Source organism: Dermochelys coriacea, chromosome 9, assembly GCF_009764565.3.
Source record: "Dermochelys coriacea isolate rDerCor1 chromosome 9, rDerCor1.pri.v4, whole genome shotgun sequence".
Classification (NCBI taxonomy): Eukaryota; Metazoa; Chordata; order Testudines; family Dermochelyidae; genus Dermochelys; species Dermochelys coriacea.
Genome location: NC_050076.1, coordinates 63,585,570 through 63,717,520, shown reverse-complemented (window position 1 = coordinate 63,717,520; position 131,951 = coordinate 63,585,570). Strand labels below are relative to the sequence as shown.

At 52.9% G+C, this 131,951-nt stretch overlaps 1 protein-coding gene across 5 annotated transcripts; it reads left to right on the top strand.

The window, feature by feature from the left end:
* The first annotated feature begins 27,872 nt into the window (after positions 1-27,872).
* On the top strand, positions 27,873-120,216 carry KLF8 (Kruppel like factor 8). Of its 5 annotated transcripts, none has more exons than XR_006274163.1 (6): positions 27,873-28,221; positions 103,346-103,898; positions 107,127-107,229; positions 107,751-107,893; positions 113,158-113,957; positions 114,463-120,216. XR_006274163.1 is itself a non-coding variant. In XM_043492168.1 (6 exons), the coding sequence occupies exons 3-6, from the start codon at positions 103,382-103,384 to the stop codon at positions 113,337-113,339; spliced, it is 945 nt and encodes a 314-aa protein (XP_043348103.1). In that variant the 5' UTR covers positions 27,874-28,221; positions 50,419-50,586; positions 103,346-103,381; the 3' UTR covers positions 113,340-120,216. The 5 variants fall into 5 exon arrangements, 3 of the variants coding, with proteins under 3 accessions (XP_038271501.1, XP_043348103.1, XP_038271499.1); XM_043492168.1 differs by adding an exon at positions 50,419-50,586 and having other exon boundaries at positions 27,874-28,221; positions 113,158-120,216; XR_006274162.1 differs by lacking the exon at positions 27,873-28,221 and adding an exon at positions 87,004-87,642.
* The last annotated feature ends 11,735 nt before the right edge of the window (positions 120,217-131,951 follow it).

The window sequence follows — 131,951 nt, the reverse complement described above, 5'->3', positions numbered from 1 at the left end:
ACATGTTCATAAACACAAGTCATGCTCACACGCGTTCATACAACACATACCCACACACAGAGTGACACAATTCATACACACATACAGTAGTACCTACAACACCCAAAGGATGACGCACAATGCCCATAAACACACACACAGACATAATTCATGCAGAGGTGCAATGGCACAAGTGCACACACAGTTGATTAAACAACTTATACTTGCACACTGTAGACCCCACACAATTCACACACCAGATGCAGACACACAACTCATCCTCATTTCATGTGACAGCTGGGCAACATTTTTTAGCTGACACTTGCCAATCTGCAAAAAAAAAAATGCAGATTTGGTGACACAGGTTGTGAATTTTTGTTGATTCCACCAAATAGTTGATTTCTGAAAATAAATGCTTCCCAAAATCTGATATGATTGAAGTGTTTCATGCGGGCATCTTCAAAATGAAGCTTTCGTTTTTCAATTTTTCGTTTGGAAGTAATTTTAGTTTCAAATTCTCCTTTAATTTTATTTTTTTTAAAGTCAACAATGTTGAAAATTGGTCACAATTGAAGTGAAATGCTTCATTCAGCTTGAAACTATGTTTTTTTCCTTTTTGATTGAATGACCTTTTATTTAAAAAAAAATTGTTTTCAATCCAACCTGAAACAATTTTTTTTGACATTTTGAAATTGCCCCATGAACTGAAAAATCAGTTAGTTGCCCAGCTCCAGTCACGGACACAGAAGAGCACATGCAATTCCTGTCATACATGTGGACACAATCGGGGCTTAAAGAGGAGAGAGCTGTAAGGAGTCCAAGGCCTGAAAAAAACAGCAATCAGGCCGGGCCACTGAAGAATGCACCGTAAGCCCTGTCGTACCAACCGCATGAAAATTGATTTCTGTTGAGGTATGCTAGACCCTCTGCTTTTCTCACATAGTTCATCCGCCGCATACTGTAACAAGCAAGCAAACAATTGAAACCAATGATGATTAAAAGAGTTCTGAGTGGAGAAAGCAGCCCAGTTACCCAGTGATAATAATCTCGGTGTGGGTAAGAGTGAAATCAACCACAAAGAACAAAGGGTGGTGTCAGGGGGTGGCCGAAGAGTGTATATTGACAAGGCATAAAGGTTCAGCAGCCACAAAGGACAATTGTACCAACCCCAAGCGATACGACTGCTCGGGATTTTGGTATGAGAAGAAACTCCAGTAAATGACGCATTTTCAGTAGGTTTGGCTGCTCCACACACTCGGCAATCCGTGTGATCCAGGCCATCCCCAGTACCATCTGTATAGCACTCTCCCTGCTCCACGGCAGGGGCCACTCAGTGGAAGGAGCACACGCTGAGACCAGGGTGGTCCAGTCCAAGGGCAGCTGGAAGCTGTCAAGTATGCTGGTAAAATCTAGAGATGGGTTCTAGCAGCTGATCCTGGATCCAAATTCTCTCTGCCTCAGGGGTGGGCAAACTTTTTGGCCTGATGGCCACATCAGGGTTGTGAAACTGTATGAAGGGCTAGCTGGCCCCTGCCCCCATCCACCCCTCCCACTTCCCGCCCCCTGACTGCCCCCCTCAGAAACCCCAACCTATCCAACCCCCCCCCCGCTTCTTGTCCCCTGACCGTCCCCTCCCAGGACCACCCCTAACCATCCCCCAGGATCCCACCCTCCATCCAACCCCCCCCGCTCCCTGTCTCCTGACTGACCTGACCCCTATCCACACCCCCATCCCCTGACAGGCCCCCTGGACTCCCATGCCTATCCAACACCCCCGTTCCCCATCCCCTGACCGTTCCCCCCAGAATCTCCACTCCATCCAACTGCCCCCTGCTCCCTATCCCCTGACTGGCCCCCGGAACCCCCTGCCCCTTATCCAACCCCCCCCACTCCCCGCCCCTTTACCATGCCGATCAGAGCAGCAGGAGCTTGTCGCCCGGCGCTGCCTGGCAGGAGTGGTGGGCCAGAGTGCAGGCGATTTGGCAAGCTGAGACTGCGGGGGAGGGGGGACAGCAGGGGAGGGGCCAGTCTAGTCTAGTCTCCCTGGCCTGGAGCTCAAGGGCCAGGCAGGACGATCTGAGGTTGTGGCTCAGGCCCTCCCTAGGGACTTCCCACCCCCATCTCCAGTGTGGGCATTTTCCAGCACTAAGGGAGGGAGCTCTCCCTGCACTCACTGGGGAGGGGTATCCTTGTGCTCACCCCACCAGGTGGGGCAGGTTGAGAGGGAAACTGTGTCCCCTCTTTCCCCTCACTCCCACGCAATTTAACTGCTGCTGCTTATAGCTGTTGCAGAGATATTGCTCCCCTGTGAGGGGTCTCCATGTCATGAGCACCTGGTACCAATAAAGCTTCCTTTAACAGAAACCTGGAACTGCTTAAACACTGAGGGTACGTCCACACTGTACACTAAGCCCAGGCTATGACCCAGGTTTCAGCTCAAGCCCCTTTTTGGTCCACATACAGATCAGTCTGACTCTGGTCAGCAAGCACTCAAAACCTCTACAACCCTGCTGGAGGGGGTGGGGGTGGGGGGTCGGAGCATAAATCTTGCTGTGACTTGGGTCCAAGCCCTGTCACTTGCAGCCTGAACCGGGAACAGAGGAAACCCGCTAAAAGTGGGATCCACCAGGGCCCGAACTGTGGCCCCACCCCCATTGCTGCCCCTTCCCCTGAGACCCCACCCCCATGCTGTCTCTTCCCCTGAGGCCCTGCTCCTACACCACCTCTTTCCCCAAGACCCTGCTCTCACACTGCCTTTTCCATCCATGACCCCACCCCCTGCTTGCTCCTCTCTGCCCCCTTTCCCCCCATTGCTAACCCTTACAGCAGGTAAAAAGGGGGGGCAGTGCCCTCCACTTTTAAAAGTGATGGGGGCCATGGCCCGCTGGCCCCACCATTCCGGCGGCCGTGGTGTGGACACAACTCAAGCTGCAGACCCAAGTCTCAAGGTCTGTGTGGTACAATATAGACATGTTAGCACGGTTGTGAGACGTGGGTCCAGCAATTGGAAACCCAGGTTTATAATGCAGTGTGGACACTCAAGCCCGGACTTAGAAACACTGAGTCCGCAAGTGCAGATCTCATGGACCCGGGTTTTCAGTGCAGTGTGGACATACCCAGAGAGAGCAGAGTTACAGTGAGGGGCCTGTCTCTATCTTCCTTTAGAAGGGGCACTTGCAGGGGCTGAATGGCTCAGGGGACTGGTGGCTTTACCCTGCCTGGGGACACTGCTTCCATCTCCAGTGATTGTGTGGCTGACAGGGCTCCTAGCAGTCCTTTAATAGGAGAGGGGCAGGTTACCTCCCCACAGCACTGGAGGGCTGAGTCTTGTCTTCAGAAAAACAGGTCTGATGGTAATTAATAATCCTTGCCTCTCACTCTTTCCTGAATTAGATTGTAAGATTCTTCTTTGCAAGGACTCAGCTGACCCCCTCACCATAGTACCTGATTCCCCCCAACCCCGCATCTTTACAGCTCTGCCACCGCCCCCAACAGCTGTGTGAGGTAGGGCTCCCTGAGGCTCCATGGTCCCTATTGTACAGGTGGGAAACTAAGGCACAGGGTGGCTAAGGGACTTGCTAGTGGTAGAGCAGAGAACTGAACCCAGGTCCTCTAATTCCCACCCTTACTATCCTAACCACTGGATCATCCTACTTCAGGACAGGAGCTACCAATCGCTCACTGTGTCACCGTATAGTGCCTGGCACAATGGGACCCTGATCCGGGTCAGGCCTCGAGGTGCTACTGGAACGTGAATACTACCAGCACTATTTATGCAGCCATTAGCCAGACCATCCATGATGTGAGTCAGTGGTTGTTGGCTTTGCTGCTTTTCGTTCCACTCCCGGCGCATGATATCCATGCAGACAGACAGACAGCTACCAATTTCTGCTTTTGGGTTCTGCTTTCCTCCCGTGTCCAAGTCACACAGGAGCAACCCAGGGGTTTTGTATCTGATGAGTGGCCATGGCTGGGAATTTCCAACTCAGCAGCCTCCGAGGTGAGAGTGCGCAGCTGAAATGCAGAAGCACCCGCACCATTTCCTGGAGCTCTGCACTCTGTAATGGCCCTTATTGGTAAATAACTCTTCATGCTGGAGCGGCTGTGGAATCGACGGGGGAGGGAGGGGAAACAAGGTCTTCACAACCCACAAACCCTCCAGGCTTTGGGGGAGTATCACTATGAATGAGGCATTTCCCACCATCCACCCACACGTGCAGCATATAAACAGATCAGTGTGGCTTGTTCCGCTGAGCTGGGGAATCACCCTCCTCTCCTGTCTTCTAGCAATGCCGCAAGAGGAGGGAGGGAGGGGCTGGAAGAGTCTTGGCCTTGTTTTTTAAGTATGGATAGATCTATATAAACACAGACACTTTGTATTCACATTTAACCCTTTCTGTCCTGTTCCTCCAGCTATGTTTGGGCCCCACCTCTTAAAGGGGAATGCCATTATTTCTTCTTGGGACCGGATGGGCATTCAGGGCACTGCATTCTCTAGGGCTGATTCTCAATTACTACAGTCCTGCTTGGGACAGGGAAGCCACCCTGTATTCTGGGCCATGCAGGAGCCTGCTCAGTCCTGGTGCAAATTAGAGCAGTCTCCAGGCCGCATTATCTTACACTCCCTTTTCATGGTCCCTCTCAGCCCTGGAGAGCTGGGAAAAGCCATAGTGCAATGCATCCTGCCATGTCCTCAATCCTCCCATCCCACCATGCCAGGGGCTGGTGCAGAGCCTTCATGTCAATTCTGTGCTGGCTGGGGACCTGCACCAGGGGATCCTTAGGAAGCTATCTCTGCCTACCTTACATTCCCTTTACACTGCTGGAGTGGCATAAAGGAGCTTTGTATAACTGAGAATCAGTCCCTAGGCTTGTGGGCCCAGATCTGCAAAGGTATTTAGGCACCTAACACCCTTTGATTTCAGTGGGAGTTAGGTGCCTAAATATCTCTGAGTATCTGAGCCGTGCTCCTTAGCATGATGCCCCTAGGACCATCTCAGCTGCTATTCAGAGCACAGTTCAAATTTCCATGGATCTGTCCCACCTGCTGGGATCAAAGCTTCCCAGAATCCCAAGTGGGTGTTGCGAGGCTGTGTTGTGACAGTGATCATATGAGGGTGGCATGCCCATAGGTGACCAGACATAGTCTGTATCATAAGATTCCAGGAGTGTTGCTGTGTGTGTCACTCTGAAGCCTAGAATGTCTGTTGAGTCAGTGTGAAGTGATGGAAACAGCTAGCAGCATGGCTGAGAGCTCTTTTTGTTCTGAATATCACCAAGTTAAGTTGTCACTGGGATCACAGTCTGGGCTTTTGGCTACAATATGGCATGAGTCTATGCCATGCCCAGAGTCCTAGAGCCTTGTGATATCACAGGTGACACCACCAACTGATGGGATCCCGGACTGCAGCAAAGAGCGGTGAAGACCTCTTGGAATTGGGAATTTCCCAGGGAGATCTAGCTCTGTGTTGAAGACACAACCACAGTTCCTCACACACAGATCCAAACAGGGAAGGGTAGCTCACCTTGGAGCTGACACTAAATGTCTGTTGCGTGCCAGAGCTCAGCAGAAGCCACGCTTTGCCAAAGCAAACCAGTGCCAAGTTTCTCCCACAGCATGTGATCCAGCCTGAGTCTGAACAGAAACCAGGCAGGTATTTCCAAAGGCAGTGACACAGAAGGGTGATTGTTAGATGGTGTCGAGATGTTAACGAATAATTAACGGGTGGACCCACATTTCATAGCTTGTATAGGCCAAGATCGTGGCACACACTCTTTGCATCCCTCTGTTCCACATGCAAAAGCTCCCCGTGTGCCATCCTGCTTTCCCCCTTATTTCAGGGACTTCCTGCAACTTCCCTACCCTATCCCCCATGCCAGGGCCTTTGTGTCCCGTCCCGTCCCCTCCCCCCCCATCTCCCTTTCTGTGTGCGCCTCCACCACATGCCAGGGACTCTGTTTTCCCCATGTACCCCTCCCCCATTCTCCTCCCCTGTGAGGGATTCTGCGTGCCCCCCATTTCCCCTTCCGCCCCGTGCCAAGGATTCAGCATTCCTCCTCTTCCCCCTTGCCAGTAAGGCTTGTCTATGCATGGAATTATTCCAGAATAGCCACTCCTGATTAACTCCAGGTGTGGACACTCTTATTCCAGAATAATGGTGCTTTGTTCCTATTCACTTTAGCCAGGCTCCGTGGTGGGGAGGGCATTCCTCAGTGGGTTATTACTTTGGAGTATAGTCAGTGCTAACTCAGAAGAGAGAGCCCCATTTTCTGGATGACTTGCCAGCCATCATCTGGCATAGGATTTCCTCTGGAGGTCTCCCATCCCCATCCAAGGCCTGGCTGTGTACAGGGAGAACCTTAAGTGAAGGTGCTGAGACCTGCCTGGAATTAGCATCCTGGATTAGACCAATAGTTCATCTTGTCCAGGGGCCTGGCTCTGACAGCAGACAGGCCCAGCTATATCAGAGGAAGGTGCAAGAAAGACCCCAGTAGGTGAGAAGGGAGTTATGGGATAACCTGTCCCAGGGAAAGTTTCTTGCCAACCCCTCTTAGTCAGAAGTTGGGGCTTATGCCTTGAAGCAGGAGAGTTTATAGCCCTTCCAAAACCATTGGTTTGTTAATCTTTCCTGTTATAACTCTGGATGTTCCTATTAGCCATATAAAAACCCATTCCTTTTTAGGGAGGATTCTGCTAAGCTTTTGGCCTCCAGGAGATCTTGTGGCAATGAGCTTCACTGGCTAATTATGCACTGTGTTTAAACATCCATTCTTTGATCAGCTGCCGATTTGTTAGGAGCTTTACTGATCACATCTGCACTGCCTGGGTAGCCATGCAGGATGGATTGCTTTCCCCAAATCCTGGCTCAGTGAGCAGCAGACTCAGTGTAAACCCAGAGGTAGATTCTTTGAGGGCTGGTAAACTCCCAGTCAAGATTCTGGAAAGGACACACACCAGCAATTGGGTAGGAAGCATGGTCTAGTAGGTAGGGCACTTAGCCAAGACTTGGGAGACCTGGGTTTTATTCCCAGTGCAGCCACATGTTCTCTGTGTGACCTTGGACAAGTCAATTAAACCACACAGTGGCCTTAGTTTCCTCATCTGCAATATGGCTATAATACTTTCCTACCTCATGGGGATGTTGAAAGGCTATACTCCACTGATAGCCATACGGTGCTCAGTTGGTGATGGGGGCTGACTATGTGTGATGGGTTTGGTCACAGAGACCCTCTTGGAACTGTCACCTGACATGCTGAGATTACCTCTGAGCTCATTTTCCCTGCCAGCTTGGGACTCCAGAACCCTGTCTTGTTAAGCCAGACACGTTAGCCTGCTGCAACACAGACCCAGGTATGGTCCATGCCCCCAAAGCTGCAGACTTTAACCAAAAACTGCTCAGCAGGTCACCTATCTCCAGCACCCAGACACCCAGCTCCCACTGGGATCCAAACCCCAATAAATCCGTTTTACTCTGTATAAAGCTTATACAGGGTAAACTCATAAATTGGCCGCCCTCTGTAACACTGATAGAGAGATGTGCACAACTGTTTGCTCCCCCAGGTATTACTCACTGATTCTGGTTTCATTAATAAACAAAAGTGATTTTATTAAGTATAAAAAGTAGGATTTAAGTGGTTTCAAGTAATAACAGACAGAACAAAGTAAGTTACCAAGCAAAATAAAACAAAAACAAACAAGTCTAAGCCTAATACATTAAGAAACTGTTTACAGGTAAAATCTCACCCTCAGAGATGTTCCAATAAGCTTCTTTCACAGACTAGACTCCTTCCTAGTCTGGGCCCAATCCTTTCCCCTTGTACAGTCCTTGTTAGCAAACATCTTAGGTGGAAACTAGGGGTTTTCTCATGACTGGCAGCCCCTTTGTTCTGTTCCACCCCCTTTTACAGCTTTGGCACAAGGCAGGAATTTTTTGTCTCTCTGGGTCCCCACCCCTCCTTCTAAATGGAAAAGCACCAGGTTTAAGATGGATTCCAGTATCAGATGACATGATCACATGTCCTGTGAGACCACAGCCTCCATTCTTCCAGGGCTGACCGACTCGCACCCAGGAAGGTTTGCAAGTAAACAGACCATTTACAACCAGTTGTCCTAGTCAATGGGCACCATCAAGCTTCCAAACCACCATTAATGGCCCACATTTTGCATAATTACAATAGGACCTCAGAGAAGGACTTCATATTTCTAGCTTCAGATACAAGAATGATACATACATAGAAATAGGAGGAATAGATTCAGTAGATTATAAACTTTGTAATGATACGTTAAAAGAGACCTTTTGCATAAAGTATATTCCAGTTACATCATATTCATACTTATAAGCATATTTCCATAAAACATATGGAGTGCAACGTCACACTAGGTACCTAGAGAGATAGCCATTGCCATGCTGACCAGCTGTGACCACATCCCAAATGGGTAGGACTGGTTACAGAGGCTATACTAACTCCAAGCCCTACCTAACAGCACTCCCAGTTCCTCTGACAACAGGACCCTGGAGCAATGAAGCAGGTAAAACCACGCTGGATCTTCTGCAGGAGGAGATGACAAATGCAGTTGGTCATGGAACATGGAATCAATATAATTAGATTTAAAAATACCCCTAATTATACAACAGGCTTCAACTGTGCGGCTGTGATTAAACTGGACTGGGAAACAGAAGTAACTTTCTGGGAGATCAAGTCAATATCTACTGGGGATTCCCCTGAGCTAGGGGATTTTCCATCCCAGCGGCATTGGCTCTAGCAATGGCATCATTTTTAAAGCCTCTTCCAGATGCGTGAAAAATACTGAAGTAGATCTAGACAGAAATCATAGGGATGGAACCTCATCAGACCAATCTGGTCTTGTATCTAGTCAGACCAGGGGGCCATCCAATCTGGAATACCGCATCTCACAGTGGTGCTGATACCTTTGGCACAAAACTATCCAAGCTCCCAACCAGGCCTCTGGGGTGCTGTGCACTGCTCTGCTGGGGGGACTGGCAAGGGGGTTGGACATTCCTTTCTGACCCCCACCCTCAAGGTAATCAGCTGATAATGCCCTGAAGCATCAGGCTCGTTCATCTCATTCTTAACATGAATATCTACAATGTTCTTTTTTTAAAAAAAAATCCAGACACAGTATATGGCTCTATCACTTCCTCCGAATGAGCCAGACGCTCTTACTGCCTCTGGCCTTATCTGTATTGGGAATTACCAGCAATCAATGCCAGCACTAATATAGCTACACCTATGTCTCTCCAAGCACAGACAAAAAAAACTGCCATTTGAACTGGCGGAGTTCCCTCCTGCTTGGAGCATAAACAGTCTCTCACTATGAGTCTGTAGAGAGTCTCGTGCAATGCAGCCCTAATGTCAGTTAATACAAGGAGGATGCACTGATGCAGCTATGTCAGTTGCGGGTCACTGATTGCTGGACTCAGAGCAAGTTCCCAGTGTAGACAAGGTACCTGATGAGTATGTGTTGCCTGTAGGGGCATGTCCTTGGATTTCTTCTTACTGGTGGTGGATTTTATTATGAGAAACCCTCTCCCTCCCCGCCAGGCAGCTTGGCCAAGGATGCAGCAGAGAGAGGGTCCTGAGGATGGCTTGGTCTTGGTAAGGACTGAACAGACTATTAAGCCAAAGGAAAGGCTGGAAAATTAGTTCTGAATTAAATGGTTACATGATGTTAAAAAACCAGACTCCACAAGGGGAGGGTTAAAGCAAAAACCCCAGTTGTGGGGCATATGTTTGACTGGGGCAGAAGGTAAACTGAGGCAGTATATGGTTCTGATGGTTCTGAGTAAACAGTAATGCCCATAACACTCACTGAGGAGTCTGTTACGGAGACAGTACTCCCCACCCTTGGTGATGTACAAGTGAAGTCTGCACAGCCCAGTACAGATGGGCCCCGCTGCATGTCTATTGGCACTAGATCAGCATGTCATCTAGATGGCAAATAAGTCTTGTCTTGCATTAATCACTTTAAAGAAGACAACCTATGAGTGGGTTTGCTTATAGGGATAGAAGTAGGGACCTCTGGATCTGAAAGCATGACTCCATTTCTTGTGCTGAAAACCCAGACCCATTAGCTTGGAGGCAGACTTGGGGCTTGTCTAAATGGGACAGGAAAATTAATCTGAATTAAATTTTAAAGTGGATTAGTTAAACTGTATTAAACCACTGTGTGGACACTCTTATTCAGAATTTAAATGGCCATGATTCAGTTTATCTGTATTCACTGAAATAAACTTAACTTGATAAGTTTATGGAGGAGATGGTAGGTTGGGATAATATGATTTTGGCAATTAATTGATCTTTAAATATTCATGGTAAATAGGCCCAGTGGCCTGTGATGGGATGTTAGATGGGGTGGGATCTGAGTTACTATTGAGAATTCTTTCATAGGTATCTGGCTGGTGAATCTTGCCCATATGCTCAGGGTTCAGCTGATCGCCATATTTGGGGTCGGGAAGGAATTTTCCTCCAGGGCAGATTGGAAGAGGCCCTGGAGGTTTTTCGCCTTCCTCTGTAGCATGGGGCATGGTTCACTTGCTGGAGGATTCTCTGCTCCTTGAAGACTTTAAACCATGATTTAAGGACTTCAATAGCTCAGACATAGGTGAGAGGTTTATCGCAGGAGTGGGTGGGTGAGATTCTGTGGCCTGCATTGTGCAGGTCAGATTAGATGATCATAATGGTCCTTTCTGACCTTAATATCTATGAATCTATGAAAAAAAGCCACTTTAATTCTGAAAAAGAGTGTCCACACAGGTGTAGTGTGATTTAACGAATCCACTTAAATTTACACCTTTAGTTAATTTGGATTAATTTTCCTGAGTGTCTCTGTGTAGACAAGTGCTTATAAACCTCTTTATGAAGTCCAGCCACTAAAGTGGGACAAAGATCCACATTGGTGAACAGGGGTCAGATGCTGGAATGCAGAGTCTCCCAAGGACCCCACCCCAACACCCATACCTGCTGTCGTCTATGCATGGAGGAGCAAATGTGCCTCTCAAAGCTCCAATGAGCAGTTTTAGCTGATTCCCTTTTCACACAGCTCTTGGAAGTGATCTACCAAGTAAATTGTTTAGCTCTGACCATTTCTCCTTCCTGGGAACCCATTCCACTTCTTGAATTGTGCCCCTGAAAGGTGAGCCAGCAAATGTCTCCCTCTTTGTTCCCCTGAGACAATATAGTAGCAGCACTATGGGTGTAACTTATACCCTGTTGAGATGATCAGAGGTACCCTTGTTTGTCCAGCATGCTCCAACAGGGTGTAGATGAGCTGTGTCATATCCATCTATCCAAGTAGCCCTTCCTGGCCAGCCCTACCCCCATCTCAAACAGCAGCTTTTTCTTTTTGAAATCTCTAATTCTGAGTGGTTGCCAGTGATGACTGCAAATCTGTGTTGTCTGAGCTCAGCAGAATGCTCCCAGTTACCCTTGGTCTCTGGGCTTGCCATTGGAGGTCCAGCTCACACCACATGTTGGATGATGTCACTCCTACCTCCATCATCCTAATTAAAATCACAATTCACAGAACAGAGGAACTGCCTGTCATAGCTGGCGGTGTGTGACATTCCCCTGACTGTTATCTGGAGCAGTGATCTGCTAGGTCACTCCAATCCTTGACTCTGGGAGCCAGCCTTACCCTGCTCTGCTGTGAGAACCCCCACTCCTGGGCTGTTCATGTACAGCCTCTGGCATGGAAGCTGCTTGGATTGTGCAACTGAATGATACTAGCCAATATCTCCTGTCCCAGACACAACCCTAGGGACCTTCATCCTGCAGTGTCCAGTTATGACCGCTGGACACTGCAAGCTTATATGAGTTTGTCAATTTAACAAATAAATTGATATTCACCAGGCTTGTTATCCCAAGGGGAGTCTCTGAAACATTTCAAACCAAACGTACTGCTTCATGTAGAATAAACAAACAAATTTATTAACTACAAAAGATAGATTTTAAGTGATTATAAGTCAAAGCACAACAAGTCGGATTTCGTCAAATGAAATAAAAGCAAAATGCATTCTAAGCTGATCTTAACACTTTTAGTGCCCTTACAAACTTAGATGCTTCTCACGACAGGCTGGCTGGTTACCTTTCAGCCAGGTTCTCTCCTTTGATCAGCTCTTCAATCGCTTGGTGGCGATGTCTGTAGATGGAGGTGGAAGAGAGAGGGAGAGAGAGCATGGCAAACGTCTTTCCCTTTTATCATGTTCTTTATTCCCTCTTGGCTTTGCCCCCCCCATTTAGGGTCAGGTGAGCATTACCTCATCGTAGTCCCTGACTGACCAAGGGAAGGGGCATGACTCACTCGAGAGTCCAACAGATCCTTTGTTGCTGCCTAGGCCAGTGTCCTTTGTTCCTGTGAAGCTAGGCTGGGTTTGTCCCATACATGCCCTGATGAGGTGTAAACTGTCCCTCTGTTCCTGCAGAGTTTCGCCTGGGCTTGTTTTAAGCCATGAGGACACATTTTCAGCCTCATGACTATATACATGAAATTACAACCTATAACATTACTATAACAATGATTACTATAACATTACCATAACAACAATGCTCAGTGCATCATGAGCCTTCCAAAGACACTTGACATGACAAACTTTGCATTGGATACCACACAATCATATTATAAGGATGAACATGGGGGTGCAGGGTGTTTCCCCCAAAATACAGAGTGTCACAGCTTGGTATGCATCCATGTGGGTACATTCAGGATATTCTGGGCACTGGGACTGTGACATTTGGCTCTGCCTGGGTTGTTGAAACAAGGTTCTGACATGGGGCTCTTCTCCGGTCTCTGCTTTCCTCACCCTTCCCACCTTTGCTTTTGGCCAATGAAGCCTGTACAGATGTGGTTGCTGCATCCTCCCTATCTGTTTGCTCTAGCACTGGCTCCTCTCCCCAAGGTAGCGGTTGCCACCCTTACTGCCAATCCATATTGCAGGGCTGTGGGGAAACTATTTCTGCTCCAGCTGAAACATCCGTTACCATGGAAACAACTTGCTCTGGGTGCTCCTTTCTCAGGAAATATATCCCCGCCAAGCTCTCTGGTTAATTATTGGCCTCAGGAAAAGAAATAGCATCTGCCCAGCTCCAGCTCAGATGCAGACCCTTAGAGAAGGGGGGCAATTCTGAATTCCTCTGGTACCTGCTCTGTTTGGGAGGCCATGTTGTCTAGTGGTACAGCCAGGTGGCCAGCTGTCAGGACTCCTGGGTTCCAGTCCCACTGACTCACTAGGTGATTTTGAGCAAATCACTCCACCTCTCTGTACCTTAGTGAGCTCATTGGCAGAATTAATTTTATTAAGATGATTTTGAAGTAAAATGAAAACGGTACAGAGTTTAAGCATAGAAGTTTCTGGTTATCAGGGAATAAGGTACAGATTATCAAGGGGTGTGAAATTCGGTTTAGGAATGGGTGGCGTAAGGAATACATAATCTGCAATCTCCCCGATTGGGGGTAAAAGGTTAATGGGTCAAAGTACAGACATTGAGATATGGAGGTATGTTGTTCATATAATGGCTATGTTCAGGTGTGGAGTATAATGAGTGGATACGATGATGAGGATGGATTTACCCTCATTTGGTGAGATTTAATGTTCAGTGTGTTTATGATTCAGTCCCTTTCCCATAGTTGCTGCATGATGTTGTTCTGGCTCACACCTCCTGGTACTGTCGGTGGCCGGTGATGTGTTTGATGTAGATGTCCCTGGACCATCGGATGGTGTCCGAGACCATGAGGCACTGCATGAGCCGTGCGTAGTGTCGACCGATCCCACAGGTCTACAGCACATGCCCATTGCAGGGGTCCCAAGCGCCCAGGGCTCCGACGATCAGGGCATCCATCTACACCTCGTAGCCCTTTGTTCTCAGGGTGTCGGCCAGGGGGGCGTATTTTTCCAGCTTACGAGCTCGGTCTTCGCGGAAGGCCAGGGTCCTGTTCTCAAAGAAGACCATGATGTCGACGAGGATGATCTTTTTCTGGGCCTCGTCGGTGACTACCATGTCAGGTCGCAACTGGCTGTTGGTACCGGGGATGGCGCAGTTCACAGCGACCTCCCCCAGGCGTGGTGCGATGGCTTTCACCAGGCAGTTCTGGATGGCATTGTGGTGCAGCTGCCAGGCTCTGGAGTGGGGCCTGCAGCTGCACAGGAGTGGGGCAGGGTCTCGTTGGAGTAGCCGCACTTCCTACAACGCTGGTCTCGGTTCCCGTGGCGGACGGCTCCGTTGAGCAGGACGCAGTTGAGCTGGGCACAGTGGATGAACTGCCAGTTGGCAAAATGGGTGAAGCCCCCCCGGCAAGGAAGTGGTTGCTGACGTCCCACTTGCTGGTCAGTTCGAAGGCTTTACCCTGGTCTGGTTTATGCTTCAAGGTTTCCATGTGCAGTGAGTGGATGGCTGCCTTCAGGGTCCTCTCCAGCATGCCCCTGGTGCTTGGGGTGATGATGGTGTTGTCGTCAGACCTGATCTGTTGCACCAGCACTCCCAGCTCCTGGCGCTCCTTGCACCACTCTCAGTGGCAGCCGATGCGCTTCCACAGGTGACGCATGGTGTTGCGAGCGCGGGACCACAGTGAAGCGATGTCGCACCTGTCCCATCCGAATTCACCATCCAGGGAACCGCTCAGGAAGGTGGCGATGTTTTGGTTGGAGGGGGCTCTGCCAATCCACTTCTTTGTTGCATCATGGAGGGTGTTTGCCGCAATGTTCTTTACCATGGTGTTGGGACATGTCAGCAGGTGGAAGGCGTGGGCAATCACTGTGATGTCACACAGGTCGCCTATGTGGGGGACATTGGCACCACCATGCCAGTGGGCAATGTAGACCAGCTTGTTGCTGGCTCTCAGGGGAAGGAACAGCCACTTCTTCACCAGCTGCTGGACGATCTTGTCTGCCTTGTTGAGGGGTACCTTCGCCATGGCGGATCCCCATAGGACGAACAAGATGCTGGGGATCAGGAAGGTGTTCAGGGTGTTTATCTTCTGCCACGGTGCTAGCAGGGAGGGGTTGATCTTGGCGGCGTACTGCAAGATCTCCTGGATGGTGTCCTCGGGTGTCTGCTGAACACAGAAACCCGTCGGCGTGCCAAGGTGCTGGTATGCCTGCCCCTCTGCCAGGGGGATGACGGGCTCGCCCTGGATCTGGAATCCCATCATCTACACCAAGTCCCTTTTGCTGCTGTCGATGTGGAGAGTTGCGCACTTCTTTGCACTGAAGCGGAGCCCCATCCAGTTAGCAGTTCCACTGGTGGCATCTAGCATATGTTGGAGGTTCTCTGGGTCGTCCGCAGTCAGGACCAGGTCATCCGCGTAAGCCAGGATGCTCACCCTCTCATCGTGGATGTTGAAGCCACTGTGTTATTGGAGATCGCTCGCAGCAACGGCTCCATGGAGAGGTTAAAGATGATGGGGCTGAGTAGCAATTGGACACACTCAATACAGTAATGCTAGCTCTGCAGAGGGAATTTAAATGTCCACAGTCACTTTTCAGCCTTATGACAGTGAGATCTCCTCGCTATCCCAGTGGCATTCTGGACTCCCTGATGTTCTGAATGACTCTGGTGCCCCCCTGAGAATGGGAGGGCATTGTTGGGGTGGTGGGGGATGCCCTTGTGTAATGCCCTGTTACCACTGATTCCAGGCCAGCATATGGCACATATTCTCCAGCAAGGGTTGACTCCTGGGATCTCCAAGCACAGTTCCAGGTGTATCATGGGCATTGGCATCGCCTCAGAAACATCCTCTGTTGGAGACAGGAGACCAGACTAGAAGAACCACTGACCTGCTCCAGAACAGCTGTGTGCCTATGCCCACCCGAGGTAAATCTATGTGGTTCAGATGCTAAAGCCAAGGAGGTAAGTCAATAGCTGAGGGCTGGGATACCCTAGGTCATTGCATTGCACGTGGTCTCTGCTAGGCCTGAGGTTACTCTCCTGGGATATGGTGTCTAGGATATAATTTCATGCACTTCTAAAGGTAAACAGAAACCCAAACACATGGTCTTACCCTGCCTGGGCTAGACTCCAGCTCTACTAGTGTAGGAAGTTGCTGAAAAGCTACACCAGGCTGGCTCTGTTCTTGAAGTTGTGCTGCTCTCTAGTGGCCATGAGCATTAACAACAGCAGGAGACCTCCCCTGTGTGGAGATGGTTTGGTTAAGGAGAAGAAGGAAAGAAGCTAAGGAGGCGATGTGCCTTGGTCAGCCATTCCCAGGAGGCACAGGGCATTGCCATGTCTAGCAGCAGAGCTTGCACATTGTGACCCATCACCATGTCTGGCGTAGGGAAGGGTCCAAACACCAGATCGCAATCCCCCTCCCCTGAATGTTGGGGAAATCCAGACCTGGATCCAGAACTAGATCTGACCTTTGCATTTCTGGCCATCTGAGCTCCACCGGGTCCAGATCTGCACTCCATGACTAAGGGACCATTGGTCCGAGCAGGCACGTCTTCAGGAGCTATTGCACAGAGGTGTGTGCAGGGCCTTTTCTAGGTAGAATATTCCTGCCCTCCCCTGGAGCTAGCAGGTAGCCCAGTAGAACCTGGGGTGAGCTCTGGGTGATGAAGGGTAGAAACCCTGACACCCAGTGCTGAATGGTTGTGCTGTTTTTGAGGAATAACCCCCCCCCAACTCATTGTACTGTAGAATGCAAAGGGGCCCGGGCGACAGGTTATAAACTTTCATGGGTAGATGCTTGGGCTCATGCATCCGATGAAGTGAGCTGTAGCTCACGAAAGCTTATGCTCAAATAAATTTGTTAGTCTCTAAGGTGCCTCAAGTCCTCCTTTTCTTTTTGCGAATACAGACTAACACGGCTGCTACTCTAAAAGGGCTCAAGTATGCCACTGGTCACATGTGGCTCTCAGTCACTTCCTTTATCCTCACAAAACCACCCCCTAGTTTATCACGGTTGCTGCTCTGTGCTCTGGACAGGTTTGCTGGGGCAGCCAGGCAGAAGGCAAGGCCTGGAAGAGCAAGGTGGAGGCTCCCTCAGCCATTCAGCTGCAGAGCTGGGGCAGGCAGGAAGCTGAGAAGGAGGGGCAGGGGAGTGCAGGGGCGGCTCACCGTGGCACATGCAGCTTCTGAACTGCACCTGGGATATATGGCGATGGTGTGGCCTTCTAGGGGGAGGATAGTAGGACAGAAGGTCTTAAAGGGAAGCCCAAGGGAGGAAGCTGGAGTTACCCTAGGAAGGGGCGTGAGTTTGGACTCTAGGTCAGGGTCTTGGCTCCGCTGAGGATGGGTAAGTACTCGGGCCCAAATCCTCAAAGGTATTGAGGTGCTTAATTCCCCTTGATTTCAACCTTTGAGGAGCAGGGCCTCAGTCTGCTCCGCAGGCCATCAAGCTGCAAGATGGAGCCTTTCATGTGCTTGTGAGCTGCCTGTGAACTCAGCCTTTGCTGTTTCCTAGTCCGTGGCCCTCCACCCCTGGGATCCTGCAGTGAGGTGGCAACGCTGAACGGCACAACCATTTCCATGGCAACATCAGATACAATTGGAGCTCTCTGATTGGCTGTCAGTGACATCACCTATGTGCAGTGCATGCATCTCCACATTTAGAGGGAGGTTTTCCCAAGTTGGCGCAACACACCCGGCTTCTGCGTGGCACGCGCTGATCTGCCAAGGTGTCTGCAGCCCAGTGTGGGCCTCTGTGTCTGGGATGCACAGAGCAAAGGAGGGCATTAGGAGGTGGGAATAGAAACAGTGTGGCAGGAGGAGGCCACAGACCTCTGTACAGAGATGGGCATGAACCAGCACCTGGATCCAAACCCACTGGAACCTCAGGGAAATTCAGATCTGCATGCGAATTGGGCAGCTCTGATTTCTGGGGCTGCTGAAGTGGGTACCTGGGGTCTTGAGAAAAACTCCATGGGCTGAGCCCAACTCATGTACTGTGATGGGTAGGGATGGATGAAATGGATCAACGAAAATAGTGCATGCCCCGAAGGGGCCCCTTCCAGATGCCAGAGCCTGCAAACACAGGGAGGGGAACATGTGGCCTAAGAATTACATAGGGAGTTTCTGGGGGGTTGTTAACCCTGAGCCATGCTTACCTTTATTCTCTCCTCGCTAATAACCACAAATGCAGTCTCACATTCAGGACTAGTTACCTACAGGGCTGAGCATCAAGGGAGCTGAGATGCCAATCTGGTCCCCATCACGATAGCATCGCTTCACAGTCACCAATGAATTTATCCTTGCAACACTTCCGCCCCATGCTGCGCTATTATCCCCATCTTACAGACGGGCAACAGAGAGACTAAGGGACTCGCCCAAGGGCAGAGTAGGGAATTGAACCCAGGTCAGCACCCAAACCACTAGGCCATCCTTCCTCTCTACCTCCCTGGCCAGGTGAGACCAGCATGCTACTATACCCATGCAGAGCCCACAGCTGCAGGGTACAGAAAGGCAGAGAGCCTCTGAAATTCCTGCAGGAAATATACAGAGTCTGTTTCCCAAGTATAAAGTGGGGAAATAGGACCTCAGCCTAGGGGTGCCGGAACGGGGAGCCAGGGGACCATGGCCCCCATACTTTTTATGGGCAGAAGAGCGAGTGACGAGCAGAAAGGGGTGAAGAGGAGCAAGCGGAGGCAGGGTCTTGGGGGAAGAGGCAGTGAGGGAGTGGGTCCTTGGGGGAAGGGGTGGTGTGGGGACAGAGTCTTGGGGGAAGAGGTGGTGTGGGGGCTCAGGGAGAAGGGATGGTGTGGAAGCAGGGGTGGCCCCCCCCACTTTTAGGGCGCTTCCGCCTCTCCTCCCTCAGCCCTTCCCCTGGGAATATTAAGAGGGCATAGGGACCGGCTCATCCTATATATCTGTGACACCCTTAGAGTGGGGAAGGCACAATTGCTGAAACTGAATATTCCTGGCAAGACTATTGACTTTAAAATTGACTCAGGAGCTGAAGTCACAGGACCATCACCTTGAACCCCTCCCAGAGCTGAAGTCATGTGACCTAGCTCTGACGAGCCCTGGAGCTATTCTGAACTGCTTGGGCCAGTGTGCCACAGAAACAATTTACAAACACTTTGCATTCAGCTGTGCATCCAAACTGCTGGGGGATGGAAAACTGGGTTTCTGGCAAAGGGTGGATTTTGGCAGAAGGGGTCTGCTTGCCTGGAAACCTTCGGCCTTTCGAGAAAACGAGGTTTTTCCAACAAAAAGCTGACAGTTTCCCCTGGTGAAACCCCCCATTTTCTGATCAGCCCTCTTTCGCACTAATGAATTGCATGCTGATCTGATGGCATGGAGATGGGTGCTTTCAGGTTCCTGAGGGAGATCAGGGGCTGGCTCCTTGGCTGGTGTAAGTAAGGGTAGCCCCATGGGCCCTCCATGAATGGAATTAAACAGCACTTCTCTCTAGATCTGTTTTCCTCATCTGCTGAGCTGGTTGGATTTCCCACTCTGTGCCCTCCCTGCGGAAGGCAGAGGCTAGGACTCTCCATGGGGGTTCCCTGAGGGCATGGAGGCTTTGTCACTTGCGCTAAAGCTTACTCACTCAGGCCTCCAGATCCCATCAACCCTGTCAGCTAGGACAATTTTATGGGATCCCTGAGTCATCTCCATCAGGGTCCTGGGTGGAGACGATGCCCATCCAGCTCTGCTGCAGCCCATCAGAAATGGAAAGAACCCCGGGGAGCCACCAGTGTTTCCCCTACTGGTCAGGCTTCTTAAGAGAAGAGATGAAGCATCTTCACCCAGCCTGGACACTGGGGTCCATTCTCCTTGTTTGCCTCTCCCCTCCGTTTTGGATCCCGCCCCCGCCACTCCTCCTCCTTTGCCTCTTTGCTCCCACTTTTTGTCTTCAACCCAGAGCTCAACAGACCCTGCACTCCCTGGCCCTGGTGTAAATCAGGAGTGACTCCCGCTAGTGTAAATGGTAGAGTGAGAGTCCCTCAGCAGGGGAAGACTCTGTCTTGTAGTCCCACCTCTCTTCTCCATTCCCCATGTATTCAGATCTTCAGTAGATTTGTGCCCTTTACCTTTTAAACTCTCCTCCCCCACCTGGCCCCAGGGCATTTGCACACTCCTGTGTTTCTCTTGCGCTATCAGATCATTAGAATTTATAGCAACTGAGCAAAGCCAGGTGCTCTTTCTGCCCCTCCCTGCCCCACCCTTGCCCTTTCTCCAATCCCACAGCACAGACTAATTTCCCCTCACCCAGGGTTTGGCGAGCTTGCTAGATAGCACCAGCCCCTGGAGCTGCTGCACCGGACCCAAGGCTAAGTGGCTACAACAGGCTGGGCGTGGCACTGTCACAGCCGCCAGGGGCATGGGGCTAGTAGCATCAGAAGCTTGCACTTCAAGGACAAATGGCAAACCAAGTGGTAAGGGGAGGAGACAGCAGTCAGAACACTTTTGTCCCATCCTAGGTGGCACAGGCGCTGACTTTTGTTTTTGCCGGTGGGTGCTCCTCTCTGCTGTCTCCCCCCCCCGGCATGTGAGTCAGGGGGGAGATCCCAAGTGTGGGGGGTGGAGCAGAGCATGGGTGGGGCCTGAGGGAAAGAGGCTGGGGGGGTCTTTGGGGGGAAGAGGCTGAGCGGAGGTGGGGTGGAGTGCGGGTGGCGCCTCGGGAATAAGGTTACCAGGTGTCCGGTTTTTGACCCGAACACCCAGTTGAAAAGGGACCCTGGCAGCTCCAGTCAACACTACTGATTGGGTCATTAAAAATCCAGTTGGTGGTACAGGCAGGCTCCCTACTCAACTCCACATGACTCCTGGGAAACTGCCAGCATCACCCTTTAGCTCCTAGGCAGAGAGACGGCCATGGGAGCTCTGTGTGCTGCCTCTGCACACAGCACCAGCTCAACAGCTCCCATTGGCAAGGAACCACGGCCAATGGGAGCTGAGGGGGCGGCGCCTGTAGGCATGGGCAGCACACATAGCTATGTGGTTGGACCTCCGCCTAGTAGCCGGTGGGAGATGTCACTGCTTCCCAGGAGCCGCATGATGTAAGTACTGCCTGGAGCCTGCACCCCTCACCCCCTCCTGCACCCCAACTCCCTGAACCAGCCCAGATCCCCCTCCTGCACCCTGAACCCCTCATTTCTGACCCCACCCCGGAGCCCACACCTCCAGCCCAGAGCCCATACTCCCTCCCGCACCTCAATTCCCTGCCTCAGCCCTGCCCCAGCCCGGAACCCCCTCCCACATCTGAATCTCTCATCTCCAGCCCCACCCAAGAGCCCACACCCCCAAGCCAGAGCCCTCACCCCCTCCCGCACCGCAACCCCCTGCCCCAGCCTGGTGAAAATGAGCGAGTGAATGAGGCAGAGTGAGCGACAGACGGGGGGGGGTGGAGTGAGCAGGGGTGTGGCCTGCGAGAAGAGGCAGTGCAGGGGGCGGGACAAGGGTGTTCAGTTTTCTGCAACTAGAAAATTGACAACCCTACTTGGGGGAAGAGGCTGAGTGGGGGCAGGGAAGATCCTGGGTGGGGCCTCGGGGGGAAGAGGTTGAGTGGGGGTGGGGCACAGTGCGAGTAGGGCCACGGGGGCGGGAGATGCTGAACAGGGGCAGAGCATGGACAGGGCCTTGGGGGGAAGAGGCTGAGTGGAGGTGTAGGCTCAGGAGAGAAAGCGGGCAGGGTCTCGGGGAGGAAGAGGCTGAGCAGGGCCGGGGCCTCAGGGCAGAGCTTGGGCAGAATGTGGGGGGGCATGGCCATGGTCCATGTTCCAGGGCCCACAAAAGATTAATGCGGCCCTGCAGGTGCTGAGCATCCCCTAATTTTTTTCGGAGCGTGCCTGAGGCCCAGGGCATTCACAGAGTCAGTGCCTACGCTAGGTGGTACATTCCAATAGGGTGGGGTAAGGGACCAATCTTACAACATTCCTCAGCAGATCAATGGTCCAATTCACCAGGTTTCCTGGCTCTGCCATTGAGCAGCACTGGAGGCTTCAGGGCCCAGCGCTGAGCAGCCCTAGTCATGAAGCAAGATTCCCTTGCGTTAGGCGCTGTACAGACATAGAACAAAAAGACAGTCCCTGCCCCCAAAGTGCTTGCAAGCTGTGTATAAGACAAGCGGCAACAGATGGATCCAGACAGACCGACTGGAGAGTACAAGGGAACGCTGAGACACTCTTGGTCAGCATGACGGGCAGTGAGCTCAGCACGTCTGCAGCCTCGCTGTTGTCAAGCTTTCTCTAGATGTCACAGCAAAGGCAAGTTCTAAGGAGGGGCTTGAAGGGATGATGAGGCAGCTTTGCAGAAGTGTATGGGGCGCTCCTCCCACACACAAAGGGACCTGTTTGGAAATTTTTACAAGCAGGCAATGGAGGCTGCCATCATGGGCCCATCGGAGGTGAGCACGGAGTGCACGAAACCCTGTTCCCACTGCACCTGACTGCAAAGTTGTCCCCAGGGGCGCCTCCCTCCTGAGCCATGGCTGAGATCAATACCATTGGCTCCTGCCCTGGAGCACGAGAAGTGGGTCTCTGAGCCCAGCTGACCATGAATGCAGATGCCTCTCTTGTGAGTGACAGGTTCTTTCCGGAATAAGCCCAAGCTATTGATATCAATGACTCTCTGCAGCAGGGAGTGCCCCAGGTGAATGCCGTGCTCCTGAATGTGTGGAGGGTGTGGGTCTTTTCACATCCTCACTGAACAACCCCTCCCCAATGTCCGCAGCCCCTGTTGTTGGGACACTGAGAGACCTGGAGTGAAGCGCAGGTCCCCTGCAAAGTGGTGCTGAGCACACAATTACACAGTTACTGGGGACTTTCACAGGCCATGATGTTGCAGATACGGTGTCCTAGGCTTTGTGGGAACTCCACAAATCTGTGACTTGAGTCATGAGCTTTATTAATCATGGCTATCCCCACAGCATGGACCCTCCAAATCCCATATCAGCCTACACGAGGCTCAGTGTAAAACCTGGGATGGCTTCACGAAGGGCCAAGATCTTCTTTGGTTGTTCCCAGTCAGGAATCTGGATGTGATATCTCCAAGTCTGGCTCATCCCATTCCTGCAGCTAGGATGCTTCCCTCACAAACACAGCTGGATCAGCAGGCCAAGAACACAAGATAGATGAGGTCTGGAGGGACAGGCTGGAAGGAAAGGGGAGTCTTTCACTCCAGACCCATGTTTGATCAACCTGCAAATATCATGCACTCTCCTTACTGTTATGGCTGCATGCGGGGATTTGGAAGGTAGCACAGATTACAGAGGCCCACCCAAGAGCAGTAGAGGAACTTTCCTTCTTCAGAGCCATTTCAGTCCACTTGTTACTCTGTCTGCTGCAGGCCTCTGTAGGCCCATCCTGAGCTGGCCTGCCTTTGTCAAACACACATGCCCAAAGAGGGGAGCCATCAGATTAGCAGCCAACAGATGAACACAGGACCCCACAATCAGGGAGTCAGGAGGCATGGGAGGCAAGCAGGGAGTGCACTAAATGGAACCTCCCAACTAGGGCCTTCAGCCATGTCCCCTGTGACTGTCATCTCAATAGACCCCATAAGCCTGTGGTGTAGCTAATCCCATTGCCTGCCTGGACTCTCTGTATGATTATTACTTCTGTTGATCTGATAATCCCCCTTCAGTTTTACCTGGAGGACTTTTTATTTACTTCCCTTCCTGAAAATCATGGCGTGTCATTGTTGTGCTGCTATGCTCCACCCCCAGAAGTGGCTGCAGTTCAGTGGTTCATGCATCAAATGACTCCCTTTTGCACACTGAAGGGGAGATCTTCTGGCCAGTTATTGCTCAGTCTTATTGTCCTGACAGACGAAGTCCGCATCAGTGGAGATCTGGATGAATGGCCTGTAAATTACCCCAGGCCGAGGAATTTTACCATGTTAAATGAAACCAAAGTTTCAATGGAGTCCAAGGGCAATATGCTGCATTAAGCATCCAGTCCCCTTAACAATAGTGCAGCGTTGGTACCAATGCTTCCACCCTGTCTTCGTGGCCCATTCACTCCTTGGCCTCTCTACTGGAGTACCAAGAGAACTCCTTAGTGCCAATAGTTTTGTTACGGAATCACCTGTCCCAGATCATTTCATATAAACTCCAAGCCGCTGCTAGATGGTCACGTCTTTAAGTCTCCACTCTGTATTGCCCAGGGCAGCCGCTGAACCAGCGATTTGGAGGTGAAAGGTTCCGTGTCCTATGGCCAATGACTGACTCCATAGTACACGGCCAGCCACTGAATGCAAATCTTTATATGAAAGGCTTGATAGAGGAATGACTGCTTCAAGTTCTCTGGCCTGTGTTATGCAGGAGGTTGGACTAGATGATCAGCATGGTCCCTTCCCAACTGAAATTCTATGAATCTATGAAATTACAAGGAAAATTACAACAGTTTGCAGGGTTAAAAACATTTCCTCCTGCACTGTCATGAGCCCAGACAACACAGCCTGTTAGAGCTTGGGCACAATAAAGTGAGATGAGCTCCTGGCATGAGCTGGGGAGAATCGCTTGCCTGCTCCTCTGAGCCTCAGTTTTCCCACTGACCACACCAAGAGAAAGGGGGGGCTGAGTTCCCACAGGTCTGTAATGTTCTGAGTTCACCAGAGGGTGAAACTGGAAGTGAAACTGACCCTACAGCCCCGTCTGGCTTCCGCATCCCAGCCGAGCAGCTACGAAGAGTAAACTCATGGCCGGAGTGAGGAGAGCGAGCTAGAGGAGTTTAAAGGGTGTTAGGCTTAATTACTAGCAGCGACTGGTCCTGACATAGCCCGCTCCTACTTCAGAGTGCTTTGCACACAGCACCATGATTGACAGCAGTGCAGAGCGCAGACAGATCTATATGCTGTTCAGCCTGACAGTGCTGCTCCTTTAAGCCCTCACCACTCTCGCAAACTTCCTTAGAAAAGCAACTGAACCAGCACACCTCCAAAGGCCCAGGGTGTTTGGTCGCCAGGCCGGTTCCCCGAGCTCTCCCTGCTTCTCTGAGTGCGAGTTTCAGATGCTGGAAACACCCTTTGTAATGAAATGTGACTTGAGAGACGTATCCATGGCAACAATGAGCCCCCCTCACCCCACCCAGGGGCTCAAGGTCCCCAGCTGCCTCCCTTCCCAGCCGTGAGAAAGAACTGTTCCCAGGGGTGAGGCCAGCTCCCCTCCCAGCCTCAGGAGCCAGAAACTGCACTGTCAGCAGCCACATCTGTTGCACTAGCGGGACAGAGTGAGAACACCTCTCCCACCTCCTCTACTCAGGAGCCAGATGCAGGAGGACAGGGGAAGCAACCCAGCTTAGCCCGCACCTGTTTACCCAGGATCCAGACACCAATGAGACAGAGAGAGAACACTCCACCCTTCCACCAAGTACCCAGACACCAGTGGGTCAGAAGAGGAGGGCAGGAAGCTGGGGCTGTGGACCAGTCAGTCATTCCTGGGCACTGCAGTTTCATCCCTGGACATCTCCCCAAAAGGACAGAGGTGGTCACAGAGCAGAAGGGGCAGATGGGTCCCCTCTCCTGCCACTTCCTGTGGGCAACCTCCTCCTCAGAGCCATTGACAACTGTCTGTCTATGCAGGCAAGCCAGCTGGCTGGGGAAGGAGAGCATCCTTCAAAGCCCTGGGAACCTGTGACATCAGGGGCGATGGAGGGTGGAGGGGCTAGATCCAGAGGGAGGTGCGGAGAGGTCACTGGATGACTTGCAGGGGTGGCCATGCGGAGGAAGGACTATCCCACCTAAGATGGAAATAAGTGCCCCCCACTTACCGTTTGTCGAAAGGTAATGCCATGCCCCAAGAGGACCTGCCTCATCTGATCTAGGTGGACATTCCCTGTATGTTCTACCTCAAAGGCATGCAGCCATACCACCAGGGCTGGGGTAAGCCCTCCTCTCGGCTAGATGGGAGACTTCTGAGGGAAACTCCCCTAGTCTATTACCCCTTACCAGGCAGTTCCCTAAACCACTCCCTGAGGCAGAGACTGTGTGTGCTAGTCTCCTGGCCAGAGCCCTAGACTGGGATCCAGGAACCCTGGGTTCTAGTCCTGACTCTGCCATCATCTCACTATTTGACCTCAGGACTAAGTCATTCCAGCCCAGATCCTAGAAGTTAGGAGCCTCAAGGATGTTGGTCTTCCCCTTTCTGTGGTTCAGCTCCCATCTGTGAAAGGAGGCTAATTCACCTCCAGGGGGGTTGGGAGGATAAAATCCATTGACTATGCATGGCTTAGATACTATGAGGATGATGCCAATGTCTGGCTAGTGATGTCAGGGGGGTGGTGCTGCTTCCACCTTTTTGAGATGTAGAATTGGGGTGTCCTCAATGGTTATTAATGATCCCTGGGCAATTAGCACCCAGATCCTCTGTTGTGTGCTGGATGGATTCCAGTTTAGGCAGTTACATGCCTCTTGAGTCAAGTGTCACCTGCTGTTTCAGGGGCTCGGTTGTCTCCTGCCTGAGAGTACGGTTTTGCACGGAGCTTGCTTTCAAAGAGCCACTACGTTGCACCCCAGAGGCAGGTGAAAGAGACATCCCTTCTGGAATACCTGCAAAGTGCCCTCTGCTGAAAGGGGCTACCATGGAAATCAAAGAGCTGCAGGAGAAGCCTTAGTCTTAGTGCATCTTTAACTAGAAACCCAGCTTTTAGCCCACAGGGCATTAATTCCCTCTGTCCTTCATATGGGAGATAGATTGAGATGCTTCAAGCAACTGTCCCTATTATTCCTCTGCAGATCTGATGGCACGTGAATTGTCTTCCAGGGATGTCTCAGTTGAACTGGCTGCTCCAGCAACAAGAGTGATAAAAGACCATATATGCCTAGCTTGGTCAAGAACAGTAGCATCTGTAGGGGCACAAGTGCACTCAGGGGAGGCAAAGCAATGTTTACATGGTGGGGGAGGGGGGACGGACATAAAAACCCATCTGATCTAGGCAATTTATTTAGCTAGCCCGAGGGCAGGAGGTTGCATAGATTCATATATTCATAGATACTAAGGTCAGAAGGGACCACTCTGATCATCTAGTCCGACCTCCTGCACAGCGCAGGCCACAGAATGTCACCCACCCACTCCTATGAAAAACCTCACCCATGTCTGAGCTATTTAAGTCCTCAAATCATGGTTCAAAACTTCGAGGGAGCAGAGAAGCCTCCCTCCAGTCAACCATGCCCCATGCTAGAAAGGAAGGACCATGCCGCACCAACCCACTGGGCTGGGGGGGGAGCCCTGGGGAACCGCTGCCATCCAGCCTCTCTGCAGAGAGCAGCTCCCAAGCTAGCAAGGTGTGAGCGAGCAGCCGGGCTGTTCGAGCGCAGGAGAAGCAGATGGAGCTAAAGGGCTGGAAAACAACGGCCCCTCCCTGGAGTTTGCAGACACCACCCCTGAGCTGGGCATAGACCAGCTTCCTGCTCCTCCCGCACCCAGCCCTGGCTTTTGCTCCGTCGCACATGCCCCCTCCCCCCTCGAGAAGTGAGCTCTAACGACCCAGATCTCGGGGGTGGGGGAGACCCCCCTCCTTGGACACCCTGTTCCCCAAAGGGCGTGGGAGCAGAGTTCATTGTCCTGATCTAGGCTCAGCGGTGGAAAGTCTCTGGGCTCAGAAATGGGTGTGAGGAGGGGGTAGCCTTGGGGACACACCCGCCCCCCAAATTCAGTGGGAGCCGCGAAACTGAAAGGGGCCGAGCAAGGAGAACTAGCTGCTAGGGTGTTGCCGAGCCGCTCAGTCCGGCTTGTGCACAGGAGGTAGGTGGAGTCAGGGAGGGAGTAGCAGCTCCATCCATGCAGCTCCCCCATCCCAAGGAATCACCCCCTACCGAGACGATCAGGGGAAGGGGTCGGGGGCTCCTTCCACCCGCCTCAGGAGGGTCCTGCAGCCTATGCGGACAGCGCTGGGCATTGGCCGTGGGGGCGGCCAAAGGAGCCCAGGGGGGAGCCCAAGTTGTGCATTGCAGCTTTAAAGGGGCTGGTGATTGACAGGACATGTAGCAGTGGATGGGGTGGAGCCGCTGGGTGGGGTCAGGGACAGGCAGCTGGTGAAAACGAAAAGAGAGAGAGGGGGGGAAACAACATTACCCCCCACTCCCGCCCCCGCCATCAGCAAACACAAGGCGAGGAAGAGGAGAGGGGGAAGAGGAGGAAGGCTGGGTGGGAGCAGAGCCTTTCCAAGAAGCCCAGAGCCTCCTCCACCCACCTACTCCACCCTCCCCTCCCTCCAGCACAGCTAAGCACCCAGCGCTCACCCCGTGCCTGCCCGAGCCCAGGGGGAGGCAGAGGGAGGACCCCCCCCCCCGGAGCGAGCCCAGGGGGAGCAGAAGGAGATGCACTCCGAGGAGCAGAAAGAGAAAGTAAGTCCCTTTCATTTTGTCTGTGGTCCCCCCCCCCTGCCCCCATGTGGTCACAGGGTGGAGGGGGAGGATCCACCTTAAGAAACAGCCTCTTTCTTGCAGATCAGCGGGAGTGGGGCCTCCTTGCCAGCCTCAGTGGCCCCTGGGGGGCGGGGGAGGGCTGTGCACACCCAGCCAGGGCACGGGAGCCTCTGCTGCCCCGCGCTGCGGATCGGGGCGCTGTGAAGGGGGTCAGGTTTGGGGATTTATTTATTTTTTTTTAATGCAGTGGACAAGGCAAGGGCTCCATCTTGCCTGGCCTCTTAAAGGGGCAGCGCACCGCTTGGGAGGGAAGGAGGGAGAAGTAGGTTGCGCTGGTTGGAAAGTCATTCCAGAAGCAGGGCAGGGGGCGTGGAAGCTCCGCTGGTGCAGAGTGAGATTTTTCCTTGCAGTCAGTGACATTGCTGGGCCTGCCCTGCACGGTTGAATCTCCCTCTGCCCCCAGGGTGATCTGGGGTTCAGTGTGTGTGGTGGGGGGGGGGGGCGCCCTGCCACGTTCCCTGCCACGTTCCCTGCCCTCCCATCGTTTGAGCTGCAGATTTAGGAGACAGATTAACTGTGCGTCGCGTGGTTTAACTGCTTCCTGAGTGTGTAGCAGTAACTGCTAGGCACCTATGTGTCTGATAATTGTTTGCTTTTGGAGTGCAATGCAATAAAGCGTGTGTGTGTATGTGTGTGTCTTATTGATCTGGGCAAGTGGCCTGGCGTGGCACCCTGGGGGCATGAGTCAATTTGGTTAGGATGTTTGGGCACAGAATTTCAGGGGCACAGGGTAGTTGCCACTTGCCCTCTTGGTGTAGATGGCTATTGCACGAGTTAGCTTTCAGGCTGGGTCATTGCAGAGTGTGGCAGTGATGCTGGCAAAGCCAGGTGCCCTGGTTTTGGAGATGGAGCCAAGCTCAGGTGAGGGAGAGTGGTGCATACGGAACAGGTGCATCTCAATGGTATATCTTTCAGAGAGCTGGCTCTCTGCATCATCTGAATTGAGGCCTGAGGATAGCTGCTTAAAGGACCTCAGGTTTTTTTCTTCATTTTTCAACTGACAGGCATGTGTGAATATATGTGGACTCTAGGCATTTCTCTCTTGGCTAAACACTGATGGGAAAACTACTGAGACATATTAGTAGAGAACATTTTATGTTTTCATGCTGCCAGTCAGTGCCTGGTCCATGTTCTGAATAGCTTAGGTCCAGATTTTCAAAAGTGACCAGTGGTTTTTGGGTCACCAACTTGAGACTCTTGGAAAATGCTGAGCTACCTGCCTTCTGAAAATCAGTCCCCTTCCAGCCTGGTACCCAAAATCACTAGTCACTTTTGGAAGCCTTGGTTTACAGTCTTTGTTCCAAATCCTGGAATGTGTTCAGAAAACAGGAGACTCCTGCAGCCGTGTGTGTACCAGTACTTGCAATGTTGTATAGTTCTATAGTTGGGGTCCACATGAATTCAGACCTTCTTAACTAGAAGTGTGTTCTAGTGGCTGGACTGAGAGCTGGGAGCAAGTCACACATCCTCTCTGTACCACAGTTTCTCTATCCATAAAATAGGGATAATCGTTACCTTCTTGCCAGGGGGCTGATTGGGCAACTTAATTTAATTAGAGTGTTGTTGTGTAAGCGCATTATAGACAGTGCTGAAACTTTTTAGTTTTAGGGTTAACTTCTTGGAATTCTTCCATCACCTGGATGGGGAGAGGGAGTTTGTACACAGAAGATTTGAATGGGATCAGAGGTGGGAAGCCTTCCACCTTAGAAGAAGAGCATGGTGCCTGTTCTCGACCCTTGCATCTGAAGATGACCACTGGTGTTCCATCGCAGTTTTGACAGTGTGTTGAAAGAGAAGTCTAAACTCCTGATGCAGCCTTTACGATCTCATGGGCTTCTGCTCCTGGACAGTAGGGATATTTCCTCAGCCCGTGATTTTTAGAAGTGTAAGGATCTTCTGTAGTGATTCCCTGAGGAATCTCCCATTGAGGAGTTCCTAAAGCACCATTTCAGTGGTGAAGCTGGAGGCATTTACAGAGCAATCTGTATCACAAAGCATTGTAGAAAGGAGAACAAATATCATTCTCTCCATTTCACAGAGGAGTAGAGTCCTGCGCTGGGATTCAGGAGATCTCGGGTCCATTCCCAGCTCTGCCACAGGCTCTCTGTGTGACCTTGGGCAAGTCAGTCTCCATGTGCCTCAGGTCCCTGTGGATGGTAACACTGCAGGGGGTGCTTACGATCACTTTTTGGTACTGTTTTTGTCTGGGTGCTTCACCACAACTGTGTAAATAGGCGCAGGCACAGAGATATTGTGATTTGCTTCAGGTTGCACAGGGTTTCAGACTTCTGCTGTCCTTTTGGTCCACGGTGCTTCAGCTCCCAGTTAGGGACAGGTGGCACTAGTGTAAACAGGAACCAAAGAAATCTGTATCCAGAGTAGACTTAATCACCGGAGAGCACAAAACTGGAATCCGGGCTGCTGACCTGCTTGCTAGTATATCGGATGCTTGATGGCATCTTTTGTGATCACTATGGATGTGTGTCCTGTTGGCACCAGTTGCCCAAGCCCTTTGTAATTCACACATACACCTCTGAAGACAATCCACTATAGCATCCTAGGATCTGCTACTAGGGTTTAGATGGGTGTTACCAGAGACCCAGTTTCAGTGACCCAGATTCCCTGGTTTGACTGGAACAGGTACATTTCTGTGCATAGTTGGCTCTTGGTTTATAGCTCTGTATTTGTTTGGTTAATTAAAAGGTGACTTGTAAACAATTACAACAAAAATAAAATATTGGGCTTGTGCCTTTTTTTGTTGTGTTTGCAGCTTTTTTGATGGAAGAAGGTCAGCAAGCTTTATGCATTTTAAATCCCATTCATTTTATTTTTACCTGTACGGATATCAGGAAAATTAAGCCTGGCTTCCCTGGGTTTGCTGGAGGACTTGTTGGGAGATCTCAGAGATGGGCTCTATTCTACCTTCATTGAACAGATTGGGGATGTTTAAACTTTCACAAATTTTCTCTAGAATGTTAATTGGGCATAGAAGTTTAATGGGAGTCAACAAAAGTCAAGGTTGTAAAACCTCTGCTGATCCCCTCTCCTCAGTTTCTTGCCTTTCACACTCATGTGAGGTTATCATTGCCCTGGTTCTCTCCAATCCTTGACGAATCTGCTCTAGGCAGTGATGGGTGCTGTGCTGGTAGCAAGGAGGTGGCTGGTCTATACTAGTGTTCCCACAGTTGCTACTCTCAGTGGAGCTGCACTAGGATGGTCACAGATGAACTGCTCTCCAGTCGCGTTATCTGCCTGGACGTTTCCCAGTAGTACAGTGTCCTGTAACCTCCGTTGGTTTAACCCTCCTCCTTTCCTTGGTCATGCCAGTCTGGTCAGGTGTCTTATCCATTCTTTTTCTACTCTAATCCTTCCATGTTTTACACTGTCTGTTTCCCCCAATATGACTGTCAAGCATCCTTCCAGCTGCTATGCTGGAGTGGACATGTCTCCCAGTCTGGTTGGTTGGTACTGGCCTCCTGCATGTATTAGTTTTTGCTGTCAGCTGCAGAGACTCAGAGTCTTGCTCTCTGACTTCTAAGCGTTATGAAGTGTGGTTGCAAGAGGATGTGGCTTGCTTAATGAAATACCCTCCATAGGAATTTGATTCTAATTCCCGGAATGCCATTGGCAAACAGGGCGGAACTGAGGCTTTTAATTTGGTGTTTTGAGGAGCTAGGTTAGCCTTAAAATGAGTGCCCGGTTTTATTTACCTTGACAATGTTTCAATCTGTGAAAGGGCTCATTCGGGAGATAGTAGGGTCTAGTGGTTGGGGCAGTGACTAGAACTCGACCTGGGTTCTATTCCCAAATCTGCCACTGACCTGCGGTGTGACCTTGGGCAAGTCACCTTCCCTCTCTATGCTTTTGGGGCAAAACTGTCTCTCACTCTGTCTGTACAGTGGATCGAGGGGCAGTTGGGTGCTACTCAGATACAAGTAATGGGGCCTCATTTAGCAGGGCTCCCCAGTCATTTCCCCCAGTGACAGAAATCCAAGGAAAGCCTCTCTATTAATAGAAATAGAGCCAATTCCAGCTCCTTGGGTTTTTCAGAGGTTTTCTTAAAAGATAGATTGGGTGCCCTTTTTTAATCTCTCTCTGAAGAAGTCCTAAAAGGTACTGTGACAGAGAGCGAAATGTCCTTGAAAAACCATACTGAATTAAATTAAAGTATCTGTGAAGTCCAGTATATTAAATACAGAGTTGATGTATGAATGTGGGCTGGAATTGTATGTAACCTCTTGAGGGGGCAGATGGGATGTGAGCCCTGGGAAGTGTTATGAACGTCAAAGGACTATACTGAGCTATGGGCCAGACAAGAATGGACTTTTGGACAGTGTCAAGTGGTTTGCCTGGGAATCTCTAATGGGAGGAGAAGCGAATGTGAATTTTCACATCTGGTTAGGCAAATGCCCAACCTTTTGAAGCTAATTCCTGAGGAGGGGTCCACTGCCTGCTGATTACCTGGACTGGAATCTGAAGATCGAAGGCCAAAACTGTATGAAGGAAATATTCATGGGAGTGCTAGTTCTGAGCTAAAACCATTCTGAACTTGTAACCACAGGGCAAACTCCTTAGTGGGGTTTGAAGGACCCATGTTAGAGTTGGGGATGATTAACATGCATGTAGATTCTTTTACTGTTTTTAATGCATTATCTCTGTAATGCTTTCACCTTAAGAATAAACGTGTTCAGTTAGAAAGAGCTGTATTGTAACACATAACCGAGGGCAATTACACTGTTCATAGCCTCTGCAGAGAAAGCAAAGTGCGGATGCTGGCCTGATTAGGCAGTTTGGCTTGCTGGGAATAACACAGTGTAGGCAGGGAACTGTGCAACCTGGAAAAACTCCAGTCCGGAGGGGAGAGACATACTTCTCTGCCTAAGAGAGGTGATGCCTGGGGGGCCAGGAACCTAGAGTGGGTGCCCTCAAGGGAGCATGAAGGGGGGACACAGGTGTAATTGCTCTGAATTGTGACAGGTATGTATATTATAATATTTAAAGATGTTTGGAATATTGAGACTGTCAAATCTAGATTCTCTTAGTTTTTCTGGAGGACTCATGGTGGGGGAGGGGAATAGTTGGCTTGGCAATGTCTATTTTGAGTTCAGAGGAGCTGAATCTTTCTTCCATATGTGTGTTAGGCATTGGAGTTAAACAGGTAGTAAAAAAAAAAAAAAAAACCCACCACCAAAAATCCTGAGATTTCAACATTGCTCAGGCTCTGCCTCTCTGTTGCTCAACTTTCACATTGTGGACTCTTGTGATGGGACTGTTTTTGTGCTTCTCCATCACAGAGGCTTCCTGGGATAGACAAGACCTGAATGTCTAATATCTACCCTTCTCCGTTCTAAAGAAGCAAAACAAGGGCATAAGCCCAATTTTCCCAGGTCTCATCAATAGCATTACAAACCCTGGAGACTACACTTTCCAACAAGCAATGCTCCATCTTGATCTGTGCTGCCAGGGGCTGCATTGTAAAACTGGCACATGCTTGAAGCAGATAAACCTTTTGAAAAATCCTGTGCCCATGCCCCATACCCATGGATTCATTCCTGGCGAATGAAATGCACATGGAAGTTGTCATTGGCATGAATGGATTTAAATTAAGGAGATCATCCCAAATGGGATCACTCTCAAGGCTGAGCTACTTGTTTAAGAATTAGATGGCTAGACGCAGTCTTGCCTAGCCTTATGTAGACAGGAGAGGGAAGCTGGTATGAGAACCTTTGCTGAATTGCTGGCTACTCCTCCCAAGGCAGGTACCTCCTAGCCATCTGGATCTGTGGCTGCATGAACTGGAGCTGATATTTGCTACAACATCTGGGCTATAATTCTTCCTTTGAGGTATGTCTTCTGGGACACGCCCAGCCTCTATAGGCTTTAGGAATTGAGATCTTGAGCTTGCATTTCTTTTTTTTAACTCCTTCTCTGCATGGCTCCTTTGCAATCTGTGGATGTCGAGCTATACTTGCTACATACCATGGCATCAAAATTGTTGCCACGTCCTCCTAAAGCATTTCACGCTCATTATGTCCGAGAATTACTTTATACCTCGCTGTAGTGCAGCCACTTGTTGGGACTAGAACGGGGTGGACAAACTATTTGGGCCAAGGGCCACATCTGGGTGGGGAAATTGTATGCAGGGCTGGGGCAGGGGGTTGGGGTGCGGGCTGTGGTGTGGGAGGGGGTGTGGTGTGCAGGAATGGGCTCAGGGCAAGGGATTGGGGCAGAGGAGGGGTGTGGGGTGTATGAGGGGACTCAGGGAAGGGGTACAGGAGGGGTTCAGACTGCAGGAGGGAGTTCAGAATAGGAGATTGGGGTGCAGGATGGGTGTGGCAGGGAGTTGGGGGAGTGGGATGCAGGAGGGGTTCGGGCTCCGACCCGGCGCCACTTACCTAAAGTGGCTCTGGGGTGGCAGTGGCACGCACCGGGCCAGGGCATGCTCCCTGCTTGCCTGCACAGGCCCCATGCCGTGCCGCTCTGGGAAGTGCCCAGAACCACGACCCTGCGTGGTCCCCCGGAGGGGGGCAGGCGGGGGAGAGGCACAAGGCTCTGTGCACTGCCCATGCCACGCCTCCAGGTACCTCCCCTGAAGCTCCCATTGGCCGCGGTTCCCCATTCCCAGCCAATGGGAGCTGCAGGGGGCGGTGCCTGGAGGCAAGGGCAATGCAGGGAGCCCTCCCCTCCCCGCGGGGGTCGCAGGGATGTGGTGCTGGCTGCTTCTGAGAGCAGCGCGGGACTTGCGGCACCATGGGGGGCAATCCTGTGGGCCAGATCCAAAGCCCTGACGGGCCGGATCCAGCCCGCGGGCTGTAATTTGACCACCCCTGGATAGAACCTGTGGCTCCTGGGAGTCTCTACGAGCCATGCCTTAAGCTTGGGTCACTTAGAGCTTGCCTGTGCTATGGATTTTTGCACCAATGTAACTGCTGGAGGTCAAACCCTCAGTGAAAACACTGTATTGGTGACACGTTTCAGAGTAGCAGCCGTGTTAGTCTGTATTCGCAAAAAGAAAAGGAGTACTTGTGGCACCTTAGAGACTAACAAATTTATTGGAGCATAAGCTTTCGTGAGCTACAGCTCACTACATCGGATGCATTTCTGTACAGATCTTGCTCTGGTGTGGCTTATGCAGGTTTAAAACAGGTGCAAAACTCCCCAGTGCAGGCCAAATCCAAACTACCTCCTCCTGGAGGAGGTAATCTGGCATGGGTCCCAGGCCATGGCCAAAGTGAACAAACAGAAAGCTTGTGTCTGACCCATGTGTTGCTACTTTCTACCTGACAATCCTTGATCAATGACGGCTAGTCTTGGCCAGTGCAGCCTCCATGGGAGACCTAGGGATTTCCAGCTGTTTCTTCTAAGCTTGTTGCTCCTTCCCTCCCCTCCACCCATGGGTTCTCCTAGGGTGACCAGATGTCCCGATTTTTGGGTCTTTTTCTTATATAGGCTCCTATTACCCCCCACCCCCGTCCTGATTCTTCACATTTGCTGTCTGGTCACCCTAGGCTCCCCACATGAGACCCGATTCTCTTTGCAGCATTGCTCTTCACCAGCTGGAGCAGCCTACCTCGGATCCTGCCCTCTGGCTCCCCACAGTGTGTCCTTGTCAGTGTGGGCTGGAGTTCACAACCCCGGGATCCCTTGCTGGCATGCAGGGTGACATAGAACATGCCGTCCTGGGAAATCCGATCTCTGCTCTAAGCCTGCTGCCCTGCTTGCTCTGTTTTTTTTTTTTTTTTTTTTTTTTTTTTTTTTTTTTTTTTTTATAAAGGGAGCTGAATGGAATTAGCCTCAGCCCCTCAACAAAAGGGCTCTTGTTGAGAAGTACCAGTGTGCATCCGTAGGGCCCAGTGCGTGCTGACTGGGGCTGGAGCGAAGGGAGCACCTTGGTTTTGCCAGAGATCACAGAAGGAGAACGGCGCTCTGCGGCTGGGTTTTCTCTCTGTGCTGCCCTGTCTTATCCTCGGGGATTCCCTGCCCCTTCCAGCCATTCCTAGCTGGCGCATGCTGCCATTTTATTTTAAATTGAGGCAAATATATCTGAACTCCCCAGTCCCTATGCATCAGTCTTGTCTGCAGGACCAGGGTCCTGGCCATCAGTTCGGTGCAACCCAGCAGTGGTTACATATGCTTTTTTGCTATGTCACCCCAAAATGGTGCCTCCTTTTTAAAAAATCTTCGGTTTTGGAGACAGACTGGTATATAAATACACAGATCTGATGTGACCTTGGGTAAACCACTTAATCTCGTCTTGCCTACGGTCCCCGTCTTCTGCTTGTGGTTGTATCCCTTTCTCCCGTTCTGTCTTGTTATCTTTTAGATTCTGTTCTGTATAGGTTTTTGTACCGAGTTCATCACTGTAGTGTCTGAGTATTGGGATTGTCGGCTCTTTGAGGCAGGGACTGCCTGTTGCTAGGTTTGTACAGCACCTAGCACAATGAGGTACTGATGTTGGTTGGGTTTACTAGACTAATATTATTAATTTTGGTTTTCTGTAGTGCCTAGGAGCCCCAGTCATGTACATGGAACAAAAGACAGTCCCTTCCCCCGAAGAACTCAGTCTAAGTTTTACCAACACTGTAATGCAGAATGCTCAGGTTAGGGAGGTGTAACCATTTGAAGGCAAATCAGATGAGGAGCTGGCGGGTCCCGCTGGAGATATTCTGTCTCCTTAGATATGAGAAGAAGTTCTTGGGGTCCTGGAGAGCAGAGTGGCTTTTGGGGATGTTACTGCTGAATTGCCCTCTCATTCATTCTTAGCTGCATGGGGGGGGGTTTACTCTGGGGGGAGGGAAGGACAGGCCCCAAATGGAAAGGGAAACTTAGACACGTTGTGAACGTTTTGATTCGTTGGAAAATCCCCTGAACGAAATGAAAACTTTCCCGTTTCTTTGTCAGTGTTCTGTGGCAAATCCTGACCCAGCTCTAGTCGAGAAGTGTTGGTGGGTAGCCTGCCTTGCTGCTGCTCTGTGGCTGTAGGACATTGCTCTGCAGGACAGTTGGTCTCTGCCCACCATTCCCACTCTCCAATAAACTGGCACTCCAGAAAGAAATTAGGTTGAGCTTAAGCTTCAGCACAGGTGCTGGTTGGTTTCTTAGGGATGTCTTCATTACCATAAAAGCGGCAAAGAGTCCTGTGTCACCTTATAGACTAACAGACGTATTGGAGCATAAGCTTTCGTGGGTGAATACCCACTTCTTCAGATGCATGCATGCAGGACTCTTAGTTTGGATCTGTAAAAGTGGCAAACATGGCTACCCCTCTGATACTTCATTATCATAGTTAACCTGGATTTTAGGTCAAACCCTCTCCCTCCACTACAGTCCACATAGAAAACCTCTGACCTGGGTGTGGCGGTGCTTTAAGCCCCGGTTTGCTGACCTAGTTGGGGGATAGAACCTGGGTCCAGTTTAACTTGGGCCGGACCCTGCCCTCTTTGCAATGAGGACACAGGCAAAAATCAGTTGGGTGCTGGTACAGTTCTCCCCGGAGGATGGACAAAGTCTCCCACAATTGCCTGGGAAAGGATCCTGGAGTGTCTCAGCACAGAGCACCATGGGCCATGCCCCCAGACTCACGTGGGCGAGTGCAGGAACAGGGAGGCCGTGGGATGTGGGTGGGCCTTTGCTGTGGAGGGGCTCGCACCATTGCTGGGCTAACCTGGCTGCGGATCAGCTGGGTTATGTGTGCGGTGAAGACTTGCCCTTAGGCCTTGTCTAGGCTAGGATTGGAAAGGTATTAGCCAGCATGTGTAGACAAGGCGACGTGCCTTTTAACACACGTGTTGGTCAGGTAAACGCATATGATGCCTCCCAAACCGTAGTCTTGGCAAGGCCTTGCTGAGCAGAAGGACGGTTGCCATGGACAAGCTGTCACATGTCAAAGACGACTGGGTAACCTCTGCTCTGTCTGTGCCTGAGGCGTAGGCGGATGTTCCCTGGCAGAATGGTCCCTTCACCCGGAGTAGCTGGAAACAGGGGAATGCTCGTGGGACAGTGCTTTGCAGAGAGGTGAGCATTAACCCCAGGCTTGGCCTGGTGTATTTTTCCTCCTGCCATCAAATGAAACCCACAGGACTTGGTAACTGTCCAGCACTGGATGGCGTGACTGTGCCCGTGCCCTGTGTACTGAGGCACTGGGCAAAGGCCACCTGGCTCCAGAACGTGGAAAGGTGGGGTGGATTGGTTGGAGTCCAAATATCTCTGCCCCATCGCTTCACACCCAGACTGAACCCAATTCAAACCTGGGGGGGATAATAAACTCCATTAACTTCTCTGTTCATGAACTTTGCCTGCCTTCATTTCGGGATCGCAAAGCACGTTCCAAAACATGACTATTCCTGCGTTACAGATGAGGAAACTGAGGCACAATGAGGGGAAGAAACTTGTCCCAGGCTGCAGAGTGAGTACTTGGCAGAACCAGGCCTGCTAACTTCCAAACCCAGTAGACGAGAGGGTCCCATAGTGTTAGTCTCTGCTGCTCGGTGTCTGGCTGGGCTTGGAATGCTTCTGCTCTCAAGATAGCAGCTCTTGGAGCCTGGTCAGAAGCAGGAAGCAGCATAAAAGATTCACTTTCCTAAGCAAACTTTCCTCTGAACCAAGAGTGGTGTGACCCAGTGGCTAGGGGATATGGCGGAGATTCAGAAGACATGGGTTCTTATTCCAGCTCCGCCTGCTGGATGACTTTAGGCAAGTAATGTCACCTCTCTGTGCCTCGGTTTCTCCTCCCATGCCCTGTCTGTATGGACTGTAAGCTCTATGCAGTGGGAACGTCTCGTACACTGTGAGCAGGTACAGTGTTCTGCACAATGGGGCCCTGATCTTAGCTGGGAGCTTCTAGGTGCATCTGCAACAAGAGTAAATAATGATTAATGTCCCAACTCTGTGACACCTTTCTAAAAGGAGGCCAAACTCTGTCCCCGGTACCAAGTGTACATAATTCTTGCGCTACACACCCGTGACTGTCTCTGGGCCTGTCAGCAGCGGGCTACTCCAGGGCCTTTGCGAGCCTCTTTCGTAGCCAATTATAGGCGTATGCAGCTCCCATGTCCTGTGTGACTTTGAGAACTTGCAGCAGGCCCCTGTGGGGCTTCCAGATGTCCTTGGAGAAGGGGAGCCCCAGCAGGGAGGCTGCTTTGCTGCACTCTGGCTCTTGCCACCGTGCCTGTCCCTTTGAAACAAAGCACTTCATGCTGCAGGAGCTTTGGCATGGGGTGAAGAGGTGCTTCCTGCTGGCCAGCAGGAGGCACTAGAGCTCCCAGTGCCACTCTTGGGCAGAGCTGGGTGTACCAGTCCAGCTGGTTTCGTTACCTCTGTGGAATATTGGGGCCAGGATCTCGGAGGATCTGACTCTTTGAACAGAGCTGTAGCCGTGTGTGTGTGTGTGACCTAGATCCCAGCCTTGCAGTTCGGGTCATCTCCAAAATCCACCCATGTTGGTGTGAGATCTCAGCCCAACATTGTGGCCTCAGTTGGGTTTCTGGAGTCGTTTGATCCAGGAGCGAAAGACCCAGGGGATTAGAAAAGGGACAGAGGGTCATTCAAGTCTAGGCCGTGCCAGTCTGAGCCCACCAAGTTGCCGGGGCTGGGGGCGTGAGGAAGGATTTGGTGGCCTCCTCCCAGTCTGCTGCAGAGAGGTGTCTGCTTTGTGGTTAACCCCTTGCTAGCTGTCTCGGCAATGGGGCCAAGGAGCTGGGTCTTGCATGGGGATGTGTACCCAGCCAGCCGTGCTGTATGATGATGTAGGGTTTCCTAGGGTCTTCACTGAGGACCTCTCGCTAGGGCTCCACTCACTTCAACCTGGCCTCTTCCCAACTCTTGTGCTTCAGAGCACATGCTGTCGGCTCAGGGAGGGATTTGACACCTGGTGGGCTGGAGGCTGCCCCTTCCTCTGGTCAGAGTCAGTGGGGCTGGGGGAGGGAGGGCAGCTGCTCTGATCCGATTGGGCCAAGTGGGCTTAGTCTCCTGCTTCTTACAGGTATAAACTGGGGGCTTCCCCTCTCCCTTGTGCCACAGCTGCTTCCCACTCAAGCCCAGGCTCTGCGCTGGGGGTGAGCGCCCCTCTCTGCTTCTGCAGCCACTCTAGGTTAGGCTTTGGGGTCTGTCAGGCAGCCGCCGTGTGAGCTGCTGCTTATCCTGCCAGCCCTGGGTCTGTGTCCGCTGTACCATCCTCCCCACCCCCTCCCCAGCTGTCAGCACTGAGCCCGGGCTGCTTTCTCCCCTCCAGCTCTTCCCCAGCTGTCTTTTTGGGACCCCAAAAAAGGGCAGATTTTCTGTGGCTCTGGAGCCAAAAGAAACCGTCCCCAGGAGAGCACCTGCCTGGGCCCCAGGCTCGCGCCCTCCCCTCCCAGCCTGGGATTAGCAGGGCTGGGCTGCCGGGAGGGGGGGGAGGAGGGGGGGTGTGGTAACCTGCTAACCACACCCAGCTGCGTCTCTGTGCCGCAGCCCAGTGCAGGCCCCCTGGCCAGCATTGCACAACGGTCCCAGGTTCAGGAGGTGTAGCAGCCGATGGGTCAGAGGATTAGGCCAAACAAACATAAAATCCGCCCCCCCACCCCAACAACAGCTGCTTGTTGCACAGCCCTGCAGCATGTTTGCCTTCCCCTTGCCTGCGAGCTGGGCTCTGGGCACAACAACCGCTCAGCTTCCGCAAATGGCAGCCTGGCTTCCTCCCCTCCCACTCCTCCCTGCCCCGCCTGAATTCTGGGAACAGGGTAGCAACTCATGGCCTTGTTCTCTTTCCCCCTCCACCCCCGGTCTCAGACAGAAGCCATGCAGGGCTGTGGGGCGGCTGTGCTTTGCTTCTGTGTGTGGCCTTGCGTAAAGGTACCTAGTGCTGTTTCCTAGCTAAAATTGTCCCTTCCTGGTACCACCATTGCTGGGCCAATGCCCCCCCCCTCCCCAGTCGCTGACCCGGAGCGTTCTTAGCATGTGGCTTCCTTCTGCAAGGTCACTGGTAGCGGTGAGACTCTGTTTACTGGCGCTGTACAAATCCTGATCAGATCTGCTCCAATCACACACAACTCCTGCTGGCCTCTCTGTGCCTCATACTTTGCCAAAGTGCTTGCCAGCTGGGTTCTGCTGAAAGCTTGCTGTGTGAGTCGCTTCCCCTCCCTGCACCTCAGTTTACCTACCAGTAAAATGGGGATGGTAATGCTGGCCTGGAATTGTACAGTGCTGGCCTAGAGATGCCATAGAGTGCATGACTACCGGAGAATAAAACAAACTGGTCTGGTCCCAAGTAGAGCACAAGTAGAAAACCAACAGTGGAAGAAGGAAGCGTTGTGTGATGGTTTAACAACTGGACTGGCACATGCAAGTTCTAATTTCACATTCCCTGAGTGACCCGGGACAAGTCACTTAGTATTTGTGCCTCAGTCTACCCATCTGTAAAATGGGGATAATACTTCCTTTGGCTTGTCTGTTTAGATTGTAAACTCTCTGGGGTGGGGACTCTCTCTCATACAATGGGGCCCTGATCTGAATTGGGGACTTTTGTGATGCAATGAATGATTTAATTTGTAATCTAGGCCTTTTTATCAGGGTAATCTAGGTAGTGTCTAGACTAGGATTTGCAGATGTGACATTAACGTGTTTAAATTAGTCTAGTCAGATTTTAGGGAAAGAAAGGTTCAGTATGTTGCTAATTTGTTTTCTGTAGGCAGTTCTTCAGAGCCCTGCATTAGCCATGTTGTGTGTAGTATAATCACACAATCGATTACACTAAAATCGTCTATACCTCAGTAGCCCATAATCTTAACTCCCTCCAGGAGCGCATTCCCTGGGATCACCTCCCTGCCCTTCCTTTGTTCCTTTTGTATTGCATGTGGTCTTACCAGGCCCCATTCCTTTTTGTAGGCCTCCATCTCCCCTTATCTCTGCCCCAGATCAGCCCTCATCCCTATATGCATCCAGCCTCTTAAGCACTCCCTTGTCCGTAATGCTCTCTCTGCTCAGTTGATCATGTTTTTAATTGCTGCTCCTAGGGTGTAACCTCTCCTGAGAGCATAGCCCTCTAGTTGCAGCAGCTATCCCTCACCTTTGGCCTGTGTGGACCATACACTGTGAGCACATGAATATTGGGTCCTATCCCGGGAGCTGAATGACTGAGGTCTCCTCCCTCTGCGGGGCCTGTAACCTTCCCGTCTGCTTCACCACCCTGCGCTGTGAGCCAATATTCTGTGACCTCTTTGTCTCCTTGGAACCTGCCTGTCCCCTCCCTTCTTTCAGTGCTGTTGCAGCTTCCTTTGGAAAGGAATCCTGGCACCAAACCACAAGTGCTGAGCCCATGTTAGTCCTTGCTGATCCCCCTCCTCCTTCAGTTTCCTTAGCCACCCCCATCATGTCCACTCCTCCTTACTCCAGTGCCCCCACGCTCTCTTCTGCTCTGGCCATATGTATGTGTCTGTCCCCATCACTGGCCCAAACCATCTGTGTGCCATCTCCCCATCCCCACCTGCTGCTCCTTCCAGCTGGCCCCCTCAGCCACCTGCTCTGCCATCCCTGAGCCCCTCCTGCTGCTCGCTATCCCCAGTACAGCCTGCGCTTTGGCCTTTATAGCTCTGCCTGTGAGGAAACCTGGTTCTCGTGTCCCTCTTCCTGAGGCTTCTCCCCAGGGTCCTCCCATGCTGCTCTGCACCTGGCACCATCTCTAACGCCCCTGTTGGGCAGCAGCCTCCTCCTCAAACCACATCCCAAACCTTTCCTGCCTCCTCTCTGCTCCTGTCTGTCTGATGTCTGCCACCCCCCTGCCCCTTCCAGCGACCAGGGGGTGTTAACTGGGAGCCTGAACCCCAGGCTCTGCTCTTCAGTGAAAATGACCGGAGGATAGCTAATGGGATGCCAATTTTTTAAAAAAGGCTCCAGAGAGATTGCCAGCAATTACAGGCTGGTAAGCCTAACTTCAGTACCAAGCAAATTGGTTGAAACTATAGTAAAGAACTTCATCATCAGATACATAGATGAACACTATTTCTTGGGGAAGAGTCAATGTGGCTTTTGTAAAGGGAAATCATGCCTCACTAATCTATCAGAAATCTTTGAGGGAGTCAACAAGCATGTGGACCAGGGTGATCCAGTGGATAGAATGTACTTTAGACTTTCAAAAAGCCTTTGACAAGGTCCCTCACCAAAGGCTCTTAAGCAAAATAAGATGTCATGGGATAAGAGGGAAGGTCCTCTCGTGGATCAGTAACTGGTTTAAAGATAGGAAATAAAACGGTAGGAATAAATGGTCAGTTTTCAGAATGGAGAGAGGTAAATAGTGGTGTCCCCCAGGGGTCTGGATCTGTGCTGTTCAACGTAGTCATAAATGATCTGGAAATAGGGGTAAACAGTGAAGTGGCAAAATTTTCAGATGATACAAAACTATTCAAGATAGTTACATCCAAAGCAGACTGTGAAGAGGAGTTACAAAGGGATCTCACAAAACTGGGTGATTGGGCATCAGAGATGGCAGACAAAATTCAATGTTGTTAAATGCAAAGTAATGCACATTGGAAAACATAATCCCAACTATACATACAAAATGATGGGGTCTAAATTAGCTGTTACCACTCAAGAAAGAGATCTTGGAGTCATTGAATGGATGTTTTCAGAGAACTATCCACAATGTGCAGCAGCAGTCAAAAAAGCAAACAGAATGTTGGGAATCCTTAAGAAAGGGATAGATAATAAAACAGGAAATATCCTATTGCTTCTATATAAATCCATGGTACGCCCACATCTTGAATACTGCATGCAGATGTGGTGGCTCCATCTCTAAAAAGGTATATTGGAAAAGGGCAACCAAAATGATTAGGGATATGGAATAGCTGCCGTATGAGGAGAGATGAATAAGGCTGGGACTTTTTCACCTTGGAAAAGAGAAGACTAAGGGGGGATATGATAGAGGTCTATAAAATCATGACAGGTGTGGAGAAAGTAAATAAGGAAGTATTATTTACTTCTCATAACACAAGAATTAGGGGTCACCACATGAAATCAATAGGCAGCAGATTTAAAACGAACAAAGGGAAGTATTTTTACACACAACACACTATCAACTTGTAGAACTCCTTGCTAGAGGATGTTGTGAAGGCCAGGACTGTAACAGGGTTCAAAAAAGAACTAGATAAATTCATGGGGGATAGGTCCATCAATGGCTATTAGCCAGGATGGGCAGGGATGGTGTCCCTAGCCTCTGTTTGCCGAGGGCTGGAAGTGGGCAACAGGGAATGGATCACTGGATGATGACCTGTTCTGTTAATTCCCTCTGGGGCACCTGGCATTGGCCACTGTCAGAAGACAGGATACTGGGATTGATGGACCTTTGGTCTGTCCCAGTATGGCCATTCTTATGATGTGATCAGACACATCAGCTGCAGCAGATCCTGCCTTGTACTAGCCATGATGGTGCCAATCCTGCCGGGCACTCCCTGTATTTCACCTCTAGTTCCTCTCAGTCTGTAACTTCCCCACCCACAGACACTGCTGAGCCTGGGATTTGCTCTTCTCTTCCAGGATCCAGGGCTCAGACCTCTTATTCAGTGCCTGGCCTGACTCCAGATTGGGAAAGAGCTGTCCCTGACAGCAAACTACTGCCAGATGAGCCAGGCAGCTTCCCCACAGGCCTCTCCCATTGCCAGAGGAGAAGGGACACTTGTTCCTCCATCGCCAGTGGGGCAAGTGTTCTCCAGCTTCACCTCCGATTCCTGGTGGGACTGGGGTGTTCCTTGCCTCCGAGGTCTCCCACTACGTTGATGCTGAAGGGGATTCGGTTCTCCAGATCCAGCATGCACTGTGCTGAGCCATTCCACATGGTGGCCGGGTCCCTTGTCCTCGCTGCTGAGGTCATGCGGAGCAGTTGTCCTAAGGCCATAGAGATCCCAGCTCCTCTAAGTCTGCCTCCCTCCGGGTCTGGAGGTGGTTTTTGACGCTGCTCCCCGGTGTTCAGGTTATACTTCCTGCACAGGGTGAGGAAGTCCCCGCAAACGCATCCTGCCTTGAGTGTGTGTGAGGTGGGGGTGGGAGCACAGGAGGTGAGAGACAGCATCCTGCGGTTTGCAGGCGTGTACGGCTGTGTACCTCATATGTGCTTGTGGGGAAGGGCTGTCTTGCTTTCTGTTTTGGATAATCAGCTGTTCCGGTGTATATTGTGCCTCTCCTCTCCAAAGACACCCCCTCCTCCCAGGCACCTGCTGCTGGGGTGGCTCTTCAATCATGCCCACATTTGGGTCAAGGAAACCAGGGCAAATCCACCCTGCTGTGAAAAGACCCTCGGGTCACTAATGACCTTGCCGTGGTGAGGACCTTGGTTTAAAAGTTCTCACCTCCCCGGTCTCACCCCACCCAACCCCATGCAAATAGCCTGGATCTTGAGGGACTTCTATCTGGGAAGGAGCAAGGACAGAGTCTCCCCATTCAAATGTGAACCTGTGGGTCCCAGGAGCTGAGATATTTGGAACCCAATGCGCTTGGGGTTCATGTATCTTCGGGCCTTGCTCAGCACTGAGGGGGAAAAATCAGCATCTGTTGAGTGCATCCAGTCAGGCTGTAGGTCTGCAGAGAAGTAGCCAAACATCCCTGGTGCTTTTTCACAGCCCGGGTCTAGACAAAGGTGATCTTTCAAGGTAACTAATAGGTAGGGAGATTAAAGAGACACTGGAATTTGAACTTCCCTGCTATAGAAAAGACAATGATGTATAGTGGTTAGAGCAGGCATCAGGAGAACTGGGTTCTAATCTAAACCACCCTTGCTGATGGTTCAATGCATGTGACCTTGCATTGGTAATTTCCCTTCTCTGTGCCTCGGTTTTCTCCATCTATGAAAGGTCATCCCTGTGTCACAAAGTGCTTTGAGATCATCGGGTGAAAAGCTCTGTGTGAATTCACAGGACAGTTACAATAAGTTTTATATTTTATAGCATGTCTTGTGCAAATTCTATCTCAATCACTGGGTGATATATCCCTCTCATAAAACTCCAGCCCACCGGGTGGCCCATCAGAAATCCTTATGGCCTATGTCTGGACCTGTCAGACACCAGTTGCAAGCTCATGGTCTGTTCATAGAGGCTTTGGTTTTACCTGTTTTCCCATTGATGACCTGTTGCCATGAGTGAGAGGAGAGGTCATGAGGGTTTCTGACTGGGCCGGCAGTGAGTTTTTCACACAACTCACCTGGGCTCACCTTTCCTTAGCACAGTCATCAATGGTAGCAGATCCTGTGGATGGAGTAGTGTTCTCTGCTGCCCCCTCATCCCGTCTTTCTCACCACCAGTACATGGGAGTGAGGAATAATGACTCTCCTGGGGTCCAAAGAGGTGGAATTAAAGGCATGAAAACACCACACAGCCTGGTTACTGGAATGTAGGAAGAGACTCGCTGCATGGAACAGCTGCGAGCCTTGGCTCATTCCTGATTGCTTTGCCCCCTTCATGGGACAAGCCCTTAGATCACATGGCCATATAGTAGAGAACAGAGGTGCTGAGACATTTGGAGGCCTTCAGATTCAAGTCATAGGACATCTGGTTTTATTCCAGTGGAGTCTTCCCCAATTTTTGCCGTGAATTGCATCCCTCCTTTACAGTGCAGCCGCAGGCCCTGTTGGTGCCTCTGCATCGCTGGCCGTAGCCACCTAGCTAGGAAACTTTTTTTTCCCCCGCAGTTGTGGAAAGAGCTGTAAATATGAAGAGTGGATCCTGTGTATGACTGTGAAGCAAACAATCTCCTTCTGACCTAAACTCTCTTCCTCCCCTCTCCCCCAGCCCTGAGCCCTCTCCGCCAGCACAGGTGATTTTTACGATAGTTCCTCATGGTTTTTTGGTACCGAGGGGGGAGAGGGCGCTGATCCAGTGAAGAAATCTGTTACGGAGAAATCGCAATGGATTCCCAGCTGGAGCTATGTGTAGGGAAAGGATGCGTCACAGCAGGGGGACAGCTCTTAGATGGGCTAATGCTTTAGTGCAAACAGGATACATTTCCTCTAGGGAAATTCCGACTTGAGTTTGGGGTGGGGACGGTGCATAAATTCGAGAGGAGGGTCACGAGACCTGTTTCTAGGTCTTGTCATGGGCTCAGTGTGACCTTGGGCAAGTCATTTAAGCTCTGTGCCTCGGTTTCCCCATTTACAAAGAGGTGATACTCACGCCACAGGGGGGTTGTGAGGATTTGTGGGTGACTGTTGTTATCACACTGTCTGGAGTGGCTGACGACCGTGAGTGCCTACCTCTCAGCAGATTGTCCAGAAATTGGGCAGACACCCCAAACTGATGGTATGTTCTATAATTAGATTTCACCAAGCCAATAACAAATGGGAACTCCTGGATCACTATATCAGTCATACTAAGGAGTCACAAACAGTCCCCTCAGACTCTCCAATCTGTCTTGCCACCCAGACAAACTAAACTCTGTGATAATGGTCATTTAAACCAAAAATCACATCACATCAGGTTGCTCCCAGTCGCAAGAGACTAGTCACTTACCCCAGATCAGTTGGTACTCTGGATCTTACACCAAAGACAGTGTTGACAGCCAGTTCTATAGTAAACTAACTAAAGATTTATTAGCTGAGAAAAGGAGGTGAGATATTGAGAGATTAAAGCAGGTCAAATATATGTACAGGTAAGTCACAGTTTGTAACTCCAAATGATGTAATAAACTCCCAGTTTCCCAAAAATCTTTCAGGGTTCCCAGATTGTCTCTGGAGATCTCCACTTTGCATTTGGTAACCTTCCCTGTAAGAGTCCAAGCAGCTCAGAGATAAAGGGTCTTTCTCTGAATCCATATTTAGAGTTTCTTCACCCACAAAGCAAGCTGACAGTATCTCTACGCACCTGGGCTTTTCCTTTGATGACGGTGAGTGAGGAATGCATTTAGTCTTTCACCTCCAACCATCGTACATAATGGCCCCTTGCTTGGAAGTTAGCATTTTCTATTAAAGTCCTTAAGTCCTTTCTTAGCATTTCCCAAGATTTCTTTGAGTTATTTAGTTACAGGGGTATAGCAAACATTTACATTATGTATTACATTGTAACAGAAACATGAGTGAAAGCCATGTAAGTAACATTCCACTAGTTTTCATGATGTTTAAACATCTGAATACACTTTGACATTTAGACTCGTTTGGATCTATACTAATACACAAGTGAACTGACCTGAATACTCTCCAGCATGACCTGGTCTGCCAGCATCACACCTGTATCTGCTGTAATGGGAGGGGCTATAGCAGGGCGCAGAGTCATTACTAGACCTTGCTCCTGTTGCTGTCATGGAAGTCCCTGAAATGACTCTGTAGGTATGTCTACACTGCAAACCCCCCCCCGACACACACACACAAAACAAAATCCTATGGCAGCGAGTCGGAGTCTGGGTCGACTCACTTTGGCTCATACGGCCAGCGTAGGTGTTCCCACTCTGGTTGGAGCCCGGGCTCTGAAACCTGGCGATGGGGAGGGTCTTGGGGCCTGGGCTCCAGCCTGAGCCAGAACATCTCCACTGCTATTTTTAGCCCCGTAGCATGAGCCTGAGTCAATTGACCTGTTCTCGGAGAATCATTCCTGTGGGTGTTCTTTTCAGTGTATGCATACCCTACGTGGCCTGTGTCCACAAACTTCCTATGGGTGTCAGCCAAGGTCTGGCCAGCCTTGCTGGGAGGGTTATGTTGGGCATTCCTGCCCCACATTGGATGGATGATGGTGTGTGGGGCATGTGCAACACCATGCACACATCTGTAGGGTGTGTGAAGATAGGGAGGTTCCAGGCTGTGTGTGCTGCAAACACAGCGACTCAACCCTCGCAGACCCATTCCTGGCCCTGGGGGATGGCGTAGTGGTCTAAGCATTAAGTCTGGAATTTGCTGGTGTAGCAGGGTCCGAGCCCAGCAGGGCTGTCTCTTCCTTTTCAGGCCGATAAACTGGACCACATGTGACTGACTCTGAGTCTTTAGTGATTCCTGATAAACAAAAGGCCCTGGGTGGATATTTAAGCTCCCAGGACACACTTCCAAGGGCCACGTCCATTCAAAGGCCTCTTTTTAATTCCCATCCTGCAAACCTTTCTGTGGACGCTCTTTGCTTATGTCAATAAACCCCGTCCTAAAGAAGAGCTCTGTGTAAGCTCAAAATCTTCTCTCTCACCAACCGAAGTTGGTCCAATAAAAGATATTACCTCGCCCTCCTTGTCTCTCTTATGCAGTTTAGCTTTGAGATCAATTTATTTTAGAAGCCAGCTTTAAAGCAATATAGGTGTCCATACAAGGGCTTGTGCCAGTTTAGAATCAGACCTGTTAGTTTAAACTGCTTTGGTGCTGTGATTTGACTAGGCCTAAGCAGGTTGGGTGAAGGGTATGGCACATCTGCTGGAGCCTCAGTCCAGATCAATCCAGTTTCTTCTGAGCCTTTAAGCTTTTATAATGTGTCCAGTGAAGTCTCCCTGCAACGGCTTGCGTCTAGCAGGTGCATTACTGCTCCCTAGAGCCTGTTGGACAGCAGGTCTTGTAGTGGTGTTACTGACACAATGCTCCATGGCACTGGAGCCGCCCTTTGTGCAGGCGACTGTCCCCATGCATGCTGCTGTGCTGTCAGCCCCAAGGACGTTCATGGGTTCTCCTGCAGAGGTGGCTGGTGGGACACGAGCTGATCTAGCTGTTCGGGGTTGCCAGGGGAGCTCACTGGGCAGGAGCCCTGTGGTTTTGTGCTGTGGGACATCTGCTGGTGTCTGGATTGTGTAATATTAGGTGAATTAAGGGCGGGGGGGCAGTAAATGAACAGAGCTGCTTTCAATTTCTAAAGTGCGCACCTTGGATCCATAGATCAAGATTAATCAATGGCAGTTAGCTAACAAAAAAACAAGTAACCAATTGACCATGTCAGTCAATGGCCCTACCCCGAGACTCGAGGGAAAACTCGGCATCGATCTAACGATGCTCCTATTCTAGCCATTCATCCTGTGGGGTCCTTGGGAGGCACCCATCCCGAAGCTATTAATGACCCTGTTTAGGGAGCCCTAGAAGGGATCTCTGCTCTCTAAGCTTTTCCCCTTCCCCTCATCATCATCATCTTTGGTCTCTTTCCTCTGGTTCCTTGTCATCTCTGACTCTTGTTTCGGCCTCTTCCTCTCCACCCCCTCTGGTCCAAGGAAAAAAATTTTTTTGACACCTCCCCCTTCTCCCAGTGAACAGCTAGCTGCCCGAAGAGGGACCTGAGCTGGGAAGCTGTGCTGATGCTGTTACTATTGTGACCACACACTGCTCTCGCAGAGAGGATTCCACACTGGGTCTCTCCACATCAGCCTGGACACTGAAAGGTTGAGATTGGTTGGGTGGCTGATGATTTGGGGGGGGCCCAGCTTGAGACACCTTGCGGGGGCTGATTTTCAGACTGTGCTGAGCACCCACCCTCTGGAAATCTGGCCTCTTTGAGGTGTCTCGAGTTGGGCTCCTAACACTAAGACCCCCAAAACTACGGGTCACTTTTGGGAACCCTCAGCCAGACATTTGTCCCCCAAGTATTATTTTGGGGCACATAAGGGCTCCCTCCATCTCGCCCATTTCACTCCAATAATGGCATTGCAGCGTGCTCTCGCTGCGCTAGGGCTGCCAACTTTATAAATGAAGAAAACCCAACCCCTTGCTCCACCCCCTGTCCTGCCCCTTTCCCCAAGACCCCCTCCTGCTCACTCCATCCCCCCTCCCTCTGTTGCTCGCTCTCCCCAACACTCGCTCATTTTCACTGGGCTGGGACAGGGGATTGGGGTGCAGGAAGGGGTGAGGGCTCTGGCTGGGAGTGCAGGCTCAAGGATGGGGCCAGAAATTGGGGTTTAGGGTGTAGGAGGGGGCTCTGGGCTGAGGCAGGGGGGTTGGGGTGTGTGAGGGGGTGAGGCTCCCGCTGGAGGTGTGGGCTCTGGGGTGGGGCCAGGGATGAGGGGTTTGGGGTGCAGGAGGGGGCTCAGGGCTGGGGCAGGGGGTTGAGGTGTGGGGTGCAGGCTCCATGAGAGGGTTGGGGCACGGAAACAGGTGTGGGCTTCGGGCGGTGCTGACCTCAGAGTGGCCCCAGCATTTTCCAGGGACAGAAGTCTGTGCAACTCCTGGGAAGTGGCGGCATGTCCTTCTGTTCCTAGGCAGAGGGGCGGCCAGGGTGGCTTCACGCACCGCCCCCGGGCGCCGCCCCGATTGCCTGCTCTGCAGCTCCCACTGGCCATGGCCATGGCGATACCAGCTGAAATTGGGAACACATTCAGGCTGCTAGCTCCCCGTTGTCAAGTAGGCAAAGATTGTTGTGCCCACTTTACAGATGGGGCAAGTGACCGGGATTAAGTGACTTGCCCAAGGCTGCAGGAGTCAGTAGCAGGGCTGGAATTAGTACCCAGGATTGCTGGCTCCAATGGCTAAGCTTGGTCCTTTGGACTGTTCTCTCCCATGTGCCCTGGCTTGGGGATGGAGAGAGGGGCACGGCCAAGAGGGTTCACGGGGCAGAGATCTGCCCAATTCTTCTAAGGGGTCATTTCCCTCTTGCAGCCTCTTCTGGCGTTGAGTTGGCGGCAGAGGGGAGCTGCCACTCAGCCTCCAGAGCATGGCTGTGTGTGCTGGGAATGGAAAGTTGCCCTGTGTCTCTCGCTCTAGAGGCTGCCAGCTGCCTGCTCCTCTACAGGTGGTGTGTTGGCCAGGGGCGTTCCTACCTCGTTGGGATGGAGGGGGAACCTGCCTACAGCCCTGGTAATTCCAAGAAACTGCCTGGGAATTCTCTTTGCCCTGCCCATGCACAAAGCAACTGCTGTCAAGGCCGGGAGGGAGTGTAAAGCCAGGGCTGGGCAGTATTTCAGCCACCGCTGAACCATGCAAACTCCTGTCTCTTCTCTCCCTGAAATTCCTCTTCAGCTGGGTATGTCCCCCACCGCCCAGCTGCTCTGGGCATCTCAGCAGCTCTCTGTCCCTTTCCCTGCCTCCTCTCTGGAGTCCCAAACATGAGCTGGGCTGCTTTCTTCCATAGAAGCTGCTCCTTTGCTCCACTCTGGAATGGCTAAGTGCCAAATGGTCCCCGCTAGCCCACCTGGTTCGCCTTTGCTTTGCCCTTCCCCCTGCCCCGAAGAGGATCAGCCCCCTGGCATGGAGCGTTTCCCCAGTGGTGACAAGGGAGCGACTCTCCCCATGTGCATCTCCCTCTGGCCCTCCGGGCTCGTGCTGTGGATGGATCATGTGCCTCACTGGGCACTGTCCTCTGCAGGATTCCTGCCCGTGGCAGCACAGCCACTGGGTGCTCGTTGGGTTGCTGAGCTGCACCATCCTCGCCGTGGGATGTTAATGTGGGTCATGGGCAGGCCTCTCCTGGTGAATCCCAGCACTCGCCAGCTGCTGGAGGCAAAGGGCCATTCTGTGCCACTGGTGAGAAATCCCATTCTTCTCCTTCCCCCTCCCCGCAGGCGTCTGGCCGGTTCCCCTCTGCTATTGAGGCTGAGCGCCCTGGTCTTTTCCAGCTTGAAAGATCTGTTTGTTTGCAACCATTTACAGACCCAGCCCAGGGCTAGCCCTGTGACTGCTGCTCTGGGGAATGTGGCCAAGTCAGCCACTTCTGCCAGGGGCTACCTTTTACCCTGGCTCTGCAGAAATTCTTGCTGGCTCTGGAGTCTGGGATGGGCCATGCATCAGCAAGGAACAGCCAGGCCTGGCACTCTCATCCCAGCCCACATGGCTGGTGGGCATGAAGGCTGAGCTCCTTAGCCCATCACTCGGCTTCTTTCCATGATAGTGATCTGGCATGAGGTTCCAGACGCCCAAAAGCCCTTGCTAACGTGCCTCAGCCCTTCTCTGGGGATGCTCGTCTTCCTGGGGGGTTCATACACAGGCTGCCATTGGAGGGGATAGTGGGTTATAGATACCTGCCCACTAAGAACTGGACTCAGATCCCTCCCACACCTCTCTCTGGATTTCAGGCCACTCAGTAAGCCACAGATGCTTGGGCTGTCTTCAAAACCATGACCTGCTGGTGAAGAGCTCTGAGCCTTCTGATCCCTCCCTGTCATCTGTTCTGGTGTTTAACCAACACCCCCATCCCAAACCCCATTTTCCTGCTGCTAGGGAGTTGGGCACAGGCAACTCGCCTATACTTATTTGTATTGCCGTCCTGCGTAGGAGCCCCAGTGCATGGACCGGGACCCCATTGTGCTAGGCACTGTACATATCATTGGCACAGATAACACATTCCTGATTCATTGCAGCATATCACAGCATGCAGCCGCATTGCAGCCACCTTTTGCTCTGTGACCGCCTCCTGTGGCCCCCCCAGCCCCTCAGCTGGCCGGGTGCGAACCTGGGTTAAGGAAATGGGGGCTCTATGCCTTTAATAATAGGAAAAAAGAAAAGGAGTACTTGTGGCACTTGTGGTACTTGTGGATGCATCCGATGAAGTGAGCTGTAGCTCACGAAAGCTTATGCTCTAATAAATGTGTTAGTCTCTAAGGTGCCACAAGTACTCCTTTTCTTTTTGCGAATACAGACTAACACGGCTGCTACTCTGAAACCTTTAATAATAGGGTTAGTTTCCCATGGAGCAGGAGGCGGGCTCTTGTGATAGGCTTGGAAGGTCACAGCTGTGAGCTGGGTGGATGGGGGGGAACTAGGGGGGATCCTGACTGCAGTCTTGCTGTGTTTCTGCCTGAGATCTGCCAGCCTCTCCTGCCCAGTGCAGGGCTGGGATCTCTCCTCCCCAACACATTCTCAGTGTGGGCACCAATCCAGCTCTTAAAGCACCAGGTGTGGCAGTGGGAGGAAGTCTCACAGGGGCCAGGCCTGCGGAGGCGGCAGTTGCTGCTGGCCCTTTAAAACCCTCTGCTTGCTGGTGGACAGCTCTGTCCCTGGGAAGCTCACGCCTGGAGTTTCTATAGTGCCTCTGTCTAAGCAGGGGTGGGGTGGAGGGGGAGAGAGGCATTCTCCATAGCCAGGCCCATCCAGGACCTGGTGCAGGAGAGTACAGCAAGGGGGAGCTGCATGTCCTAGTGATGCTTCTTACTGAAAAGATGCGGTCGAGTTCGTTTGCCTGAAAATGGGCAGGAGATCATGGGCACTTCCCAGGCAGCATCCAGCCCAGCATCCCCTCCCAAATGCCTCGTTAAAAATGGATTCCTACCTATTGGCTGGCCAGCTCATTATCCCCACTGTACAGGGGAAACTGAGGCACAGAGAAGTGCCGTGACTTACCCAAGGCCACCCAGAGAGTCAGTGCCAGAGCTGGGAATCAAAGCCAGGAATACTGATCCCACCCCCAGTTCCAATCACCAGATTTCCTCCCCCACCCCCATACCTTTTAATGTGTGGCCTTGAAGAGACACCCTTTGCTCACACCACACTGTCACCCTCTACCCCGAGGCTCAGGGGGATATCTGAGCATGGAGGCTTTTGGCAAATGCTTGTTTTTGTTTTCCTAGGGACCATTATTCTGTTCTCTATGCCAACCATCCCTTTTCAGATTTAAACTGGAAGTGCCCCTCTCTTCACCTTCCAGTGGACCGTGTGTCCATGTGAACAGCTGGACACTGTACCTTACTGCCTGGGGTTTATGTGAGACATGCAGGAAATGGGGGGCCTTCCCCCCCTTGTGTGTAGGGCTGCAGCAGGGGCAGCTGGAATCCCTGGGCCAGTCCTACAGTATGGGGCGGGGGCGGGTTAATAGGAGGCCTGGGTTCTGCTCCTTGCTTGGAGCAGGCGTCTGAGGCAGGGCACCTGGATTCTGTTCCTAGCTCTGTCACTGGATCACTTAGGCCAAAAGTGGCTGCTAATTCTGAGCGGTTGTTGGCTTGGGGCATCCCGCCCTAAGCTCCCAGCAGCCTGATTCTTCCGCACTGTTGAGCACCTGATGTTGGATGGACATTCAGGGGCTGAGTACCCCTGAAAATTGATCCCTGGTGCCTTCCCCCAAAGAACAGGGACACTGAATGAATAGGCACAAAAATGTGGACCTTGACCTCCTTGCCTCAGTTTCCCCCAACTCAATAACAAAAATTGCTAACACTATGCACAGGGCAGGGAAGGTGTGGTAAGGACTCATGGGCTTAAAATGCTTTGGGGGGCTAGAGAATGGGGCACAGTGTTAGGTTAATTTGAAGGGCAGATCACCCAGGAGGGTTTGGTTTTTGGTAAATTCCCTTCCTCTGCCTTAAAACGGGTAAGACTTCCAGGGTCACCCGTGGTGCATCTTGACCTATGGGCCAGTGCCAATCAGCAGCGCTCCATTGGCAGTCGATGGAGCTACACTGGCTTACACCAGCTGAGGATCTAGCATATGGTTTATGACAAGCAGACCATCTGGATCTGAGCTGAAGTCCATGAAGTTCTGTTGCCGCCTTGCAGTTGGAGGGCTTGTCTTTTAGGGAGGGATGCAGGTTCTGTGCTCGGCAAGGGCAGAGCTCCCCCCAATCTTCCCTAGAGCCATTTTCTTTGACCTCTGGGCGAATTTGGGCTCTTCGGGCACATGGATTGGGTGTGGAGAAACCTGTGATGGGTTTTGGCAGGACGGGCAGACCCAGTTCCCCTCAGACCTACGGGACACGTGGCTCAGCTCTTGCATGTTTGATACTTGGTATTATTGCAGAACGCCAGGGCAGCCTGCAGCAATATCGGGCCTTGAACGCATGCTGCTGGGTGCCATCACCTTTAGGCAGGGAGCTCTGCCAGGGCACCTCTGATCTGTAGGCCCCCTGCTATCCTAGGCCTGACACCTGCACAGCACAGTCCTTCAAGAGCCCTGCTATTCTACTCCACCACTGTGGCCTGCAGGATCCCTGTCTCACATGCAGCTGGTATATAATAGCCAACAGATCCCTTTCAGCCATGAATATATCAGGAGGGCGGGGTGTTCGCAGGGGGTAGGGACGTGTTGCAGTGGGATGAGTGGCTGTTCTAGCCATGTGCATGAAGCCCCATGTTACTGGTCTATTCCTGGGCTTGTCTCTGCAGGGAGCAGCAGGGAGCTCGGATACCTGTGGCCTCCTGTTGCATGCAGCCGGCATGCGCTGCAGGTGTTCTGTGGCCTTTTCTGCATGCACCGCTGCTGGCAGATGGAAACCCCATTAAATAGCTGTTTGTCTCTGAGCCCTGTAATTACCCAATTGGTCGTTTATGGCATAGCTGGGAAGGGCCACGTGCTGATGGAGCTGGGAGTGGGGAGGGACTGACTATGGGTGAAGTGCAAGGTACCTCTGTGAGGTGGCACTCCCAATGAACATGGGCTAGTGATCCGAGCAGGGGACGAGGGCTGGGGGACCCTGGTCTGTCCCTGTTGGGTCAGTGGATTACGAGTTGGGAGATCTGGGTTTGTTCCTGCCATTGACTTGCACTATGACCTTGGTAGAGTCCTGTACCCTCTCAGTGCCTCAGTTTCCTTGCTGGCATTGTGGCAGTAGGGATGATTTGGGGCCAAGTGCTCCAGCTGGGCCTTGCCCTCCACGCTCTGGGTTAGAGGAAGGAGGGCCTGGTGGGAGAGGCAGGGCAGTGCTCTGTCTGGGGGCAAGATGTTGGCAAAGCTGGCATCTCCTGAGTTGTGCTCCTCTCCAGCTTGTGCTCTGGGGTCTCGGGAGTCAGGGCTGCTGGGAGTGTCGTGTGCAGGGTGTCTGCTGGGCTTGGCGTAGTGCTGGAGGGGCATGTTTGGGCAGGCGGAGAGTTGGGCATAGTTGGCAGGCTTGAGATGCGCCAGGGCTGGAATAGCAGGAGTGGCTGCAGGCCAGGACCGAGGAGCATCGGCAGGGCTGGGGGAGGGGAAGCCCAAGACTGGGCTAGCAGGCCAGGCTGCAGTGGGTCGTTGGCAGAGCTGTGTGGCTGGGGAGGAAAGGAGGCCAGGAGTAGAACAGCAGAGGAGATGTGGGTCAGGATTGAGGGGCATTGGTAGCCCTGCGGGGGAGCCCATGACGGGAGTAGCAGAGGAGGCTGCAGGTCAGGATGGAGGCGCATGGGCAGAATGCCCTACAGAACACCACACCCAGCAGCAGAGCAGGTTGAGTTTTAATGAGGTCTAATGTTTCTTGACTTGCGTTCTGCAGAGACATCTGGTATCTAATATGCAAGGGCTGAGCCAACCAGAATAGAAAATAAAGTGTCCGCAGGCTTGGGGGGGAGCTGGAATAGTGAAGGATTGGGGGGGGCTGTAGGTCAGTAGTGAGGGGCATAGGAGAGCTCCAGGTGTTGGGAGAGCCCAGGGCTGGGATCACAGGGCGGGGCTTCAGGTTGGGATTAAGAGACATCAGCAGAGCTTGGTGGGGAAGCACACATGGCACCTCAGAAGGGACTTCCTATAAGCACATGCCGAAACGCTGATTTCCCCAAAACCTCCTTGCGTCACCAGTCAGTCCCCTTGGCCTGTCAGTCACTGCATCTGACTGATTGGCTCCCCCTGCTTTAGCTCCCTTGCCCATTAGCCCTGGATCCGGGCACGCTGGCAGGGCCAAGCACCTCCTGTTCTGTATAACTGCCCTGAATTGGGCATTTCCAGCACCCGTCTTACTGCTGTAGGGTCCTTTTGGAGATCCTGCAGCTTTGGGGCCCAGTGTCAAGGGCACTCCTGTTGTAGCAGCGGGTTTGCCCCCAGGAGGAACCTTCCTGCCTGAACCCCAGGTACTTGGCTCAGTCCTTTCCCTGTCCAGTGTCCTGGTGCGGTCTTCCAGGGATGGTCAAATGAGCACATCAGCCAGCACGGAGGTGGCTCAATCCAGCAGTTCTTGTGGCCCTGGGGAATGAAATCCAGCCAGTCAGGCCTTACTCCCCTCTCTAATCAGTGCTGGGGCCCGAGCCACTGAGTCAGGACTTGAAACCAGGGGTAGTTCTGGTCATGCTGCCATCTAGCCACACATCCACCCCCAATGACAGATGGGCCGCATGAACCCCGAGGTGGGAGAGCACCTGCCTTTGTTGCTCTGACCCTCTGATCAAACTAGAGCAGCTCACCTTTGAGGGTCAGTGTGGGTCAGAGGGTGACCCCAGTGCTCCTCAGTTACAGGGGTGAAATGAATGAGGGGAGGGGAAGAGAGACACTGCTGGGCTTGATTCTCTGCTTCCCCATCCCTGTGCATGGGGCGGTAACAGTGAGGAGTTACAATGGCTGTAGGGTGACCAGATGTCCTGATTTTTGGGTCTTTTTCTTATATAGGCTCCTCTTATCCCCCCAGCCCCGTCCCGATTTTTCACATTTGCTATCTGGTCACCATAAGTGGCTGTAAGCCACCTTGCTGCTCCCTGTAGTCAGGGCTGAATTGCTAACTGCATTGTGGGCCATAAAGTCAGAGCAGCCTCAAAGCTGCTCTAACTTCTGCTGCGCTCCCTGTGGTCCGTGGGAAGCAGAGAACAGCTGCAGTGCAGTGTACTCTAGCCACACCAGGGCCTGGGAGCTGGGGCTTTTTGCCAGCACCACGCTATTTGGGGAGGCCGCACACACCGGGCCACGGGGGGTGGGGTCTCGGCAGGCTGTTTCCACCCCCTTCTTCTGACATAGAGGGGCCTGAATGTCACTGGGAATCAGCCCCTGCACATGCACGGAAGGAGATGACAACGTTGCTTTGCCGCAGAGGCAGGGGAGGGAATATTCCTTTACGTGGGGGAAGTTCTCCTGCAACGGCTGGACAGACAGACGGATACGGGAGTCCTGACCCAGAGATGCCGAGGGAGGAGCAGATATCCCCTCCCTGGGTTCGGGTCAGTGGAGTTGTTAATCTGCCCCTCCCAGCCTGATATCTGAAAGCCCCAGGTCTGGGCAGGCCTGCCCCTCCCAGGGGACTCTCCTCTGCTTATAATGAGGAGAAGCAGGTGCTGCCTGGAGCCTCGGGCCCTGGTGGGTTGAGCTGCTGGGGTGGGAGCTGCCAGTGGCAGGAGGATGGAGGGAAAGGGTGGCTTTTCCCTTTCTGGCTAGGGCCCAGCTGGAAAATTCCTTCTGGAGGGCACTTGCCTCTTCCAACCCCCCAGATGGGGAGCATCCCCTGAGTCACTGAGACTTGGTGGTGCTGCCAGGCCCCAGGAAGAGGTATGGCTTTTTGAACCGCTTCCCATCCCCTCAATCAGATGGGCTGTCAGGGTGCATGCATCTCCCTCACCCCCTAAATCAGGGGTTCTTGGCCCCCAACACTTGGATCTGAAATACCACAGCTGGCGTGTGGGCTAATTCTCAGGGTTGCTCCTCCCATCCTCTGTTCCCTGCTCCATTCAGTGGAGCCTTCCTGGTTGAGACGTCCCATGAGCGAACTTGGAGATGATGCCGTTGTGTGGATTGCTGTGTCCTTAACCCCTCCGTGCAGGGGCTGGGCCGACGGTGTAGACCCTACTTTGAGCCAGAGGTCTGTGTTTGTGGATCCCTCTGACAGACACCCAACCTCTCCATAAACGGATATGTCGTGCAATCATTCTTGGAGCCTGCATTCCTGAACATCCCGTTGTGCTCCTGTTCTCTGTACCCCTGCATGAAAGTGGGCTAAGACCTGCACTAGAAGAATCAATCAGGCCTTTGCCTGTCTATGCTGGGGGGTTGCAGCAGCACACCTGCCCTGCAGGCTGCAGTGGGAGAACGTGGCACTGAGATAGCACTGAACCCTGGTGTAGACACCATGGAAAGCAGAGCTGGGAAGGGTTGTGCCCTGCAGCCTATTCTCCTGACCAATGTCAGCAACTCAAGGGAGCCCCATCCCATGGGAGGCTGTCATGCCCTGTGAGGGATCTCTGTCCTTCTGTCCAAAGTGACCCTTGTCCTCTCCCCATCCCTGAGCCCTGGCAGGCTGGTATGGCGCCTGGAGCTGCTCCATGTTGGAGGCATCCCCGCACTTGCGCTCTGTGGGGAGGAGCTCCGAGGCAAAGGATGCTGAGGGGATGTAGACAGGTCACTGGTGGAGGACTGAGCTGACTTCTACTGTCCAGGGCCTAAACCAGGCTTCCCAGTGGATATGGCTGTGCCATCCGGAAGGGTTGGCAGATGCCTTGGAGCCAGGAGTCTTCACCGTGCCAAGTTGCCAGCTATGGGGCCCATGTCCCCTGCACTGGATTGGGCACCACCTGCCCTGCTCAGCCCTGGTCCTGGAACCACCCGGCATGTGGCTGGAGGGATGGATGGAGGATCCTTGAACTTTGCTCCAGGCGGTGTTGGCATGGAAGGAGCAATGCTGGGCAAGGTACCCATGCTTCTGCTTCCCACAATCCCCTCTTTGTCTTCCCTTAACCCTTTCTGGGCTGGTGCATTAGTGGCTGAGATCAAGCTGGAAGGACACTTGGCATCAGGCATGGGGGGATTGGCCCGTGGGGAGCAAATGATCTCTTGGCTCCTCCCCCTTCAAATTCTGGGTCACATGCATCCCTGGGGCCTCCATCCATTGCTGCTACGCCTCGGCTGGCACCTTGGTCAAGGGCAGCTGGGATTTCCCTTTGGCGCCAATTTTCAAGCCAAATTACCCCCCCACCAGCCCCCTTGCTGAGCATTCCAGAGAACCTGTCCCCAGCTGGCCCAGGGAGCCATCCCCAGGCAGATTCTCCTGCCACCTTGTGCCTGGTTCTAGCCTCTGGCAGCCTGGGCATCTGAGGGTTAAGGCGGCAGCCCAGCACAGATGTCAGGCTGCAGGGAAGGAAGGGATGCTGGAGTAATCAGGGCCTCTCAGAAATAAAGCTGGGGGGAAAGGGCCAGAGCTCCATCTGCCATGAGTGCTTCTCGAAGCCAGAGCCCCTGGGCTTGGAGCTGGCCCTGGCTACAGGGAGGGGAGGAGGAGAGATGGGGCCTCCGGAGGTCTGTGCAGGGCTGTAGAAATGCATGGTTGAAATCCAGCATGGGAGGTATCCCCTCAGCCTCCTGCTGACTGCACTGCCAGTGCCCTCCGGGGACCCTAGAGGGCTGGGTGGTACAAGGGGGGGGTCTTTGGAGACCCTGGGTTTAAATTCAGATCAGGTTACAGGTGGCACAAGCTTTGTTGGTTGTATTTTTGTCTCTTTTGGCAGATTGTCTGCATCACAAAATAACCCTGGGGCACCTCTGGCTGGGATACAGGGGGGCTGCAGGTCGGAGGTGAAAGGCACCGGCAGAGCAGTGCAGGGGGGAAGCTAGGCCTGTCTGCTGGCCTCTACTTGGTCTCTCTGCTCCCCTAGTCCTAAAATCAAAGAGGCATCTGCAGTCACCTGAGCCGTCCTGGCGCCTGCCCAGATCCCGCTGTGGGGGTGGGTCCCAGGGGTCCTGCCCTCTGGCCTCTGGGAGCTGAGCTTTTACCCAGGAGCCTGTGTGGTGGGAGGGAGGAGGCTGCCTCCAGCAAGCCAGTCCTGGGGGAGATGAGTGAGGCACCAGAGCAGCCTCCCCCATGGAGAGCTGGAGGGAGGCCAGCCCGGGTGGTTGCTGATTCGAGGGGTGCAAGGAGAGGGTGGGTCCTGAGGATCTCGGCCCTGGTGCTGGTCTGTCTCCAGGGACAGCTGGACAGTCCTAGTGTGGCTGTCAGGAAACCCCGGCCTCAGCCCCAGTCCCTTCCTCTCCTCCCCCGCCCCGCCAAGGCACCTCGGGCACTTTGTCTCCAGCCTACACCTCTTGCTGACCCCAAGTGATAACGCTTGAGCCATGTGACTCCGGCTCTCCTTCGACTCCTGTTGTCCTGGTGACATCCCCCTCCCCCGCATCACACACATGCCCCCCCAACTGCGCCCATAGTCACGCACACAGGGGGCCCCAATCTCTTCCCTTCCAGACAGACGTGCTCCCCCCCACACCCTCCACCCTCTTCTCCCTGGCTGCTGTTATGTTGACTCCAGTCGTCTTCCAAATTAATAAACAAAAAAAAAGGGGGGGGGAGCTGTAAAATGAATGGCAGGTAAGCCACCCCCTTTTCCCCAGGAGATTTCAGAGTGAGAGCCCAGCGGAAGGAGCGGGGTCTCGTGGGGAGATCCTGTACGTTAGTTCTTGCGGGAGAATGTTAGCTAGCAGGGTAGAGCAAGGATTCAGAGCCCCTGGGTTCTGTTACTGGCTCAGGGAGGGAATATCGGCTAGTGATCAGAGCCAGGAGACCTGGCATCAGTTCACTTTTCTGGGAGGGAGCATGTCCTGCTAGCTAGAGGAGAGGGCAAGGAGTTGGGACCCCTGTGTTCTATTCCCATCTCTGCTACTGGCCTGCTAGGTGACCTTAGGCAAAACACCGCCCCGTTCGTGCCTCAGTTGCCCCATCTGTATCCCAGGGATACCATTTGATCTGGGTTACCAGCTGTTTGTTTGTAAAGCACCAAGAGGGTGGGATAAAAGGAGCCCCATGCCAGCTGCTCTGCGTGGCTGGGAGCTTGCACTGCAGCTCGGCTCAGCCACGCCTGGGCTGTAAGGGAGCCAGGGTGTAGCTGGCAGCCTGAAACGGGCACGCCCGCTGGCTGATCCCTCGATCCCTACCCCAGCTCAGGCACTTACAGCTGCCTATTGTGCAACCACCGCCCCGTGCCATGGTGACAAATGCCACTGTGTTGTGGTGAAGCCCCGGAGAGGTGCCCCTCATCCTGCTCCCTGGCGACACCCTGTCACCGCCCCGTGATGCCAGCCATGGATAATGCACCAGCTGGTCATTAGAGGTTGCCCACAAATGAGAACCCATGTAGGGTGCAGCTCCGTCCGAGTACCCTCAGCTCCTTAAACCCAGGGACATGGGTGCCCAGCACCTCTGGATCAGGCCATGGGGCAGGTAATGGGTCGAGATGCAGCACAGCTAGGACCTCTAAGGAAGAATGAACAGTAGTGCTGGAAAAAGATGGTGGGTGTCTGTCTTCGGCAGGTACAACCGCCCCTCACCCCCTTCCCAAGAGGGGGTTATGCTGAGTTTGGGCTTGAGCCCATGCCCCTTGAGCAAGTGGCTCTAGCCCGATGCCACATCTGTCTCTCAGCATGGCTTTTTGCTCGCTGGGCTCTGCTAAGCAGTCTCTGGCTGATCCCTGGTAGTTTGGGGGAATTGCTGTCTCATATTGGGGACGCTGGAAGAGAAAGTGTTTGTGGCTATGTCTACACTAGCACTTTTGTCGGTCAGGAGTGTGAAAAAACACCCCCCGATGCTCTCCCGCTGACGTAGCTACTGTTGAGGGTTTGGGGGAGATGGAGAAGCAGCCCTGCTGTGGGAGATCTAGAGAGCACACGAGGGTCCGTTCGCAAAGTGCGCAGCACCAGAAATATAAGCAGCATGTCATGTAGCAGGGGCTACCTCAGGGGATGGGCTGTGTGGCTGTAGCCCCACTCCCTAAGCTGTGGGCACCAGGTACACTGTAATGCTATAAACACTAAGCCAGCTCTGGCGCCCCTCCTTACTTGGCTGGAGAGGATCACTTGACCCTCCCAGGGTCTTCCCCCGCCACCCAACCATGGAGGAGCAAGGTAAGACATGTGCTTGCTTTGATAAGCCCACCGTTTTGGGGGGAGCAAAGTGTCCACCTTTTGTACTTCTTAATATCACTTGTTTTGTGCCTGAGCGGCTTTATCTTGAACAGACCTATTGTGGCAGGGGCTCTGATCTCCCTCCGTGGGCCTGTGTACCCATGTGCAAGCCACATAATAGTGGCTCACTGGAAATGGGGGAAGGGAGACGGAAACTTAAAGGGAACCTGCAAAGCATTTTGCAGGGCAGGGAGCATAAGCCCAGGTTTTCCTTCTCTTTGCAGTGTTGAAAGGCGTCAAAATTTGGGGTGTCTGGGTTTTTTTGTGCTTGCTTTTTTTTTTTCCTTCCCCTTCAGAACAATCCGGAATATCCGTTACGGTCTTGGGTGATGTGTTGGAGTGGCCTCAGGGATATTTATTGTTCGATCGCTTTCTCCCCCTTCCCCTTTGAAAAGACAGGGGTTAGATATTTAACAAAGACTACTTTTCTCCACAATGTTCATTAGGCATTGGAGTTAAATAGAAGCCAACATGGAGTTTTAAATAGTCTGGCCAACAATCCCATCTTCTCAATTGGTCATGGCTTTTGTGATGTCATCGCTTCACTAGATCTCCAGACCCCACTCCAGAGTCTCTGAGGGTAAGCGGGACCAGAATTTCAAATGGAAATGTGTTTAATGCCCTTCCCCCACCACCCAAAAGGAGCAGAAAAGGGCAGGTCCTCTTTAAGACGTCTGATCCAGAGATGGGAATCCCTCTGATAGTTCAGAGATCTTTCTTTCGCACTCCCTCATGCCCCCCATCTCTGTTCCTCTTTCCCCTATTGATTGCAAGCACCAGCTGGAAGGCTCTGTCCCCGCAGGCAACCGCATGCAGGCGCGACTCCTTTGCAAGGCCTGGCATGCAGAGGCAGCCCTGGATAGTGCTCGCAGCCTGGAGCAGCCGGGCTGGGTTGGGAAGCAGCAACTTGGTGTGTTTTTTCCACTGCTGGCAGGTTGTGTCCAGGGTTATGGAGAGGTTGTGAGGCGGGTGTGTCCATAAGGCGGGGTGGCTCCACACCCCACATTTACCTCTTGCCCGATTTAGCCTAATCTGCCTCTGCTTGCTTTCCCAAACCCCTCCCCTGGAGCAAGTGCACCCCACTGGGCCAGTGACAGATGGGGCAGCTGCTGGATGAGTGGGACTTTGGGGGGAGAAAGGTGGTCTGGATGCTCAAGGGCAGGGTGAGGAGTCTGTGTGTCTGGGTTCAATTCCTGGTTCTGGTGTGTAACCGTCTCTGCTCTGTGCCTCAGTTTTCCTCTCAGTGGACCTGGGACAGTGGTGCTTGCCCACAGTGCAGGGGTTTGTAAGGCTGAATTAACACTTGTGTAGAACCTTGAGGTGCTGGGATGGGAGTGTCTGGGGGAGAGGCGGGGTGTTCTTTCAGCCAGACCCGGGTGAGCGGGAAACCGTCCTGGTGAGGTGCTCCAGAGCTGGTGAGTGTCCTGATGTTTGGGTTTCCATGTGCTGATGCAGCATCGTGATGCTGACTAGGCCCTGGAGGGCAATGTTTAAACAGGCACTCGTGCTAGTTTGGGGTTGGGATGGGGGCTGGCCAGTCTTGTACCTTCCAGGGGATGGTAATCTGAAATCCCAAGGCTTCCTCTGCTATCAAGCTGGTTGTAGCAGGCTGACAGCCCCTCACTTTGTTAGAAGGTGTGAATTCTGAGGGAGGTACCTCATGTACCCCCTCCCATTCTGGGTTACCACGGGAGAGAAGATCTAGGGGTGGGCTGAGCAGCCCTGAGAGAGGAAGCCTTGCAGCTGTGTCTGGGGAGCAAGCTAAAGCCGCATGCTGGTATCCTACTGTTGCTTTGACAAAGCAAAGCCCAGCATGGGGCAGTGTGGACTCCACGCATGGCGTGGGCTGTGTTTGAGAGCAGGCTGGGAGGGAACGGGGCATAGACTGTCTCTGGTGGCTGTGTCCCATTCTCTGACTCTCCTTTCCCAGCATGCTCTTGGGGACCTTGCCCTGTGAATTATTACCTTGCCCTTGAAGTCTCTTGTGCCCCAGGGACTCGAGCGGGGGGGGGGAGGGGGGCTCTTGTGACAGTAGCTGAGCTGCCCAGCTGGGCTAGGATTGTGGCTGCTGTTTGCCTCCCACAGTGTGGGGTGGTAGGGGGAGATGGGTTCTCAGCCCTGCCTCAGGAACCCTCCCCACTTTAATTCACACTGCTCCCCACCCTTAATTTCCCTCCATCAGGCCCTGTCAGCCCACCTAACGCGCATTGCCTGGCTGGGGGATCTTCAGGGCCATGGCTCCTTTATCTCCTTGGGCAGCTGCCCTAGGAGTGGAGATAGCACCTCTCAGGGCTTGGGGATTGACCCTGAGCTGCGTCTACATGGTGCTGTGTAGGCCCCGGGCTCATCCAGAAAGCAGTGTTGGTGTGGGTGAGGTGTTGGCATTTATCAAACCCTAAACTGTAGGGGAAAATGACGGGAGTTTCAAACCAAATTACCCATCCCTCTTCTAATCTAATGGGAAGGGCAGGCGCGGCTGGTGGGGGTGGGCGGTGGCTGGGTGGAGTGGCCTGTATGTAGATGAGTTAAGATGTGCTGCCATGACACCAACGCCAGTCCCTCCCCGCCAACCCCCCCTGCGGAAAAAGCTATAAAAAGAATGTGTATTTAAAGTGATACCATCATGATAAAAATTGGAGAGAGGGATTTTAAAACCTCCACCATGCCGTTCCTTCCATCTGCAGGAGCGCAGGTCAGGCTGGCCGGCTTGTGTGCGGATCCCCAGCTTGCTCTGTGCTGGGGTGAAAGTCAGAAGCCAGGCTGGTTAGTTTCACTCTCTGCTCCCTGGTCTGTAGGTGATTTGGTTGTATGCAGGTTGCCAGCATTGTAGGGGTTGCTCCCCCCTCCTCCCAAAGGACTTGTATCTTGCCCCCCCCCCAGCTTTAATTCTCATGGCTGCAAGGATGTCTCGGTGTCCCAGAACGCCAGCGAATTTGGGGATAGTCATTGTGGGACTAGTGGGAGCATTGTCCTACTGCATACAGGTCCCCCTCCCCTCTTTAGGCCTTCCGTCCTCTCAGGGCTAGGCTGTGCTTGGCCCCCAGTCTATCTCTCTGGAACACCCCATGCTGCTGCCCCTGGGGTTGGAGAGGGGCAGGGCAACACGAGCCAGGGCAGCCTCCAACCACAGTGGGGATAAAACGCCTCCCTCTTTCCCTGCCTGCCCCGAGGCCTGGCCCAGCTCCAGCTCCCAGCCCAGGCGCAGAAGGTGCTCGCTCCTGAGGGATTCTAGCCCCTTCCGGATTTGCCGTCTCAGCAGAGGCGGTTATGAACAACCCCCCGTGAGGGAGTGAGGCATGGATGGGTGGGCCTGGACCCGGGCCCCCAAAGATCAGGGTTCCTAATAGCAGGGTCAGCCAGGTGGCTGGATAGTGTGGCGCCTTATAGCGGGATGCTGGGAGGTGCATTGCAGCATGGGGTGGTGCCAGAGCAGGTGGAGAGAGGAGAGGCTGGGAAGGTTATGATGAGGCACAGCCCCTGCCCGCTCAGTGTGGCACTCTCTCCCTCTCCAGCTGGTGGCTGGGCCACATACAGAGGGCGATGAGTCAACTACAGTGTGGGTAGCAGAGCTGGGCCTCTTAGCTCAGACAGTTGAGGCTCGTGCTGTAAGATGCAGAGGTGTCAGGTCTGGTCCCGTCTGCCAACAACCCATCGAGTGGTACCGCACTGCATTGGCATAGTGGGGCAGACGGCACACTCTTTCTCACCCTGGTTTGCCATCCAGGTATTGAGCTCCCCCTTTTATTCGGGCACATTCTTAGTCTCCGTTTCCTGGCTCTCCACAGCTCCATTAACCCTTTGTACTGAGGATCAGGCTTTCCCAGCACCCTGCAGGATTTTGTCTGAGCACCAGATTCACTTGGTCGGCAGTCCAAAAGGACAAAGCATGCCTGTTCAGACTGGCTGCAGCCCTCCTTCCCAGCTGGATCCAAAGTAGCTAGGGCCAAAGTTCAGCTGGAATTGACTGACTTAATGCTGCTCTGATCTGAGCCTTGGGAAGGGAAAACTTGGGGCCAGATCACGACTCTATAGACCGTTCCCAGGTCTATCAGACAGTCTGGTCAGAATCCCAGCTTTCTCTGTTTTCTAGCTCTCCTATTTGCAAAGTGAATCTTTAAAACCTGACCCTAGTGCAGAGGTGGGCAAACTTTTTGGCCCAAGGGCAACATCTGGGTGGGGAAATTGCATGCAGGACCATGAATGTAGGGCTGGGGCAGGGGGTTGGGGTGTGGGAAGGGGTGCGGTGTGCAGGAAGGGGCTCAGGGAAAGAGGTTGGGGCAGAGGAGGGGTGCAGGTATATGAGGGGACTCTGGGAAGGGGGTTGGGGTACAGGAGGAGGTGCACAGTGTGGGAGGGGGCTCAGGGTAATGGTGCAGGGAGGGGTGCAAGGTGCAGCAGGGGGCTCAGGGCAGTGGGAAGGGGTGCGATGGGGCTCAAGGCAGGGGGTTGGGGCGCAGGGTGCAGGAGGGGCGCGGGGTGTGTCAGGGGGTTGGGGTGCAGGAGGGTGCGGCGGGGGCTCAGGGCAGGGGGTTGGGGTGCAGGCAGGGGGCTCTAGGCAGGAAGGTGGGGTGCAGGAGGGGTTTGGGCTCCACCCGGCACTGCTTACCTGGAGCGGCTCCAGGGTGGCAGCGACGTGCACCGGGGCTAGGGCAGACTCCCTGCCTGCTGGCCCACAACCCCGCGCCGCTCCAGGAAGCAGCCAGCCCCACGTCCCTGCGGCCCCTGGGGAAGGGGGAGCAGAGAGCTCCACACGCTGCCCTTGCCTGTGGGTACCTCCCCCCACAGCTGTCATTGGCCGCGGTTCCCCGTTCCTGGCCAATGGGAGCTTTGCGGAGCCCTCTGGCCCCCTCCCCCAGGGGCTGCAGGGCCATGGTGCTGACCGCTTCTGGGAGCAGCGTGGGACCCGCAGCACCACAGGGGTGGCAATCCCATGGGCCGATCCAAAGCCCTGAGGGGCCAGATACAGTCCGTGGGCCGTAGTTTGCCCACTCCTGCCCTAGTGTAATTGACACAGTGATGGATGTCTGAATCTGCAGAGAGTCTGGCACAATTACTCTTGCGGTCGGGGGAGAAAGTAACGGACGCACTAACCTATGCCTGAACCAGCAGACAGTCTCCAACAGAGGGTGGAGGTGCAGTCGCTAAAACCAGGGAAGAAGCCATCTGGCCCCCTGAGCAGTCTGGGCGCCTGCCATCAGAGGCGCCATCTTTCTAAGTTGCCAGGGGGTGCTTGACCCCCGGCTCCACCCCTGCCCCAACCTCCCCACCCTGCCCCATTCTGCCCCTCCCCCAAGTGCACCCCGCCCTTGCTCCTCCTCCCCAACCCAGTGCTTCCTGCATGCCGCAGAACAGCTGATCACGGCCGCGGGGAGGCACTGGGGAAGGGGCTGCCAGTGGGTGCCTGCCATTGTCTGAGATTTAAGCGAAATGCTGTTAAGTGAATCCAATTTCCCCATAAGAATTAATGTAAATAGAGGGGGTTAAGTTCTGGGAATTTTTTTTTTTTTGCCAGACAAAAGACATGATCTATATATACAGTACAGAGTAGCAGCCATGTTAGTCTGTATTCGCAAAAAGAAAAGGAGTACTTTTGGCACCTCGATGAAGTGAGCTGTAGCTCATGAAAGCTTATGCTCAAATAAATTTATTAGTCTCTAAGGTGCCACAAGTACTCCTTTTCTATATACAGTACAAGTTTTAAATAATTTTAAACAAACAGTTTAATACTGTACTCACCAATGATGATTGTAAAGCTTGGTTGAGGCAGGGCCGTAACGGTGTCAGGGCGCAGGGGCTTGCCCCGCTCCACCTGCTGGCGTTCCAGCCGGGGAGCGGGGTCGAGGCATGGGGGCTTGCCTCATTCCGCCTGCCCAGCACTCCTGCCGGGGAGCAGGCTTGGGAGGTTGCCCGCTCTCCAGCTGGAATGCCAGGTGGGTGGAGTGGGGCAAGCCCCAACCCCGCTCCCCAGCAGGAGTGCCGGGTGGGCGGGCGGAGCAGGGCCAGCCAAAAAAAACCTTATAATGGAACATTGCGCGACTTTAAACGAGTATGTGCTCTAATAGATCAGCAATCTAATAACAAAACAATGTTAACCGAGGTGAGGAGTTACTGTAGAATCTTCTAAATGTGAAACCAAGTGTAAACTGATGGCAGTGGTGTCTTCCTGAGTCTGCAGACAGCCTGAAGCAGTAACCCAGAGGGGAGAATTCCCCTGCCTCCAGTAATTGTAGCTGGGATGTTAACTCTGGGACCTAATTATGTAAATTTAGCGCAAGCGTTAATTGCTGATCATTTTAGCAATGGACAGGAGTGGGCGTGAAGCCTGGAATGGAGTAAGGGAGGAGATGGAATTGGGAGTTGCTGCAGGGAGGGAAATGAGGGAAAAACCACGGTGATCAAAAGATGGGGAAGAGGAAGAGAAACAGAGAAAGGAGCATGGGGATGGGGGGAAGAAAAGGAACCCAGGGCAGAAACAGCAGTTCTCTTAAAGTGGGGGGGGGCTGATTCTTACTGAGTGTACTGACTGTGAGAATAAATTATTGAACAAATAATAACACCAAGAGCTAAAGATTTGGTTACTACATGGAGGTGTATTCTACTCTTGATCTTTGAGCAAACCTCCCCTAGACATCAGTGATTTCTGAGGGTTTATCTATAGGAGGAAACTGACCAGAATACCTCTTCTGGAATAGCTCCCCATGGGGACAGTCTGTTCCAGAATAAATGACTGTATCCAGAATAATTACTCTTCTTTGGAAGTGTACTAACTATATTCTGGAATAAAGTGACTCCCTTGAGAACTATTCCACAATAACTCTTCAAGTCAATTGCCCCATGTAGCCAAACCCTCAGGTGTCTAGGGCAGGATTTGGAAGGAGGGTTAGCCAGCACATGTTAACAGCCCAAATGCAACCCCAAAGTTAGGTCTTGTAAAAACAAGTTGTTTCAATACTGACCATCACTAGAAATGTCTCTATGACTTAGTTTCTAAACATTCAGATGGCTACTTATTGAAAACAATAAAAATTGAGATCTTGCAGCAGTCTAGTGTGTAGCAAGGTGAAACTGACTAGCTTATTTTCATTGCCCGGGCTGCTTGAACTGTAAGACTTAAATCAACTGTCGAAATATTGGAGCCACAAGGTATGGGAGGCAATATCTTCGGATGGACCAATTTCTGTTGGTGAGAGAGACAGATGTTGGTCCAGTCAAAGATATTACCTCTCCCACCTTGTCTCTCGAATATCCTGGGACAAACATGGCTACACCAATGCTACAAAGTAGACTCCTTAGTTTGCTATAATCTAAAATGGCGTTAATTCCACATATAAGGAGATGTCTTTATAAAATAAGTCACCAAATTCTGCCTTCTATTACTTCTTAGCGGTCTGGTTCTGGCAGGATCAAGGACAGAGTCTCTTTGTTTTGTTGGATGATCTTATTTTTGTAATTGTGACCCAGATGCTCAGCTACTGTAAATTGGTGCTAGCTGACTTCAAGGACGCAATGCTCCTTTACTCCAGGGGAGGATCTGGCCTAATGGAGGCTCTGTTGGGGTGTGCTGGGGGGTGTTAGTTGTGCCAAGGTTGCCTCTTGCACCTATCTTCTTCCCTCCCTGGCACTAACTAAAATTGAAGATATAAAGGGCATCCCTTAGTGTGTGAGGGGGGTTTTGCTTGGGGAGGAGGGAGGGAGAGGCTGAGCTGGGAGGAAATTCTTGCAGAAGGTGTGGACGTGTAAGAGGCAGGGTGTGTCTCCTTTCTGCAAAGCACAGCCCAGCCCAGCCCGGCTCTCATAAAATCCGTGAGGGCTGCCCAGATATCTGCAGCTCCCAGCTGTGCCCGGGAATAGAGGCGAGGCCCCAATAGAGCCAGGAGGGGAGTCAGATGGCTGCTTTCCCACGGCTCAGTCCCCTGTGCTGGAATGGCGTGAGGCTGACGCCCGCCCCTCCACACAGGGAGCCTTTGACTCTTTTGGGGGAGAGGGAGGGGCCGTCGCCGCAGGCATTGGAGCAGCTTCGTTGCCCGATTTCCCCACCTCCTCCCAGGGAGGGGATGGGCGGGGGTGGGCAGGGAGGAAGCCAGGGAGCGGCTCTGCAGAGCAGGCAGGGCGGTTACAGCCCAACAATCTGATTACTAGACTGTATCCAATTAATTCCCAGCCATTTACAGACCTTTTTACCCTGCGCCCCCCTCTAATCCAATTAGAATTTGCCAATTACTGGAGGTGTTTGGCCTGGAGCAAATCAAGAGCCTACCTCTAATGTGAGGGCTAATGGAGGGGTGCTGGGCGAACCTCGGGGGCCCAGATCCTCAGTCTGGGCATCTGATTTTGAATTTAGGTGCCTAAATACCTGAGGATCTGGGCCTGGCTCCCAAGGGCTGTAGTTTAGATGTGGGTCTTGTTACAGTTGTTCATATCCCAGGTGCCCCCTTGACTGGCCCTGCCCTGTGACCCGACTGCACTGAGTCCTAGTTGCTGCTGGCATCTCTGGTCCCTGCTCCATTTTCCCTGCATCTCTAGCCCTTGCTCCATGTTCTTGTGACTCAGCTGCCCGCTCCCCCTGTGCCCGTGAGGCCTGACCCCACTCCATTCCCCTGTGATGTCTCTGCTCCGTTTCTGAAGGTCGGGGGCTGCTGGTTTTCCAGGGAGTGAATTTCCTACCCTCTCAGCTCAATCTAATTTCATTTAAGTCACGGCAGTTTTTGGCCTCCATAGGATGAGGGAGGCCCGCCCCAGGCAGGGAGCCAGGGGAGAACAGCCATGTTCTGCTACTTTCCTTGGCTGCAGGGGCACCGCAGCAGGTTGTGCGTTGGGGTGGGAGGCATAGGGCAATAGGCCGGATCCAGCTTGCGAGCAGCACGACCCACCCACGCCATGGGCTGTGCGGATGGTGTTGAGGGGGACGACCCAGGGGCCTCTCCAAAGAAGTATTTGGTTTGGGGATGCAGAGCTGAAACTACAGCCAGGATGAAGGGAAAAGCATCCATTTACTGTACTAAAGACAGCCAGTAATGGAGGGCAGGCAGGCGCCTTCCCATTGTGTGGCTCCCTTTTACCTCTAATAATTACAGTGCCCCAATGCTCCAGACTCGATTCTGATCCCCTGCAGCAAGGGGCAGGAACCCCGCTGGCAATGGAGGTAAGGAAGCATGCGACTAGATCTGGGCCCTAGGTCTCACCACCTGTCTGGGGCCATTACTCTTTCTAAGGAGAAGCGGTGTTTGTCTTCTCTGATATAGACCCACCAGGCTGTGCTACAAGGGAGGTGGCTGCTGGCTATAGCCATGAAAACATCAGCTCCTGCTGGGGTTCTAGGAGCGCCAGCATGGGCAAGCCCAGTCTGTGCTCGGAGGCCACTGTAGAATAGAGTCTGGCAGCTCAGACATGGCTCTCCCAGCCCATGCTGGAGGAGATCACGTTCGAAGCCTTCTGGTGCCAAGGAGGCTCCTTCCTGTGCCGATCTCGGTCCTTTCCTCCTAGGCTTTCAACGTGCTTTAGCGAGGCAGGTTAGTGTTGTTGGTTTTGTTTTTTTTGTCCTGATGTTCTAGATTTGAGGGTGGGGGAGACGCTGGGACTGAGGGGGGAAGTGACTTGCCTGAGGTCACACTGAGAGTTGTTTGCAGAGCAGGAAGTAGGGCCCAGGTGTCCTGGATCCCGGTGCCCAGCTCTAACAAGCTTGGTTTTGGCTGGAGGATGGTTATGGCCTGGGGAGTCCTGGCAGATGACGGCTTACCTGAAATCTACCTGTGCTGAAGTTGAGCTTGATGGTGAAAAATGGCCTTTTGGCTTTCTTGAACAGACACTTTGTGTTAACGGGGCATACAAAAGCCATGGGAGACTGTGGCAGATTGGCGTCAGTAAGGCAGGCAGAGCTTAGCGCTTGGTCTAGTTGCCGTGAAGTGGGGTTATTTCCTACCTGCACCTCTGTGTCTGGATTACCCCTTCCAACTAGGAACTCAGTCACCAGCAGTGCAGAGGGATAAGAGATGGAGGTGGGGGTGGGGAAGATTTACTGATCCTCTGGTGAAAATGGGGACTTTGGAAAGCAGGAGTTTCTCATTGCGAAGATCTTTCCAGGCCTCTTCCATCATCAAACAGCAAAAGACGCAGGGGATTGGTCTCCAGTGTTGTCCTGTGTGTTTTGGAGGTCATTGGGGGGTTTACAGTACCACCGTGAGCCATTTAAAAAAAAAAAAAAAGTCCATGCCCTTTTTGAGAAGCTTGATGGAAAGAACCATCTTTGCTCCACTGCCACCTGGGTAGTTAACAGCTGTGCAGCCCTGGCTGAGCTGAGAATGGGGGAGCTGGCTACACCAGCCTTGGGATAAAGGATCTGGATGCCGACTAGCTTAGCCAGTGACTGCTTAGCCATATTCTCTCCTTCCAGCCCGCTCTCCTCCTGGACCTGCCAGTGGAAACTGCCTAGGATCCAGGCTCGACAGACCTTTCAGTTAGCAGCGAGTCAGGCTGGACCCGAGCTGGCTCAGCCTGGTGCGATGGGGTGGGGGCGGACGTTTGGCTGCAGGAGAGGTTCCCCACTGAAGGGGTGGGTGGTGGTGGTATGGGGGCGGGGGTTGATGATAGAAACGTAGCCTTTTGAGAGGAAGCGCAGATGCCCAGCAAAGAGAGGGAGGAAGGGGTTGGTTTTGACTGCCACTGAACCCCGGAGAAAATGAGTCTTTTGTTTGCTGTTGCTGTAACTGCTGAATGCTCACCCGATCCCCACTCTCTGCTGGAGTCACAAGAGCATCTCCGCAGTCTTAGAGCCGGAGTCAGAGGAAGTTCAACCGGATTTTATCCCCGAGCGGAAACGCAGCCGGCGAGGCGCCCAGAGCCCTGCGTGATGGCCCTAGTGCCCCGGTGTTTGTAAGGTCTGTGCTTCAGGGGCAGGGATTGTAGGGTAGGGATAGCTCAGTGGTTTGAGCATTGGCCTGCTAAACCCAGGGGTGTGAGTTCAATCCTTGAGGGGGCCATTTAGGGATCTGGGGCAAAAATTTGAGCATTGAACTAGATCTCCTGAGGTCCTTTCCAACTCTGATATTCTATGATTCTGTGTGGGGCAGCAGGGGCTGACACGCCCCCCCCCTTCAGAGGCTGGAGGCCCTCCAGGGTAATGCTGCCCTGGGAGGTGCAGGGAGCTCAGCTTGGCTCACCAGTGTAAGAAGTTACAGAGCAGCATCTCTGATGCAGGCTGAACAAATAAAGGGGGTCTAATGCCTGTCCTCTGCCTCCATGGGGGAAACCCGCTTGGAGCCTCGGTCCGGCTCGGCTGGGGATGGGGGTAGTGGGAGATATCCTTTCTCCCTGTGGTCAGGCTGTTCCCCGACCCTCGCCCGCTGCCGTGGCTCAGCCTCCATCTCTCTGGCTCTGCGCTGAGCTGGGCAGAAGGAACAGAGCAGTCCTCTTTCCATACAGTGGGAGGGCCTGGCTCTCCTCCCTGGGCCCCGGTGTAAATCAGGAGTGACTCCACTGTTTACCAGTGCAGTTTTATACAGGTGTAAACTCCCCAGGAGATCAATATCAGGCCTCTGCACAAAAGCCCAGGCAGAGGCTGTGCTGCACATTAACCCGAGTGCCCCCCTCACTCCCTGCTCCAAACTGCTAGTCCCCTCCCCCTACACCCATCCTGCCTCCTGCTGTTTAACCCTTTCTCTTCTCTCTGGATAATAGCCCCTGCCCCTCCTCACAATTGTAGGCTCTCTCCCACTGTCCCTCGCCAGACCATCTCCCGCAGCCATTCAGTTCCCTAGCTGCCAGGCCCCCCTTACAGCCCCCTGGGTAAAAGCCTGAGCAGCCCCTCCCCACAGGCCTGACAAAAATGCTGCCAGGTGGGGCCCAGCTGGAAATCCAGCAGCAGGGGGAGGGATCCTAGATGAGAGATAAAGCACCTCAACGGGTGGCAGTCAATGAGGACAAGGCTGGTGGCGGGGGAAGGAGGATGTGCTGAGACTCTTCCCCTTCTGGAGGAAGAGCCCACAGGTGCTGGAAGGGGAGGGGTAGGGAGTCTGAGATGGCGGGAAAAGACTGGGCTGGGGAGGAGATGAAGAATGGCCTGGCCTCCTGGAAATAAGCAAAGGGGGGGGATGAGAGGGGCTGCCACATAAGAAGTGATGCCTTGGCAGGGCACTGCTGCTCCCATGGCAGTGTGCTTCTCCCACCCCTGGTTGGTTTTATAGTTCATGTGCTATTAAGGCACCCCATGGTGTCTTGGAGCTGGTCTCTGCAGGCTCTTCCTGCAAGGTGGGTTTAAGGCCAGGAGTGTTTCACTCTTCCCTCTGAAGTTTGCCCTGGAAACAGGAGTAGAATGTAGGCTGTCCCTTAGGGCTTGTCCACACAGGATGTTACAGTGGTGTGAAGTAAGGTGTGAGTTTCAACTCCTGTAGTCACACCAGTCTAATCCCCGTGTGGACACTCATTATCAGGGTCACCTTTTTGTGGTTTCACTTAAACCCTTCCAAAGCAACAGAGGCTAACCTGGAAAAAGGCCCCTCTGATACCACCTGGTATTCACAAGGGGGTGGGGGGTGTCATGCTGGTGTATAATTAGTACGGTCTACTTAGACTGGTATAACTCCTGCAGAAGGACCTGTACATAAGCAAGTTGTATAGCTTTAACTATCCTGGGGTACAGTGCAGTCAAGGAGCTGAGAACCCTCTTGGCCTGGCCTCTTGGGGTGGGGCAATAGATGTTGAGGAGTAGTCCTACACACAACCTTAAGACCTGGCCTACACTTAGCTCCCCCCTTGTCCCCCCCCCCACTGGAAGAATGCTACCATTGTTCAGGGAGGTGGTGTTCCTACAGCAGTGCAAACATCCTATTTGGTGTTTGAAGCGTCTACACTGAATGAGGGAGGCAACCTAGTGACAGAGGGTATGGAAAAAGCTAATGTACTCAATGCTTTTTTTGCCTCTGTCTTCACGAACAAGGTCAGCTCCCAGACTACTGCACCGGGCAGCACAGCATGGGGAGGAGGTGACCAGCCCTCTGTGGAGAAAGAAGTGGTTCGGGACTATTTAGAAAAGCTGGACGAGCACAAGTCCATGGGCCGGATGCGCTGCATCCAAGAGTGCTAAAGGAGTTGGCGGATGTGATTGCAGAGCCATTGGCCATTATCTTTGAAAACTCATGGCGATGGGGGGAAGTCCTGGACAACTGGAAAAAGGCTAATGTTGTGCCCATCTTTAAAAAAGGGAAGCAGGAGGATCCTGGGAACTACAGGCCAGTCAGCCTCACCTCAGTCCCTGGAAAAATCATGGAGCAGGTCCTCAAGGAATCAATTCTGAAGCACTTAGAGGAGAGGAGAGTGATCAGGAACAGTCAGCATGGATTCACCAAGGGCAAGTCATGCCTGACTAATCTAATTGCCTTCTATGACGAGATAACTGGCTCTGTGGATGAGGGGAAAGCAGTGGACGTGTTATTCCTTGACTTTACCAAAGCTTTTGACACCGTCTCCCACAGTATTCTTGCCAGCAAGTTAAAGAAGTATGGGCTGGATGAATGGACTATAAGGTGGATAGAAAGTTGGCTAGATTGTCAGGCAAAACGGATAGTGATCAATGGCTCCATGTCTAGTTGGCAGCCAGTATCAAGTGGAGTGCCCCAAGGGTTGGTCCTCGGGCCGGTTTTGTTCAATATCTTCATAAATGATCTGGAGGATGGTGTGGATTGCACCCTCAGCAAGTTTGCAGATGACACTAAACTGGGAGGAGAGGTAGATACGCTGGAGGGTAGGGATAGGATACAGACAGTCCTAGACAAATTAGAGGATTGGGCCAAAAGAAATCTGATGAGGTTCAACAAGGACAAGTGCAGAGTCCTGCACTTAGGACGGAAGAATCCCACGCACCGCTACAGACTAGGGACCGAATGGCTAGGCAGCAATTCTGCAGAAAAGGACCTAGGGGTTACAGTGGACGAGAAGCTGGATAGGAGTCAACAGTGTGCCGTTGTTGCCAAAAAGGCCAATGGCGTTTTGGGATGTATAAGTAGGGGCATTGCCAGCAGATTGAGGGACGTGATCGTTCCTCATCTGGAGTACTGTGTCCAGTTTTGGGCCCCACACTACAAGAAGGATGTGGAAAAATTGGAAAGCGTCCAGCCTAGGGCAAAAAAAAATGATCAGGGGACTGGAACACCTGACTTATGAGGAGAGGCTGAGGGAACTGGGATTGTTTAGTCTGCAGAAGAGAAGAATGAAGGGGTATTTGATAGCTGCTTTCAACTACCTGAAAGGGGGTTCCCAAGAGGATGGATCTAGGCTGTTCTCAGTGATAGCAGATGACAGAACAAGGAGTCTCAAGTTGCAGTGGGGAAGGTTTAGGTTGGATATTAGGGAAAAACTTTTTCATTAGGAGGGTGCTGAAACACTGGAATGCGTTACCTAGGGAGGTGGTGGAATCTCCTTCCTTCGAAGTTTTTAAGGCCAGGCTTGACAAAGCCCTGGCTGGGATGATTTAGTTGGGGATTGGTCCTAGTTTGAGCAGGGGGTTGGACTAGATGACCTCCTGAGGTCCCTTCCAACTCTGATATTCTATGATTCTATTATTCTGTACATGCTATGGGGTTATGCTGGTGTAGCTATGCCTACATAGCTCTCCTGGTATAGTCTCCATAGCGTAGACATATAGGGCAGGCATCTCCCAGTGCTCTGGAGTAATGAGTGAGGTCTATGGTCACTGTAATGACCAGAGCTGTGACTCACTGCTCAGCAATAGCACCCACATGGTTCTGGTCTTGAGCACTGAGGGATGATAACCCCATCCCATTCAGAAGGGCCTTTCCTGTTGGACATCAGCCACCTGGGCAGACAGAAAAGCCCTTGGATTAACATCTAGATAGGTAGGTTACGTATCACACCCTTAGCATTCTAAGTAGTCTGATTTGCAGGATCACATGACTGCAAGTTGTTTTGCCTTGTTCCCTTACTTTAATTGATTCGTAATCCCTTGAGCTGTTGACTAGGTGGCAATCAAGGAGGACAATGGAGGTGCCTCCCTATGGGGTAATCCCCATTTTGCATGCCATGATGCAGCACCTTTGGCAAAGAAATCCACACGGCTGGGGTGCAGGGGGTCGGGGTCCGTGTCAGGCAGCATGTAGGCCCAGGCTGAGTTAAAGCAGGAGTCACCCCTGAAATGCTACAGCCAATGTGGACCCGAGGACAGATACAACTTCTGTGGGCCTGTGCCCTTGTGTAAGGTTATCCCAGAGGGTGTGGTTGGCAGTGTTTTTCCGGTGGGCTGTTTTTTCCGTTGGGTACAGGATGCCACTCTGAGGCGGTGGGGAGTGGCTGGCAGAAGGGTGGGCAGTGATGTCCCTGGCTTGTTGGCTGAAAATTGCTCAGGAGGCTGAGCAGTGCTGGGGTGGTGGTGGTGGAAAACGGAGGCAACAAAAGGAAACAAAGACAGGCCACCCAAAGGAGGCACATGGGTGCTGGAGGTGCAGGCCAGTGTCTCGGGGGTGGGGGACGGGGACGGGATGTGGTTGAGTGTGTCTGGCTGTTTTGCACACTGCTGGGGATGCTCCCTATGGCACTGCCAGTCTTACGCTGTCTATGCAGCAGCAGGCTCTTCTCTAGTTAGCCTTATCGGGCCCAGGTGGCCGGAAAGCGCTAATGGCCCAGAGCATAAGGGCATGTTAAAGGGGACTTTTCACCAGTGCAGCCCTGCATGGGGTAGGGGGTGATGAGCTGGATTAGGACCGTATGCGCTGGTGTAGAAAGAAAGTTGGGGAGCTGTTCTAAACATGGCGCCACTAGCTAAGGATGCCGTACGCATCATGAAGTAGGGGGCTAAACTGGATCTAAAAGTGGGGTCATCAATAGGCAGACCGCTGGCTAAATCCAGACTGCCAGATGTTTTTGAACCTACCCTGAAATCTATTTACTACTTACTATCATTATTTTTGTATTGTTGTTGTTTTCTCTGGAGTCTGGACCTTGACAAAAAATAATTGACTACCCCTGATCTAAAACTACTAATCTAGCTTAGGCCCTTTGTATGGGTTTGATGCCATTTGGGTTCCTGGGCTAGCGGCAGGTGAGCAGGGGATCACTGATGCCGCTGTAGATGGGGAGTGCATGCAGGCACGACTGCCTTGGAAAGCTGTTTGTAACACTAATGAACACAGCCTCGGGGACGATTCCCCACAAAGGCCTTTTGCCTGGCTGGTGGGATGTATGGGTGTTATAGGCTCCCCTCATTAAGTGGCCAGGCCTCCTCCCTTTAGTCCCCATAGACGAACACACAAAGTAAGCCCAGCATGAAGCTAATGAACCTCCCCCAAAAGAGGAATGTGCTTTCATCCCTTTCAGCGCTCTCCCCACCCCTGCCCCCGCCTGGGGGACAGGAGACCAGGAGGGATGGGGCTTGGCAAGGAGCGGATTGGCTGGGGCTGGGGGGTGCAGGAAGTGGGTGTGCCTGTGGCTCAGCGGGAGCAGGATGGAAATTGGCCACTGACCTCAAGCAAAGGTGAGGGTGGGGAGCTCCTGCTGCCAGGGCCCCCTCCCCCTCCCCCGCTGTGTGGAGGGGCAAGAGAGCAACTGGAATGTGCCCTGCTCTGTACAGTGGGAGATGCTGCTGCAGAGGGGTGGGAGGATCTCTGCTGGGGCAGAGCAGATATTGGAACCTTCACACAAGCCTACTCCATGCCAGAGTCCTTGGGGAGCACTCGGCCCAGCACAGACGAGGCCCAGCCATCTTTACCCTTAGATCCACTGCCAGCAACAGAGATGGCGTGGTGGTAAGAGCGCCGATGCCCTGTCTCTGCTAGAGCTTCCTGCTGGGCAAGCTGCAGTCCTGGGAGGCTTCACTACAGCCTGAGAACACATGTTAGAGGGGAAGTTACTCTGATGATGTGCTCTGAGGGTCCCAGCCATTGAGGGTCTCAAACACGTTGCCAAGGGAGGGTCAGTCACAGTGTCACTGTCCCATCTTACAGATGAGGGAAGCTGAGACATGGGGAGGGCCTGGGGTTAGAACCCCAGTGATTCTGCTTCTTTATTAAGAGTGATATGGAGCCCATCAAGATGTTTTAATGGGCCAGCTGTTATAGGATCAGACTCCCTTGGGGTGTTTCCTATTGATTGATGTGATTTTAGTCTCTGCACAGGTGTATTTACTTATTCCGATTTATTTAAAACATGCCGCTCCTTGGCTCTCGGTGCATGTCCAAGCATATTTCCCAGCCTGAGTGGGATGCATTGCAGCTTGTGGTTCGAGCTGTGGCTTCCCAGAGCTGAGATAGCAGGGAGGGTGCAGGTCAAGAGTGAGGGCCAGGAGCAGAACTGTGTAAGGGCACAGTGCTGGGATAGCAGGGGCTGCAGGATGCCAGTTACTCAGCTGATGGCCCCACTTCAGCAATGGGTTAGGGCTAAGATGGCAGGAGGGTTTGCTGGGGATCCCTCTCTCTAGCCTTAAGCCCCTCTTGGATGTGTCTGGGGCTCCTGCAGGAGATATAGATGAAGCAGCCTCGACCTGGTAGGGAACTCCAGCCGCAGACATCTCAGCACTTCATGGGCCAAGACTATAATACAGGACAGGGATTCAGCTCCAAGCCCTTCCTTGGGTGTGGGCTGTTTAAGGGCCACAGCAGCTGGTGTCAGTAACTCTTCATCTCAGCATAGTCTGGTCTTGTGCCCCTTGCTTGTGGCTGTGGGGGAGGGAATGGTGTGTAGGAAATGAGCTCCACTTGTGGTTGCTTGTGAGATGTGCCTGTGTCCATTCCTGGGAGGGTGTGGCAGGGCAGGGAGGGGAATACGCCCAGTCGCAGGTGTGGATGAGGACATGCCTAGAGCTTTCAATGTGCCCACACCCATTTACAGGGTGGGACGGGGTCAGAGAGTGCCCATTCTAGAGGGGATGGGAGCTCTGCAGAGCAGAGATGCTGACCGCACCCATTTGCTGGGGAAGAGGGTGGGGCTGCGGGCATGCTAGTCTGGAGACCCTCAGAAGGGCTCTGTTTGTGTCCAGGTGAATTCCCTCCCCCGTGTCTCTCCGAGGACTCTGATGGGCTCTCACAGGAATGAAATGGGCCCAATCATGGGAAAATGCTGGGGCATAGATGGCTTATGGTAGCTGTGTCTGACCTAAACTCAGCTGAGCCAAGCCAAGGCCTTTTGTCTTTAGGAAACTGGATAACTTTCAATCTAGGATCAGTCCGCTTACTTGTGGCTGGCTTGAGGGAAGGAGGCTTCCGTGATCTAAACAGCCTGATCCTACATAAACCAGAGCAAATCTGCTTTCCCTGCATATCGAGGCAGCTCCCAGCCTTTGGGCTGGGTTCCCAGTGCCCCCCAAAATCATGGAGAAGATCATGTGTCTAAAGCCTGAAGTGGCCAAGGTCTCCTCGCCTTTTCAGAGCTCCCCCGTGGTAGCCTGCGGACAGTAAGACTTTGGGGCATTCTGATGAGAGCCCTGGTCCATGATGACCACTGATCTACTCAGCTTCCTTGGCCATCAGGGCTGGTGGACGGGGGTACCCAGTGAGTTTTGAGTGCAGGGTGCCAGGAGTAGAATTTGGAGTGGGGATTTTCACACACCCAACAGAAGCTTTGCGATTTCCCCTTAGCCCAGCCTAGCTGTGGTACAGGAGGTGGGGCTGCTGCCCCTCACCAGTTTCTCCCTGCCAGCTCGGCCGGCAAGACATTGAAATAGATCCGAAATATGTCTGAGGACAGAATGCAGTCATTGTGCTGGCCTCAGTGGCAATTGGTGCTCTTGGCGTTGGTGGAATGATGTCATTGGTTGCCTGGTAACCTGGGGTGGCACTGTCTGCATGGCGGTGCTGTCTTTGCCTGTTCAAGTCGTCTGCTCTAGAAGATTTCACCTCCAGGGTGGAGCCATCGCTAAGCGTCGTCCCCGGGAGCGCATGGCAGCGGGCTGGTGACGTGGAGCGGTCGTTGGTTTGGGAATGGGCATCGCCACACGGGCCAGCATTTTGTAGTTAAAGGGATCACAAGGGAACAGAGTGACCTGTCAGTGGGAGGTGGTGCCCACTGCATCCTTGGATCTGATTTTATCCCTTGCAGCTCAATGGCTCCTGAGACTGCCCGCTTCTACTCCCCATATGGCTGGCCCTGGCTGTCTGCCAAGAGAAGCAGACAGAGGTGTGTTGTGTGGCCTCTCTATTGGAGCCCTAGTTGCCCAGCTGGCAGAAAATAAGCAAGGAATGGAGCTTCAGCATCCCCCTTCCCCACCCCCCCAACCTCTCATGTCAGCAGCTATGGGATTTATTTCTCTTTGTCACTAGAGATGGGCCCCCAACCAAACCCGCTGCTTCCAAAGGCCCCAGGCTTCTCAGCTGGCCCTTTGCTCTCCAGCAGCCTGGCCCCGGATCGGGGAGGCCAGGACTGTAGGGCTGGTTTGGGTGCTGCTGCAGACGTTGCCACTCGCATAGCTCCAGCCCTGTGTTGTGCCCTTTGTGGGCCCAGCCCAGTGGTGCCTGGTTCTGCAGGAGGCGGCTGCCGGGGCTGCGGTGGTGTTCCAGGCTGGAGCCGCTGCGCCAGCCCTGGTGACGTGGGTGAATAGCAGTGCCGGGGGAACACAGGCTCCTCTCTATTCTGCCTTCCCCCACCCCAAGCCTCCTGCCCAGCTGGAGCTCCAGAGGGTTTTGTTTGTTCAGCTTGGGAGCTGGGAGGGTGGAGTCAGGGAGGCCTTTCGTTCCCCTGCCTCGCCCACCCCACAGCCAGGGCAGGGCTCCGCTGGAGCCAGCCCCAGCCGGGGCTGGAGAAATAGCCCTGTCAGCAGCAGCAGCAGCAGCAGCCAGGGCCCCCCAGTGCAGTGTCTGGCTCCACACCTCTCAGCTGCTCTGCGTTAGGCCACGCTTGGTTTAACCCTTGCCTACCACCCCCAACTGCCTCTCTCAGCCCTGCGGGAGGGGCAGATGCTGCCCTTGGAACCAAGTACCTGAGCTGGCCTCTGGCCAGGGTGGCACGGCAGGGGTTAAAACTAGGTAGCAGCAGGGGTGCTGGAGCCTGGGAGAGTGGGGGTGGAGCAGGGTGGGGGGGTTATGAGGGTATGTGCTTTGCGGAGAGGTCAGTGTATGCAGGTGTAAGCGGGAGAATAGTCCTGCTATTGTGGGGAACTTTCCTGGCTTCTGCACTACCCCAGTGAAGTGGGCTAGCGAAAGGATCTGAGTCCTCGTTCCTACTTCCTTTACCCAGTGGCCTCCCTGCCCTTGAGGACTCCCTTCCACTCTGTCTGGCAGAGTCCTCGTAACTCCAACAAGGCTCGGCTCAGGATTCCTGGGGGGCTTGACTCCCAACCCTGCTGTGGTCACCTAGGACAGGGGCTAGGGTGTCCCCACTCCAGGGTACTCTCTCTGCACTGGGCACTTCTCTGACCCATTGACCATTACATACAAGTTAAAGCAAATGCAAGTTATTTAATCAACAATTAATTTTAAAAAAAAATAAGGAAAAATGGGAAAGGTTAAAGAAAACACATCACCCCGCTCTGTGGCAGGGAACATCACAAACAGTGTCTCTGCAATGTCAGGGCAGTTCACAGTCTGTTCCTTGTAAGTCCCAGGCCTTCTCAGGCCCTGGCTGTGCTGCAGGGATGCTGTGGGTTGGACACTTGCTCTGGTGGTGGCCACACGCTCTCAGGCTCTAAGTGGTAGGACCCTTCTTCCCAGTGTCGCCCCCACCCTGTCGGGGTTACGATCCAAGCCTGGCCTGCAGAGCCTCTTGGCTGAGATGTCTCCCTGTGCTGGGCCTGCTGCCCAGGGTCCCCTCGCTCTCCCCAGCTGCTCACCGCACCCAGCTCCAGACTGCTCCAGCCCCAGCTGCACCACTCTGTCTCTGCGCTGCTGCTGCTGCTCCTCTGCCTCCAGCTCCCTGGGCTGCTTCTTTGGCCTCTCTGGCTCTGGTTGCTGCAGCTCTGCTCCCAGGACAGGTCTGCTCTGCAGGCTGCTTCTGTGACTCTGCTCCCAGCACTGACCTGCTTCCTGGGCTGCTTTTCTGGCCCCTCTGGCTCTGGCTCTGGTTGCTGCAGCTCTCCTCCCAGGGCAAGTCTGCTCTCTCTGGGCTGTGCCTCTGGCTTTTGCGACTGCAGCTCTGCTCCCGGGACAGGGTCTGCTCTCTCTGGGCTGCTTTTCTGGTCCCTCTGGATCTGGCACAGTTCTGCTCCCCGGCTTAGCTTGGGCCCCTGCTTCCTCCTTAGCTCAACCCCACTCTCTGACCCAGGCAAATCCAGCTCACACAGAAGACGGGACCTCCCTGGCCTCCTGTCTCCCTGATTAGCCTGCCCTCCCTGTCATTCAGGCTGACCCGGATCATTGGCCTCTCTCCATTGTTCCTGGAGACTATCAGTCTCAGGGTCCTGATTCTCCATCGACCCTTCCCCCTTTTTAGTACTGGGAGCGAGCAACTAAAACAACCCCACTGAATGTAAGGAGCCAACAGTCCCCACAACAGGTGCAGTGAGGGAATGTGGAATAGAAGTGCAGTGAGGTGCCGGGGGAATATCAGCATGGGGGTAGGTGTAGGGGGTGGGTCAGTGCAATGCGGTATGTTGTAGGAAGGTGCAATGGGGTGTCGGGGGTTTAGCATGGTGCTGTGGTAGGCGGGGCGTCAGTGCAGTGGGGGGTTTGTAGGGAGATGCAATGGGGTGTCTCGGCGGGTTCAATGTGGTGCTGTTGTAGGGGGTGTGTCAGTGCAGTGGGGGGTGTTGGTGTTAGGGGTTCAGAATGGTGCTGTTGTAGTGGGGGTGTCAGTGCAAAGAGGGCGTTGCAAGTAGGTGGAATGGGGAGTCGAGAGTTCAGAGTGGTGGTGTAGGGGGTGTGTCAGTGCATTGAGGGGGTTGTAGTTAGGTGCAGTGGGGCATCTCAGGAACGTTCAGCCTAGGGAGGTGTGTGGGGCGGGGGGGGGGATTGTCTTCTCTACAGCTTCCGATCCTGTATCTGTTTTGGGGTGTGATCACCTCCAGATGTAGCTTGTGTCCACACACCTACTTGCTGTCCCAGTTTCCAACCAACCCCTTATCCCCCTTGTCAGCTGCCTCAGCTTGGCGTATCCTTGGCTTCCAGCTTGGCCCACTGTCCATTTGTGCTGGGGACAGAACCTTCTAATGGTTACCTGTGCCACCAGCTCGGCTCTTCCTCCCTCCCTGCTGTGTGCACTAGGCACCCCAGGGGTGCTCTGTGGGCGTGGGGGGAGAGCGGCTCAGACTTTCCCAGCATGTCCTGCTGCCAGCACAGCTCAGCCATGGGTGCCAGGCAGAAGCAGCTCTCTCAAGTGGTGCGTGTCGCAGTCGGGTCGAAGGAGCGTTGCCAGCTGGCTGCTGAAACGATGTTGTGCTTGTAGCACAGGCAGGCCCGAAAATCTGGCTGATTTGGGTGGTCTGGGCAGTAGCCTGGGGCAGCTGACTCTTGACTGAGAGGCAGGCTGCATGCCCAACGGGTTGGCATAAGCTGTCTGCTCTGCTGAGGCAGGCAGCCCCAGCTGTTTGATTTTTAAGACACTCTGCAGTCCTGCCTCTTAAGAAGCTTCCTTGGTGTAAGTCAATTAGAAATGGTGCTGGCTCAGTGCTGTCTGCTGTTGGGCCCTCTCCCCTGCCCCAGACTTCAGGGAAGGGTGGACTGGGGGGAGTTCCCTCATCACCCCATCCCACAGGGAGCCCTGAAGGGTCTTGCTTTTTGGGGTCTTACCCAGGGCGCAGTTAAAGAGGAGGGTGCGCATGCGTGAATCTCTCTCTTGCCCCATTCCGGCCTGGTGTGCATGGCCTGCACGTGGCTGGAAGGGAGGGTTGGGGGGTGTCACAGGGCCATCCCCCCCTTAGCACAACAGCCCTGTTGGGAATCTCCTAGCCAGATGTACATTGGGCTGCCTTTCTGCTGGGAGGGGAGGCTGCAGACCTACAGGTTCCTTCCCTTCCCTGCGGGAGAGCGTGCAGCAGATCTATCTCTTTTTAAGGGGAGCCTTTGATTAGTCCCCCCCGTCCCCTCCCCCGTCTGTCCCCTTGCGGGGAGCACACCATGACCTCCCCGTCCTTGCTGGATCTCGTGCACTCGCCGTTGCCATGGCGAGCATTGTGTCTAAATATTGCAACCAGTTGTCAGGCTGCCTTTCCCTGCCTGCCCCTTCCTGGCTTCCAAAGTGCCAGGCACTCGCTGGCGGAACGACCCGCTTTGCTGCAGCTTCTGCATTGGTGCCAAGGGATGGAGGCTGGGGGAAGGAGCCGAACGCTGCCTGGCGAGGCCTCCCCACCTGGGGACAGGCGAACTGGTACACTTTGGCGGCAGGGGAGGAGCCGGCAGCCGCAGGCTTGGCTTGGCACTCAGCCCCTCCCTTCCCTCCCCTCTCGGCAGCCCGTCCCTTTTAAGGAGCTCCACCCAGGGTCAGGCCAGGGTGGAGCTGTCAGACTATTCACACCTCACAGCCCAGGGCTGGCAGGCTAGACACGCCAGCAGCAGGCAGCTCTTTATTCAGAGAGAGACTCCTCCATGGAGGAGCAGAGCTCTCTGACTGCTTCGCGGTTGTGCATCTCCATGGAAGGCTGAAGACTTGGGCCTGTACAGACCCTGACGTGAACGTGTATCAATAATAAGGTGCCGCCATCGGCCACATCTCTCCCTTTTTTGTTTTGTTTTCTTTTAATTCCCCCTCCGCGTTCTTCTGTTCACCGGAGAGGCGTGTGGGGAAGAGACTTGGCTGAGGATGTAGGGACCTTGACAGCGTGCTAAGTTGCCAGGTGTACAGGCCGCAGGAGGTGAGGGAGAACGGGGGACCCACGCTGACCACCAGCTGGCAGAGCCCTGGGTTTTGCAGGGGGACCCCAACTGCATCCACACGGGCTGGTATCCCACCTCCTTTGCCTGCTCCCAGCTGCCAGGAACAGGAGCGTCGTGCAGACCTCGCGCGTGGTGAGGGGCAGCTGTCCGGAGCCCGGCTCAGGAGCATGATCCTCCCCGCAGACAGCATGAGCGCCGTGCAGTACCGGAGGAGCCCACTGCGCGCCGGCTGGGCGGTAAGTGGCTGGCTGCTTCTCTGGCGGGGAGCTGGGATGCTCCCCTCGGGACAGGCGGCAATGCTGGGGTGGCATTTTCCACTCTTGTACTCCAGGGCTTCATGGTGTAGGCGAGCTACTTTCTGGGGGGTCAGGATATCTCCCCAAGCCCTCGCGGGGTACGTCTCCGATCCCGCCCTTCTCCTTTTTAACAGCCTTTCTCACCCCACAATTCACACATGCGCCAGTCCTGGGCATGGCCCCAGTTCCCCCTCCTCCACTCTGCCATAGCAGCCCTGGAGAGGAGGGGGCACCCACTGGGCCTTAAAGCCATGGGATGGGGGTGGGGCAGCTTTGCCTTGCTCAGCCCTGGAGGGCTCTGAGTCTCTGAACCCTTTGGACTCTGAGGGCGGGCGGGTGTGTGCAGAGAGGGGGATGGGTGTCCCCTGTCTCCTCCCACAAAGCTGGTGCATGGGAGGCCAAAGCGGAAAGAGCTCCAGGGGGCTGCAAGGCCAGAGGCAGCAGGGTGTACTGCCCCTTTAAGAGGGGGCTGGGACATGGGGGACCTTTAAGGAGCAGATGGGAGAACAATTTGTGGCAGTGTGCACTGACTGCTCCTTTAAGGAGGGGAGGAGGAGGAAGGTGTGCCGCACCCACTCGCCTCCCCTGCTCTTTAAGAGACTGATGCCCTCAGTCGACACTGGGTGGCAGCAGCAGGAGGGAGGACTGGCGGGGAGCAGGGATGTTTGGGCTGTATTCCAGGTTTCGTTATGGTTCAGGATATGCACACAGCTCCCTCTGCAGGGGTCCCCCAGTGTGGATGGGAGGTTTGCCTCACGTGGTTATTGTTGCATTCAGCATCATGCAGTGGGGGATCTGTTCCCCATCAGGGTGCTGCCACTGCCCCTTTGTCTCTTTTCCTTTCCCTTGCCCTCTCCTCTGTTTTCCCCTCTGCATTTCCTTCCCTGCAGCAGCTCCCACCTCTGGAGGGCATCATTCCCTCCACCCCCATTTCCTGTTCCATCTGGCAGTGGAATAGTGAATATTAATGTAGAAGTGTTGTCATTAGGCCTTAAAGATGACACCCCAGTGAGATTAGTAGGGGGCAGGGCTGTTCACCCCTTGGAGTTATTGTTTAAGGCTGTCTGCAGACTAAGGCAGACCTTGTGCCTTTGCTTTGCACTTGGGCCCCATTTTATCTCTGCAGCCAGGAGGGCTAGAAACATACTTTAAATGAATGCCACAATTCTGCACAGCCTGAATATGCGTCATGTGGGCCACACCAATATTTCATGAGGGCTGGATCTGGCTTGTGGGGCTGCATGTTAGATGTCCCTGGTATAGAAAGAGTCAGGGACCTCCCTGCTGCTAAAGCCCTTGGGAAGGAGGGGATAAAAGAGTGTTTCTTCTGAGTGATGCCCCTAACTGCTCCCAAGAAGCTCTTCTCTGTGCTGCCCTCCAGCCAGAAAGGCCAGTCTGGGGAGCCCTGGGAAGGGCCCCCCGGGAGGATACACAAGCAATGCTGAGCTGTTATGTCCCGTCTGTTCTCACTTGTGAGATCATTGAGGATGAGGACAAGGTGAGTGGAAGGATCTGGGGTGCCTCTCTGGGACTGGCCATGTGTGAAGTCTCCTGACTTCAGATCTCTCCTCCCCAGCAGAGCCCTTCTGGGCTCCGTGCTGAGTCCCCAGCTCCCCAAGAAGACATTCCCAGCTGCTTTGAGTCCCAAAGAAAGTGTGTCCTTGGCTATGGTTTGGTCAGGGATGGGCCTCTTCCTCTCTTCCCATGGTCACTAGAGTTTGTCCTGTCCTGGTTAGGAGGTACGGAGATCCATCACCAGCGGGTGGGAAATGGGGCCAGGTGTTCCCAGTTGGCAGCAGTGGTGGAGCCCAGGTGGGTGCAGGTGGAACTCTGCCTGCCCCTGGGGAAGTGCTGTCTCTCTCTAGGTTAGAACTTCAGCCATGGCTAGTGTATGGGAAGCCTGAGCTGTCTGTGTGCTGGGGAGACACTGAGGGCTCAAGGCTCCAACGTTGTCACTGAAAGCCTACCAGGCCTTTCCCATGCCCTCTCCGCAGTTAATCACCTGGCGATCGCCAGGAAAGCTGAGCCTGCTGTGGAGCCGAATGGTTGGTCAGTGCAAAGTTGTTCTCCAAGGCAGAATCCTGAGTCCTTTGCGTTCTTGGAGCTACTCCTAATGCTGAATGTCATCCCAATGTGGCCTCCACAGCTTCTCCATCAGAACTCGGCCAGCACCTGATTACATGGAAAGGCAATGTCAGGACAGTGCTAAGAGGACAAGATGAAAACAAACTCGCCTTAAAGCAGTGGGTGCAGCTGTTTGGATACATTTCTCTTCCCCCCCTGCTCCCCTTTGTGTTTATCTCTTATCTGGGGGCCAGGAGCTTTGCATTCATTAGTAACCAAATCTCCCCATGTTGCTTGCAACCCCTGCTGTTCCAATCTCTCCAGGTTCCCATATGCACTTCCCCCTCCACTTGTGGTGTCCTCTGCAAATCTGGTTACGGCTGAGTCAAGGAAAACCAGACAAAGAAATCCATAGGGACCTTGGGGCTCTGAGTTCAGCTGATCCGGAACCCCCCAAGTGTCTTTGGCTGGGCTACTAAGAACTAGCAGGAAGCTTCAGGGCTTGAGGACGGAGAAGCTTCTTCTGTAGCTAACAGTGCTGCTCTTTAAATGATCATTCCTGGGCCGTCAGAGTTCCAAGGCCATTGAGGGGAATGGGACAGTTCACAGCTCTCAGAGCTATTGTCTCAGGCTCTCCGCAGTCATAGAGCATGTCCACACTTATACCACTGTGCTGCTGTAGACACTCCCATCAGGAGAGATGGTGGTAGCCTAGTGCCGTCTACACTGGGGTAACTATGGTGTGGATTTTACACGCTCCTGAGTGATGTAATTGTGCCCACTCATTTCTACTAGTGTAGACCAGGCCTGTGCTAATTCGACTCAAACCAGGTGTAAACTGATTGAACTGTGCCCACATTAGGCGGATGCAGTAGTTAGGCTACCATTGATTAATCAGTGCAGCCTTTGCTGTCTAGACAAGGCCTTACTTACTTTCGTGCAAACTGAAATTCTGGAGCATCAGATGAAAACTTGGCAGAGATACTGGGATGGTCAGTCCAACCCCAGAATTACAAATCCCATCATACTAACCCTAATACGGGGATTTATTCCAGTTTTTCTAACCAGAGCTATATAGTGTCTCCCTACATTTCCCCTGCAGTTTCAATTGGATATGGGATTGTAGGGCAATTGCTAGGATCATCTGTGTAGATTTTACTTAACTCCCTGCCATTGGAGGGGCCATGGCATTGGTGCACATTGGTCCCTCCTGATTTCTGCCCATGGGCTGTAGTACTTCGGCTAAATTCTGGGTGTTGGGCTTGATGTGATATACAGCGGGTCAAACTGGATGATCTGACGCGCTCTGTTCTGGCACTTCCTGTCCTGAACTCTTGTGGAATGTTGCTGTTGAACAGTGGCCACGTTTCACTCCAGTGGTGGCTGCATCTCTGTGTGGAAGGGCCCTTGGGGATGAGCACTATAGAAATGTAAGCTTCTGTGGCTTTGAGTGTGATTCCTGAATCTCTGCTGGATGCCAGCGAGAGGGAATGTGGGGAATGAGGCTGTTGCAGGCGGTGCGAATCCTATGTCTGATAGGGTCTTTTGGGGTGCAGTATGTTAATGCAGCTCCTATGTTTGTTTTTTCCTCCTTGGTGCTGTCTGTATGTGGGGGGTTTGTGGGGGAGGAGAAAGGTGAAGCTGAAGCAGAATGGAAAGACAATTCCATTCCATGGGCCTCATCTCTTGCTTTAGGAAGGAGCCAGGGCTTTGAAGTGCAGGGGTGTGGATCAGTAGGTTTGGCTCTGTGTCAGGTCTGGTGTGGTCTTCTGTGCTCTGCATGGATCCACCTCCTGTGTCCCCGAGGAAATAGCGAGAACAGGCTAGGAAACTCTCATCTGGGCTGAGCTCGGATACCCCAGCAATGAACATGTTATAAATACACTGCTAGGATTCTGCAGACTGGATTTCAAGCCCCACGTTTATGCTCAGGAGCTGTGGTGTGTTTGTGCTGAGCCTGTGGAATGCTTTGGTGCGAAATGCTTGTCCTCCCAGTGCTGTTAACCTCCAATATAAAGAGCTTTGCTGTTTCTTGGCTTGTAATTTCCTGGCATCTCCATCTCTGCTGATCCCTGGGATCTGAAAGCACTCGCAATGTTTCCTCCTTTGGAGCCACTTCTGAATCCAACCCTTGGCTTGGTCTCCATGACCTTTGACACTTGGTGCTGGGAGTCTGGGATCTCCCTGCTGTGAGGCCCCATTGCCCATCTTGGAACCTGGGGTGACTGTTAGCCCCATGGTAAGGTCGCTGAAGCTGGTTGGAAGACTGGACTGGGCTGCTAGTTTGCTACCAACTGTTGTAGCACATCTTGTGGGGGTCCTTCTAAATGGGTTTTCTGTGGGGTCTCTGTATCTTGTCTGTGGGATCAATATGCTCTGTTGGCTTTGTCCACACTAAGCGTCTGTGCTCCGAATGTTTTCTGGCTCTGCATGATATAGTGCACTGTGAGTCACTGCTGAAAGGGACAGCTGGAGCCCGGACCCCTGGAATCACAGGGCCACATGGCAATGCACTGAGGCAGCACTACAGCAGGATGACATGGTGTTGACCACACAGGGATTTCCAGACCCTCTTCATGCCGGGTGAACTCCTGCTCGCAGGCCACAAGCCTGGCTGGCAGCCCTTTGCATCGCCCCTCTCTGTGCCTCCCAGCCTCTGCATGAGGGATCGGGTCTGGAGTCTGTTGCTGTTCATTTGTGACTCTGATCGTACATTAAAAGCAGCTCCCCCCTCACTCGTTTGAGGGGCATTGGGCTCCCCGTTCACACTGTCCCGGGGAGGTTGACGCAGGTTTGTAAGTGCTCCTGGAGGGCACCTCCTTCAAAGGAGCCTGCTGGGTTCCTAACCTGGGGCTCCAGGACAGGTTCCCAATCCTCCATTTCTGGGGCTGTTGGGACACAGCTTGCTCAGTGGTGGGCTGAGGACTGTTATAATAAGCCTGTGTTGTCTAGGAATTCATAGTCCTGTTCCACAGCCTCCCAGGGCCACATGCTGTGACTAATTGGTAGCAACTGTGATGCTCCAACAGCACAGACCAATACCCGTTGAGCTCACAGAGAATCTCCTTTTGCCGATAATATATAGGGACTATGACACACACTCAGTCAGTTCTGACTGCATCAAACACAGCCTGGCAATTTGGGTCAATAACCAGGGAATGGTATCCCTAAATCAGAGGCCCCCAGTTGAGGGCTGCAGGATTCCTATGCTGCTTTGGAGTCCCCTAGTGGTTAAAGACTGATGATCTCTGGCACATGCATCCCACTTGCTGGTTGAAAGCTACAGCTCCTTGTAGCCCATAGCAACTTCCTGTCTAACCCCTCTCCTCTGCGCTGAGCTGCAGGAGGGGATGGTGCTCGCAGCTGATGATTTCAGAGCTAGCTGACAGAGGCTGCTGTTCCCCGGCTATGCATGTAGAGCCATTCTGGCTGGATTTCCAGGTGATTGCAAGGAAATGCCAAACCAGCATATCTTGGTTCTTGCACATCCCCTAATCCCCACAGGGATCTGTGCACTATGAGGCAGTGAATAGCTCTGCCTTAGCTGGAGAGCACATGCTCTTTTGGGGGCTCAATTCAGCTTCCTTTGACATCCTTGCCCGATAGCCTGTTGGGGCCCTCACTCCTTTTTTTTTTTTTTTTTCTTCCCCTTCTTAAGGTATGTGGTTTAAAAAAAAAAATCTTCCTTCAATAAACTCCAGAGTGGGGTATGAACCCTCCTGCTTCAAAGCATAACCGTGGGGGCTGGGAAGAAATATCATGTAGGGGCACGTTCTCCCATAACTGTCTCTTGGGGGGGCGGGGTATCTTGCACATCTCTCTGAAGCATCCATTGGAATGCATCTGATGAAGTGAGCTGTAGCTCACAAAAGCTTATGGTCAAATAAATTTGTTAGCCTCTAAGATGCCACAAGTACTCCTGTTCTTTTTGCGAATACAGACTAACACAGCTGCTACTCTGAAACCTGTCAGAGACAGGATACCGGGCTGGGTGGACTTACTGGTCTGATCCAGTCTGGTGCTTCCTATGCTCCTGGTATTCCTGCTAACAGATTAGATTTGTAACAAAATAGCTTTAACCATGAATTTCCTTTTAATGGCTGAGGCAGCTGGCTTCAATTTCAACTCGTCAGGCACTTCGGAACAGGGCTGGTCAGTTTCACGTTTCGTCTCCAGTCTGTTTCCCTCTGACCGTAGCTCAAAGCTTCGATATTTGGAATCCCAGCCAGGGAATTTTTAAATTCACTCACTGCTCAAGGGGATAGAAATACCCTTAGAACTGAAACTCACAAAATCCTATCCACATATGTTTGTGTTAAGTAAGCTTCCTAACGGTTAACAGTTTGTGCGTACGGGGCCTTGAAAGGCTCTGCTCCTGCCAACTTCCTTTGGCGTAGGTAGGTTTGCTCTGTGCATGGATTCTGCCTAGGTCAAACAGAACCAGCCTGACTCTGCCCGTTTGCCCAAGACTCAATCCGTAACTTCTCACACACATACCCTTTGTCCCCATTACTCTTTGTATATTTCATACTGCTTCCTCCAGCCCCTGAACATGCAGAAATACCACGAGAGGCTGGGCTTGTGAGACTTCTAGCCTGGCTCTGCAGGCCCAAATGTCTCTGCGAGTTCAGACTGGTATATCATTGGAGGCATCTATGGATCTTTTCAATGGTGGCCCCTTGATGTTCCCACTGAGAGTTGGCCTGCATTGGCCATGTGCTGTCTCTGGTGGCCCAGAGCAGTAATGCCTGATTGACTATAACAGCTTGCTTCCACTCTTGGATCCAGCCCCTGTTCTCTCTAGCTTGGACGCTGGTGGGAGTGATGCACTGAGCCCCTGGCAGTAGAGGGGGCAGAGAACAGCATGGGGCAGCTTGCTCAGTGATGAGCAGAGCAGCGCAGGCAGGAAGGAGTTAACAGGGAGGATACAGGGGGTGCTCTGTGAAATCCCATCCTGGTGTCTGGTTTTGGAGAAGGGTGTGAAGCGAAAGGCCTGACAGCAACTGTCATGGATGGTTTTGTCAGAGACACCTGTGCTGCACAGAGTGGGACTGACAGGAGAGGCAGGGCTCACCAGGAGATAAAAGGCTTGGGGATAGGTGGGGGGCCTGGATCAAAGGGAAATCTGTGCTCTGCCTGGCTGGAGGGGCCTGGGTGTGGAAAGCAGATGGGAAGGGAAGCGGAGGGATGGCTGAATGAGGCCATAAATCTCAAGGGGTGTCGGATGGGCTGTGGCGGAGAAGGGCTCTGGGGGTGGATCAGCCAGTCTGTAGACTGTGGGGTGGGTGGCTTGAACCGGGAGGCTTCTAACCCCCCTGGGATTCAAGCCCAGCTCTGTCTATAACTGTTGGGGGGCAGGCAAGGCCTGCAGAGCGCAGCTAATCCCTGGCCTGGCTGAAGCCCTGAGCAGAGCCTGGAGCTGCACATAGCCGGTGGGGCTAAGGTGGCTGCCAGAGGGAGCAGGGAGGGGGAAAGAAGGCAGCCAGGCAAGCTCTCAACAGGATCTCTGTGTGGGTGGCTCCGCTCAGGGAGTGACAGCCATGGGTTGGGCCCGCCTCGGCTTGCCTGCCAAGGGAAGGTTTTGTTTTGTCACTAGGCTGGCTGCAAGGGCTTGGGCCGCAGCCAGGCAGCACATCAGAGCCACCCAGGACAGTGCACCTATCCAGAGCAGTGGCCTATATGGAGAGGGTCCTGGGCGCGCAGAGATGACTTGGGGAGGGCGGTTCATGCATGTGAGGTCAGGGCTGGGTTAGGGTACTAGTCTGACCATCTCCTCCCAGCATGCCCCCACCCCCTGTTTGGGATCTGAGGAGAGGGCTGCGTCTGAGCCCCTGGCGCCCCTGGCCATGCCTCCCCTCCCAGCCACGCCCGCAGCCTTTGCAAGCGTTTGGGCGGCTGGCGCTCCTCCTGCTCCTCCCCTCACTTGAGCATCAGCCGCCAGCACTCCTGGGCTCCATGCCAGGTGGTGCCAACTTCTGCTGCCACTGAGTCCCTGCTGCTTCTTAGTGCTCAGCCAAGCTGGGGGTAAAACCGGCTCCACCCTGGGCTCCCAGTCCAGCCTCCTGGCTGCAGACCTCTTCTTCCCTGGGACAATGACCTCCCCTCACAACCCAGCCACCTTCTGGTGCAACTCACCACCATGCCTGAAGGGTTAATGTGCCTGAGGTAAACCCTCTCCCAGTCCCCATCCTGCTGGCCAAGGGCTGCATGGGGTTCTCTTGTGTTCCTCAGCAGCCTGGAAAGCGATAGGGGATGCGCCCCCAAGGAGATGCTCAGCACAGCTTTGCCTAGATAGTGAACTCCTACTTCTCCCCATTCCCCTCTTGCCAGCTGGACCCACCCACTATGGAGGACATCTCTGTGCCACGTAGCCAGGCTGTGGGGCCCCTTCGCAGCCCCAGAGGAGCACGGTGCTGACTTCCCCACTGAATCTTTTGAGGGAGAGGTATGGGCACCCCCTAGTGAGCAGGGAGGGGATATCGCTGCTCACCCCCTGCTCTTGTATCTCCTGTGGGAGGGGCAGCTGGTGCCCCCCTTATAGGAGTCGAATTGGCCTGGGCGGGAGCCCTCGTCCTCTCTCATCGCAGCACTCCCTCTCAGCCAGCAATGGGCAAATGTTCTGCAAGCTCCATGAGGGTCATCTCCTCGTGGGCCATGGGCCGACCCCACCTGGCCCATCTCTTGGGGCTGCAGGGACAATAAACCGATCCAGTGCTCTCCCCAGCTGCCTCTCTTGATCCATGCGCAGGCTGCAGGCCCTAGCTGGTTCGTCTTGTACTCGATGCCAGTGTGCTCAGCCTGGGGACGGTGTGGCTGCCTTGCTAACGATCAGAAGGGGATGGCAACCTGGTCTGTCGGGGGGCCCCTTTGGAAGCTGACAAGTAAAAGTTTATGGGAGCCTCAGAATAGAGCCCAGGATTCTGAGCCCAGCTCCACCTTGGTCCACCCAGGAACCCCCCAGTTGCTGCCAGGGGGCAGCTGAGCACCCCACTACCTCGCCCGTGCTGCTCTGGGCTATGATTGGCCATGTCCTTTAACCTTGGGGCTGGGGACGGGATCCCCCCCGCAGCCCTAAGGTGTAACCATAGGGCCAAAAAGGTGGGTGGCTTGGCGGGGCTGGGAGGGAAGAGTTGGATCTGCCCCAGTGACCTCTGGCCGTTCTGCAGGGGCATGGAGTGTGGACATATGAGCTGCTCCCTGGATGCACAGCCATGATCTAGTTCTCATGGCAACCCGCAGGCCTGTTCCATGCCTTGGGGGTCTGCTGGGGGATGCTTTTTGTTCCTTCTCTCCCTCCCACTCCCCCCCAGTGGAGGCTCAGCATGCGTGAGCTCCATCTGCTGCCTCTTCCCAGCCCAGGCCCTCCACTGGAGCACAGTGCCCTGGGCGGGCTGGCATCCAGAGCCAGTGGGGCAGGGGTCTGGTTACATAGGAGTGGGGCTGGTGTTTGTATGATGCAGAACCCCCCTGCCCCCCATTGCCCCAAAAGTGCACACACAGCCATCTCCCCCTTGCTCGGGGCCTGCACTACAGTCTGAGGTGGTGGGTCAGTGCCCTGGCTTTCTGCCTTCAGAGATCAAGGCTCACATCCTCACAGAGGTCCTGCATGAGATCCACCATGGTAGCCTCGTCACAGTCCCTGCAAAACCATTCTGCAGGCTGGCCCGGTTCCCTAGTTCCGATCCAGAAGCTTGGGTGTGGAATGGCAGTGGTGCTGGTCTGGAGTGAGCTGCATAGGGGTTAGGACTGGACCTGCACTCACAACCAGCAAGTCTAGATCAAGTAGCAGCAAAGAGCAAAATGTGGGGAGCCCAGGACTCCTAGGTGGGGGGCTGTGGGTTGATTGATGGGCAACAGAGAGCAATGGGCGGGGAGCCCAGGGCACCAAGGGGTGAGATGGGAGTGGGGGGTATGGGTTGGGATTGAGGGGCAGCGGACAGCAGTGTGAGGCGAAGAAGCACAGGACTGGAATAGTAAGGTGTGATGCGGGTTAGGACTAAGGTTCATTAGGAGACCTTTCACATTCTTAATGCCCAGCAATGCAGGTACCAGCCTGCAATGAGATGAACCACGCCAGCCGCTCTCATGGCACAGAAATGCCCTGATCAGACGCTTCTGGGGCCCTGCTAGCATCATACCATGTTAGCCATGGAAATCTACTAGCAGACCCTGGTCTTCAGTAGCCTGGCCCCTCCTCAAGTGGGTCTCTCTCTGGCTCAGAGCCAGGGCACCCAGCTCTTCTGGCAAGCTCCCAGCACCTGGATTCCTGGGTCAGGCAGAGAATACGTTCCCCTGGCTACTGTCAGGGCTGGTTCAGACTGCACTTGGCTGGAGGGCATTGCTGGGCAAAGGGAGGGGGAGGGGCTACTCTTTCAAAAGTGAATGCAGCAGTGCTCGTGAAAGGCCCCTGGGTGCCAGCGCTGGAGGCCTCTATATCCCCAGAATGGGGACAGGCTCGGTGACGTCGGCTCCTCCCTGCCCACCCTGATCTAGAGGGGAGCTCCATCTCCAGGGTGTCACCATGCCTCTGCTGAGGCTGCCAATAGATTGTGGTGTTCAGGGGGAGGCGGGTTAGTACCAATTATTTAATGTTCCCTACGGCATAAAATCTCAGCACCCCCTTCTTGAGTCGCCTCCTCCAAACCCCAGTGACTCCCTCCTCCCTAGTGTCAAGCCATTCTGTGCCACCTCCCAGCTGAGCGGGGGTTGTCTCCATCTCCCTCCCCTTCCCAGCGTTACCCTTTCCCGCTTCCCTCTGCTTCTTTCTCTGCCAAAGAGCTAGGAGTGAGTTGCTGCTGCTGGAAAAGCCAGCAAGCAGGATGGAGGAGCCTTGATCTGTGCCCCACATTACTGTTGCTATCCCAAATCTGTCCATGCTTTGGGGAGGGAGTGCGTCCATCCATACAGAGGATTTACTGAGCGTAATCCCTCTGCCAAGCTTCCCCCCTCACCCCGCCCCCGACCCACTCTCGCTGAACAGGACCAGACAGCACATCAGAAATCAAGGGGGAAGTGTCCTGAGGACTGCTCTTGGGATGTCTGCTGTTTTGGGCGGGGCAGGGCTGTGGTTAGAGCCCAGGCTGGGAGTGGGAAGGCCCGGGCTGTATTCCCAGATCTGCCCTGGAGTCGCTGTGTGACCTTGGCTGGTCAGTCACACCTCTGTGCCTTGGTAAACTATGTATGTAAAAGGTGGATGGGATGTGTCAGTGTGGAGAGGGGCAGGTCAATGAGCGCCTATGAAGAAAGCTCTCCTCCAATGGAAGTGCCGGGTATTTCCATGTCCCCGCAAAGGGAATCATGGGATTAGATTGCTCTGTGGAAACATTACCTGCATTTCTAGCCGAGGGCCTCAAAGCATTTCCCAAATGTTAATTAAACCTTATGCCACCTCTTGCCAGGCAGCTGAGTATCACCTGACCCATGTTACAGGTGGGGAAACTGAGGCACAGAGTGAGTCACACAGTGACTGAGGCAGGGATAGAATCCAGGTGTCCTGACTCAAGTTCATCTGCACCAACCAGCAAGTAATACCACCTCCCTCTCCCCTGCTGGCTTGAACTGGGAGCAGTGTAACTCCACGGATGTGGTGGCTGGGCCTGGGAGCCCTCGTCCAAGGTGTTACACACCTTATTGAATGCTGTCAGTATGTTCCTGCATTCTTTACAGGCTGCCCCGGAGCCATAGGGCTCTGCGGCCTGATACTGGGAGGTGCTGAGCGTTTCTTCCTGCCATTCAAGTCAGTGGGAGTTGAGAGTGCTTAGCCCTTGAGAGACCAATAGTGAGGTGTCTACAATTTTGCACCCCGTTTTCTATCTTGGGCAGAAGCAGGCAGATCTGGGTGCCATGCCAGTGGGTCTCAGGAGAGCCTCATAGCACAAGATCCTCCATCCCCCCCATTGAAGAGGGTAGCTGGAGTCCAGTTCCCAGGCTACCCTCACCTATATGCAGCCAGCACAGTGATGACCTAGTGCAATCCTTAGCCCACACGTGGCATGTTGGCATTACACATTGGCCCCAAGCTGGTGTCAACGAATGCTCCAATCAGAAGCGACATGTTGTTACTCGGTGTCTCTGCTTCCTGGGTCTCTCTGGCGCTTCCTGGCCTCCCAAGGGGCTTTCCCATCAGCTTGGCATGGCAGGAGATGACATTTCTAACCACCAGGCCTGGGATCAGAAAATCCACTCAGCTTCTCTGCCGTATGGCAAGCTGGGAGCTGCAATCGGCTGCAATGGTGTTGATGATACATGAGGTTGACTAGAATGCAGGCCGCCATCTTGGCTTTGCCGGGTGAACAGGAATAGCAACTTGTTTGTGTCAGAAGCAGATCTGACTCAAGGAGCGAATGACTCTCTGACGTGAGCTGCCCTTTAAACAAAATCCACACACGTGCTAGCCTTACTCCTGCAGCATTACATAACCCACAGGCTGATGGCTGAAGGTCACTGGGGGTGGAAGGTGTCCAAATAGTGATTGGCAATCACACCTAGAGCGTTCCAGGGAGCAGCTTGTGGGGAACTGAAAAATCACCCTTTTCTTGTCCTACTCATCAAATAGCTAAGCACTAGGCTAAGCAGCCTCTTCTGGATGCTTACGGCAAAAGATGCCGCTATGTAGAGGTGTTCAGTGCAGTGCTCAACCCGAGTCTAGCTCGTCAGTGTCAGTTACTCCAGTGGCTAACTCAGCACTGAAGGGATGACTTACTGATTGAACTGCTTTGTTTCTCTTCAAGGGTCGGTTCAGATCCTGGCAGAGTCAAGTCAGCCAAACTAAACTTCCCAGGTGCATCAGTGGCATTCCACCACGTTTTGCTGGGTTGGGTGGAATTTTTTCAGATGAGACTTTGTCACCCGGGTCCTTTCCGCTTTGCATGATATTCAGAATTCCTTGGCCCTCTGTGGTTGCCCCTATATCCTTTGTAACATACTCCTGTTCTCTCGTCTCATCTCTTTGTGCTGTGTTTTCATGGGCCGCTACTCTCAACCCCAGAAGTGGCTGCATTTGCTGCCTGTGTATAGTGGGGCCCTGTGGGATGAGAGGTTGTGACAGACATGGTGATTTCCTGTAGTATCCTTGGAAAAACCTTATTGAATTAAGTTTAAGTATCTTTGGAGTTTGTTCTAGTAGTTGTAAAGGTTAAGTATTATTATGGGCCTGGATGATCCAAGGACTATACTGAACAATGTGGCAGACACAAATGGTCTTGTGAGACAATATATGTGAAGTGGTTTTGCTGGGAAATTTCTAGGGGGAGATAAATGCAATTCCCTACTCCCAGTTATGCACAAACCCAGTCTTTGCAGTGGGTGGACCTCTGTCTGCTGATCACCTGTTACATGAGGCCAAGACCAAAGGACAGACTGAACTGTTCTGATTCTGACTGAGGACTATTATATACTTGTAACCAAAGGAAAGATCTTGTGGTGGGGGGTTTGGAGGACTGATTCCTATCAGAGCCCTCCTTGGAGTTGTGAGTGAGCTCTGGTAAGCATGTGTATAGGTTCTTTTACTGTTTTTAAGACATGGTCTCTGTGATGCTTTTACCTTAAGAATAAATGTGCTTGCTTAGAGCTGCATGGTAGCTTGTTATTGCTGGCAATTCCAGCTCTTCGGAGAGCAAGCAAAGAGCAGATGCTGGCCTGTTCAGGCAGGCTGGCTTGCTCAGAATATCCCAGTTCAGGCAGGGAGCTGTGCAGCCTGGAAAACCCTAGCCAGGAGGGAGCAAGATGCGGGTCTGCACCCAAGACTGGGGATGGCTGAGGAACCTAACAGGTGGGGGCCCTGGCTACAGGTGCAGTTGCCCTGGATTGTGACAGAAGCATTGTGTAAGATGAGCTGATTGCATGTTGCAGAATGTGGCAGTCTCCCTACAGGAGAGAGTCATGGAGCCATCCCCACGCCCTGCAGCAGGCCTAGCCAGGAAACCAGGCTGCACTGGCGGGTGGGCAGGGAGTCTCATTTTCTGATTGACTTTGGTCAGCATGTCCAGCACATTTGATCTCAAAGGCCAGGGCTTTGGAGCTGCCTGGAGCTGTGCTTCCTCCCCACCCCACCCCACCCCCCCTCGTCTGCTCTAGAGTGGCAGGGGAGGGAGGGATTTGCTGTGGATTGAAGTCATCCCTCTCCCCCTTCTCCCCTCTTTTCTCCCTACACCAGGAAGCTCGGTAAAGTGGTACCCCGGGGCAGCATCCATGGGGTGTTTGTCAGGTGTTTTAGCAAGTGCCCTGCTTTGAAGCAATGGGAAAGAGAGAGAATCATTGACTCAGACCGGGAGCCTAAAGCCTAGTGGCCCTCTGCCAGCTCTGTGTGGCTGCTCCACCCGGCTGGCTCCGGGTCCCGATGCTTAGGTTCCAAATGGCTCATCCCATGACCCAGATTCACTCCTTGTCTCCCCTCCCACCGAATCTGGGCTCCCTTCCCTGCATGCACACAGGCACACATACAGTGAATGACTCTTTCCTCCTATCCCCTGGCTGAGGGGATGCCAGACCAGCTGGGTGCATTGGAAGGATCATTCCATTGGAACTGGCGGGGCAGGGGTTCTTTCCTTTTAAAAACGAAATGCAGAAAAAGCCAGAATAGGAATTTCTCAAGCTTACCCCATGAAAGCTGCTGTTTCTCATACCGCATTCCCGAGGGAGGATGTTGGTGGGCGTGCGGGTAATGCTAGCCTTCTGGAAGCGCAAGGGTTAATTCAAAGGTTCTTCCACCCACACCATGGCACGTCTGGGGTTGCGTTGCAACATGGCAGGGTGACTGTCTCCGGCATCTGCTCTCTCTTCTAATCCAGTGTGGTGCTTAGTGGTGTGATGCCCATGCCCACAGCATGGTCTGAGCACAGGACTGGGAGCCAGGACTCCGGCACTCCCTCCCAGCTTTGCCAGTGATTCACTGTGACCAATGGGAAACCTGCTCTCCCCCTTTGTGCCTCAATTTCCTTATCTCGAAGATGGGAGTGATGGCCCCTGCCTCCCCAGATGCTCCAATGCTGTAGAGAGCACGGCCATGGCAGTACCTGGACAGATGGGCGTTGAGAGGCTGAGCTCTGCTGTGTGTCTGATGCACGCAGTCCAGCTACCTCCTGTCCCCTGTATAGTGAGTCTGTGCCGGGGGAGACGCTTGCGATCTGCCAGCAAAATGACTTGGAAGAAGTTGTTGGCTCCAGCTACCTCACCCTTCCCTACCCCGCCACAGAGCCAGTGCCCTGTGTGTGTCTGTCCGTGACTAGCTATAGTGCTGGGATGCGTTTCCGTTTTCCTTGACCCTGCTGTGTGGAGCTTATGTCATGCTGGGCAGTGTGGCCCAGTGGGTGGGGAACTAGATTGGGAATCTGGACACTTGGGTTCAGTTCCTAGATTTGCTGGGTGACCTTGGGAAAGTCACTTCCCCTTTTCTGTGCCTCAATTTCCCCATGAGTAAAATGGGGGACACTGGTATTTCCCTCCCTCCCAGGGTGTGGGGCAGCTTCCCCCTTCCCAGTTGCTTCAGCGCCTCCCAGTGGAGGGCTTGGGAAGTGCCATGTGCTGGCCTCACTCAGTCCACACCCTGGTGCCCTCATTGTTGATCTCTTGTCTCTCCCAGGCTGCAGGCTCAGTCCAGAGTAAGGTGCTGCCCAAGATGAGCTCCTCATCGCTGCTGGAGGACAGCTCCATAGAGCCCCCGGTGCTGCTGACCGACATAAAGACGGAGCCCCCTGAAGAGCTGCTGGCCAGCGACTGCAACCAGCCCCAGGCCGAGCCCGTGGACCTGTCACTCAACAAGCCCAAGGTGTCTCTTCAGTCCTCCACCCTGCTGCCCTCCTCCATCAGGTCCTCGCCCATGCTGGTGGCACCACCCATCCAGGCCCCTGTGGTCTCCATGTCATCCACGGGGCTGGGCTCTTCGTCCGCCATCCCTGCCGTGCTGTCCCCTGGCTCCATCCTGGCCTCCACGCAGGGCAGCGGGGGCCAGCAGATCCTGCACGTCATCCACACAATCCCCTCGGTCAACCTGCCCAGCAAGATGGGCAATCTACAGACCATCCCAGTGGTGGTGCAGTCCCTGCCCGTGGTCTACACCACCATGCCCGCAGACGGGGTCACCGCCGCCATCACCGTGCCCCTCATCGGCGGCGATGGCAAGAACGCGGGATCTGGTAAGGGCTCACTTCCCTTCCTCAGGGCTGTGGGTTGGGATTGAGGAGTGTTGGCAGGATTTGAGGAGCATTGGCAGAGATCAGTGGATAGGGAAGCCCAGAGCAGGAACTACAGGGAGATGGGAGAGCGGGGTTGTGGGTCAGGTTTGGGGAGCCCTGGGCTGGACTAGCAGGGTGAAGCAGCAGTTTGGGATTTGAGGGATATTGGCAGAGCTGTGGAGAGATCCCGGAACTGGCCCAGCCATGGACAGATTGGACCATGGAGACTGGACCCCTGGAGATGGGATCCTTCCTGGGCAGGGCTGAAGCACGTCAGCTGGGGGCATCGTGAGGGAAGATTGCCCTGCCGCTGACCCACTTCCGTGGCAGAGCTGTCCATCTGGTACCTTTCACCAGGGCTAGCGTCATAAAGCAGCAGCCAAGCCAGGGCTTCATAAGGTCCTGTTGGCTCCGCTTGCAGAGCGTGATGAAGCCCGTCTATCTGGGTGTTGGAGGAAGCCTGGCGTGCCGGCACTGCTGCAATGGGCAGGTGTCACGTGGTGCCCAGCGGGCAAATGCCTTGCCTCCTTCCTTCGCCTGTAGGTGCATGATGCTGCATGACGCTCCCCTGACCTCAAGTGGCCAGTTGTGGTAGTGGCAGGTGGATAGTCCCTTCTCCATGGGCTCCGAGTTCAAACCCAGCAAGAGGGAGCCACTCCCTGGGAGCAGGGCTAGGTGTCTAACTCCATGTTCCAGCTGGGCTTGTGTCAGCCCTGCCGGGTGCTCAGTCAATTCCCAGGAAATGCAGCATGTGCTTGGGAAGGCGAGGCCCAGCCTGGCGATTAGAAAGGCTGTTGGGTGTCCCAGCTGCACTAGCATAGTCGGGATCTGCTCTGCTGGCCCCTCTCTGACCAGAGCCCATGGTGTCTGTGAGAGTCCCATCTCTGATCCCCCCTGCCAGCAGGTCGCGGGCTTGCAGCCTGTGTCCCCCAGCTGCTCTCTCCAAGGCAGTTGGGATTTCCCCCAGTGTATTCTGGACCTCTTCTTCCCCTCCCCCGCCTTTCCCAGCCTTATTCCCTCCACTCGCCCCGCAGCTCCCTCTCCATACGCCCTAGCCCTGCACAATGTGGGGTGCCGCACCGAATCTCCCCCATCCTCTGCACCATCCCCCTGCACCCACAACATGTGTGCCCAGGAGCCCGCCCCTGAGAAGGTGCAGCCACATCAGACCCTGCCTATTGATAGGGAGGTGGGAGGGGGTCTCTCCCTAAAGGCCTGGCTCAGCTGGCTTCCTCCCTGTTCTTTGGGAGCCCTGGCCCCCTGGGAGCTGCTCTCTGGGGGTATGGGGCGGCACTCAGCGCCTGGCAGGGGCACTTCAGTGTGCCTGGGATTGATGGGACTGGTCGAGGGGGGCTCCAGGGGAGGCTCCCTAGTTGCAGGAGAGGAGTGGGTATGTAGCCACGCTTTCACAGGTGGTCCCTGACTCTGGTTGCCTCAGTGCGTGGGAGCCTGGCTTGGGGCCCCTTAGCATGTCCAACAGGGCCCTATGAAACTGGATACCCAGAATTCAGGACCACCTGGAGAGGATGGAGGGGAGGTGCTGAATGGGCTATTTCCTGGCTAAGTGTGTTGGGGGCAGGGTGGTGGTCCTGTTTGGGGGAGGGAGGGGAGTTTTCCCAGTTGAGAGATGAACATGATTCCTACTGGAGCTGGAGGAAGGGAGTTTCCCAGCTCTGTGTGCACGCTGGGGGTAGGATTGGGCGTGGTCCCAGCTCTGTGTTTGGGGGATGGGTGCGATTCGGTCCCAGCTCTCTGTGTGTTTGGGGGTGGGTTTGATTCCCAGCTGGCTGATCAGCACTGGTAGGCGCTGGGTGGTTCCCGACTGTGGGGAGGGGATCAGCCACCCCTCACAACTGCCTGGCAGGCCCCACTCCACCCTATCTGTTCCAGTTCTCATGCTGCACCCATCACCTTGGGCTCAGCGCCCGTTTCTTTCCCACACTGCCCGGAGCTGCATGGCAGAGCTGGAATTCCCGCCCCGGGGGTGGGCCCGCCAGTGCTGGGGAGCTGCCTGGCTCCGCAGTTGCAGTCGAGTGGCTGTGAGTCAGTCAGCCGTGGGAGGAGGCTGTCTGTCTGCCCTCCATCCTGGGGAATAAGGGAAGGGGGGTTTGGCAGGCTGCCTTCTCCCTCGCCGCAGGGTGGGGTCTTGACCTCCCCTCCCAGGCCCCCCCTGTGGCCGGCTCCAAGGCTGCTCTGGTTCCAGTTAGACTGGCTCCCCCCACTCCCAGCGCTTCCTGCCTCCCATCCGGTGAGCAGAGAACTCCCAGGCGCTTCCTGTCGGAGGCCCTGGCTGGTTCCCCTCTGGCTGGGGACACGTGTGGAAGTTGGGGGGCGGGAGTAGCTGAAATGAACCAGGAGCGGGGGGAGGGGGAGCTCTTTCTGATGGCTGCACCTATGCTCCAGTGCCTCGCCCAGGAGGTGGGGAGGGGACGAGGGGGTGGGCCTGGGTCGCGGGGTTTGGTTCTGGATCCCAGGGATGGGCAGGGGAACTGTTGGGCCCCATCCCTGTCCAGGCTGCCAACCCCCTCCCCCAACCCCATCAGCTGTGCCAGATGTCCTGCTCTGGGGTGCGAGCTGGTCCCTGTCCAGCTCTGTGACCGACTCCTGTGTTGGGCATGTCGAAGGCCTCGCTGCCCCTCAGAGCACGAGTAGGCCTGTCTCAGCCCTCTACAAGTGACTGGTGGGGGCTGAGATGCTGCCAACCCCCGCTGGCTTGGGGCTCTGCTTCCCGCTAGACAGATTAGCAGGTTTTTCCCCGGAGCTGGGGGGAGCTGGGCTCTGGGGCTGGGTGAAATGCTGTGGGCTCAGGCTGGGAACCTTCCCCACCACCCCAATTGCCCTGTCTGTCCAGTCCTCTGCACCCCATCCAGTGCCATCCCCCTGCTGTGCCAGACAGCTCCCTTGTGCTGCTGGCTCATGTCCCTCTGACTGGGCAAAGGGCAGGAGAGGTGGATTCAGAGGGGACTCAGGGCTCCGGTGCTGGGGCGGCCAATGTTACAGACAGGCCTGGGCAGGGGAGAGGCCACCAATCCCTGCAGTCCAAGGGAAGGACCCTGTGGGTTCTAGAGCAGGGGAGGGAGCGTTATCCCATGGTGCAGTGGCTTTGATCCCTGGGCAGAGCTGGGGACAGAGCAAGGGGATGTAGCTCTGGAGCTGTCTCTGGTTTCAGTGGGTCTCTTTCTTCCCCAGTGAAAATTGACCCCAGCTCCATGTACCCCCTGGAGATGAACAGCGACAGTGAGGACAGCGTCACGGAGAGCAGCTCCGCCCCCTTCCAGGACCTGCAGAGAGAGTGAGTGCCAGCCACACACTGCCCTGGACTATGGCTGGGGTGGGCCCACTTCTTGGTGATAGAGCTGGGATTGGCACCTATGTAGCACGGGGCTGGGGGCGGAGGAAGCAGAGCTTGCCTATTGGGCCAGTCCCTCCTCCGCCAGGACCCTGCAGCAGCAATGACGGGGGTGTCCTGGCAGCATCACTGCCCTCGGGTCTCAGCATTCCAATGCCATATCTGCCCATGATGACCCTGGGCACCTCCCAGCAGGGGAGGGAGTATCGGCGTCCCCTCCCCCACGTTGATGAGGCTGCACAAAGCTGCTTCCTAAATGACTGCCCAGGGCACTGGCATGGTGCTACCCATTGTGGGGGTGGAATCCGGCTATGGTGGGTAAGGCCATCCCTGGGGTGGGACTATGGTTCCCTGGTTGCCGCGAGTCAGGCATAGTCTGCTGCGGGGCTGTGCCAGCCCAGAGGGAGAGGGTGGGGCCCCCAGGAACCCAGCCCTGGGTGACACTGCTGTCTCCCCCTGCCCAGGTCGCGGTCGCCTGTGGCTCGGATGCAACGGGCTGAGTCCCCCGACTTGAAGAAGAGGCGGATTCACCAGTGTGACTTCGAGGGCTGCAACAAGGTGTACACGAAAAGCTCCCACCTCAAAGCGCACAGGAGGATACATACAGGTAGGGCTCGGCGGGGCAGCCTGTGCCATGCTGTTGCCAGCCCAGGGTGGCTACGCCCCAGAGCCGTCCCACCGCCCAGCCAGGGGATCTCGGTGCTGCAGGGGGGACACTCCCACGGGCCCATCGCCCCCCACGGCCTTTCTGCTCACCATAGCAGAGACCAAGACATGGCTGGGCTGTGGACACTGAGGTCCCCTTACCACTAGGGACAGGATAAGTCAGCAGGGCAGAAACTTCCCCTGCCAGGGGCCGTGCTGACCCTGCTCTGTGGAGGGGCCGCTCCAGGGCTGACCTTGCACCAGCGCTGAACTGGCTCCAGTACAATCCATGAGTGGCAGTGCCTGGTGGATGAGATTCCCTGCCCCACTTCGGCAGGGGTTTCTGGGTACTGGCACAAAGGTAGCTGCCCTGGGAGCTGGTGTGTCCCTTCCTACACAGAGCATTTGGGCTGGGATCCTCAGAGGAGGCAGAGGGCGGGCAGTGCTGTGGGGTAACAGGGAACACACAAACCAGTTTGGCTTACTTTTGTTCACCTTGGTTTAACTCCAATGGCTAGTGAACCGTTTTGTGAGCTCTCCAGCCTCAGAGACAGCACAGCTGAGACCCCCACCAAGTCCTCCCACGAAACCAGAGATGCCCTAGTTCAGCGTTCCTGGGACTGCTCTGTGATCGTGCCCTGCATCTCCAAGACCCTGTCCATCCTGTGGTCTGGCAGGAAGGGCCTGTGAGCTTATTTCCACCTTGGCTTCATGCCTCTCTGTGTGCCCAGCTCAGTGGGCGCAGGGCCATGCCCTGCAGCCGGGAGAGCTCAAATGCCCAGTGACTCCAGTCCAGGGTTCTCAGTTTGGAAAGCTGTGAGCCATGTGCAACCTACTCCAGGCTGTGTTGAAAGGGGCTTTTTAATTAGAGGGAAATTCCATCTGCCAGCCCTCAGGGTTAATTGCGAAGGGAGCCATGCTGCTCTGGGCTCACAACCTGCCCACAATCTGCACAGGCCCTGACTCTCTCTGTGTATGGTACTGTCCTTGCTCTGCTTGCATGAGTGTGTAGTTCTCAGATAACCACTAGGGGGCAGACGTCTGCCTTCTGGACACAGCTTCCAAGTGCTAGGTTGTCTGTGAAAGACTTTACAATTGGATTTGAATGTGTGGCCTTGAGAGCTGGGGGGTCAGGGGAGGAGATTCATATCCCCTGGGGGCAAGAGGAGTTTTGTGACTGGGTGCCATGAGTTTCCAGATGAGCTTCTGGAGTGGGCTAACTGGGACATACGGCATGTCATACTGGAGGGATATTGTCCTGGATCCTCTAAGGCATTTAGGCACCTAACTCTCATCGGAATCAATGCCTTTGAGGATCAGGACCATTAGCCTTTTGGGACTCAGAAGGGGATTTATTTTTGCTGATCATGATCCCCTAGGCTGTTCCCTGCTCTGCTTCATGGGGGAGGGCTTTTGTCCTCCTCTAACACACGTGTGTGTGACTGAGAATGCAGTGCTGTCCCTCCCGGCTGCTGCGTCTGGCCCCACCCGGCGAGGCCATAATGTACAGGGCTGTGTACAGTGGAGCACGAGGAATCACGCCCTCTCCATCCCCTCCCCTTGAGGGGATCAGCTCAGGATGGAGGCTGTTAAATACACTTCTCCCTGGGCTGCAGAAATCAGGGGGCTGTTGAGCCATCCATGCATCTCTTTACCTTGCCCCCATCTCAGGGCAGCGCCCCCTACAGTCCAGCAGCTGACCCCTGCAAACAGGAAAGCCTGCATATTCTCTGAAGGGGGGGATGGATTTCCCCCCCTCTGAATTAGTTGTTCAGTAGGATCAAGGGGTCCCCCAAACTCTGAAGGGTGTTTTATGGGTGTAACTGAAGGCAGGATTGGGACCCTATCCCGTAATCCATGAGGTGTATGGATGAAAGATCCATTCCTTTAGAGAGCCATCGGGAACACTGCATTATAATAATAGAATCGTAGTATATTAGGGTTGGAAGAGACCTCAGGAGGTCATCTAGTCCAATCCCCTGCTTAAAGCAGAACCAACCCCAACTAAATCATCCCAGCCAGACTTTGTCAAACCAGGCCTTAAAAACCTCTAAGGATGGAGGTTCCACCACCTCCCTAGGTAACCCATTCCAGTGCTTCACCACCCTCCTAGTGGAATAGTGTTTCCAAATATCCATCCTAGACCTCCCCCACTGCAACTTGAGACCATTGCTGCTTGTTCTGTCATCTGCCACCACTGTTCTCAGCTCCATCATCTTTGGAACCCCCCTTCAGGTAATTGAAAGCTGCTATCAAATCTCCTCCTCACTCTTCTCTTCTGCAGTCTAAATAACCCCAGTTCCCTCAGCCTCTCCTCATTAGTCGTGTGCCCTAGCCCCCTAATCATTTTCATTGCCCTCTGCTGGACTCTCTCCAATTTGTCCACGTCCCTTCTGTAGTATGGGGACCAAAATTGGACGTAATACTCCAGGTGTCACCTCACCAGTGCCGAATAGAGGGGAATAATCACTTCCTTTGATCTGCTGGCAATGCTCCTACTAATACAGCCCAATATGCCATTGGCCTTCTTGGCAACCAGGGCACACTGCTGACTCGTATCCAGCTTCTCGTCCACTGTAATCCCCAGGTCCTTTTCTGCAGAACTGTTGCTTAGCCAGCTGGTCCCCAGCCTGTAGCGGTGCATGGGATTCTTCCTTCCTAAGTACAGAACTCTGCACTTGTCCTTGCTGAACCTCATCAGATTTCTTTTGGCCCAATCCTCCAATTTGTCTAGGTCACTCTGGACCCTATCCCTACCCTTCAGCATATCTACCTCTCCCCCCAGCTTAGTGTCATCTGCGAACTTGCTGAGGGTGCAATTAATCTCATCATCCAGATCATTGATAAAGATGATGAACAAAATCGGCCCCAGGATCGATCCCTGGGGCACTCCACTTGATACCAGCTGCCAACTAGACATCGAGCCGTTGATCACTACCCGTTGAGCCCGACAATCTAGCCAGCTTTCTATCCACCTTATAGTCCATTCATCCAATCCATACTTTTTTAACTTGCTGGCAAGAATACTGTAGGAGACCATATCAAAAGCTTTGCTAAAGTCAAGATATATCACATCCACCGCTTTCACCATATCCACAGAGCCAGTTATCTCATCATAGAAGGCAATCAGGTTGGTCAGGCATGACTTGCCTTTGGTGAATCCATGTTGACTGTTCCTGATTTTCCTCTCCTCCAATAGTCCGTCTGACCATGAGATGGCGCCATTACTCCATACAAATCCACCTGAAGCTGACTAGGCTGTTTGAGCCAAGACTTAGAAAGCCTGCCCCCTCCCAGTCAGACTGAGGCAGGGATTGCACTGCTTGATCCTGTCTGTCTTTGGTATTTCTCTGGTCTCCATCACCACAGCATCTGACCAGTTGACAGTCTTTTACAGAACCCGAGTGCTGTAGGGCAGTGCTGTTATCCCCATTGTACAGGTGGGGAAATTGAGGCACAGAGTGGCTAAGTGACTTGCCCACGGTCATACAGGAAGTCAGTGGCAGAGCAGGGAATTGAAGCTGGCTGGGCCACAGCCCAGGCTAGTGCCAATCTTCCTCTCCATCTTCTAATGAGACTCTCTGCAGCCGCTCTCTGACTGAACCCACTTCAACAAAGGCAGGCAGAATGCGAGTGTAGCTCTCCTAAAACCAACAGGGAGGCTGTGGGATAGAGGGAAGGAATGGAGTCTAACCTGAATAGACAGCGCCATGGGGGGTGTGGAGTAGAGAACTTTCATGCACTGGCCAAGGGATGGCTAATCAGCAGGCCTCTTCTGTCCCGGGTTTCTCTGGCCTTAACGAGCACATGGCTCTGCAGTATAGTTGCTAAAATGGCAAAACCTGCCATCCCAGTTGCTCTGCTCCGTGCATTATCTTCCTAGTGAACTGAGTCCAGTTCTAGGTCTCTGTCCATACAGCCATAGCCACTTGGGTGCGATTACATCTATTGATCATGCCACGTGTTTTAGCAAACAATGTATTTTGAACTTCGAGGGGAATTCTGAAACCGTTCCTTGGAACTGTTTCTTTTTCGCATCCCCCTGCCTGAAAGCTGCTTTGTCTCAGTATTGTGAACCCATCTGGAGAGAGAGAAAACAAATACAGTTATAAACTTCCTAAAATAATCAAAAATATCCATTTCTATACAAAAGGATGTCACCCTGCTCTCCAGCCTACCCCCATTTCGTACCATGGGAGAGGAGCTGTGAACAGCACTTGGATGCTCTGAAGTGCTTGCGTGGCATGCGCATAACCCCTGCAGCCAAGGGGCATTTAACTCTGATGTCCTATTGCTCCCACCTCTGCCCTGCTAGCCTAACAACACTCATAGCAGCATCCTAGCAACCCATTCTCTTACCCACCCACACAGATATCCTAGCAACCCAGGCCAGTATCCTAGCAGCCCCTCCAGTATCCTAGCAACTCCTCCAGCCCCCAGTCTCATGGAGGCTCATCCCCCTCTCCCTTATGCCAGCAATAATAACAACCCTCTGCAGGGGTACATGTCTCCTTCGAGCCAGGATTGCCTAGGTTTTGACAGAGCCAGGTGGTGTCTGGTGTCTCAGATACCTCTTCAGGTTTAGACTCGAGCTGACATACCTACAGCATGAGATGATGGAAATGCCAGCCCAGAGGCATTCCAAGAGGGTTATAGCAATTTTTGTTGTGGATTGATTTTTATGTTGTTACATCTGCTTACCGTCAATGACAAAATAACGTTTTGGAGAAGGGAAGTTTTTGTTAAAGGTTCAACAGCCTCCCACCTTCCACCAAGCCACCGCATGCTCCGATTGCTTCTATCTCCCTGAGGTCTTCCAACAGAGCCAGGAGAGAGCAGACATTCCTAGTGCTTCTTGGGGGAGTGGGGGGAAAGAGGCAGGGCCTGTGTCCTCACCATGTGACTGTGCAGCAAGGATGGAGCCCTGATCTGGGTAAATACCTGTGGGTGCTATTGTAATGCACCTAATAAATAACTGAGATCAGGCATTATTACTAATTAAGAGCCTACAGGCCTTAATATCTGATCTTGGTTAAGGCTTGTAGGTACTGCTGTGATGCCCCTAGTAAGCAATAATGCCAGATCTCTGCTGACAGCCATAGGTGATACCATAATGCACCTAATAGATACTGCCTAATTTGGATGGAGGCCAGTGGATGCTGCCATAATAGGTAGAAGTTTGATGTGTGCCCAAGCACTAAGCTGTCCCCTCTGCTCCCTGTGCAGGAGAGAAGCCGTACAAATGCACCTGGGAAGGCTGCACCTGGAAGTTTGCCCGCTCCGACGAGCTCACCCGGCATTTCCGCAAGCACACAGGCATCAAGCCCTTCCGCTGCTCGGACTGTGACCGCAGCTTCTCGCGCTCGGACCACCTGGCCCTGCACCGCCGGCGGCACATCATGATGTAAGGGGAGGGCCTCCGGTTCCTCCACTGCCCCCCGCCTGCCCACCCCCGCCTCACCAGCCACAGCGGAGAGACTGCGAGACGGGAGGCACTGTCCCCAGCTTGATTCAGCCTGGCAGCAGGCTGGATGCCAGCTTGGCACCTGTGGCTGCCCACACCTGAGAAAGCAGACCTCCTACCACACACACGAGGGCTAGAAAGAGGCTCTGGAGAGATGCCCTGCTCCTTCTCTTCTGTTCTCCTCCCCTTCCTTCAGTGGCTGGAAAGCCCCAGGATTCCTTGAAATGGCACCCAGCTCTTCATCTGGCTTTGATTTTTTTTTGCACATTGCCTTCCCCTCCTGGGTCAGGAAACACAGTGGGCATGCGGCACGTGTGTGCATAGCCCCAGCGCGACCCTGGCCTTGGCGAGTGAATCAGACTGGCCGGACGGCATCGCTGCTGGCAGAAGGCTGCTGCTGGGGGTTGGATTGGGGGTTTGGCTCACGGCTAGGGGCTGGCTGTCTCCTACCAACGGGCTGATGCAATAGGACTCCATTCCTGTGAAGCTGGCACTGCCGCCTCTCCTGTTCCACGACACATCAAATGTGGCTTGTCCTAGCTGGTCCCTTGCACTCCCTGAGGTACTGCTGGCATTGGAGAGCCCGCCTGGTCTTGGCTTGATCTCTCTCTTTCATGAGCACATAGGCAACTGGCTGTTAGCGAAGAGGCGAGGACAAGGGGCTCATGGTGTTACCTGAGGAGGGAGGGCCCGAGGAACAAAGAAAAGGGAAAACTTTGCGGAACATGGAACTGTGATGATTTTATCTGATTTTAGGGGGGGGGGGGAGGGGTTGGGGACCCTGAATTCTGCAGGGCCAAGGAATAGGACAGTAGATATGTTTCTAACTTAAACCTAGCAGCCTGGGCACGGACTGTTGCATTTTTCTATTGCTCATTTGGCCTGCAGAGGCCGAGCCGGCCCCGTGCTCTAGGTGGACTCATGGGGCTCTGTACTGGATCATTTTGGACTTGATCTGCGGGGGACTGATGGGGTGGCTGCGGGGCTGGAAATACACACGTCCATGCACAGTTGATTATATATATATATTTTTTTTTAAGAATTGCTTTTCCCCTTCCCTTCTGCAGGGGTGGAGCTAAGAACCTGATGCTTTTCCAGGTGCACCTTTTTGTGTCTGCATCTTTCTCTCTGGTGGATTTGAGTTTGGCAAATGCAGGGATGGAGTGTGCCTGCCAGACAGCCTCTGTGCTGCCCACGGGAGAGAGGGCGAGTGCAGTGGCTGGAATTGGTGGGGGGAGGGAGCCGGGAAGGAGAAGATCGTCAAGATGAGGCAAACTGGATCCTCGTTCTGCCACCAGCCTGGGCTAGGGATCTGGTGTGCCAGCTAAAGCCAAGAGTCTGCCAGCCATCCTGGTATTGACAAGATGTATATGCTGAAGGAGAGAGACTGGGGAGTCCCGTTATGTTTGGTGCTGCGTGTGGCTCTGCTTATCACATTGTTTCCCCTTTGCTCCCCAGTCCAGCTCAACACTGAGTTCATGTAGGTTCATGTAGTTCATCTGCATTTCACTGGGCAGATTCTCTTTCTTCCTCACGTCCCTTTCATTTAAGAAGGCTCTTGATCCATAGGTGCCGAGTCTGTGGGTGCTCCAGGGCTGAAGTACCCATTTAAAGAAATAGGGGTTGCCCAGCAGCTGCAGGTCCTGATTAATCTTTTGTGGGCCCTGGTGCCTGGACCATGGCCCCACCTGTGCTCCACCCCCTGCTCCACCCTGAGGCCCCACCCTCTCTTGGCCTCTCTCCCCCCCACCCCCCTCCGAAGCCCTGCCTGCTGCTCGCATGGGAGGGAGGGGGTGGAGGGGAGCACCCACCCGCAAAACCAAAAGTCAGCGCCTGTGTTTTGATCAACTCGCCACCCACTGCAGCTCCTTCGCGCCTCAGTGGACCCTGGAGCCAGTTCATAGCAGGGGAGGAAGAGGTGTGTGGCCACTATCTGCCTGCAGGTTATGCAGCGAGATCCCAAGCCCTGCCTCTGACGCGGGCCAGCCCTCCTCTGAAATGATCTCCCTAGGCATTGTCCCTTCCTCCCAAGGGCGTGAACAAGTCTTTCTGCATGAAGGAAAATCCCACAGGGCCTGCTGCCCTTTCCAAAGCTTGAAGCTGCAGGACAATTGTTTAGGGTGAGGTTCCAGACAGGCTGGCATTTGAAATTCCATTTGGGTCACTTTGCAGCTGGCAGCTAGCTCCATGGGGAAGTAAACTTATTTCATCCGAACTTCAATCCTCGGCCTACCAGGAACACAGATCTGCCTAGGTTTTTCCCATCCCCCACATTCCTGTTACCTGGGTGGCCTCAGGGTTGCCAATTCTGGCTGTATTTGGTGTTTTCCTTAAAGCTGCAGGTCCTGGACTCAGGTGACAATCTCAGCTTTCATTGAAAAGCAAAGTTTTTCCTACCTTCCTGGTTGTGGAGCAAACTTTGAACATGTGACCTCTAAAGGCTTCAAGAGAAAAAAGCCCCCCCCAAAATTGTGTTATATAAAAATCTCATGATTTTTGAGGGGAAGGGGATTTGACTCATGATTTTTGAATGCTTGGGGTTGGCAATGCTGAGATGAGATCTGAGAAGCTGACAGGCCTTGTGTTTTGATTTTAATTTCTTCAATCTGCTGTTTCCCGAGTGTCCGTGCAAAATACACACGTGCACACATGCAACAGAGCACAACAAGAAAACGAGGAGGGCAAGAGACATCAAAGGGAACGTTAGCTCCCCTCTGTCTGAGCAGGGCAGGCTTTGCTTTGGGATTTTTACCATGAAATTTTAAAACCTTGAGCTGTGAGATATTTGTACAAAATTGTTTGACGTTTTTCTACATGGGAATAATATGGAAAGTAGATGCATTTTATTGGTGTGTGTCTTGCTTTTAAAAAGAGGCTTTTTTGTCTTTTGGTTGGTGGGAGGGAAAAGGCAGTAGTTTCAATCCAGTAAAAACAAATCCCCCTTTCTTGGTTCTCAGCATGATCTCCATAAAGGGAAGAAGTTGTCAAGCACAGTTTTGGGTTCCAAAGTTTAGATTCCCCCCCCCCCCAAAAAAAATAAATAAATAAAAAAGGCTTTTACAAAACTTAAGAGCAATAGATCTATTTCTATGGAGTTTTAACAATATAAGTCTGAAGAAAATAGCATTTACAATCAGAATTTGGAAGTAGACATTGGAAAATTTCTTTAAATAAATAAATTTCTCCCTTGAAGTGTTTGCAGCCCAAACATTGCAGGGCTGGGAACCTAGAAGTAAAACGGACCGCAAGCAGAAGTGAAACTGACTTCCTGAGTTGGCAATGTTGAGACAGCGAGAACTGTAGACTGCCTACAGACTCAAATGATATGGGAAAGAATAGGATGCTTCAAATTGCCTTTGGATACCATGATCCGAGATGGTGTTTGTAGCCAAGAATACATTATTAATAGAGCTGGTTTTGTGAAAAAGTTTTGAAATAGTTTTCTTTTTGCAAGGCTCAAAATGAACCCATTTATTTTCAGTATTCCTCTCCCCGGCCCCTCAGTTTGTCTTTTTCAACAAATTCATTTTTTCCCGTTCTTATTGAAAATGGCAGGGGGTGAGGAAAAGAAGGGGGACAAAAGAAAAGGAGAGAAGTAAAAGAGGAAAAATGATACATTTCAAATAAAACATCCGTGAAAAGTTTCCAGAACATACAATTTTTGGACATGCACAAATTTTTGGGATGCAGAACGAATTGTGACTAGCTGTAATACACAAACAGATGTGTGTGTCTTGAAAAATGGTGTTATTGATGAGTTGGTTCTTAGCCTTTCTCAGTTGTTCTATTCCACCCTCCTCTCCTTAAACTACTAACCAGCTGCCTGCTGGATTCAGTAGCTAGGAGCATGCAAAGACAGACTGCTGGAGGCCTCACTGCCCCGTCTACACTACGAAAAATAAAATAATCAGGAGCCTGATTTTCGAAGTAGTCCCCAAGCCCACCCACCGCTCCCATGGATTTCAGTTGAGTTGTGGGTGCTGAGAATCTCAGACAATTGGGCCCTACAGGCCAGGGCCCAGATCTTCTAAAGTCTTTAGGTGCTTTTCTCTCATTGAAATCAATGGGTGTTAGCCCCCTAAATACCTTGGACGGTCTGGCCCCAGATCCTCAGCTGGTGTCAATGGTCATAGTTCCATGGAAGTCAATAGACCGCTGACAGTTTTACACCAGCAGAGGATTTGGCCCTTTGGGAATGTCTACACTGTGATTAAAAACCTGCAGCAGCGAGTCTCAGAGCCCACCCCCCTCGCAGGGTCTCAGAGCTCGGGCTCCAGCCCTAATGTCTACACTGCAATTTTATAGCACTGCAGCCCAACCTCCATGAGCCCAAGTCAGCTGACCCAGGCCTGCTGCAGCCATGTCGTGGGCCTTTTACTGCGGTGTAGACAGACTCGGTGTGTTTAAACTGTTGTGAAATATGATTTGTTTCAGTGCGGATTGGTTTTTTGCCTCTTTATACTGGGGTGGGGGGGAAGTTAAGGCCCTTGGTTCTTGTCTAGATTTTTACCAGGGTTAGAACTGAGTTTCTTGCCCTGATTATAACTGTGAGGTTTTTCTGTGCCACGGGGGAACGAAAATACCAGTCAAGATTTTCAAAATTCACTTTGGGTGCCTCAGTTTTTAGAATTGACCAGGTTTAGAGTCCTTTTAAAGAGACCTGATTTCTGGAGGGTGGGTTTTGAGCACTTCCAAGCCCCTTTAAGCTGCCTTGAATTGGAGCCCCCCCCCCCCCCATCAGCCTGTTTCCAGCACACTTGGGCCCAAATCAGACTTCCCAGCAGTGTTTTGAAACTTGGTTATGTTTGTAGACAGGGCATATTGGACCCCCTCTGCTCCAAGGCAGAGTAGATGGGTGCTGTTTAGGGTATCATTTGTTGGCACGCCTGAACAATCAGACCGTGCTTTCTCCCAATTTGAAACCAACCGGGGTACTTAACTTCTGCTTCCGCTTGCACATGGCTCAGAAGGGGAAATGCAATGGAGGGGGATGAGGCAAACCTAGTGCTTGCTCAGTGGCTGAGTGAGCTGTGGTTGAGCAGGTCTCCTGCATCTTCTGATCCAGTATTGTGTCCCTGACTCAGTGGATACATGACCGGAAATTAGAGCTCGCATCCATGGGCCATTAACCCTGAAATGATGACATTCAGTGTCAGCATCAGTGAACAATGTCAGTGCTAGTTACTTGAGCTGCAGGAACATCCAGCCACAATGGGGTTGTGGGTGCAGGCTGAGCAAAGCCCCCACCACTCCTATCCTACCCCTGTCCCACCACAGAAATTGGGTGAGGGCTGGAGCTTTTGGGGATCACACTTCACATGTTGTGGTCCAAATGTGAGTTGCATGCGATGGGACAATGGCTTGAACAGGGGCAGATCCCCTTGGCCCAGATTCTCCCAGGCATTTAGGATCAATGGAAGTTAGGCGCCTAAACACGAGTGAGGATCTGGGCCTTTCTCCAACTTTCACTTGGTAAGACAGTTCTCTCTAGTGGTTAGAGCAAAAACGCAGGGCTCAGGACTCCTGGGTTCTATTCCCAGCTCTGCCGCAGACGTGCGGTGTGACCTTGGGCAAGTCATTTTTTTCCTCTGTGCCTCAGTTTTCCCCATCTGTCAAATGGGGATAATAATACTTAACCTACCTCGCAGGGGTGTTGTGAGGCTTCCTTCGATGTTTGCAAAGTGCTTTGAGATCCTCGGATGAAAGGTGCTATGAAGTGCAAAGTATTATTATTTTATTTTTAATATTAAATAACTTATAACGAAGTGCGCGCGTGCCGTGGGCTTGTGTGGGCTGCAGGCGATGTGAAGGCTGCAATGATGGACGCTTAGTGCAAGTGGCATGTGACGCCATTCGAAACCCTCGTCTTTCCAGCTGTGCATCATACCGGCTTCCTGGGTCTGGTGCTTCCCAGACATCTGAGAAGCTGCAATGGGACTGCTGCCCCCAGCAGCTCAGACCTGATTCCCCAGCCCTGACCCACTAGCTGCCTCTGGCATCATCCGCCCTGAGAGAAGCACCTCACTGAGCTTGCCTTCAGCGGGGGGTGTGTGTGTGTGTGTGTGCTTCGTGTAAATCTGGCCCCTCGCTGTTCTCTGTCAAGGACCCTTTATGCCCTAGTTGTTGGCATCTGGGGAGGGGGCGGGTATATAAATCAGCTCCTCAAATTCTTGGGTTTTGCTCTTATTTTTGGATCAAACCGAAACCGCTCTTCCCCCACCTCCAACTGGGTTGTGTTCCCAGCCCTGCCTGGGAGGTTCTCTTGGCCCTACTGGTGTGGCATTTAACGTGTGTTGTTACTAACTGATGATCCGAGAGTTAATGGCACCAGTGAAACATGCTGGGAACGGAGATTTGGCTGGCTCTGTGTTGTCGCGACTCTGGTTGAGTTTTCTGTTCATGGCTAGTTCTTTCCCTGCGCGCTGTGGATTTGTTTTAGCCGATCTCTTTCTCTGCGTCCTTTCTGCTGCTGCTCCTTACCTTTCCCTGGGTCCATTATTTTATTGATGTCATATGGAACACAAGCCCACCCTGCAAACGGTAAGTTCAGTAGTGGCTCCGAGCCAGATCCTAGCCCTACAGAAAGACTGATTGGAAGAGCAAAAGCCTGCAGTAGGTTTGCATGACCAAGCAATCGCTCCTTCCCCCGCCCTCAACCCTCTTTTGGGGCCTTGCTCTCCTACAGCCCAGAGAAGATGAAGTGGTTTGGATGGGATGGTTGTTGTGACCCTGTGTATTGAGTGATCTTATCCAGTTTGATTGTTGTACTGTTTTTTTGTTTTGTTTTTTTTTTAATTAATAAAATGGTATTTTAAACTTGGGAACGTTGTTTTATTTTTCCTTCCAATGGGATCTTAACCCTCTTATATCCCCAGCTACTGGGATCTACTTCTACAGACGTATTGGGACTCCATACTTAAGGGCACATCGATCACAGCTGCACTGCTTGAGTATCCTCCCAGCATGGACTAAGCTCCCAAAGTCCTGTCCTAGTATGCCTTGGGCACATCCCAAACCATGGAAAAGAGGCCTTGGGAGCTGGCTGCCCCTTTGATAGTTTCAAAGGATGTTGGAATACTTCTCCTACCCCCTGGCCAGGCTGCTGATGGCTTCATTTTCCACAGAGGGCAGGAATTTCATTTCTAAATGCCTTTCTGGCTTCAGACCTTGATCCTGAGTTGCACTGAACATCTGTTTGTTATTGTACAGTAGTTTTCTAGAGGCTCCCTCCAGGACTTCACTGTAGGTGCTGAACATACACATGGCAAGCAAGTCCCTGCTCCAAAGGGCTTACAGGCTAACTAGGCAAGACAGGTGCAGGCTAGGAAGGGAAACTAAGGCACAGAGTAGGGAAGGTCACACAGTAGGTCAGCGACAGAGCTCTCCTGAGTCCCAGGCCAGGACTCTACCAAGCGGCTCATGCTGCTTCTCCCAGTAACGTCAGTGGAAGCTGAGGGCACTCTATGCTGGGTCGGGCTTGGTCCTACTGTTGCTGACACTAGGATATCAGCTCATTCAGAGGAGCCCCCAGGACTGAGCACCTGCAACTCCCCTGGATGTCCATGATAGTGCAGCCTGAGCAGAGACGTGGGGATTTGGCTGCTTCCCCTTTGGGGACGATCTAGGCCAAGCCCAACCTCCATCCCTTTAGAGACCTACCCGCTGTCTGAACCCCCCCCCCACCCAATGACTGCCTATAATTCCCCCTCCTCTGCTCGCACTAGGGTATTCTAGCGGTGATTGGGATGGAGCCTGGGCCTCCCCATCCTGTAGTGTCAGGAGCCCCATTCACTCCAGCTGCCATTCTCTGTCTCCTCTGCCCCATAAGGCAGGCTGCGCCATGGCAGGGCAATCCAGCCTAACGCAGGGCTTGCTGCTCTTCACGGCTGGGCACCGACTCTGGCAACGTCTTCATTCCTGAAGGAAGTCAAGACAAAGTAGCATTTACAGCACTTTCTGACTCTTTGCAGGGCTGAAAGACTCTCGGCTGCTGGGGACTCCGGGACACCACTAGTCTCTGCTCTGAGGGTCTGTTGGCACCACAGCTATAGCCAGGGCTGGAGACCGGCTCGCAGCACGGTTGTCCGCTGTCCCAATTCCAACACTGCCCTGTCCTCTAGCAAGGCTGGAGTGTACAGGCTGGGCCTCCACCAAGATTTTGAAAAACAGTCCCCCTGCTGCTACTGCTGGGGCAGCTTCAGCAGCGCTCCTGCCAGTGGGCGTGGTGTAGGGGGCTAGGGGCTGTTTGCACACCGTGCTGTCTGATCTTATGCTCAGGGCCGGCTCTAGGATTTTTGCTGCCCCAAGCAAAAAAAATTTTGGCTGCCCCTGCTTTTTTTTGTGCCCCCCCAGGCTCCACCCCTTCCCCCCCCCAAATTCCCAGCCCCGCCTCCTCCCCCGGACATGCTGCATTTCCCCCCCCCCGCCATTGCTTCCTGCGGCTCCCCCACCGCAACCCTCTGTCCCGCCCTAGCTCACCTCCGCTCCACCACTGCCCTCTCCCCCAAGCGCGCTGATGCTCAGCTTCTCCTCCCTCCCAGGTTTGCCGTGCCAAACAGCGGCAAGCCTGGGAGGGAGGGTGAGAAGCCGAGTGGCAGCGGCACGCTCAGGAGAGCAGGCGGAGGTGAACTAGGGGCACGTTTCTAGGGGTGGCATGGCTGGCGCGAGAATGCCACCCCTAGAAATGTGCCGCCCAAGCACCTGCTTGTTTTGCTGGTGCCTAGAGCTGGCCCTGCTTATTCAGAGAAGGCTTAGATGGTACGGTGGTACCTGGGAGGTACAGGGACTCTGCACCCTTCCAGCTATGGCTGGTGCTGAGCTGCCGGGAGCCACACCGGTAAACTTGCGGGGTGGGGGGGAATCTAAGAGTAGGCAAGGCCAAAGTGTCCTTGAACTTCAGACAGGCCATCCTGTGGGGACATGGTTAATATCCCCTCTGGGCTATGAAAGGGGGCAGGGGACATCACTGACTGTCACAGAGATGGGGCCAGTTGTTTTCCACTGTCCTCTCCCATGAACCAAGCCAGATGGAGAGAAATATGCCGCCTTAAAAATGATTAATAAGGCTAGTCCTACTCTCTGCAGATCTCTCTGACTTCCTTCCAGCCAAGCCCTGAGTCCAGGGCATCTGTTTTCACTAGGCATGTCCCATCCCATATGCCATGGGGATGAAACCCAGTTTGGCAGAATTAGCTTAAAAGCTGAGATAGACCCGAACCCTCAAAGCCTGGATCTGAATGTGGTAAACTTTGAATTCAAGAACCCATCTGTATTTAAATGTGGGTTAGGCCAACCCCCATCAAACCAGGCTTTGGCCTGTGCCTGTCGAGCACAAGCTAGACAAAGCATCAAAGGAGTGAAGGACTGAAACAGCCTTCCAAAGGAGGGCAAAAACCCTAACTGGCTTCAGGACTGTGTGTGATAAGTTTATGGAGGGGATGGTAGGACTAGACTGCCTACAATGGCATGTAGCCCATCTGCGACTGCCGGCAGCAAATATCTCCAACAGCCGGTGCTGGGACACGAGATGGGGAGGACTTTGAATTACTACTGAGAATTCATTCCCAGGGAGCTGCCTGGTGGGTCTTGCGCACATGCTCGGGGTCTAACTGATCGCCATATTTGGAATTTTCCCTCGGGACAGCTTGGCAGAGACCTGCTAGTGGGGGAGGGGTTCGCCTTCCTCTGCAGCATGGAGGCAGGGGTCACTTGCAGGTTTGAACTAGAGTAAATGGTGGATTCTCTGTAACTTAAGTCTTTAATGCATGATTTGAGGACTTCGGTAACTCAGCCAGATGTTAGGGGTCTATTTCAGGAGTGGGAGGTTCTGTGCCTGCGATGTGCAAGAGGTCCGATTAGATGATCATGATGGTCCCTTCTGACAAAGTCTGTGAGATTCTAAACAATTCATTCCCATGTGCTCTGGCTATGGGAGGGGAAATATAACCCAGGTCTGCTCCTGTGGCTCTGTCTCAGCGCAGAAGGGACCAAATGGTCTGAATGTTGCAGAAGTTTTTCCCATAAATATCCTATGAAATGGGTGGGTTCTTTTAAATGCTTTTGATCTCTGTGCCCAATAATGGAATAATTAATGATCATTCTTTGCCCATCTCTAAGGGCTTTTCATCAGTGGATCTCAAAGCACTTCACAGATTAAACAATAACTTCAACATTCAGTAGTCCACTATGGGGGACTATGGCAGATCTTTAACCTCATATGCAGCACTGGCTATCGGGGACGCAATGTTATCCCTATTTTACGGAGAGGGAAGCCAAGGCAGGGAGAGCTCAAGCCACTTTCCCCAGGACCTAGAGGGAGTCAGTGTCACAGCTTGGATTAGAACCCGGGGCCTCCTTGTAGCCCACTAGACAACATTTCCGTGCAGCACTCTGGCCACTCAGGTGCTAGGTTGGCTTCAGCATCCCCCTCCCAGCCCCTTCCCCAGGAACCTGCCAGCTGAGTGCTTATGAGGCTGAAGTTGCTGGTGGCTGATGCTAGGGTGACTTGAAAGACCCCATCCCTGCAAGGGCAGAGCCAGCTGCCTTGGCACAAGTGGGTGGGAGGGGCCAGGTGGGGGGACTGAAGGCAGAGCACTTACCACTAGGCAAACTGTCCAGCCTGAGATCCAACTGAAATGAGGCTAATGGGGGCAGGGCAGGCCTAGCTCCAGCTGCAAGAGGTTTACACCCAAAGTCTCAGTCATGGCCAGTGATTTGTGGGTGCATCAGTTCCGGAGGGGCGGGTGACTTTCAGAAGTACCCCATGCCCAATGACTACAACTGGGTTTCTCCATGCCTTTTAAAATCCAGCTCAAGGTGGCTTGTAGCATTGCTCCCAAACCTCTGGCCACAGGTAACCGTGCTGGCTTTAAGGTGTGACTGATGGCGGTAGCAGCGGGGGAGGGTATGCGACCAGTGAGAAGTGTCTGGCAGATCCTCAGTGATTCTGGAAAAAGCTCCTCCGCCCCAGAGGATTGGGGGTGTTTGTGCTGGGCTGCTCGGTTAGGAATGTCTGTGTTTGTTTATACAGTGGAGCTATTTTGTGTGTGTTTCATAGCAAGGGGTCCAGAGCCCACTGGGGACACTGCCATGGGCCTCCCTTGAAACTGCTTCAGCCTGGCGATGCGAGGAGCTGGGGCTGGAATCAGGCCCGGAGCCAGAAACAAACTAAATATTCAAGATTCCAAAGAAGTCCTTGAAAGCCCTTACAGATAAGAGAAAAGGGTTGTTCCAGCGGCCAGCCAAGTGCAGCACAGACACACATGGCTATTGCTGTGGCTGCAGCCAGAAGTTTGGCAGGGGATGCAAAGTGGCAGGAGAGGTCTTGCTGTTTAGCTGGCTGGCTGGCTGTGTCAGATCCATGCTCCAGCTGCCAATGGCTGCAAAAGGCTGATACAGCAGCCCAGGACCAGCCAGGCACAAACCCCTCACTGGCTGTGTGAGTTGGAGCTAAAGGCAAAGGGAATTTTAAAAATCAGCTTTTACGGAGAGCTTGGGATTTGTTTCCTGCTTGGCATCTATGAATTGCCCTCTTACACTCCCAACCCACTGCCAGGTAGCCAGGGGGAATCACAGCACAACAGATTTGTCGAATCCTTGTGTTTTGTAAGCTCTCTAGCACCTCCACCCAAACTACATTGCACCTGCCTATGGCATCTTAAATATCAGACAGTTTGGCCAATGGCTCCTATTTCTCTGTGGCCACATTTATTTGCAGGATTGTGTGTGCATGTGTATGTTTTAGGATTCCTACACAAAACTAGTGAAATAGAGCCATTTGTTGTGGGTGGGTGGTGTGGTTATCGGCCTGGGCTTGGGAGCACAGCATTCCCCGCCAGCGCTGAACCCGGAAGAGCTAAGCAGAGAATGCCCAACAAAGCATGGTGGTGATGAATTTCACCTGTGAGCAACTCCTTGGCTTGTTCCTCAGCAGAGAGCCGCTTCCTCTGATGTGCTGGCTATCCAAACGTGCTTACCAAATAGCTCTTGACCTGTAGCTTGCTCATGAGTATTCAGTATTTCAAATCTAAGCTGCTTTGATTGGACACATAGCTCCCTCGGTAAATTTCTACTCCCTGACTGGCTGTAGGTACCCATTAGGATCAGGTTTCCACTGTGAATACTCACAATTACACATTTGAAATTTGCTTTCTCTGACTATTCATCAAGAGCTGCTTAAACGGGCTGTTTCCACAGGCCCTCTAGCCAGGAGCCACATTTTCTTGAGACGTGGTGTTGAGGCCCCTCCCCATCGACTGGGTCTGGCCAGCTTAAGATCTTGATCTAGCCCCAAGACACATCCAGCGTCTGCAGAATGCAGACTTTTGCTTAAAAAACCCCCCAGCTACATTTCCATGCAAACTGAAGCCAAGTGTAACCGATACAGTGATGTAGGCCGACAGCCTGAAACAAGAGCTCAGAGAAATACATACTTTCCACTTTCAGCTTGATTAGAGTACTAATTCTTAAGCTTAGCAGGGACACTTTAAGCACCAGGTTTCAGAGTAGCAGCCGTGTTAGTCTGTGTATTCGCAGAAAGAAAAGGAGTACTTGTGGCACCTTAGAGACTAACAAATTTATTTGAGCATAAGCTTTCGTGAGCATTCGATGAAGTGAGCTGTAGCTCATGAAAGCTTATGCTCAAATAAATTTGTTAGTCGCTAAGGTGCCACAAGTACTCCTTTTCTTTTTAAGCACCAGGTTTTCAAACACTTAAGGTGAGCTGCAGTGCATTCAAAATGCACAGTTACCACAAGAGTGTGTGCAAAATGGGTATTTGCAAAGGGTAAATGATCAAACCAAACACAGGGATAACGATAGTCCTAAAAATGCCCGGCATCATTTTTCCCTCTGAACGATGCTTAATCCAACAGTAACTTTGCTAACTGCAAGGCCAGTTTCTCTATGCTCTGTATGGCTCTGGCTGCAGACTGTACTCTGGGGTAAGGTACAAATATCTCATCTCAATTATTATTTCCAAGGAAGAATCTGAACTCATCACCCTTCCCTCGAGTAACCATCAATTTGTTTCCCTTTGGTGACCCCTGGTTTGTTCTAAGGCCATAATTCAACTCCTCCAGCCTCTTTCTTCAGCTCAGCTGCTCTGACCCCGAAACTAGAGGGGGGAGTGTCCGTGCGTGCATGTGTGTCCGTGCATGCTGACAGGACAGTCACTCCAGAGTGATGTCAGGCAGTGGGATGCAGTTTGGGGCAGTCGCTGAGCTGCTGGAGAAGCCAGTTCCAGTTGGCGAAGACAATAGTGACCTTTTCCTCAGAGATACCAGCAGGGGACCCAATTGGGTTGATCCAATAGATAGGCTGAGTTGACTTCTCTCCCAGCGGGTAGAGTCCATGACCTTCTTTTTGGGGTCAGTTCCTCTGGAAACAGGTTCTTTGTGTCTAGCATTGCTCCCTGTTGACATTATGGAACAGAATCGCTCTAGTTGGGACACAAGAGCTTCTCCCACCCCAGGCAGACAGGGCCGCCGCAGGAATCACTGACTGTTAGCAGCCCAGGCCTAACAAATGCTGAATCTCCTGACATATCCCTGATCATGACTAGCTCCTTGGTGCGTCTCCTGGACCATCTTTCCCATCATGTACCTCAAAGTGCTTTACCATCTGCTCAGTGCGGTGTGATTGTACACCATTTGCAGTGCGCCAAAACTGAGATAATTTTATTGGGCCTAGAAAATTTTTGAACAATGTTGCACGCTCTGCACCAGCAGATGGCGCTCTTTACATTAACTAAGCTCTTTGGGTTAGGGATCGTCTTGTTCTGGCTGTGCAGTACCATGCACAATGCACACTTCTGGGGCAATGTAATAGAGCTATTAAATCAGAGCACGCACTTACTCACAGCTCTGTCTGGGCTAGAGCTGGTTGGGAAAAGCGGAAATATATTTTGTGAAAAAAAATTACAATCTTTTTTTGTGTTTCGTTTGAAATTTTATTTTTTGTTTTTGAGGGAAAAAGTTTGAAATGAATGTTCCCCAACTTTCTCGTGCCTTTTAACTTTTCTCCCCCCTGCACTGGGATAAAGAGGCATGTTTATTAAAATTTTTGAAAAAGTGACATTTGTTTTCCTTCCACCGAAACAAAATAATTTTTTTCCCTGAAAATTCTTCCTTTAGAAAGTCCACAGGTTTTGTTTGTTTGTTTGTTTACCAAAATGAAGGAAACTTTTATGAAAATGTTCACTTTGATCAAAAAAGTATTCGCTGTCAAAAAAAAAAAAAGTTCAGAGGGAAAATTTCTTTTATATATAACTCCCGTCTCATTATGTACTTCACTTATCAGCGTGGCATTTGAGTTTGCCCACCGGTGGAGGTATCATACCAAAAAGCACAGGGCTCTGGTCACAACTCTGTGTGAAGCAAAACCTTCTGCAATGGCCGCCTAGCCAGAGGAGGAAGAGCTAGGCTGTATAAGGAGTTCAGCTGTGGGGATAGACTTAGCAGAGAGGAGTTAGGAGGAGTTTCCTCTTCTGCGGAAGGGCCTGAAGAAAGGTTCAGGAATTGGGATTGGTGGTTGCAGGGTTAACTCCTGTGGCGGGGAGGATCCTATAGTGGAGAGGAGCCCCAAGCTGGTGTGTGTGTAGAAGACCCATTCATCCAAGATAAGCATAAAAAGCAGCTGATCTTTACAGAACTACAGAGCTGAAACAATAGGAGCATCACCAAGCACAGGTAGATCACAAGGCTTGAGTAGAAATTAAACTAAGTATCCCAAGGAGTTTTCCTGGGGACTGACATGGAGGCTGGGGCATCATGTGAAAGAAGCAGAAGAAAGCCAAGGCCACAGCCACAGAAATACTGGTAGCACTGTCTCAGGGTCCCACTAAAGAGAGTTTTTGGGCACAGTGTTGGCTGGAAATAGGCTTGGAGCTGTGAATCATATGGTAATTCTTTCTGTTTCCTTGAACAGTGCACTTTATATGTTCTTTGTAAATAAACAACATAGTGTCAAAGAAATACCTGATTCTATCACCAGCTTCTCCTCTCAACCACAGGACCTTGAAAATCAGCTAACTGCTTGGGTCAAAAAAGGTAAGGCTTTGTGTGCTGGAAGCTGGTCAGATAGTAGCAGCTCAGGACATGTCAGAACTGCCCCGAGAGGAGGCATCTCCTGGCCTGCAAGAGAACTGGCTTGAGCAGTGGTGGCCCCCCAGGGCCATTTTCTCCCCAAGGTCATAGGGGTTTTTGCTTCCAGAGCAGCATTTCTTTTGTCAGACGCCCTACCCCCTTCCCTGCCCCCACCCTTTAATAGCATTTCCAGCCTCTTTGCCTCTTCTTTTGCTTTCTCACCCTGATGAAACTTAACACTATGTACATGGTTGTCAGGACAACTGGTAAACAGGGTGCTGGAAGGACTGGGAGGAGACAGGGCTCTGACGAGAGGCTTGTGTTCTCCATGGGAACCAATATTAGATAATGGGCTCTTCAGTCTAACAGACAAAGGTATAATAAGATCCAATGGTTGGAACTTGAAGCTAGACACATTGAGATTGGAATAAGGTGTGCACTTTTAACAGCAAGAGGAACTGATCATAGGAAAATTTACAAAGGGTTCTGGTGGATTCTCCATTGCTGAAAATGTAAAAGTCCAGATCTGCTCTTCAGGCAGGAGTTTACTCCTGAGGACATTCTGCACCAAAAAATTACAAATTCTTCACACAATATTTTAAAATTCTGCAAATTTTATTTGTCAGATAAATGTGGAGTCTCCAGTATGGCATTGGGGAGCAGAGGGCACTGGCTGCACAGAGGTGGGAGATCACTGTGCAGCTCCCCCCCTTCCTGGACACGGACTCAGCGATGCTGCTGCACCCAACCCCGACACAGCGCAAGGACCAGGCCTGCCCCAGAAACACCCCAGGGCCCTGCCCCTCCGTGGCAGGTGCATCAGGTGTGGGCAGGCAGGCTCAGCAAGGCAGGATCAGAGCGTGGGGGGCCTTAGTGTCAGTTGAGAGGTTCTGTGTGGGGCAATCTGGGTGTGGCAGCTCAGTGGGGGATCCGGGTGTGGGGGGGTTCTGGATGTGGGGGGGATAGAGCTTGGCAGGGGGGTCCTGGTGGGAGGTCCAGATGCTGGGGAAGTGGGGCTCAGTGGGATGGGGATCCAGGTGCAGCTGATTGGGGCTCAGTGGGGATCTGGGTGTGGGTGGCTCATCAGGGTGGTCCAGGCACAGAGGGATTGGGGCTTATTGGGGTGGTCCAGGTGCAGGGGGGTGAGGATTGGTGGGTGGGTATGGGTATGAGGGGGTTGGGTGGATGGGGACCCTGTACAAGGATCCCTCGCCCTCCAGCTGAGGAGCGATGGGTGCAGGAAGTGCAAGTGGGGTCAGGGGGAGTTTGCAGGGCTTCCTGCAGCTGGGGGAGAAATCGGGGCAGGGGGGTGGGTTTGACCCAGCCGTGGATGCTGGGCAGGGGAAGAGGAAGTCCCGTCCTGCTCAGCCAGGACTAGCAACTGAGCCCAGTGCAGGGTAGGGAGTTGGATCCTCCCCAGTTCCCCCCCCCCCGCCCCACAGTGATTTACCTCTCTGATGGCTGCCCTGGGCACCCGAAACGCACTGCTGGGGAGGATTGCATGCCCGCTCTTGTCTTGTGGCTTCCCCTTCCTTCCCTGTCAGAAAGCCATGATAAAGAGAATGCACTACAGTACTTGGATGATGTGAACTGAAAAACACTATTTCTTTTATCATTTTTCCAGTGCAAACATTTCTAATAAAAAAGAATATAAAGTGAGCATGGCACACTTTATATGCTGTGTTGTAATTGAAATCAATATATTTGAAAACGTAGAAAAACATCCAAAAATAGTTAACACATTTTGATTGATATTCTATTCTTTAACAGTGCGATAAAGCTGAGATTAATCAAAATTAATTTTTTGAGTTAATCATGCCAATTAACTGTGATTAATCAACAGCCCTAATTCATGCTATAATAAACTGAGGAATAATGAAGATCAGAAGGCTAAGGGTGACTTGATCTTCCTGGAGGATTTAGAACAGGGATTCCTGCTGGGAAGGTGAGATACATGACCCTTTCCAGACCCCACTAAGCTCCTTCCAGCTGGCTGCTGAGAGCTCTCTGTCCGCTTTCTTTGGGATGCTGGCTCAGCCAGCACTTCAGCCCCTCAGTTCACCGGCGTATTCCAGACCTGCTTTGTACCTTGGACATTGGCAACTGCTCTGAAAAGAGAAAATACAACCTGTTGTGTAGCAGAGGCAGCCACCCCATGCTCTGCTTCATCATTCAGAGACAGGCTGCCACCCGGGCCCACAGCTGTAGTGAAGTAGCTACTCTCTTGGTCAGTGCACATTGTGTGTCCCCCTCAGTACCTGCTCCATAGGGGATATGGTCCTGTGACAACTCTCAGTGCGAGAGGAAGGAAGGGCCAATGGTTAGGGCAATAGTCTAGCAGTTGGGAGACCTGGGTTTAAGTCCTTGATCTGCACAGACTTCCTTTGTGACTGTGGGCAAGTCACTTAGCTTCTCTGTGCCTCAGTTGGGAATAGCACTGTCCTACTTCACAGGGGGTGGTGAAGCTAACTGCAGTAAAGATTGAGAGGGGATTGGATGTTACAGCAGGTGGGGAGCAGACGTAAATACCTAAGATGCTGAGTCTCTTTAGCTCAAGCAATGGAGACTCATGGTCTCAGCTTTGGAAGTGCCTGCTTCAGGCCCTGATGTGTCAGTCAAGATGGTGTCTCTCACAAGACCGTAGCAGCAGAGTGGTTTAAGGCAGTGAGCAGTAGAGGTGAAGGGAGCAAGGTTGTCCACTTACTCATTAGCAATGGAGTCCTGTAGGGAGGGCCATTGAAGGCGTGAGGGACGATGATATTTCTTTGGATTGCTGATGTTGTAATGCTCTTGGAGAGAAGAGACAGGACTTGGCTGCAATGAGTAGGGGTGGTGGTTCTTAATTCTGGCAACTGGAGCTGCAGACCCCTGTCACCTCAGCTCCATGACTGCCCCTTCTCATAACAGCTATATTCCACCACAGCAAATAAACCCCAGGCTAGTAAGGGATGCTCATGAATGCAGGAGACAGAAGTTTCATGAGAACTGTGGAACTCACTGCCACAAGGAAGAAGAATGATCATGGACCTCTTCATGTTAAGAACTAAATACAGACCGTATGTCTGAGACTTTAGCTTTCCCTCAATTTCTTCTCACACATCCTCACAGACATAAACACACCCATTCACATGCACACACACACACACAGGTAAGTAACATAACCACCCAGTCACATACACACATGTAATCCATACATGCTAGCAAAAAAGAATCCTATCAAGTGATTTCTCCGACAAGATGGGAAGGAAGAAAGACACAGAGAAAGATGATTATGGATATTGTTAAATGCTTGGGAAGTACTCAAGATACTACAATGCTGGGAATAGATCAGATTTGATAGGAATTCTTACCAGATGTGCCCGTTACTTTGGGGTATGTTCATTTATTAGGGTTACTTTTCTGTGGGGGGTGGTTTCTGTAATTCTATCAATGTACTGCTTCTGTCACTTGTGTTTTCATAGGGAGCTCTACTT

Bases quoted from the DNA above. Each gene is read 5' to 3' on its own strand.
- KLF8 (XM_038415571.2), top strand. From the start codon at position 87,574: ATGATCCTCCCCGCAGACAGCATGAGCGCCGTGCAGTACCGGAGGAGC. The intron at 87,643-103,345 runs GTAAGTGGCTGG...TGTCTCTCCCAG, and splicing joins CACTGCGCGCCGGCTGGGCG to GCTGCAGGCTCAGTCCAGAG. The intron at 107,894-113,157 runs GTAGGGCTCGGC...CTCCCTGTGCAG, and splicing joins GCACAGGAGGATACATACAG to GAGAGAAGCCGTACAAATGC.